At 38.9% G+C, this 144,175-nt stretch overlaps 4 protein-coding genes across 6 annotated transcripts; all 4 read left to right on the top strand.

Annotated features, from left to right (window-relative positions):
- Window positions 1–25,300: 25,300 nt before the first annotated feature.
- On the top strand, window positions 25,301–99,768 carry LOC116324275 (ephrin type-A receptor 6-like). 2 transcript variants are annotated; one of them, XM_039609604.1, is made up of 21 exons: window positions 25,308–25,434; window positions 33,050–33,118; window positions 39,427–39,491; window positions 57,651–57,779; window positions 58,791–58,940; window positions 59,035–59,196; window positions 59,297–59,525; window positions 73,275–73,430; window positions 74,063–74,413; window positions 84,858–84,982; window positions 85,324–85,486; window positions 87,621–87,726; window positions 90,640–90,710; window positions 94,285–94,410; window positions 95,004–95,189; window positions 95,318–95,379; window positions 95,476–95,685; window positions 95,782–95,931; window positions 96,090–96,283; window positions 96,864–97,013; window positions 98,989–99,768. In XM_039609604.1, the coding sequence occupies exons 1-21, from the start codon at window positions 25,356–25,358 to the stop codon at window positions 99,101–99,103; spliced, it is 3,048 nt and encodes a 1,015-aa protein (XP_039465538.1). In that variant the 5' UTR covers window positions 25,308–25,355; the 3' UTR covers window positions 99,104–99,768. The 2 variants fall into 2 exon arrangements, with proteins under 2 accessions (XP_039465542.1, XP_039465538.1); XM_039609608.1 differs by lacking the exon at window positions 33,050–33,118 and having other exon boundaries at window positions 25,301–25,434.
- Window positions 99,769–101,872: 2,104 nt separating this feature from the next.
- Window positions 101,873–109,805, top strand: arl6 (ADP-ribosylation factor-like 6). 2 transcript variants are annotated; one of them, XM_031744831.2, is made up of 9 exons: window positions 101,873–102,052; window positions 102,953–103,106; window positions 103,744–103,805; window positions 103,961–104,029; window positions 104,107–104,201; window positions 104,385–104,514; window positions 105,561–105,616; window positions 108,297–108,359; window positions 108,868–109,805. In XM_031744831.2, the coding sequence occupies exons 2-8, from the start codon at window positions 102,987–102,989 to the stop codon at window positions 108,320–108,322; spliced, it is 558 nt and encodes a 185-aa protein (XP_031600691.1). In that variant the 5' UTR covers window positions 101,873–102,052; window positions 102,953–102,986; the 3' UTR covers window positions 108,323–108,359; window positions 108,868–109,805. The 2 variants fall into 2 exon arrangements, with proteins under 2 accessions (XP_031600691.1, XP_031600690.1); XM_031744830.2 differs by having other exon boundaries at window positions 108,297–109,805.
- Window positions 109,806–111,548: 1,743 nt separating this feature from the next.
- LOC116324299 (high-affinity choline transporter 1-like) lies at window positions 111,549–118,646 on the top strand. The gene is made up of 9 exons (XM_031744879.2): window positions 111,549–112,428; window positions 113,208–113,433; window positions 113,657–113,770; window positions 114,076–114,231; window positions 114,366–114,514; window positions 114,702–114,845; window positions 115,490–115,643; window positions 116,401–116,618; window positions 116,732–118,646. The coding sequence occupies exons 2-9, from the start codon at window positions 113,250–113,252 to the stop codon at window positions 117,404–117,406; spliced, it is 1,794 nt and encodes a 597-aa protein (XP_031600739.1). The 5' UTR covers window positions 111,549–112,428; window positions 113,208–113,249; the 3' UTR covers window positions 117,407–118,646.
- An 8,937-nt stretch (window positions 118,647–127,583) lies between these two features.
- On the top strand, window positions 127,584–130,983 carry LOC116324262 (SUN domain-containing protein 2-like). The gene is made up of 9 exons (XM_039608134.1): window positions 127,584–127,708; window positions 128,417–128,507; window positions 128,630–128,826; window positions 128,934–128,992; window positions 129,107–129,242; window positions 129,332–129,456; window positions 129,570–129,743; window positions 129,843–129,932; window positions 130,121–130,983. The coding sequence occupies exons 1-9, from the start codon at window positions 127,621–127,623 to the stop codon at window positions 130,229–130,231; spliced, it is 1,071 nt and encodes a 356-aa protein (XP_039464068.1). The 5' UTR covers window positions 127,584–127,620; the 3' UTR covers window positions 130,232–130,983.
- The last annotated feature ends 13,192 nt before the right edge of the window (window positions 130,984–144,175 follow it).

Genomic DNA, 144,175 nt, shown 5'->3' with positions numbered 1-144,175 from the left:
CTAAAAAAAAGTTTAAACACAACTTTCCCTGGCATCATCTAGTCCAAACCTGACAGATGATCCTTGCATTCACAATCCCCACAGTGCCACCAAACAGGAAGTCAGGTGACACTGTGGAAAAAGCAATACTTTCTTTAACTAAGGCCAAACCTGGTACAGTACATAGTCTCGAGTGCCGATTTGGCTGGTGGATTTGACTGAGAAAATGAAGAATGCTGCATGCCGTAAAGCACATCCTGTTTTATCATCTTCATAGAATAGAATAGAATAGAATAGAATAGCCTTTATTGTCATTGTACAGGGTACAACGAAATTGGAGTGCCACTCCCTTGGTGCAAAAATACAATAATAAATATAAATGTAGAATATAAAAGGTACATTAAAACAAACAATAGTAAGTACAATATATACAGGATAGCACAATATATACAGGATAGCAGCATTAATATAATGACAGTAAGAATAGCAGCATAATAATAATTGACGGTGACAGTATGGTGTAGCTAAGCAGTTTCAATTGTTTTTATGCTTATTTACTATGGTGATAGCTCTGGGAAAGAAGCTATCCCTGAATCTGTTTGTTCTGGTTTTATGTGACCTGTACCGTCGGCCTGATGGTAATAGTTCATCAGGACTGTAAAAGGTATAAAGGGTCTTACTTTAGCTCAGTGGTCTAAGGAGCTTGGAAAGAAAAGCGTCTGGACTTCTTTAGGATGCTTGAAGACGTTTCACCTCGCATCCGAGAAGCTTCTTCAGTTCTAAGGGTCAAATGGTGGAGAGTCCCAGATTTAAACCCCGTGGGAGTATCCCCCCAAAGAGGGACAAAAGGACCCCCTGATGATCCTCTACCTAATCACATGAGCCAAGGTGTGAAAACGGGTGTGGGTCACAATCAGCCAGGGTTTTGGGTGAGCTCATTGTGAAACCTAGCCCCACCCTATCATGTGATTTCCTGAGGTCAGATGGCCCAGGGTGTGAGTGGGCGTTAAAGCGTCTGGGAAGGGATCTCAAAACTGGATTATAGATGGCAGATAGTTGGTGTCGTAAACCACCGCCTCTGTTCAAAGATGGTCGCTCACAGTGGACATAGATGGCTTCTTTCACTCCTCTTTCAAACCATCTGTCTTCTCTGTCCAAAATGTGAACATTGGCATCCTCGAAAGAGTGACCTTTGTCCTTTAGATGCAGATGGACTGCCGAGTCTTGTCCCGTGGAGGTGGTTCTTCTATGTTGTGTCATACACTTGTGAAGTGGCTGTTTGGTCTCTCCAATGTAAAGGTCTGGGCATTCCTCGCTACACTGTACACTGGCATTCCTCGCTCACCTTGGCTCATGTGATTAGGTAGAGGATCATCAGGGGGTCCTTTTGTCCCTCTTTGGGGGGATACTCCCACCGGGTTTAAATCTGGGACTCTCCACCATTTGACCTTAGAACTGAAGAAGCTTCTCGGATGAGAGGTGAAACGTCTTCAAGCAACCTAAAGAAGTCCAGACGCTTATCTTTCCAAGCTCCTTAGACTACGATGACCTGAATGACTGAGAACCTTCACAGACATTTAGCTCAGTGGGTGAGCAGGTGACCACATGCCACATGGCTAGTGCAGCAGCCTAAGTTTGTCCAATCCATGGCCCTTAGCCACATCTCTTTCTCCCCATTTTCACTGTTCCACAATGTAATAAAGGCAAAAAATGTCTCAAAATTGTCCTGGATGTCTTGATGGACGTAACTAACCCATGAGGCAATGAGGCAGGTCTGACTGTGAAGCTGCTACTCATTGGTTGATGACGTTTGACTGACAAGCCATTAGCCAATGAGTGTGCTGCTTCATATCACGCAAAATCTTCTATTTCAAAACATAATATGACAAGACTCACAAAACACACATACATTTTTAATTCAGTATGACCTGAAATGGTAACTGAGCCTATAAACTCAGCAGGAAGGGCTTACAGGGGTCAAGACAGAAAGCTGTTTTCCTACAGATGTGTAGTACTATAGTATCTATAGCAAGTCTTTTTTTCAACCACAGCCATCGCCATCTGGTGGCCTTCAGATAGAATGGAGGTTAACGGAGCTTCTGGATTGGCTTTATATTTTTTGACACAGACGCTCCGTCCAGCTTTGACATACAGTTTATGGTTCTTACAAGCACACTTTTGGATGATCTGATTGAGCTTAAACTCTCACCTGCTAAACTGCTTGGCCATTGCTACTTGCAACTTTATATGTTGTTGTTTAGGAGGAGAGATTTAGTGGAGAATGAGAAGATCCAGCTTTATTTCCTATTCTAAGCAATTGTAGGCGATAATAGTGATATTCAAATGGAGTGTAAAAATCAGCGTCCTGGCGGAGAGCTAAATTTGTTTATAGATACAGTAGTTTAAGTAATACTTGAACAAAATGTAAAATCTTGCAAAGCAAGATGTTTATTTCATACCTGACCTAACTTTTTTAAAAACTTTTCCACAGTTTTAGTTTAACTGGAAAAGAAAAAATGAATTCACAGCAGAGCACCGCAACACTGACTGACTATACCAACAAAAGGTGTGTTTTGGGTTTTTTTTTTTTGTTGATCCTTCCCCAGACCTCTCATGAACCTCAGCAGCCGTGAGGAAGGAGAGACATCCATAACAGCTGCGCATGAAGACAAAGCACAGGCTTAACAGGCTGAAGGCAGGACAGATTACCCTGGCCTAGACACTCATTTATCCAAAGAAAAGACAGAATTGATCTGGAGATATAAAACTAAAGCCTTCGACAGTCTTTCAGCAAAGTGGCATTTGAAAGAAAACTACCAAGTCTTTTCTGTTTTAAGTAATGAGTCATCACTTATCCACAAATTCTATGCAAATTGGAAAGCAGGTCAGAACTGGGCACAAATGTATGCCATTTCCAGATGTGAATTGATACCACTGACTACTTAAACATTACTAAGAATAGTTCACAATCACTTTTGAACCCTCTGTCAGGCTACAGAAACAGAATGGTGAGCAGTACCAAAAAATAAAAAAGCCACATTCCTCAAGTTTTCCTGTTTCAGCATATGTATTAAAAGGACTAGGTCTAACACAGGTCCAAGGGAATTATCTGTGCCAATTCATTAAGGCATTCTAGTTTTCTAATTCAGCACTTAAGAAACATGCTCCCTGCCTTGTAGAGAAATAGTACACTTAATGGATTTATTTTAATACCTGTCCATATTCTGAAATGCTGACTTTGTGGCACCTTTATTATACCCACAAAAAATGGTTAACTATTTAAGTGACATTTAAAAAAAACATGTTAGTGTGTGCTGTTTTTATATACAAATGCTGCCTAAATTTATTGTGCCCACTCAAGATGTGGTAATTAACCACACTCTTAATTCTCATACTAATCACATCTGTTGTTTCAATCCATCTGTATTTACCTTTGAGATCACCTTTGAGTACCCCGTCTTCCGCCTTTTGCCCCGTGTCAGCTGGGATTGGCTACAGCCCCCTCACTAGCAGCCCCAAGCTGGGTAAGCAGTTAAGTAAATGGATGCATGGATGAATCCGTTTTGGAACACATACCTAAGATCTGACTGTTCATCCGGTAAAGGTGTCCTAGATTGAGATGCCTCGTCTCGTTTTTACTTCACTTCTGTTCAACTTTCCAACTTCAAACCTTGTTGGAGTGGACACGCTTTGAGTGAAGGAAAAGCATGAATAATAGATTCTTCACCCAAAGGGGAATGGAAGTCAGATGGGAGAAGTATGAAGCAGCTGATTAAAAACTGATATTCTTCATACCAATGATTTTAAAAGTTCATAAAAAAAACCCATTAGGGGTTGGGGGTGAGGGTATTTAAAGGATCGAATAGGTGACACTGACATAAAGAACATATTTTTGCAGAGTAGTTTGAGGTAATTCAGGAATAATGGAGCCTTCCTGGAGCCTACCTTTAAAACGCTTAGATTGGATATTCAATAGTCTATTCATCATATTTTATGTTAGCACTTAAGCACTTACACATAATGTATTTATAATTCATATTCAGCCAGTCACACTGAAATGTGTGCTGCAGTGTGTAGTATCTCTTCCTTGTCTATTTTTCTCTTATTTCTATTTTGATAAAAGTTGGGCAGTTAGGAGTTACCACTGATTAAATTAGTACTGCATCCCAGTGCTGCAGCAATAAATTGATTGCATTATGTCGTCTACTTTGATTTGCTTCAGTGTTCTGTTTTCTTTTTCTTCTACAAAAAGATCTTTGATTAGTTTCAAACTAACTGGAGTTTCCCTGTACAGTTTTGTGAAGTTAAACATCTTCGACTTGTTGTCTATATGTTGTCAGTTTTGGTTAGTCAAATTCATGCAAATCCAAATGTCCTCAGTAGAGTCTATTAATTGCTTAATGGGAACTTGGTGGAACAGCAGTGTTTTCAGTTTCTAATCAGACATTATATATGTACGATTATGTGATTATAGAAAATACTAGTATTGTTTGTTTTGGGTGTTTACAGTTAGGTGCATGTACTGGTTTGAGATCAGGTGACATTTAATAATGTTTCATTTCTTTCCTTTGAAAAACTCTTGAGCTGCTTTTGAAATATGCTTTGGATCATTATCCATTTGCACTGTGAATCTCTGTGTGATCAGTTTTGCAGCATTTATCTGAATCTGAGCAGAGACTGTGACCTCGTCACGATGTCACAATTCATCCTGCAACTTCTATCGGCAGTCAAATCACCATTAAACTTGTTTCACTTGTACATCACACCTTCCTGTTCTTGAGTTTAACCAACTGTTTTCACCTTATCATAAACCCGCAGCATTCACATTCATGAAGTGTCTCTTGACTGATATGAATGTTCCATATTTTTGATTTGGCCTCTCCTGAAATTTTTGCTATTTCTCTTATAGGTTCATATTTTTTCAGCCTAATCATGTCCTTAATTTTATCAGGAAATACCGAGGAAACAGGGCTCACCTGACAAGGAAGTGCTTGTCAGTAAATTATCCAGTTATATGTGAGCCTCGATATAATGGTCAATAGTTAATGGAATAGTTTTGTTAAAGCATTTAAGGTTGAAAGTTAAGATTGTACTTCAATTGTACTTTCCCCCCCCTTTCTTCAGTTTTTATTGAAAAGAGGCAATGTACAATATTAACATAAATACTGACATTTGATCCATTGTACCAGAGCTAATTTACATCTGCAGTCCCCTGGCCTCTTATATACAGAAGATCACAAAAATGTCATGTAAAAAGTCAAGCACAAAACACACAATACATCCGCATACCTATAAGCCCCAAACAAGAAAAAACAGACATCAGTGTTTAAGTCTGGCTCTCTTTCACAAAATTTTCAGCCTGATTTTAGAGATGGTGATAGAGACACAGTTCTTAATGATTTCAGACAGGGCGTTGGATTCAGCTGAGGCTTTCACATAGAAGGCTGATTGTTTTAAAGCGATTAAAAGATACAGTACAGTATTTGTTTGAAAATATCCTTGTACTGTAGATTCTCCTGCATGAAAGTTAATAAACTTGATTGTTTGATTTGTACACCACGGTGGTGGTACACAAAGGCAAAACTAAAATCCAAAATCTTATGGACCTGTGTATGTATTCGTCATGGCTTTCTATTTGTAGATTACCCATATTAGGAAGCTTGAGTGTAATTACAGCGATCTATGGTTCTTTTGTTACTCACATCTTAACTGATGGCGTGAGATGTTAAATGGATGGTCTTATATATGTTTTTTCCATCCCTGTAGAAATGTAGTCCTACATCATACTTTGAGGAAAACATGATCACTGCAGGCTTTTTTTTTTCCAATTAGCACAACTCAGTAGTCAGTGTGCTGACCAGACAAGTTCAGTGCCCGTCTTGTTTCAAGGGTTTCACAAGACATACAGAAGGTGACATGGAGGCCAATGCGACGCATAACTGAAGTCAGCAATAAGGCAGGTGGCAGAAGGGAATGTCTTCTATTTATCCTCCCTGTCGATTTTTTCTTTACCTGCCTTCCTGTCCCTTCTGTGCTTTCAGAACTCGCTATTCTCTCTGTCTCCTTGTCACTGCATGACTTTTTCCTCTCCCTTCCTCTGTGTCTGTGTATTCTGGCTGTCTTTCTCTGCCCCCTCCTCTCTCTCTCAGAGTCAGCCTTTGATCTTGCCAGTCCTAGCACACAGGTAGACAGTGATGCTGCATGGCTTTTCTCAGCCTATTAATGTCCTAACTCTTGCTCTGTCTTTTGCAGGGGGTCTACTGAGACATCATCTCCCCACATCACACTGCCTAATAACAGGACCTGGACACCTGTAATCACAAGCATAGTTTGTGTGTTTGTGTGAGTGTGATAGAGAGGAATAAGGTAAATGTAAATGAGGCACAAAAAGGTCTGAAATTCACATCAGCTGAAATAAATGTGGTGACAGCAATAACACTTCATATCAACGTCCATATCAGCCGCAAACAAAACAAACCATAGCCTGTTGTTTGTTTCCACAGATAATACACAGCTCACACAGGCCGATTGTAATATGAAGCTAATAATGATTTTGCTGCATATTAGAGATGGATACGGATAAAAATCTGTGAAAATATAATGACGCTGAAATGGAAAAACTGTCAGGAACGTATGAAGATTGATTTTGTAATTGTCTATCTTGTAAGCAGATGTAAATCCGGATTGAAATCAGCCTAAACTTTGAATCATCGGGGCATCATTGCATCATTCTGTTGCCTTAGATTTTAAAATGGTTACTGTTGCAAGAGAAATGTGAAGATACACATTTCTCTGCGGCAGTAAACAGGTATAATTAAGATAAATATCGATGGTTGTGGGTGCTGAGATTGCTTTCCCAGTGTCACCCCCCCAAAAATAAAAAACAATGCAAAGAAGTTTGGAGAGCTGCAGGTTTGGAGAGCTGGCATTACAATGAAAGATGCCCAGCCAGGCTGACAGTTTTACCCTTGCAGTGACTGCATATAAACAAAAAAGTTAAACCTGACCAAAACAATAATACATTTAAATATGATGCTGCATACAAATGTGCTCAAAGTAGCAAGTGTTTCCCTGTTAATTAAAAACCAGTACTCAATGATTTACTGTTGGGCTATGATGGGGAGCTTTTTTTTTAAAAGGATCAAATAAATTTAATATTCTGCGCACTTTTCTCTTTTGTCAAAACCTGGCACCTTCCTTACCCACTGACTGCTGGGATAAGGTATAAGTTGAGCTAAATTCACATGTATTCAGTCTGAATCTTCTTGTCCAGTGACATAAATCGCCACAGTTAATTTTGTGCACTCTTTTACTTTATGGTGTCAGAAACGGCAAGAGACACACTCAAAAATTTTGCTTATGTAAACAGACTGCTTGATGAAATGGAGAATTCACATCTGTAAAGGGTGTCCTCAGCTGATTGCAGGTGCTATTTATATAGGTTCAAGTTCTGCATGCATGTGTGCACATGCATCACATGACCTGATGTAAGCTGCATATAGTTCTTCACAGCCTTGTGTGAATCTGTACACTGTACTCTTTGATGCATTAAAAAGCAAAGCTGTTTTTGTGTGCTTCTCTTGTTTATTAAGTGGTCTCTATTTTGGTATCTTTAAGTTTGGATGGGAGAGCTGTGAGCGAAGGTTATTTATATGTTAATATTATAAGCTGAGAAACTAAGATGAAAGTTATTTTCAGTCAGGTTACATTTTTTTTAGGAAAAACTACGGATTAAAATCTAGAGGACAAAATGATGTGACAGAAAAAAAATAAATTCTGCATCTAAAATTGCTTTAAGATTACTCAAATATGCTGAACTAAATACAGCCACATGAAAAATCAAGTACACTCTATGATTCATTCATTCATTCGATTCAATCCATTTTTATTCATACACCACCAAATCCCTACAATAGTTGCCTCAAGGCGTTTGATTATTTAGGATAAAGACCCTACGATAGGAGAGAGAAAACCTCAACAATCAGACGACCGAATATGAGCAAGCACTTGGCCAGAGTGCCTCAGTTTTAACCTGATGGGATGAGTTCATTGAGGTTTGCGTCATTCATTTATTCATACTTGTTATTAATATCTGGCTCTCTTCCACAGCATGTCTTTAATCCTGTCTTCCTTCTCTCACCCCAACTGTTTGCGGCAGACAGCTGCACCTCCCTGAGACTGGTTCTGTTGGAGGTTTCTTCCTGTTAAAAGGGAGTTTTTCCTTCCCAGTATTGTCAAAGTGCTTGCTTCAGACATTTGTAATATAAAGCGCCTTGAGGAGACTGTTGTTGTGATTTGGCACTGTATAAATAAAATTGAATTGAATTTACGCACAGCTCTCTGAAGGTCCTGCCACAATATTTAAGCCAGGTAGAGGTCTGGACTTTGACTGAACCAGTGCAACACTTTGATTCTTTTCTTTTTCAGTCATTCAGTTGTAGATTTGCTGCTGTACGTGGGATAATTGTCCTATTGTGTGACTCAGTTTAAATTTAAGTCAACCTGGCACCTTTGGTGTAACTTGAGTGTTACACTATGGGTAAGGAAAGTGTCAGACAGACGACTTCACATGTGACTGTAGAATACTTTGATATATAGGAAAGTTCGTGGTCCACTCAGTGACTGCAGGGTGCCCAGGTCCTGTGGTATTAAAACAAGTCCAGATTATCAGCCTTTGCTGTGTTTGGTATGTGTCAAATATAGCACCGTGTATATGACCAAGCACCTCCATGCTCATCTGTCAAAAGGACATTGTTTTTGAAGTCTTGTTGTTTGTTTTAATGCATCATTGCAACCCTAATTTGTGCCGCCATGTTTGTTTTAGAGAGGAGAGGCTTTCTCCTGACAAACCTTCCAATTACAGTAACTAATTATAGTCTCTTAAAATTGAACATTTAACATGCTAACAGAGGCCTGTAGAGTCTGAGGACCTCTGTTGTCATAAAGGTGTTCACACATGCTGATGGTCTTTTATTTGAGATCATTTAATTACCTGACTTGTAGTTCTACTATTAATTCCTATGGAAGGCTGTAAGGACATGCTTCACTTTTCACTGGATTATATAGAGTCCTGTGAAAACTTTCTTTTTCATGACTGTTATTATTCACAGCTGTATGTGAATCAGTATGAGCATATATACTGAACTCCTTGATGCATTATAATGCAAAATAGTTTTTACGTGTTTCTCTTGTTTGTAAAGCATTTTTCTTTTCTTTGTATTCTGGATTTTTATTATTGTGTCTCTTGGTTTGGAAAAGAGAGCTGTGAGTCAAGGTTATTTATATGTTAATATTATACCCTGACAAACTGTGATGAAACTTCTTTTTTATGCAGGGTTAGTCAAACTTAACAGGAAACAAACAAGGCGAAGAAGTGTGGATTAACATCAAGAGGACTAAAGTAATGTGCATGAGGTTGGGAAAAACAAACATTTTGGATCTAAGTGTGGCATCAGATGACTGAACTCTACAGAATGATAAAGATGCTGCTTTTGTTCTATTTTAAAAAACAGTCTCTAACAATTATTTTTCTCTAATGGATTAACTGTTTTAGCCTAAAAATATCCATAGAATTCCATCCATCCATCCATCCATCCATCCATCCATCCATCCTCTCCCGCTTATCCTTTTCAGGGTCACAGGGGTACACCACCACCCACTCACATTCACACCTCTGGTTAATTTAGAATCAGTCTGTGGAAGGAAGCTGGAGAACCCGGAGAGAAGCCACGCACACAGGGAGAACATGCAGACTCCATACAGATTTTCTGAAAATCTCATGAAGGCAATAACTCAAAAAGTAAGTTACCTAGGATTCAAATTTATAACCTTTACTAAACAAACAAACATTCATGTTTTCAAAATTTATCCTAAATATCATGTCCAACCCCTAAGCCTGAATTTAAGATTCTAAATAGATTTACTGACAGTAAGATTTTTTTTTTATCCAAATAATACATAACCCTAAATTTGCCACTGTCTAACTGCCTAACCTTTGCACCACGCAAGCTTTCAAGAGAGTGAACACATAATGAAAAAAAAAATTAGTTAGCAGGAAATTTGTTGCTAATTTTACAGGTTCAAATTAAGAAAATTTACAGAACATCAGTTTGATTCCTTTCATCTCTCTCCGTGAGACAGTTTTACTTCATGTCACTTTTTCTCCCTTCTCGCTCTCCCTCCCTGCTGTCTATTCATCTTTCTCTCTTTCATGGAGTGATGGCTCAATTACCATTCCTCACACTCAGGCTTCAAAAGTGAACAAAATGAAGTAGGATTTCTTGACCATAAAAAAGAAAAAGAGAAAAGAGGAGAAAAAAGTCTTTTAATTTTCCCTTAATCCCCTTCTCTGGCTGTCAGAGTTCACTCAGCTCAGTAGTGAATTGTGACACCAGTAATTTAAGAGGTTTCTGGGTTGGAGCTGAGCTTTGGATCGATTCAGTGAACTCAGTGCTTAATGAAGGAGGAAGGTAAAAACGTCTGAATGAATGTATGAGGGAATCAATTAGTCATAAACTCTGCTTCCTATAAAAACTATTATGAACAATGTAATATCGTCTAATCTAGGCTTTGTATTAAAAGATCACCTGGTTTGAACAGTATGAAAGTCATGGTGGAAAGTCATTTGTCCAAAGCTTTTCATTCATCTATTTCCTAAGTGCACATCCTTCTGCTTCCCTTTATATCTTCATCTCCCTGTTTCTGAAGTCCCTCCTTTACTCCAGCCTTAATCCTTTCTTTCCCTAAGTGCTAGCTCCCAACCTCGAGCCTCGGGGATCCACACGACTTGATTGTGTTTTGATGTTCTTGTGAAACCTACAAGTGCACTCAGCACTCAAGACCTATAACATACATTTTGAAAACCGCTCACCCTGTGGAAAAGAGATGGAGGAGAAACCAAGAGTGTTTACCATTATTGTAGTGAGCACAACGTAAACACTAGCGGCTGCATAAATACTCACAAATCCCTATGCATGCAAGAGGGAGAAAACATCCTGTAGTGATACCGATTCCTTTGTATCCTTCCTTTTTCATGTCATGAAATACAACCCCCACCCCTCCCCGCCTTTCTTTAATGTCAGGGAGCGATCTGCTTTAAAACCACGGAGAAGCCACGGTAACTTTAGATACACTTTGAATCATTGTAGTTAATTCAAAACCACAATCATTTCTTAACCTCTACCAAAGGGCTGCACAAAAATGAATTTTGTCAGCTTGTCCACGGTTTGAAATCCAAGCACACGGGTGGTTTGAATACTGAGGTGATTTTCACATTTATGCCATGTTCAATTCACGGTGGAATTACTTTAATTATAAGTTATTCTTCTTGAAAATAGTCATGAGGGCTTTAATAGTTATTATTAGACACTGGTTCGGGCATTGCTATGTGGAGTTTGCAAGTTCTCCCTGTTCTTGCGTGGGGTATCTTTGGGTTCTTCTGCATGTACGGTTAAGTCATGACTCTAAATTGGCCTGGTTTGAATGTGAGAGTGTGTGGTTTGTTAGTCAGACTTGTAACCTTCTGCCTGTGGCTGCACCCTGCCTCTTGGCCAACAACAACTGTTGTAGGCTCTATTTTACCTACTTTTCTATGAAAATGACTAACAATAATAAAAATAAGCAAATTAGATTACATCCTTTTAATGTCACCAAACTCTATAGCAAGCCTGCTAACTGGTCAACCTCACAGATGCAAACAATAAGCACAGTGAGAACATCAGTGGACTACGGATGTATAGAGCCTTTAAACTTTAGCTGTATTAGTTCAACTGGTAACCATAAGCAATGACAATACTTTAAATGCAACAAACAAGTTGTAGGTTGTGATTGTATCAATGTAAAATAACTAAAAAAATTAAAGTTATGAACTCATTTAATGTTGAGTCATAAAGGTTAGTGAAACTATAGGAGTTTTAGTAGATTTTTGTCTCATTACAATCAATGTAATGTAAATGGTGCACGTACCCCTGCAGATGTTTTGACTAGTCACAGCAGAAAAGCCCCCATTAAGCTGTACCTTGTGACAGCGAGCCAGCAAAAACGATACCAGAATAATTAAATGTAAGTAGGAAAATGGAATTTAGACATTGGTAATTGAATCATTCATAACTGTTCCTTTTGTGGCATATCAAATTAACCTCAGTGAAAAATCTCTTAGGTGACCATTTAGTAATCCCATTGCTGTAAAGCCTAATATGTTAAACCATAATATGAGTTTCCCAAGTTAATAGCAAGTACCAGTAACAAGTAGGTAGTGAAATATAAAGAAAAAACTCACATCCAAGTGATTGTCTTTTCTAATCCTCATCTAATATGCATATTCCCATGTGTAGCTCTGTCATTTGATTATTAGTCACAAAGGCATCCCTTGCTTAAAGACTGGTTGTTATATGAGGCACAAATATCACCATGTTCTGAATAACTAATATTAAGTATAGCTGTTCTCCCAAATGTTATAATCACTGTAACATCCAGGAAACAGTAAGAAAGTGGATTTCTAAAGTGGAATGGACTTAACAATATCATTGTTTTTAATATATAAAGATTAATATGATCCATATTGTTCTATTGGATTGAACTCTGGTAACTATGAGCGCCATCTGATTGTCATAATCAATAAACCAGTTTAACATAATTTGAGTTTTGTGACTTGGTGCATTATTATGCCGCAAGCAGCCATCGGAAGATGGGTACACTGTGGTCATAAAGGGATGGACATGATCAACAACAATAGTCAGGTAGGCTGTGGTGTTGAAGTGATACTTATATTGTACTGAGAGGACCACAATGTGCCAAGAAAATATCCCCTCACCATGGCAGGATGGGGCCACGCTTTTATGTAGCTTACGTTAAATTCGGACTCTGCCATCTTAATGTTACAGCTGAAATCGAGACTCATCAGACCAGACAACATTTTTCCAGTCTCCTGCCTGCATGAATCATTGCTTCAGATTCCTTTTCTTAGCTAATAGGAGTCACTCCCACTTTGGTCTTCTACTGGTGTAACTTATCTGTTTCAACATGATATAAAGCAAAGACATCGGAATGTCATTTGGACTGGAAACGTGTAGTCGGATGGTAAGAAAGAAAGGGAAGGTAGCCATAACTGAGGGGCTCGTGCTACCAGAAGGCAGGACTGTCTCAGGGACATGTTTACAGAGCCTGCACCAGGGGTCTTGCCTGGTGGAATAGACCCCAGCCTCTATGGATCTTGTACTTAGAGCTTGTTCCTGTGCTGTCATGATTAGTGTCTCTGTGCTGTCTTTCAGTCCAGCTTTATCCAGCCACTGGTAGGATTTCTATAACCCCCCATGCTAACCAAGCCTACATCGGGTATGAGCGAGAGACAGAAAAATGAAGCCATACCAATTCGGACGTCGCCTGGATTAACAAGGTCCACGTCAGGTGTTGAGGAACCAGGACAATATATATATATATATATATGTAGAGAGAGAGAGAGAGTACTTATTTGGGAGTGATGTCAGTCCAAAATCCAAAAAGCATTGGGCAAACCATTGCAGCACATTAAAACCTTGAGAGCCCCAGCCAACGCAGTAAAGGCTCGAATCCAAAAACAGCCCTGATATTTCCAAGGTAACCTGCCTGGCACCACTGTTCCTTTCATATTATGCATGGGGACTGTTTCCTTGTTAAAATAAAACACCATGAGACTCCAAGTAATTGGGCCAATAATGACAATCATAGCTGAACATTAGCTGAACTGCACTGTGCACCAGAAATTAATGTTCTTGCGTACAAAGAGGTAGAGAGAGAGCGCATATCATGGACTGTGTACACCAATGTAGACGTGTTTTATTAAATTAGACATGTAACAAGTGCCTAATCAATAATCAAGAAGTTGTCACCCTTTTGAACTACTTCCTGAATTGGCACAATCAGAAATTTGATTATTTCTTAATTTATGTCAGCAGAAATGTGCCAACAAGCAACAAGAAGTGTAAGTGTGAAAGCCTTTCGGGAACTATCGGTCCAAGAGTGAAAACAGACACAGACAGCCTTTTCTGTTGTTGCTGCTTTGCCACATTCATTATGCACAGCAAGTTTAAATGAATAATGCAGGTGACTAAATGGTTCTACAGAAGTAGTTCAATTATCATCATGAATAATAAATTTATTATTAAAAGGTGCTTGGAGATTTTAGTCACACTGTGAAGCAGTGTATAATCACTTTCTTAGACTTGTGTGTCAAATTAGCTCCTCTCCAGCATGACCTACACCAATTACAAACCCTCAAAATATCTCCTTTAACGCAGAGGGCAACATTTTCAAAAGTAAGATATTTACCCCAAAAAAGAAAAATTACACTTTTAAAAAGGTGTCAGATGCATCACGATTGCTTTTACAGTCAGAAGCAGATTAGTTTAGCTCTGAAAGAAAAAAAATGTTACAAAATTGTGAAGCAACTGAGTCATCGGGATGTCTGAAGCAAAAATCAGGTTTATAGTTGTGAGAAATGGTCTTATTTCTTTTTCCTAGTTGTTCCTCCCCCAATTAAATGATAACATAAATCTTTTATCTTCTTCTACCATTTAAATTCACTTCAATCCTTTTTTCCTGGCCATGTTTTGTCCACTCCTTTGCCCATCAATAATCTGAAAATTAGAGGGATTAAATTATTAAAGAAGTTCCAGCTGTAGTTTTAATAGATACACGTTAGCGTTCTACATCACCCATCCATCATTTTTGCATACTGTACTCACTTAATGAACTCACTGTCAGAAATGCAATTCAGGTTTTCCCAGCATGCTTTTAGTAAGAGAATGGGAAATGTGAGTTAGACCTTGTCATATCAAGCGTCTTGGTTAGAACTTCAGCACATTATCTTGGCTGTGTCTACTTGCCTAAATCCACTGAGTTGCAGGTGTACCTAATAATGTGTCTCTTCAGTGTATATTGCTGAACCAGTATAAAGTTATTGTTTTGCTTTGCCAAAGGCAGCCTAGTCCAATTATTCAAATCCAACACATTTATTCTGATACACAAAATGTGTTGGATTTGCATTTTGCCCAATTAACACCTAATTAATGAGCATAATATAAAAATCTCAGTCTTCAACATAAAGTGAGGATGTATTGCAGTGCAGTGAAACATTTTTTTTCTCTGCTTTGTGGGATTTTTATGGATATGTTTCACGAACATTACAACAAAGTCCAGCTGGAGAAAGTAAATGGATATCACTGCAAATGTTATATTCTGAATCTTTACTCAGGCATGGCACACTATATGACACTTGTTAAAGACAAATTGCAGACAAGTAAGGTTAATCATGTTAACTAAAAGGTAATGAGGTGGAAGATAAAGTGGAAAAGAAATAGCTGGCAGGAAGCAAAAAGAGACAGCGGGTCAAAAGAGCTGCCAACCTTTATTGCGACCAGTGAGCCAAAAGATGAATGTAAGGAAGGTGAGAGGAGGGCAAACTCTCATATGTTAGATTATACAAGAAAAACTGAACAAGTATGATGAAAATGAAGGCATTTTTTAAACAATACTAAGAGCTGCTGATCTTTATGCACAAAGTACTCAGAACCACAATCGCAAAGCTCATGTTAATGCTGCATTACACGTTAGAAGATCAATAAACCCTGTATGAGTCATCTTCTGTGAGCCGTAATTGCCCATCCATAAAGTAGATGCTGGGATTCTTCTTAGGATAAATACGAATTTGCACCGCTTACTAGAAGAGTCAGAGGTTCATTAAATTCATTAAGGTTTATGCTATAAATTATGAATATCTGTCTAAAATTTCATAGCTATACACTCAATACTTGTTAGAGATTTGAACCAAAGTGGCAACCAAACAGCAGCAAACATCTGACATTTCTGTTAATTCAACTGCATCGCTAGTAATATATCACATACAGCTGGTTGTTAACACAAATATCAACCTGCTGAAGTTCAACTCTGACTCTGAAAGTGACATGTTGTTAGTGACGGACTGGCTGGTGTGAGTATTTTAGTTCTGTTGATCTACTGATATTTTCGCACAAAACCATCTCTAGGGTTTACAGTGAATGGTCCGAAAATGAGAAAATATCCAGTGAGCAGCAGTTTTCAAGGTAAAAATCCCCTGTTGATGCCAGAGGATAATGGACAGACTGCTTCAAGTTGATTGTAAGGAACCAGTAACTCAAATTACCACTCGTTATAACCAAAGTCTGCAGACAGGTATCTAAAAAATTGAACCCTGAAGGGTATGGGTTACAGCAATGGAAGAGCACCTTTGGGATAGAATGGGAGATCCTCATGATGGATGTGCAGCTAACAAATCTGCAGCAACTGTGTGATGCTGTCATGTCAATATGGACCAAAACCTCTGAGGAATGTTTCCAGCACCTTGTTGAATCTGTGCCGTGAGGAAGACAGCTCCAAAGGCAAAAGGGGGTCCAACCCAGGCATTGTGTTCCTACTAAAAAATAACCGAGAACTCAGGAGAAGAGACAAAATCCATCCATCCATTTTCTAAACAGCTTATCCAGGCGGGTCATGGCGAGCCGAAGCCTTTGTGACAGTTCCCCAATCATGGAGTCGTAACATCACCTTCAAGTCCAAAAAATTAATTAGGGAGATTTGTCATATTAGGGAGATTTGTTTTGTTTTGATGCATTGCTATCCGTGCATAGGAAAAACAGTACTGTGTGAAATAAATTTAAAGGCCTTTGCTTGGGTACATGGAGGATCTGGCTTGCTGAGAGTTACTATGGTACTTTTCTCTCTGGTCAGCAAGAAGGCACAAGCCTGATGACACTTCTTTGCAGTATCCCCCCTGGAGGACTGATACATGGGTCCCACTGGCTCAAACAGGGCCTGAGCTTAATCCTAAAAGAGAGAGAAAGAGAGAATGAGCTGGCGAAGGAGCTTTTCATAGATGTCAAGCTATTAACAATTTATCCAATAGTGCTATTTGGGCTTGAATAAACAGACTTACAATGTTACACAGGAACATGCAAGCTGCAGGCCATCCTGGAAAATTGCTTTCAGTCTGACAAGTTTAACAGAGATGACTTCTGTTCAGAGTGCAGTTTTTGTGCTGTCTGCTATATTGAAGAATAGTGTGTGCAAACCTGTAGCTATCAAATACTTTTGAAGGGCATGAAGCCTTTCACATCCTTTAATCACTCAGAGGATTCTGCATCCCACTGGGCCTCTTAGACACAGCTTCAATCCAATTCCTAAACCACAAATCTGGGCTTCCCCTCCTGCCACCAACATCGATCGTGTAACAACAGGTGTTCGTAGGTGCTCAAATGTGGTCAAGCATCGACTAAAAGCCTTTCTGAGCTTAAGAACAAAGGAAATTAGCTCAGTAGGCAGCGAGAGGGGGAACATTGTAGTTTATGTGATGTCCTCTAGATGTTTGATATCTCACCTTCTCTTTACTCCTGAGATGCTGAGCTGAATACGTAACACGTATTTGAAAGGAAATTGAAAATTTAGTGAACTGTAAACCAAAGAAAGGTCTTATTTATTTTTTTAGTTGACAAATTTAAAAGTTTTCAGAGTATAAAATATAAAGATTGCATGCTGGATGCACTGTTCGAGATCTCAAAGTGGTCAAGTTAACATAGATGTTTTCATTAATTTAACTTAGTATTCATTTATCCTGTTAATTCAATTCAATTTTATTTATACGGTGCCAAATCACAACAACAGTTGCATCAAGGTGCTTTACATTGTAAAGTAGACCCTACAATAACACATAGAGAGAAAAACCCAACAATCATATGACCCCCTATAAGCAAGCACTGATTGTTTATATAAAAAGAACCATAAATCTTTAGTTTTTACTTTATTAATATTTAGAGAGTTTAGGTAAGTGTTTAGTTTTACTCTACAATAGTATTGAGCCACCCTCAACTCTTCCAATACTGATTCATTCATCACTACATAAGACCTGTTGCCACTGATTTTCAGTCCAGTGCCTGTGTAATTTAGCATATCTCAGTCTTTTCTGCCTTTTTTCACCTTTCCACTAAAACCATTTCTGATGAGGCTTCAGTAAACAGTAGATGGATCTGATCTGGATTTGAAGGGGCAGAATGATCTCTCAGGTCCTCTGTCAGGGCTTTGCTGAATTTTACCATTCATCTGCTGTAGATAGTTTTTAGACCTGCCATGTCTCCTTTGTCCTGCATTTGTCCACGTTTTTTTAAAGGATATAATCTGTGTAGTACTGTAATTCTACCACTTCCACCCACATCTTTAATCAAAACTCTGAGCAACCCACACAAGACTAAGATGAAGCATTTCTTTCTGTTTTAACAAATTCTCTTAGATCTTTCAGGTGATTTGCTTGTTGAAGTTGATTTTCATTTAAGAGCTTTATGTTCGCTACCTGATACACAGCGCTCCATTTTCAGGGTTTTTTTCCTTGCCTATGCGGTTATATAAGATGCAATTTTGTTAAAAAATTATACAAGTGAAAACCAACAGAATTATAACCAAACCAGATATCGGTGTTACCCCAATTAATTTGTTTTATCCAGTGCTCAACCTGACAAATAATAAAGGCTTAGAAACTCTGATTTAAAAAAAACAAAAAAAAAACCCCCCAAAACAAAAATAGTAATTATATCCCCTAACCCAATAAAGATAAAGCCTCTGCTTCTACTGACTCTTAATGCTGTCACAGTGTTATTCAATATCTTAGAGAAGTTAAGGTCAGACTCAGTGTAGCCAACTTTATTAACACTCGTCTGCTCAAACTTTGTGATATTTCTTCTGTGGCGATGGTGACTGATGTGAAGAGTGTCCTGTTTTACATGTCTTTGAAAGGGCTGAATGTATGTTATCTGTACCATATCTATTTATTTTCACAGTTATAATTATTTTTCCGGGATCACACAAACATGAACGAGATGTTAATTGTGACCTTTCTGCTTTTGACTAAAATGAAACTTCCCCCTTAGGGGAAGTGAGATTTATCAAACATTACAAGCCTGCAAAAGGGCAGAATGAGCCGAGAATGGAAATTAAACTTAACGTACACATGACTTTATTTTCATAACCCCCTTTCTTTCAGCACAGAGCTGTTTATTAGCAGTGGTAACTCGCTAAAATGTTGGTTAATAATTATAGCAGTCCACTAAAGTGTAATGTTAAAAGTTGGATATGTCTGATGGTTTTATAACTTGTAAGTTCTTGTACTTGCCGGTGTAGATAATATTTTGAGTTTTGCAATACAGCCACTTCATAATAATTACAATTTTTGAAAGGAATAAATGTTAATGGAAAATGTAACAGAAAGGGCTGTGATTCAAAATTAAGAACATTTTGTGCCGACATAATTAAATTCATGATCTAAAAAAGACTGAGATGCATTCAAAAGGGTGTAGAGAGGTGACACGGCCTTGGCGTGATCTGATGAAATAAAGAATACGTTTAAAAGAATAAATTAATAATAAAACAATCAAATCACTTTTTTGACATTTCGGTTTATGTACAGGTTACAGAAATGCAGAATTGAGTGATATTCCAGACTTTGTTTATTTTCCATCCTGAGATTAGCTGTTTCCTCCTGGTGCATGTTTTTATAATAACCTCCTGGCCACCTGCCTTCAAGCACCAACTTTAACTTTTACTAATTGAAAATAAGTGGACTCAGGGCCAATAACAATCTATTAGCAAATGGTCTGAGACACAGCTGTGCTACATTCAGCAGACCGGTGACCATGTTATTAGCACAACATGGTATCAGCTGAAGCTTAATTGTAACTGTTTGTCTGTAATGCTGTTGAATGGAAGAGTCTGGGATTAGCAAAGTTACTATACAATTCATTTTGTGGGGATCACAAATGCATGTGCAACTCAAATATCAGTTGTTGAAATCTGGAATAAAGTTACTGAACATCAACGTGACAATGCATTTCCATCTATTTACTTTTTTCTTTTGGAATCAGAGGCTGAAATCTGGCCTGTAGGGAACCCATGGATTACCCATGGATGACCTAACTGTATTCATTTGGATTTAATGTGGGATTATTTCTTCAGTCTGCACACTGACTTCAGAGAAGTTTATGCATTGTAATTTCAGATCCAGTTAAGGGAAAATTCAATTTGTCTTTCTAAATCATATTTCCAGTACACAAAAATGGTTCATTTGTGTGATGAACAAGTAAGAAACTTAATCTTTAAAGCATTTACGCACACATTCACACCTGCACCACAATCAATTTCCGTGCAACTTTTTTTTTCCAATCATAGCCAATGAAAGAGAGTTGTCTCTCTGTTTCTGCGTCTGCTTCCCGTACATCAGGATATCTTGTCATTTCTCTTTGCTGAGTGCTCCTCCTCCTTCCCCTAGCTCCACTTCTTCTTCTTCCCCTGTCCTCACTCTTCTGCATGACCAGTTCCATGTCAGCCCTTAATTGTGTTTTGATGTTCTTCCAGACCTGCAATTGAGCTCCATTCTCGCCAGCCAAAACAGAACAGACATTTGTCAATGCGCAGCTAACGTGAGATTCCCCACTCTCTAACACGTTATCTGCTGCTTTTATCCATTTCATCCTCTTTTCCTCCTTTCTCCTGTCCCAGTGTTATCCAACTTCTGTCTGTCTGTCCGTCTAGCTTTCTGTCTATCTTTCTATCTATCTATCTATCTAGCAACACTTCAGAGTTGTGCAATGAAGCAGTAAGATCAGAGAAGGATGAAACCAAAGACCTTCTTCCCCCTCTGGGGCCAATGTCACATGTAATCACTGTTACTTATAAGGCAAACACTCTCTCTCTCTCTTTCTCTCTCTCTCTCACACACACACACACACGCCCACACACACACACACACGCAGTGTTAGACTGTCCTAACACTCAACTAAGCTCGGCTTGAGGAGTAAATATTTGTGCTGTGCAAGCTCGAGACATAGGAAGGCTCCTCACCTCAGCACTGTGCCACCAAATCATAAAATATTCAGAGAGAGGAAGACGGGAGGAGGGGAGAGAGTGGGAGAGTGAGAGGAAAAGAGGGATAGAGAAAGAGCGAGAAAGAGAGAGGGAGAGAGAGGGAGGGGGAGAGAGGTCACACATAACAGAATGAGATGGACGGAGGGGAAGAAGTGCGGGCGTAGGTGGCTCGGTAAAACAGCACAAGATCTGAAGGGAAGGAGTGGGTTGTTTGTGGAAGGGAAGAGAAAGGGGAAAAACAGAGGAGATGGTGAGGGAGGCAGAGGGAATGAACAACAAGGCTGAAGGGAGAGAGAATAAAACACAGAGAGGAAAGGTTGAAGAGTGTGACAAGACAGAACGAAGGCTAAAGGAGAAGAGTTGGAGAGGAGGAATGGGTACTCTAAAAGTGGAAGACAAGCAAAAATGTAGCCTGACAGGCAGACAACATTAGGAATAATCAGACAGCACAATGTGTGGTGTCCTACAGCAGAGGAGATGTGTAAGAGTAAATGGATTGCGGGAAATGATGCTCTAAAGCTCTTAATGGTCCCAGTCAGTCTGCAGCTGAAGAGTGATAATCCCTATCCAGGACTTAATGAGGGTTTATTCTTTCACAGGTCATTCTGTCCTGGGATCTTGAAAGACTTCTCACTGTTAAAGCTGCTCTATTCACAACCACTCTGCTCACTTTGTGACTTTGAGGAATCACTACACCACACTGCTAACCTTTTTGTGGTATTTCTTCCTGTGACTGAGTAATGTCTACTTTGAATTAATCACAGTATTTTTACTAAAAAACAAACCAAGGACTTTGGTTTGGACAAGAACTAAAATTTCTGCAAAATTGCACTGGCCACACACTCGTGATTTACAGTTTTTAGCTATGCTGTCACAGCTATGGGTAATAAAGTCAGCCATTTAGATGGTAATACAGTATCTCAGCAATGATATGATGGATATGCATAACATTTTGCCAGTTATATCCCCATTAATTAAAATAGCAGGTGCTTTTTCCGCTGCTGTGGCCCTCAATGGTTAAGCTACGAGGGTCCGTCGGCAGTAATCAAGAGACATGGGATTGCTTGATTATAGTTATCATGACTTTTACTTTTAAAAATCACCTGCTGTACAGCAATAGCCAAGTAGTATTTCTTTCTATTCACACTTCTTCATTTGGCAGGTGCTTTAGTGTAAAGCCACAGCTGTGCTTTTGATTCAAGGTTGAATTGGTTGTGTGCTATTTTTAAAGTTAACACAAAAACCATGTGCGGCAGACAAAAGGTAAAGTTGAGAGGTGTTAATGATGCTGCTGTTACAAAAGGCAATAAGCCAAAATAATTAAAAAAAATAGAAAAGTGGAAAACAAAATAGTAAATCACAACAGTGACATTTGCTGAGATAATCTGCCTTTGCACACATTCATTTGGTATTTATACCATTTATGTATAATATAATAAATCTAAGAATTCCCCATATGTGTATGAATGTTGTTTGCACTTTATTCATATGATCAATGTGAACCTTGACAGGGTTGTTGCTAGATATCATCAAATGTAAAGGTATGAGGTGATGAAATAATAGTTTAAATAGTTCTGTAGGTTCTTAAAGCCCCATCCTTATATAAAGAGATTCCCTCTCTGCCCATCTCTTTTTAGCTGAAAACAAGTCACCAGTGGACACTCTGTCATCTGTCAGTCAACAATATCTACTCATCAACGTCGCTTCAGAAGTAGTTATTTCACCTGTCGTTGCTACATGTCTCCAAATTTCATTGACATATCAGGGTCTCTGGTGGCTACATCAGCGCTAGTCTATTCCTGTGTGTACTCCCCTTTATGCTTGATGTCTCACTCCTCCGGTGCCTGCATACCGATGTCAGACAACATAGTTTATAGATTAAACCTCCACTCACTGTGACATCTAACTTCGCAGTCGCAAACATGCCTGTAACAGTGACAACTGCACTAGTTAGGAAATATTGAATATCTGCACCAAATTTCTGGGAAATGGATGATTTTAATGAGGACTCATTCTTTGAGAAAAAAGTGTTTGTAGGAAAAATGCACTCACTCCGTTTGCTTATAGAGCAAAAATAGAATCATGAAAATATGGAAAGCAGTTACATTCAATTCCCTCTGCGGGAAGTAAATGGCTTAAAATTGACCGTTAGGATCAATAGCCACTAGTCTTTCAAACAGCAGTTCAAATGGAGGATACAAGAGAAAAACATAACGTTGAAAACAAGTGCAAATACTTTACTTATTTTCTTTTTCTCTTTTTACTTTTTAAAAAAATATTGTAAAATATGGCCATTTTCAGGTATTTCAGGTACTGTCTGTGAGATTCAGGGGTGTTTCCAGGATTTTTATGTGTTTGTTTTCAAGAAGACTGACGCGACTCCCAGAGACCTGCAGCAACATTATCAGAAGGCTTAAACTCTGTTGACTGACAGTGTCCACATTATGTACATTAGACTTTATAATGAACCAAGAAAAGCAAAAAAATAATAATTACAGAAGCAAACTGTTTTACTGGCTGTTGTTTACACCACTGCTGCATCATTAGTGCTGAAACCAGGTGATGTTACACTAGGTAACCACGTGAGTCAGAGCCAAAGAACCAATGAGCACCAAGTCCTTCATTAAAAGGGACTGCAATCAGAAATACTTTATCAGAATATTTAAAATAACAGGTGGATATTGAAAATCAAGACTTTAACTTCTCTTCAATCTATATTTGTTATAAAAAACAAAGTTGCAGTTAAAGAAAGGGAGGTTAAAAAAGTTAATTTGACAGTTAACATTTTTTTCTACTTAAAATTGGCTAAATTATCTAGAACTTTAATTAAAAGTAAATGCAGTCTCTTAAACAAGAAACCACTGACAGCAGATGTTCTCCATTCTGGTTTCATTTAGTTGCCCTTTTTCCTGATTAACAACCTGATTAAAAAAAAACAAAGGCTTTATGTGTTAACACATAAAGCCTTGAAGTTGCTTTGGGTCATAACAGTTAGATTTACCCAAGTTAGTCTCAGTAATCATGGACAGGTTGTCGATCTATCGCAGGGCTAATATGAGAGACAGACAGACATTCACACTCACAGTCAGTTTAGAACTGCCAGTTAATCTAACAGCATGCATGTCTTTGGACTGTGATGGGAAGGTGGAGTACCCAGAAAAATGATACAGGGAGAATATGCAAACTCCACTGAAAGGTCCCAGATACAAGTACCTTTACTCTCCCTTAGCTGACCTGTAACTTTGGAGTCCATACGTGATTATATCATCCCTCTGTCTGCAGACTCTAACAGTTGTTTCCACTATTGTGTTACAGCTTGAGGCTCACAGGCCATTAATCAGGATGGGTCTTTGGAATCGAGATTAAAGTCTTCTCAACACATGTTTTATCCAACGCTTACAGTGTAACTGTAAATCATTAATTTGGTTCATTTCTAATAAGACACCCACTGCAAGATCTATGTGTGTGTCTGTTTGAGTGCACATTCAGCCCATCATACTCTGTATTAACTTAAACCATATCTGTCTGCTTTCCTTCCTCCCTGCCACCATAAATAGAAACTGCCCCAGACACATTACTATTCCAACAACATAATCCAATGCAGGTATAACCTACATCACAGCACAGAATTGATACACTAGTCTATTAATGGCTTCATATTTCCCTCTATATCCCCTAACGTCCCATGGAATCAATACCACAGCAGAAGCCGATGGAAATGACGCATTTTACATGATGCAAAGTGAGAAATGAGGTCACATATCACAAAGAACAAGTTATATTTGCTTGCAAGGACTTGGCAGCTGAATCTCTGGTTGTGGTACAAAAAATCAGATCCTCAGCCTGCGCCAGAGCATCCCTCCTATCCTGAGAGGAGGGAGAGAGAGCGCGAGATACACGCAGTGATACAGAAACAAAACAGGGGATGCACCGGCTGCAAGTGAAGCGTCCGGGATTGTTCCTTTTTTCTTCTCTCGCTTGGGGATGAAAACACTGACTAACAAGCGCTGCCCACACACTTTGCCACACACACAGTCGTCGGGGAACTTCGCTTTTGGACACTTTTGTCGTTTTGTGCGCTTGCAAACGTTAACCTGTGCGTGTTTTGAGGTTCAAAGATCAATACTCATCGAATTAAGTAGTGTTATCATTTAAGTTACTGCAGCTTAAGTTGTCGGGGTTTTGCGCACAATGACTGGCGGTGTACATCGCTCGTCTGCCCGTGCTCACACGGAGATGTCCGGTATGCGTGCCTAAAAAAACAGAAAGAAAGAAAAAAGGAAAAAGAAAGAAAAAATAAGAACGAACTCCCGTGGATGCGACTGTGACCGCCTGAGTCTGGATACTGGGGCGGATTTCACTATCCTCCTTTATGATACAAACCTTACCTTTTCAGCGGGGAGATCTGTTTAGGAGTCTGTCCAACGTTTCACTTCTGAGCGCACTTGTCTGACTCAACGATGAGCTCCGGTGGGAAATACTGCGTGTTTTTGTTCTTGCTTAAAAGTATCCTCTCGGACCCGGGAACCTCAAATCAAGGTGAGTAAAGGGCGTCACAATGACCACACACTTAGAACAAGGGTGGATGCACCAAATTAGTCTCCTCAAACAAAAACACAACACGCACGCTCACACGCAAAACGCAAAGCTTCCAAGTACAGCCTTTTTCAACATTTGAGAACATGTGCATGATGAATATTTAACGAAACAAGTTAATAATTTGTTCACCTATTAAAGGCTGACGGTTTTGCTTTTTATTTGTGATTTGTCGAATTTTCTCTCTTAAGTCAGCTTCAGCATTTGTCAAACAATAACAACAACATTAGTGTTTGACAGATCTTAAAGTGCACTCTGCATTTGCAACCTGAAAATGCATTTGAGATTTTCATTTTGTCGGCTGGACCCATAGATGTCAGTCTTGGTTTCAGTACGTTTGTGTTTTGTCCTAATTAATGATCCTGTATTGCTTACAGCAAACATCATCCAAAGACAACATTAAGTCAGGAAGTTTTTCAGATCATTTGACTTAAAATGATACTATTGTTAATGTGAAATTTTATAAACACTCAAAATACAGTCATTTCAGTGGAAAGGCACAGGTTTAAAAAGAATCAGCACTGCACATGCATTTCAGTTTCATAATACACAACACACCAAAAGTCACAGAGTTCAAATGGAAAAAACAAAGAAACAGATTCACACCATAGAGGCTGTCTGCTGCTTGGTCTACAGGCTGAAGCTCCTTGAGCCAAAATGACATCTTATTCACCTCTAAAATCCAAGTGCACAGAAACATCACCACAGCTATAGGAACCACTCAGTGCTACTGTAAATGGCAGCCCCTTATATTGCGAAGAGGATTCCTCTAAGGCAGGTGAATCTTATTATGCTGGGCCAGTGGTTGACAGTAGCTTCATCAGAATAGCTCTCCATATTTCAGGATTCATTTTCAAGTCATGCTGACATCAGTGTGCAGTTGCATATGTTTGAGAAAGACAGGAAATAATAGTGTTATTTCTCCTTCGTTGTGCTTGCAAGTCACATGGGTAAATGGTTGCCCTAATGCAATCTGTTCTTGACATCTTCCTCTTTGCACGTTTGCAAAGAGGTCAGTTTAATATTCCTTCCTGAATGTTTAATGTGTAGGATACACGTTTTCAAAGATGACAGGAGCTTCACTAGCCAAATGTCAAAGTCTCCTTCACTACATTTTTCTGTCTTTTGTGGGAGTGTGTGTGTGTCTGTGTGTGTGTGGGCACACACTCATTTTTCCCCACAGGATGTCTGTCTGCCTGTGGTGGTGACAGGCTTAAAGAAGAGGGGATGCACACAGGGGAAACTTGAAAAAATGACATCGTGAGGTGCTTAAATGTAGTGTGAACAAGCTCATCTATGTTAGACGGTGCAATGTGTCTGAGTGAGTTTTCTGAATGTGAATCGCATGTTTATGCCCTCATAGAAAAAAAGAAAATGAGAGTCAGGAGATAGTGTCTGTGGGGGTTTTATTTGAGCCAAAAAATATATTTATTTTCTATAAAATATATTGAATATTGTTAAAGGGGGTGGTAAATTACCGTTTAAACTTAATTGTTCATAAATAATTTCAATCTGCTTATTTTGAAAAGAGAACCTTTTAAACGAGGCTCTTATACGGCATTTCTGTAAAGTCAGCGTTCTCACAAGAATAAGCGGTAATATGGAAGCAGCATTTTTACATTATAATGTATAGGAGTGGGAATTCAGCACAGACATCCACACTGTGGTGCAAAACTACACAGCTGATGTGCTGGTCAAAACAAGGCTCTTTTGTAACATAATAGGTTAGGCTTGTTCTTAGCTAATGAGAGGCTCTCCAACTTGTGAGTAACCTTAAATAACTGTAGTTTGTAAGCAAGTGAGCCTGACATGTTTGTGTTTCCAGTAAAGTATCTAATTCATTCCTTGGAGTCTTTCTTTTGTCAGTTTCAGTTTAGAGTCTAGAGTCTTGCTTTTATTAGATTCCTGTGGACAGCAGTTCAGCCATGGAAGTGTTGAGAAGAAGTGGATCCCAGACTCGCATGTCGCCCGCTGACTTAAATTAAAATTGCTCATCTGGTACATGAAGTAGAATCAGTCTGCAGTCTTTCAGACTGCATGACACACTCACTTTACTACATGACATACTGCTAAACCTAAGCCCATATAGCCTGCTTATAGGCTCATTTCTACGACAAATGAATGCAGATGAACATGCAGAATCTCTAAAGGATAGGATTTTCACCAGAAGCTGTTTCTCTTTGTAGTCTGACTTCTACTGGCAAATTACATTTGTCAGGTAAACACTCCATGCAGAGAGTAAAAGATTTTATTGGGATTGTATTTGTCTGCTTTTATCTAACAAAAATCTAGATTTATTTATTTTTTAATATACATATCTACATTTGTAAAGAGCAACCTGTGGATGGAACAGGAACTCTTTGCCCAGGTATCCGCTGGGAAGACTGGAAGCTCCAAAAAAAGTGTCTGTTTCCCTGAGGTGGTTTGGTGAGGATTATACTAGGAGAGTTGCACATAACACAGACAAGTTGTCATTCCTGTTATACTTCATTGGGGTCCACATGAAGGGTATGGTGCACTGTTATGTAGTGTTATCACAGATAAGTCTTTATAGTCATGCTTGCTTTAATTAAAACATCAGTATAATTATTCTAATGACAACTAACAATAAAAAAAAGACCATCTGTGCCCTTTCCCACAAAGGGGTCCATAGAGCAGAGAAAAAATGGGTAAAGAGAATTGCAATGGTGTTGATGGTGGCTTATACAGATGCGGGTGTTCAGCTCTCTCCTGCTGTCACCCTCATATTTTAAGTTCTCTTAATCTATTGTTCATTAACAAAATAGCAGCTTTCATTACATATGACGTGTCAATTACCATCTTTCTACTATCTATCAGAGACTATGACATGGACCTTGTATTTGACGCAGTTTTTATCCTGCTGAAGATGTTGTGCACACCATTCTCCACAGGAATAACTGTCCCACTAATGAAGTGGCACGACCACGAAGAAAAGTGAGGGAAGTGGGCTAGGGTAACCGAGGGGTGGGAAATTAATTTTCCTCAAGGGGCCACATGAAAAACTGGGACTGTTTTGTAGGGCTGCACAAATAAGCTGAACTCAATTCTGCCCAATATTAATATTAATTTTATCTCTTTATAAACTGTTACTGATGAGAATAAATATTACAATTAGCCAATTAAAATATGAACTAGGCAGAGGCAAAAGACCCGCATTTTATCACTATTTAATCAACATGCACAACAAAAACAATTGTGCATGTTCTTGCTGAATTTCAAATATTTTTACCTTTATACAAAGTGTTACTCCTTTAATTAATTATGTCATCTTTCTCAGTCGTGTTTTCTTTGGTGAGACAAATTCAGTCTGTTTTGGGTATGAACAAGTGATTAAAGTCAGGTTCAATATCTGAGGTTAATATGGAAGCGCAATAACATCAAAAACTTAACCTTTCTTTTTACAAACCTGAGAATTTCAACTCTTTTTAGAAATTTGCCAAGGCTGAGCAAACTGATAGCTGTGTGGTAGCCTATGTCACCATGTGCATTCTCATACTCCTCCAAATGTGAAATAAATTATATATAATTCAGTGCGTTTGCATTGGGGAAGTTAACTAATTTAGTTAAACAACATGGTTAATTTTTAGCCCTGATGTATATTAAAATGCAAAATTATGAATTTTAGCTCTGGGATCATTTCATACACTTTTATTTTGCACTTGCTTTAACAGTGCAGCATTGTTCCCAGTCAGACCCGGGACAAACTGGCAGGTGTTAAAACTGATGGCTGTCTATTTCATAACCAGCCTATCCAAGCATGATGTTGCATCCATTGAGAAATCAATCCCTGCCATATACTCTTTAAAGAGGACATGAAATGCTACATGTTCAGAGGCTAATTTACACCAAGGAGCCCTCAAAAACTTACATAGATTTAAACTGTCTGTGAAGCTGAATTTAAGAAATAAATGTTGAACGTGAAAGTTTTTAGAACACATTTAGTACCATCTTGTGTCAGTACAGAAGTTGACATCACTGGGTTGGTTGTTTGGCTGCAATCAATAGACTTACATTAGTTTATGTTACCTAAATAATAACAGAAAATAATAACAGAACTAATAATTCAGGGAAAAACAAATGGACTAAACTAGATAGCATTGTAAGAGGATCACTTTTGTATTGGACGTAACAATGAGCTTTATGTTAAGAAACTGAGGATATACTGTCCACTTTCACTGTCTCTCTTTTAGCAGTAAGTGGCACTTTGTTGTTTGGCTAGCTGCACTGAAATACTTGTTTCCATCACCTGTTAGCTCTAATGTTTGGCTTTGTAAAGCACTTTATGAATGAGGACTGTGTGGAGGAGGGTCTGTTTGAGTCAGGTGACTCAAGTGGTTCACCGGACCGACAAGCTCAAGTCAGAAACTCTGATTTCTCCTCCTCTGGTCGGGCAATCAGCTGATGGGATCAGCACTATTTTATGAAATAAAATATTCTCTTTTTTCCCCAAACACATCCAAATGGTTTATAACATAACAGGTTACTACATGCACATCACACCACAGACATACTGTGTTTCTCACCAAAGCATTATCATGAATGGAATCAGCATATTAGCAGGAAAAATAGGTCGATGTGTGTGATGGACAAAAACATCCCCCCCAAAAAACAGAGGCTCTGAGGAAGAGATACCACACGTTTTGGAGAAAATTTTTTTCCTCACATCATGTCACTGATTGGACGTAATATTAGAAGTGAGGAAAAGCAAAGTCCAAATTTAAGAAAAGGAGATTCCAATTTGGAGATTTTCTTTTTTGCCTGCAGACATACTGATGGATGTTTGGATTGGATCAGCTGTGATTGTGTTGCACTCCAGCTTATCAATCTAGTGACTCAAAAAGTCACTCCTCCACACCGTTCTCAATTATAAAGTGCTTTACAAACCCGAACATTACGGCTAACAGCTGGATTGTCCATTCGAGTGCAGCTAGCCTTAACAACAAAGAACTACTTACTGCTAAGGAGACAGAGGGTCTACTTTAACTGTGCCAGCTCCTTCATATTCTCAAACTCTTTCACTATCCCAAGTACAAAGATATGTGGGTTGTGTGTCGTAGATATTCAAGGTAAACTAAAGGCCATTACACACTCTTGCATAAAAGTGACAAGCAATTTAACATTTTTCAGATGCGAACTTGTTAGATGACGTATATACACACTGAACGTGTTGCATTTTTGTGGAAAATTCATCCTCAAACAAAACTTTATGAAAAAATTAAAGTCAACATCAGGCCATGATGAGCTGGTCCTGATGTTTCTAAACAAGAAAAGGGTGAAACAGAGATTTTGGGTTCATGCAGTTCTCAAGAGAAGGCAGCAGCAGGAAGAATTTCATGGTTTGATCCAGGAGTTTAAGCTGTACCCCGACTGCTTTCGTACATATTTCAGTATGTCTGTGGAGCAGATTTAGCTCTTGTTAACAGAGCTGGGACCACATTTGAGGAGTCAGAGAAATAATTTTGGAGAGCCAATTGACCTGGAGCAGTGTCTAGCTGTGTGTCTGAGGTAAAATAGTATTATTTTACTATTTCTATATGATTGTGTATTCAGTACTGGTGTGTCTTTGAGATACACTTTGAGCTACACTTGTCAAATGCAGTGGTTTGATTGGTAAGATCTGTTTATTCACATGCAAAAATATTTAGCTTGGTTCAAAGAAATGAAAGGTGCATATTCATCCAGCGAAACTACACAGTCAGGGGGAACGGCTGAATTAAGAATAGTTGAGCCTGAAAAATATTTTTAATGAAGTATTAATGAAATATTCACACGGATATTACTTCTCCTGTGAGTAAAGGCCTTCAAACTCCAAAATTCCTGCAATGTCCTCTGTCCTTATTATTATTAGTAGTAGTATTATTATTGGTTCACCAGGAAAGAGCCATATTCTCGAATGCATCCTTTTTCAGCATAGTAATGCATCAGAATCTAACAAACACACTTTGAGAAACTCCCCAAGAGATGTTTTTTGGGGATTTTGCAGGAAATGACAAATCTGGACTTGACTGCTCCATCCCTAGATGTGTAAAGCTTAGTAAAAAGTTCTTGTTGCTTCTGCAGATTTGCTAAAAAAGATTGAGATTCCCACTTTTCTCTGCGTGTTTAGTCTCATCGTTAAACACAGCAATCTGCTGTTCACAAACTAACTAAGCACACAGCTTTACCTCTGTCTTTACGTGTAAGTCCATGTCTTGTTAAAATTCAACATTCTGTATCAAACTTTCTTCTTCTTGTTCTTCTTTTTTTTCCTTTTTTAATGTGAGCTGACATCTTTCAGGGACTAGCAATCTCACAACTTCTATAAACATCTGTTACAATGCATTTATACTGAAGCTGCATTTGCTTGCATAAACATATGTAAATTTCAAAAAATATCGCCTTCAGAACCAAAGCAATGAAGTGAGCAATTCTGTGAGGAGGAGTTTATCAAAGAGTGTTTGGTGGTTCAAATGGGACAAACTATATGATTTATACTTATTTACATGTGAATCCTAATTTTCCATTGACCTCACATGGATGGTCAGGGACAACCAAAGGGCCAGATGTGCCGTGGGGGACATATAATGCCCATGACTGGGTGAACCTGTTTAAACTGGCGCTTCTGAGCCTGCTCCTTGTAGTTCCTGTTCTATTGTAAACAAGAATGAGATGCAACTGAGAATAATGCTGCACAGTGTGACAGTCATTACAGAAGTGGCGCAGCCATAGAGCTAGATGCTAGTTTTGTTTACAGAGCAGACCAGATGAGGGACTTGAGGAACAGTGAAAAACACAGCTGCCTGGACTGGGAGTTCTTATGTTCAGGTGCAGAACATTTTTTCTGCACCTGAACTCACCTGAATTCATGACGGTGACAGCCATGGCAGTATTCCTCTGCATGCTAATGCTAAGCTAACACCGAAAAAGCTATATGATGGTACTAATGATGCTGGTCATCCACTGAAATGTCAACTTTCCAACAAAAGGGGACAAGACCCAAAGTCTATTCTACTCAAATAACATTAAAAGCGATGTCTTATTTACACCTAGACCACATTAACCTAAGTCTGACTCCAGCTTAAAGATAATGAATCAACCCCCCCTTCCAAAAAAAACAGCTATCAGGACGCTACAAGTGCAGCCTGGGGAAGCCACCTCAGTGTTGCAACACGATTTTGATAACACAGAGTGGGATTTGTTTGCAGAAGAATCAGGCCTAGAGGTGCATGCTGGTTAAGTCCCTAGTTACATAAACTTTTGCACAGAAAATGTGTTAACATAAAAACACCTCTTAGGTGTTTCCTATCCTGAGGCCATGGATAAACAGCAGTGTGAGGATACCACTCAGGGAGCGGGATGCAGATGTCAGATAAAGTGACAAACAAGCCTGAATCATGGGGAAAACTTCAAAGCGACATGAGCACATTGTGAACTACTTTAACAACAAACCGTCCCACAGCATATGGAAAGGTTTTAAGTATGAACTGATGGACAAAAAGACCACCCAGTGATGACTGCAAGCTGTCTGACACTTTTCAGTTCTTTCCCCATTTGACAGACCAGACCAGCAAGTCTCCTCAACTGAATACCCCACCCTATGAGGACCCAACATTGGTCTTAATGCCAGGTGAGGAACATCTCTTGAGATGCGTGCGCTGTCACAAATCAGAAGCATCTTCTACCACTAAGCTAGATACCCATAACTTTGCCTACCTCTCATCTCATCCTCAACTAAAAGATGAAACCCGTTATGTGGACTTCAGAGAGCTGCATCAAACACCATCATTCTTCAGAAACTGGTCAGCAAACTGCAAAAACCTGCATCATAAACTTTGTCTCTGACCAACCTCTTTCACTCTATTCTAAGTAAAGGGTACTTCACAGGGTTACATGGTGAGCCCAATGCTCTCCAAACTTTTGACCCATGACTGTAACCCCATTCGTGCCATTATAATGTTAGTTGGAAACACAGTAATAGTGCTTATAGGGGAGACAGCCTACTGCCCTGAGCTGAACAATCTCACCGTCACAACCATTCTACCAGCTGTGCCACTGTGTAGTGTAGCATTTGTCCAGCTGATGATCATAAGGAATTAGACAGACAGATCGTTAGGTGGTGATTCAACATGTTAAAAAAATGAAATAATTGAATCAGTTTCCAAGGCCAGCATTAAAATAACAAATAGAATAAAATGGAATAAATAGAATAACACAACAACAATAACTGCACGGTGAAGGTGAACCAGACCCCCCAGACATAAACACAGTTTGTGGCACTAAAAACATTCAACCCACTTCCTGTATGAGCCTCTGCTGTGTGGTGGATGAAGGGCAACACAAACCACCTAAAAGACTGAGGAGCCCCATGCCTCCATCACACATCTCCTTGTGAAAGCACTGATTCTACTGTATGCGATTACACACATGTACACACTGCACATCACACAGTACAATTAGTAAAAACTTTCTAATATCGTCACTGCTGCTTCTTTTTAAGATTATATATACTTTTACATTCTATTTATTTTACTGTGAGGCATGATTTTCAGTTTAGTTCAATTCAGTTACATTTTATTTTTTTTACTGCCAAGTCACAGCAGCAGCTGCCTCGGGGCACTTTATAAAAATGTACAAAAACATTGAATTGTATAGAATTTTGTTGTCCCTAAACATAGCAGATTAAAAGCTTTCAAACAAGTGTTAAACCTAACATAACAAGAAAAGGCCAAAAGGCCAAGCTGCAACGGAGCCAGGATTTCAGCTTGTGAAGAGATCCATGGTGTGACAGGCAAACATTGTGTTTACCTGTGTTGGTTAAACTATGATTAGACAATGAGTCCAGGAGTTTGAGTTCAGTTTTTTGCCCTTTTTTCCTCGGATCAATCAAAATAAAAATGCAAAATTTCTCAAAAAACAAAGCAAATGTGCTTCCTTGATAAATGGCTCGTACACAAATCATTTATTGAACTAGCATCTGGTACAATTACTGCCAATGAAATATTCACCAAATTAAAAACTCTTTTTTTATTTATCCACTCATCTGCTTTGTATTTTATGAAGGAGGTATCTGACACATTGTCTGTTCTATGGGATCATTTCATCTGATCAGCAGTAACATTTAGGCAGACACTGGAATGACTTTTTCAGTATTAGGAACCTGCATCATCTGTGCTCAGAGTCAGATGAATTAGATGCTGCTGTCCACTTTTATTATCGTCTCATAGAAAATAATGATTCATTTTTTCCCAGTGGCTTTCTCTAACCACATCCAGGAAACTTTAAAAAAAGCCAGGGGTCCTTATAGAACTGGCTGTCACCCTGGTGGAGCTCAGCCTTGTGTGAGTATCCTTAGCCTCCTTATACCTTATATCCATATCCTTAAATATTTAGGGATCCTGACTACTCAGTGTCTAGATAGTGTTAATGAACCATCTGCGAGGACACACACACACACACACACATACATATGCACAGACATATTCTGCAAACTACTACTTAAAACACAGTTTGTCCCTGCATTAGGCTTTCAAAAACAAAAAACTCCAAACCCTTCTGGTCTGCGCACTTACTAGACAACAAGAATCAGAGGTCAAAGAAGGCTAAGCAACAGAGGTTCTTTAGTTCTTTACAACATAAAAGTTTAGGATGATATTCTTGTAAATGGAAATCTTCAAAGGAAGGTCCAGACAGTTAAGTGAGAAAATGGTAAATGTGTATTTCCTTACTTATCAAGCAATTGCAAAGCCTCTTTCAAAAATTCATGAGCTTGAAGTGTTCTTCTCCCCTGCCTTTGTCATCATTAGGCGTGTCTTGTTGCGTTACTGTCACCTGTAGATTAGTGAAAGACTGGGAAACCACTGAAAGGAATGTGGATCACATCACCTTTTTAAAACAAGGACCGACTCTCGGAAAAACAGCCCCATGGCACTTCTGAACTCCGCAGGAAACCTCTGAGATGAAACAGCTTGCAACATAGCACCAGCAGCCTAACTCTTGTAATGTGCAGACACCCAACATGTCTGGGGTAAAGGAAGGACACAGGAGATCATTACACAGGATACTGTTTTACAGTTAGAAGCAGAAGTCCCCGATCACACTTTTGATCCTGTTCAGACCATCTGCTATGGCATAAAAAAGCGTTACAGCATACAGAAATATTAGAGCATGTTTCTGATTTCAGAAGGAGAATATTGTTGAATTTCCTGTCTGATGATATACAGCCCTTTACCTTGGTATGAATAGCTGGTCACAGGAATGGCAGTTCCAGTTGCAAAGGTTTCATTGGCCGATGAGAGGAAATGTAACCAATCAACGCAATGCTTAAAATTACAGAACATACTCAAAACAGCCTGCCTTGAAATAGGGACAGCTCTTGTAAGCCATCAAACCCTTTCATTATGTTGCAGTGAGATTTGTCCAAAAGCTTTGCAGATCCACACCGTACATCTCCCAAAGTGTGCCTCTACAATAATCCGATAGTGCAGAACCCTTTTTTAACAACAAAAAAAAACAGCTTCAGGTTATTATGCTTCTAAAGCAATGCACAGACAAAACTAATGTGATTTGGACTCCTGATAAGTGATTACCAGTGTAATTGGGTGTGTGTGTGTGTGTGTGTGTGTGTGTGCTTGCGCGAAAAACAAAAACGGTGTATCAAATTGCCTCCACTGTGGTCTTGGACCATTATTTCCTGGCTCAAAAGATAGTTGTGGAAGTTAATAGTTTCATTCCCACATTACTATGCATGTATGTTTGTGTGTGTGCTTGGCTTTATGTATATGTGTAACAGAAGGAGAGACAGACAGAGAAGGGACTGCAGTCAGCTGAGACTGAAGAAGTCACTTGGATGAGTGACGAAACGTTTCTCCCACTGAAAACGCTACGTCCAGCTGAACAGAATCAACTTTTTGGGACAGAGAAGAGAGTTACTGGAAAATTTTGTGCTGCCAAACGTGCCGTGGAACATTGCTCACGATCATCAAAGACTGTTCTAATTTGGTCCAAATCAATATCTTTCTGTCTCCCTCGGTCTGTCTCACAGGCTCCCTCCCTACATCTCTCTATGTCCTCCTTTTGAACAGAGGCAAGGCCACCTTATTATAATTCAGACCTTAATTACCAGCTGGGAATCAAGGCTAAATGAAGTCTCTGTAAATACTAAAGTGGTTCATTAAGTCTCCCTCAAAGTGTATCTACCCTGGTTATCTAACTTGTTCTCAAAACAGTCACAACCCCATTAAATTAGTCCAGATTTGGCAAAGTCTGCCGTGCACTAGAGTGACAGGTCGTCTGAAGATGTGACTCTTTGGTCTATAATGTCGACCACTGAAGTGGGACATACTTTATTGATAGAGATTGTAATTAACTGGCTGTGTGGAGACAAAGGAAATTGCACATTCATCATATCAAATTGGCTCAGGGGGCTTAGCAAGGGCCAGATAATGGCTCTCTTCATGCCTGAGCCGTGACCAGAGTGCAGACAGCGAGGGATTGCTACATTTGTATACACAATGCAGCCGTGGATTCACACAAATAAACAGTTGTTAACATGCTCATGCAAAAACACCACCACTAACACTAATGCTGAAATCAGACTGCTCCGTGCTTTTGTCTTTTCAAATGGTGGCTGAGTCAGATTAGCTATTAGAGCATAAACTCTTGGCGTGACTCCATAATGGATGTGCAAAGGAGCAAAGGGACTGACCTGACGTCATACCACTGCTAACATTTTTGCATGTGATCACAGCTAAATGAACAAACACACTGTGTCGGAGGTGGGCTTTATCTCTTTCTTTTTCACTCACAATAGAGAGTGAGTGTGCCTGTGGGTACGCGCTGTGACTATGCACTCACGGAGGTGATGTCACAGCCATAGATGGGATTTAATTGATTAATGCTCTTGACTGGAGGGGGGGGGGACTGTTGTAAAGACTTGCAGAAATGGGATAAAATGTTGTTCCTGTTTTACCGCGCTATTTTTATAGCAAGAGCTCTCCGTGCTGCTATGGGTCACCGTCACTGAATACATTACACCTGTGAACATTGCCAAATATTGCCAAAGAAGAAGTTAATGTGCACCGCATTGGAAGTATGGAAGCACACTGTGAAGTGAATGTGAGTGCCTCTCAGCGTGAAATCATGGGGATCTCGCCACTTGCCTTATCAAGCACCAAATCTCTTCAGATTTTTAACATGTTCACAACTTCTGCACAAATTCTGCATTTTTTAAACAAGGAGGTGCATGAAGAGGTTACTAATCCATTCACTACAATTACCACATACATCATCCCAGCTTCAACACACCAGCATTACTCTTATACTGTCAGGGGTGTTGTTCTATCAAGCTCAAGTCATAAACCGGGAGGCAAAGACACGAATGCCATGTTAAGAAAAAAAGTATTTTAAATTAATTAAACCGAGAAAGGACCTGTGTAATCAGCAATCAGTAGTCCAAATGAGTCCATGGGTGAAGAAATGGTGTGTGCCAGGAGGGTCAAACATAAGGCTTGAGGGTCAGAAGCGTCCCAGCAAAGACTCCAATCCAGCCCACTGGTGGGCTTTGGAACAAGGATGATAAAAAGTTTTAGACTTTTAACTGTATTGTTTAAGTTTTACAGCATTTCACAGATAAATACTTCCATCAAACCCAGTAATACTACACAAAACAACAGATGAACAAGTAAATGGCATAAAAGTTCCTGATTTTTCACTATTTACTCGAGAATTTTTTGAAATTATTTTATTTATTTATTTTTTTTTACAATGAATCCACAGTAAAACCAACAAACCAAAAAAAAACAAAAAACAAAAAAACCCAAAACAAAACAGGATGTTTTTTGTTAATAAACAACAACTTATGATTACAGGACCGTCTGTCCAATGAGCTAATAGAACTTTTCCTGTAATTTTACACAGTAATTTTTTTATTATTTCAGCCCAAAGAATCAGGCTGACAGATGTTTTTCCAGTTATTACAGGAACATTTCTTTATCATGTAGACAAACTGACATGCTGTTGAAACTGCACTTCTTTCACTCATAATAAGATATCTCAGGGAATAAATGTGTCGTTAAACATTGTTGCACTGACACAAAGGTGAGTTTCACTTGTCTGGCCCACTGAACATCAAAGTATGTGGCCCACAGTGCAAAATGTTTGACATCCCTGGTGTATGCAATGTTGTTTGGTGTACAAAACCAAACTGGAAAGCACCAAAAAGGTGTTTCACAGAGGAGAGCCACCCAGCAGCTGAGCTCTGAGGGCTTTTATAGAGCCCTGGGACATTGGACCCAGGTATTGGCTGATTGCAAACAAGCCACACCACCTTCCCAATACCAGCAGATGAGGAAAGCAGGGTGGAGTAGATCATCACACTTAAAACGTAATGAAGTATGATAATGTTATATCATATGTTACTGAACAATTCATAAATGATCCCACAATGGCTATATATCTTATGAAGTAGTTTTTTAACTATTACAGTTTTAATCTTAATTATTGTTTTGTTGAGTTAAATAAAGTTTGATATTACTTCCACCTGTCCCCTTTATTCCTCTTTGGCTCTGACCTCTGAGAAGGAGAGTACTAATTTTTCCAGACTTCAGCGAGGTAGAGAGCAGATTTGTGTTGGTGTTGCGCGGGACTTTCCTAAGAGCTGTTATTTCATAGGTGGTTGAATTTGATAAGGGCCTTACACTTCTGTCAGCTCCTCATTGACAGCTTGATAACTATTGTCTGCTCTCTTCCTGTTTTGTCACCTCCATTTCTCTTCTTTTTAAATTCACCGTCCAACCTCTCACACACACTCGCTCTCTTTCTCTTTTGCTCTATCCTGTCATTCTTTGCGCCTATGCTGTTGTTCTTTCACTTCTAACTTTTCTCCTTCATTTTACGAGACCTTTTCTTTTTTTTTTCCCACCACTCTGCCCTATCTAGTGGTTCTGTTGGACACCACAACAGTACTGGGAGAACTGGACTGGAAGACCTATCCTGTCAATGGGGTGAGTGACCCTAGTATTTCTTGAATTAAGGCTATTAACTGTTTAAGGTTTTTATTGACCTAAAAAACTTCTGATATCCGCCCCCCCCCCCCTTTTTTTTTTTACATGGTGGACCAATGATGTCTACAATTTGAACCTCTCTTGTCCAAAATCGAATACTTGAGCCACAGTAGACTAGATTTTCTTGCATTTGAGTCAAATGCAGACAGGAGACAAGATCTTGTGTCTTATTAAAAAAAATCCTGTGGGCATCAGGCGGCGTGTTTTATACGGCAGCTTTCCTGACAGCAGTTAGAGCAATGTGTCATCCACTGAACAATGATTTGGTGACTTGTGGGTCAAATATATATATATATTTTTTTCAGCTACATTTTAATACTAGACTTCAAAATGCTTAGCACTCAAAATATATATTCAGTCAGTGAAGACATGTGACTGAGCAAAGTTTGCTCTGACTTTGTTTCTATTCAAGGGAGCACAAAACACAGCACAGCAGGGGTTAAGGACATATACCAAGTTTGCCCCTAGAGCGGGGGTGTCGAACTCCAGGCCTCAAGGGCCGGTGTCCTGCAGGTTTTAGATCTCACCCTGTTTCAACACACCTGAATCAAATGATTAGTTCATTACCAGGCCTCTGGAGAACTTCAGGACATGCTGAGGAGGTAATTTAGCCATTTAAATCAGCTGCGTTGGACCAGGGACACATCTAAAACCTGCAGGACACCGGCCCCCGAGGCCTGGAGTTCGACACCTGTGCCCTAGAGGAAGGTTGACTCAGAGGCAACAAGTGGATGCTGGGTTTGGAGGTGGACAGCAAGTGACAGCGTAGCACTCAGGTCAGCCGTGTGGCAGATGTCATGCTGCAAAGGAGCGTACAGTACACCACCTATATGAGAAGCGTGTATTGGATATACACACACACACACACACACCTACAACATTAAAACCACTGACAGGTGAAGTGTACAACACTCATAATCTCATTACAGTGCGATATTGTGCTGCAAACCATGGCTCTGACATTTATGCGGATGAACCCATCACACTAAAACCACTGGACTAGAGCTTTGTTAGTCCCCCAATAACATTAGATGAAAGCATGGGTAGGAGCAGTAAGAATGTAACTGAATACATTTACTTAAGTACTTGTTTAATGTACATGCTCTTTTTTTAAACATTCACATGTTATGTTGCCTTGTGCTTTTGTTGTTGTTGTTTTTTTAAGATTAACCTTCCTCTCGTGTTAGGGTCGGCACCGACCCATTTTAAATTTCAAATGCATAAAAAAATCACATACATTTGTTTATTGTATCAAGGCTTTTTGACTTTGTCAGGAACCTCTATTTCTACAAAATAAAACAAAAAAAAATCTTTTCACTAAATTATAAAATGCCCTAGTTGAACTTATGACCTTTGTGTTGTTAGGGTCGGTTTCGACCCAGTTATAATATTATGAGTATAAAGCAATAATTAGAGCCAAAACTGAAATCATAAGTGCACTGTCAGCTAAAACACTGACAGCAAGCTCCTCTCCTAATCATATGAGCTTTAGGGGATTCTTATTTTGCGTGTTTTTCCAGTATACCTGCACAAAAACAAAACAAAACAAAGACGGGCATGTCAAGACATGTGAGGTGAATTCACTCATTTGAGTGGCCATTTGACTTCCAGAGTGCACATTTACAATTTGCAGCATACAAAAATGAGAAGAAGACTTACAGTGAGCCAAGTTCTGGATCATATTTTTGGTGAAAATGAAGGAGAGGACAACGAGCAACATAGCAATTCAGATGGGCAGGTTTCTAAGGAGGAAGACAATGTGGACTATCATCCAGAAGACACAGACACATCTGATCAGAGGAGGAGGTCGCTGGTGTTGAAGCTACTCCTGCTGAAAGATTCAGGTCCAAAAAGGGTAAGATCTTTTGGAGCTCAGTACATCATGATGTACATAGCAGGGCAGCTGCTGCAAATGTCATCAAAATGACCCCTGGAATCACAAGGTTTGCTCTGACCAAAGTCAGTGACTTCAAGAGATGTTTTGAGCTATTTATGCCATTGTCACTAAAAAGGATCATTATAACTATGATGAACCTTGAAGGAAAAAAAAAGTCCATGGCGACATATGGAAAGATAGTTATGAGGAATACCTGGATGCTTTCATTGGTGTTCTTCTTCTTGCTGGAGTGTACAGATGCTGCAATGAGGCCACTGATAGTCTATGGGACGCATCGACAGGCAGAAATATTTTCCAGGCAACAATGTCACTTCACACATTTGATATCATTTTGATTCAAGAGTCCTCAGATTTGACAACAGAGGGACCAGACCGAGGTCTGACAAGCTTGCTCCCATCAGGGATGTCTGGGAGAGATGGGTGCAGCTTCTTCTGCTGATGTTCATCCCAGGGCCAGAGGTGACAGTGGATGAACGTCTTGTCCACTTTTTGAGGAAAATGCCCCTTCTGGCAATACATACCCAGTAAGCCAGGGATATACCACAGAAAAATCTGGGAAGTCTGTGATGCCAAAAGCAACTATTCCTGGATTCTACAGATTTACACAGTCAAAGCTGTGAGTGGCACCCCTGAGAAGAACCAGTGAAAATGTGTGGTCCTCAATATGACCACTGGACTGCAGGGTCACAATATCAGTTGTGATATTTTATTTTATTTTTTTTTTACCAGATATGACCTCGGACAAGAACTTCACAAAGGAAACTTCACAAAGACACAGCTGTATCATCAGGAAGTGATAAAAAGCCCACAATTACCCATGACTATAACCAAAACAAAGGAGGAGTGGACTTTTCTTTGTTTTTTAGTTTATATTAAAGGTCTGCTGCTGAAAAAAAACTTTTTTTGGCTTTTCTTGATGTAAATATCTATGGGTCGAAATTGACCCGTAACACCATAGATGTCATTTTAGTTATTAATATTAAAATGAAAAAATCAATAAAACAGATTTATTTAAGAGATGTGTCCTATAGCCCTCAATAATAGTCAGGTAACACAAAAACCTTTTATTTATTAATATGATTCACTTGAGGTTAATTTTACTATTTTTTTAATTGAAATCGAGGGGTATTGTGACAAAAAAAGACCCAGAGGCGCACACCAAAAGTATTAAAACCAACATTTTCATGGATAAGGAAGCCTAACAAGGTAACCAAGAGATGAGAAACAAATTGGATGATAACTTATTGTTTTTAGTGTATTTTATAGCTGATTTAATACACGGGTCAAAGCCGACCCGTTAACATAAGAGATGATAACAGAAAGCTAACACAAGACGAAGATTAATTGCATAGTTATAGATCAAGCTACCTACCAATAAGCAATTAAAATCATCAGCAGCTGCAACATTAAAGAGATGTTCACTCTTTAATGTATTTATTTAAAAATGATGCTCAATGGTATCATATATATGATTCTGAAAAGGAGCATGTTTACTTTATACAATCTGGGCATTTTTTTAATACAATAATTATTTAAATAAAAAAAATCTAAGTACTCTTTTTTTTCTGCAATTCTGTTTTTTGAATACTAAATCTGTAACACCTCATTTAAAAAAATCCTGGCAAAGCCCCAATCCACAAGTATAGGATAGTTATAGTTAAACAATTAAATTAACTTAACTGAGTGTGCAATTGTTGGTTTAAAAAAACATGAGGCCACTTTTAATCCAGACAATATGATTTCCAGACTTCTGAAGGCTGTCTAACCATCATTAGTAGTAGTAATGATAATACTAATAATAAATGTTATGTGTGAATTTTGCTGCTGGTACGGAAAAATCAACACACTTTAAAGAAAATCAGTAGACATGGGAGCTCTGTTTGCATCAGCAGTATGGTTGATGCAAACAAAGCAGCCGATTCTGTAGGCAGCTTTTCAAAACTTGCTGTGCTCGTTTTACACGTCTGAGCTGGTTTGGGGAAAGCAGAATGTGTGTACCAGTTTTCTCAAAAAGAAGCAGGGATACTGTTACGCACAGAAATCTGATCCATCCTCAGGATTTCTGATTACTGTGTGGGCATGCACATCTGCGACTTAAGTGATACAGGAATATCATTACATCGCATTCATTTGCTTCTATTCAAAGAAGCTTCCACAGGGGAAAAAGCAGTTTCACTCAAAACTGGAAGTGTAACCCTTTAATCAGATAACTCAAAGTACCTTCAGTGCATTTAAAGAAATACACTTAGTGCAGTTAGGTCTATATATTATTGAACGGCATAATTTAAAAGTTTAAAGTGCAGACTCTCAGCTTCAGTTTGAGGGGCTAAGGAATTACAGCCATTATTAAACAGCCCCCCTATTTTCAGCTTTTGTAGCTGTCTTTTTGGAAAGTCTGATCTGGCTTTTCTGTTTAGGAGAGCAGTCATTAGTTTTGTGAACTTTCTGTATTTTCTTTTATGACAGACTTGAAAAATGCCGTACATACTCTGGAGGATGTTCTCCTTACCATAGAAAAGATCCTGTGATCGTCCATCACTGTTGTTTTCTGTGGCTTTCTAGGCTTTTTCATGTTGCTCTGATCACCAACATATTTTTTTCCTCAAAATATGCTAAATTGCTGATTTGGCCACTCCAAATTTTTCTGCTTTCTCTCTCTAATGGATTTGTGTTGTTCCTGCAGTCTAAATAGGGACAGTTTTACTTGCACTGAGGTCTCCTCTGACCACATGTTGATTAACAGAAACACCTCCCAGATACAAATAAACACACTTTAAATCATCTGCAGACCTCTTAACGGCTTAATTTATGCTCAAATAATGAAGGAATAGTCAGCACCTGTCTGGGAAACAGCTTTTGAGTGAGCTATTCAATTACACTGCCTATAAAAAAAAGAGACTGCATATAAAAATAGCTTTATTTCCCCAACTGTTAATGCAGTTACCAACACAAATACATTTAACTAAGTTAGAGCTAAAATGTGAAACGTGTGTCAGTATCAAAAAAAATATAAGGACCCTATAATTTCCCTATAGCTGTTTAGATGTCTTGTTTGTCATTACTTAAGAGTCCATCCAGAAATAAGTACAGGACTGCTGAAATGTAGACACCCCTTCTCGAATACATGGTCATTGAGCAGCTCTCCTCCACTTTGTACCGAACTCTCTGGATTTATCAAATAAATGAAAAGACAAACTTCAAAATACTAAATAAATTAACATGCAGTTAACAATCACAGAAGGACAGCTGCTAAAGACTAAATACTCAACTATTACACTATTAAAGCTTCACATACAACATTATTATTTATACCTCGTAACTATGAGTAAGTAAACATGTAGAAGTCCACTCTTCCTTTGATTTAATTTATTTATGTAATTAGATATTAATTAGGTACACCTGCTGCTCAAATGGTTTAAGCAAATATCTAATCAGCCAATCACATGGCAGAAATTCATTACAATTTAGCCATGTAGCGATAGTCAAGATGACGTGCTGAAGTTCAAACTGAGCATCACAATGGGGAAGAAAGGTTTAAGTGACTTTGTACATGGCATGGTTGTTGGTGCTAGACAGGCTGTCTGAGTATTTCAGAAACCGCTAATCTACTGGGATTTCCCCACACAACCATCTCCAGGGTTTACAGAGAATGGTCAGAAAAAGAGAAAATATTCAGTGAGCAGCAGTTTTCTGGCTCAGAGGTCAGAGGAGAATGGCCAGACTGCTTCAAGTTGATAGGAAGGTAACAGTAACTAGAATAACCAACTGTTATATGCAGAATACCATCTCTGTTCTCTGCACAATAAAATAAACCTTAAAGATGGGCTACACCAGCAGAAGACCACACTGGGTGCAACTCCTGTCAGATAAGAACAGGGCCAGTTCACACACACTTACTAAAATTCTACAAAAGAAGATTGGAAAAATGCTTTCTGGTCTGATGAGTCTTGATTTCTGGAGCCACATTCAGGTAGTTGGGTCAGAACATCACAAAAGCATGGAGCCACTCTGCCTTGTATCATAAAATTCAGGCTGATGACGATGTTGTAATGCTGTGGAGGATATTTACTTGGCACACTTTGGGTCCCTTAGCACCAACTGAGCATTGTTTAAATGCCACAGGCTGCGTATTGTTTATCATGTTTCTAATGGTGGCTTCCAGCAGGATAAAACACCATGTCACAAAGCTCAAATCATCTCATACTGTTTTTTTGGACATGACAATGAGTTCACTGTGTTCCACAGTCACCAGATCTCAATCCAGTAGAGCAGACTGGAAAATGGTAGAATGAAAGATTTGCATCATGGATGTGTAGCTGACAAATCTGCAGCAACTGTGTGATGCTGTCATATCAATATGGACAAAAATCTCTGAGGAATGATTCGAGCACCTTGTTGAATCTGTGTCATGAAGAATTAAAGCAGTTCTAAAGGGCAAAAGGGGATCTAACCAAATAACAGACTGGGATATCTAATGAAGTGTCCAGGGAGTGTGAGCACTGCATTGTTCACGTTTGTTATGTGTATCTAATTCTCTCACGTATGTTGATTATTAAACCACATTTATCTAATATAAAATAATAAATTTGAATTTAGTAAAACAGCACTTTGAAGCTGAGACCATTTGTAAAATACTGAAGATGCGATTAACCAACCTCCTGAAGCCCAGAGATCTTAATTTAACAGAGTCTGGTTTTCTCAGCTTTTGTTGTTTATAGAACATATGCGACAACATTTATATGCAATGAATACAGATTCAAACAAGCCTTTAAAATATCTAGAGATTAAACTAATTTAATTGCAGTATATGATTCTTTTAGGTCTGAGCCTGAAGGAGAAGCGCTGCTGTAGATTTCATTCTTACAAATATTTCATCGGGGACTGAGCAACCATCAGCAGCAACAATAATTTTTTCATGACTTCGTGTCTAATTCGAGACACAAAGTGGTTGTGGGGTGGGGGCTGTTTGTGCTTTCAGGCTATTATTAAAAGTGTAATAAATCCTTTGGAGCAAAACCAATAAATAGCAGCAAAAGGCTGAGATATTTTCAGGGCCAAATACCAATATTGAAAAAGCTTCTCCTGCCTTGCACACAGCCTAAACAGCGTTTTTGCTATGGGGACCAGCAATGCCATTAATTGGTTGAACAAAAAACACAGCAAAACTCCACCACCTAGATTCATATCAAATCAATAATTCATCAAAACTACAGAGATTTAATGACATTTTCATAACACCACTCTCTCCCTTCCCTTTAGTCTGACAATGACAAATTGCCTTGTTTTAATCAAAACCTCAAATCTCTTAGCCAGGTTGAGTGCCGCCTCCGTTGTTTTTAATACAATGCTATCTGTCTGTGCAGTGTTGGTAGGTGTGCACGTGTGTGCACGCGTCATTTATCTTAATGTTTCAGCACCTATGAACATGAACTATTTATTCTCAGATATTCACCTTAAGGGGAACTCCAGATTAACTTTTGTTTCTGACTTTGTGCACTAATTACATAAATTCCTGTTGATGTGTTACTAAAACATGGGTGGTTTTCCAAAAATAAAAACATTGCACGTGATAACCAAAAACTGCTGCCCCTTCTTGATAATCATTAAATTAACCTTCCTTGTCAACAGCTAAGGAATACCAGCTAACCTGCTCCTTTATTTGGAGAGAATATGATGGCAGTCATCACAGCTGACAATACCAAAATATTCTTGGAAGTGAGCTGAAGTGAAAATGGCCAAAAGTGACTCATTACTTGCACTGGGAAAAAAAAAAGAAAGAAAAATCCTCGGGGGCATTTACATGCTTGAGTCCAAGATACAAACCCAGCCAGAAGTTTAAAGCAGTTCTGTACTTCCTTCCATGGTGAAGTCATTGGCTAAAGCTGGCATAACTGCAGGCTATGTATTATTTTTGGTTTTCATATTTGGTTAAAATCTGCTTCTTTGGATTCCTTACGATTTCGTTTTTTTGTTATACATTTTTTTTTTTAAATAATTTACACTGTTTCTTCTAACTTTCCTTTGTCACTGCATTCTGGGGCTCCCTGTCTGTCTTTAAGTTACTTTTTGTTTTATTTGTTTGTGCAGTTTTTTTTTTTGGTTTTTTTTTTTACACTTCCTCTCCTTGTCTTATTCCCACCTCTAATTTCCTAATAGTTCCCGTATGCAGTCTTATGTGTCTCGTATCAGGTAGTTTCACAATTTGCTTCCCACTCTTCTGCCACCAACTTTCTCAAATTGTTCCATTACTTTTATTCTTTTTTGTCTTTCTGTCCTTTTTTAAACTCTTTTAGTTGTACCCAATTGGTGTCTTCTCTGCAGTGACTCAAATAGTTCTCCTTTATTTATTCAGTATTTAGTATCCTTCTTCTGTTTTTTAACTTTGAAACAGATATACAGAAATATTGTGGAAAAAATGAAGGAATAAATACTCACCCTAGTGGAGGCATTTCAAGAAGTAGATATATAGAAAACACATTTTTTGTAAAGAAAAAAGAAAAGCCTACCCTTTAGATACATTTTCAATTTGTTTCTGTATTATTCTTAGTGTAGCTGTCATGGAGGAGGACCCAAACATGGACTATTAAGGCAACAGGATAAACTGAAAAGATGCCTTTATTTAAACTGACAGAAAAGTCCAAAAACCCAACAAAAAATATCACAACATAAACGACTCTAACAATTCTAGCAGCAAAAACATACAGAAGTAAAATAAGACACTGTGAGAAGGACTGAGAGAAAAACACCTCTATATACACACAAGAGAGCAATTAGAAAAAGTGAACACAGCTGGGGGAAATGAAACACAGGTGAAGAGAATCTAGGTAATGAGACAAGGAGGAAATAAAGTTCAACAAAGCACAAGAGACAAAGGAGTACCAAAATAAAGCAGGAAGTAACAAATGGGGGTGGGGGGCAAAGACTTAACAAGGGTACTGGGGGGATACACTAGACTGAAACACAAAAAATTAGGTAAATCAATACTGAAGATGTAGACAGAACCAAGAATTCAAAAGTAACAAGAACTAAAGTAGAAAACCCCAAAGGAACCATAAACTTTATAAAACTCAAAACACAGGGACCATGCCTATGACAGAATTCTGACTAAAAGTCTGGCAAGGTGGCCAAAGATCAATAAACTTGTTCTTATCGTAAAGAAAAGGTGTTTAGAGCAGCACAGTGTTGCCCTGGGCAAGGAGATTTTAAAGACTCATGCTCAGTACATATGAACTTAAACAATGCCAACCAACCAGAGTGTTTGAAAAAGAATCAAATTTCAGTCCAGTAAGTTGTGGGAGTGACTATCGAGCATGATTTGATGGTGGGGCATCCTTTTCTGACACATGGTCACATGACCACATGGTTTGACAAGAACATAAGAATATTTTGTAATTGAACTGTAAATAAAAAATACTTTAAATAAGTGACTGTATGAAGTTGTAGAAAGGGTTTTTGTCAGGTTTTATGAAGGTTTCTAATTTTCCATTTTCGTTGCCTCAGAGCAATATGGTGCGACAAGGGATATTTCCTGTGGGAGAATGTCATGTATTTGTGCACATTTCAAATGTTGCTGGAACAATTCAGTTCAATTCTATTCTATTCTAATGTAATTATATAGCGCTGAATCACAAAAAGATCAGATGACATTCAACACAATTTTGAGGTTTACATTGGGAAGCTTCCAGGTGTAGACGCAAGTGAAAACATGGTCCCAAATCCCAAATTGCACAAAGTCTGTGAAAATCCAAAAAAGAAAACAAGAAGAGAGATCAAACCAATGGTGGTATATCTCGAAAGTATGAGGAGAAGAAGAAGAAGAAGAAGAAGAAGTAGATGATGAAGAAGAAGAAGCAGGTCCACAGCTCCCATCTCAAATCAAGATCTCCTCTTGGACAATGCATCACTCTGGCCAACAAAATATGACAACCCAATCTGTCGGGGCAGATGGCTGCCCCTCCCTGACCCTGGTTCTGCTGGAGGTTTCTTCCTGTCAAAAGGGAGTTTTTCCTTTCCTCTGTCACCACATACTTTCCCACTGGGGGCCATCTGATTCTTGGGGTTTTCTCTTTATTATTTTAGGGTCTTTACCTTTCAATATAAAGCAGCTTGAGGCAATAAAGGTTGTGATTTTGCGCTATATAAGTAAAATGGAATCGAACAAGGGAAGATGAAGGGTACCTGGGTGCACAGATACACCAGTGATGCATACAAAGTGTAATGTGCACCTCTGTTTTACAGCACAGAAGAACCGATTTGTGAAGTGTCCCACAGAGTGACAGCACTGTCTCACAGCATTAGAATCAATATGACATGACACTGGACAATATGAACCTAATCCTGTATCAAATCAGATATGTAAATATGTTTCAAGTGTTTTTCAGATCTTCTTTTCATAATCTTTTGACATGTTTGGAAGTTTTTCTGATGTTTTTATTGCTCTGGCACAGTTGAGTTATGATACATGAGTTAATTATTTTCTTTATTATTATGTTTTGTTTTGTTTTTTACTATTGTTGCACATAGTGTTGGGAAGGTTACTTTTAAAATGTATTCCACTACAGATTACAGAATAGATGCCCCGAAATGTATTTTGTAACGTATTCCGTTACGTTAGTCAATGAGAGTAACGTATTCTGAATACTGTGGATTACTTAATATTGTGGTGAGCTCAGACAAGGAGGAGAATTGCAGCAAAAGGTGGTCCTACAAAGTATTGACTCAGGGGGCTGAATAATTACGCACACCCCACTTTTCAGTTATTTATTTGTAAAAAATGTTTGGAATCATGTATGATTTTCGTTCCACTTCTCACGTGTACACCACTTTGTATTGGTCTTTCACCTGGAATTCCAATCAAATTGATTCATGTTTGTGGCTGTAATGTGACAAAGTTTGGAAAAGTTCAAGGGGGACGAATACTTTTACAAGCCACTGTATGTTGGCAAGGAAAGGTCCAGATCTACTTCTAATTGAGGACATTAAAGAGAAATAAATCTACAATGAATGTTTAATTTTCTAGCTTAATTAAGTGCTTAACGACTTAGTTGGCTCTAAAAAACATACTTTAGATGTGAGTGTTAATGCTGCCAAAGGTGATGTTTACTTCACCATTCGTGAAAAGAAAACTTTCTTCTCATGCATGTAAGCCAGGTCTTTGTCCAGCCATCAGCTGATTTGAAAGATGATGTTTGTATCTGCAAGGCAAAAGTTCCATCTGAACCAAGCTGTCAAATTTCTGTCAAGAGCTCAGTACATAAACTGCTGGAAGCAAAAAAAAAGAAAGAAAGAAGGAAAGAAAACCCCAACATAGCAAGTTTTCCATTCTGAACATCTCTGCAAAATAAAATTGTTTTTCAGCTACTTCTCAAGCAGTTGCAGAGAGAGCTAAAGTGTGTCGTAATGCATGATTGGTGTGTCAAAGCAGGAAGCGAACTCTACTTAACCGAAAAAATAGGAATATTTTGTCAGGCATCGTCCAGACAGGCTTTGGAAAAGATATATTGGGATATACACCAACCCCCAGCCTCACCCACTGATTCATATTGTGCACAGCAGCTGTCACAAAAACAGCTCCCAGCAGTTGGAACCTCTGGGGTGGTGCTAGTAGGTGTCTGAGACTGCATCTAACGGCAGCACATCCTGTGGGCATTTTGGATGGTGGGGTGGAGACTCCATTGTTCAATCAGATATGGGGAGTTTGGAGGCTGGATAGAATTCTCCCTTGCTGGTGTTCCTTGAGCCATTCCTGAATACCATACTGCTGGGCAGGCCAAAGCCATTGGTGAGTAACATGGAAATGGGTAGTATGCTTAGTTTGCAAAAAGGTAGTTGTATAAGTTAAGGTAACATCAACATGAATGCTATTACCCAAGGTTTCCTGGCTCTTCACTTCGCATGCCTTTGGTTTTATTGTGGCTGATCAGTGTACATGCACAGACTGTGCAGCTAAACTGACCTGCGGGGCTGTCCTCATTGAGGTGTCCTCATTCAGATAAGGTATCATCAATAAAATGTTGTGTTCAAACACCTGTACCAACCACATCCAAGTTGAACTGCTTGTTTTCTCTTTAAAAAAACACATCATCATTTAAAAACTGGATTTTTATGTGATGATATTATGAATTACTCAGGTAATCTTTGTCTAAATTAAAATTGAAAAGTGTAAAAAAATCAAAGTGTAAAAATACAGAAAAAATCTAAGAAGTCAGGAAGAGTGCAAAAGCTTTTTCACAGCACTGCATATTTTTATATTTGTTAATTTTAAGAGAATTGATAGCAAGAACATTTTAAAACATTATGAGCTGTTCAGCTGCACAGTGCCGATAAACATTATTAATTCCTATGGATGTAATTGAGCAGGACTATTACTAAAGGTACATCAACCACAACCCCAAAACTCTTGAATACATTGATATGGCCACCATACTAAATTCATGTAAACTGAGCAGGTGCTATGTGCCTGTCTGTCTCAAGCCTGAACAGGTACTGCGATTCTTGCTATAAATAGTGATGAAGTATTACATTGTGGTTTCCATCCTCCTCTGTCCTTCTGATAACTATCTGTATGCAGATTGAAGTCACTGGAGTTGGAGAAGGTGTATCCGGAGGACCAAAAGTCAGCCACATGCGTAATAGTTGCAGGTCTTGTAGCATCGAGCTCGATGTGATGACAATAAATGTGATTTCAGTTGTATTTCATATTAAGCGAGAGCATTTTTAATGAAATCAAATGCCTTAGCCCCAAACTAAGTATCAGTATTTCATTGTATGGTCCGCCTCACTACTAAGCCAGCAGCGAGCATTTTTATGAGGCAATTGTCGTATTGCTCCCTCACACTGCAACATTACTATGGGTTCAGTACATTAATTAGATCTACACTTTGTACACAAAACCTACTTTCTGCATGCCACAGTCTGCTAAGCTTTGGACTAATAGGCAGAGCGATTAGTAGGTGCATATCTGATTGCCTCGGAGAGCGTGGGTTGCAGCTCATCTTTCAAACTCAGGGTTTGCATTTTTGTTTTCCCTGCACTGAACCATGCCACATCCCAAGGGTGCATTTTAGAACACTGAGGCACACGGAGTGACAAATCACCATTTTCTCTCGTTTGTATGCATAATGGAACTCCAATTACTTAATGCTGATCTTATGCAAACCAGAAAGTCTGCTTCTTGTAATAAGATACTCAGTTTCTGTTTTAAGCTTTGTAAGGAGGGCAATGTAATGAGGATATACGGTGCGTATATGGTGAAGAAACTTCCCTGACTTTGTCTTTACATCAGCTCAAAATCTTTGAAGTGACTGATTCAATGGCATGTGGCATAAGTCCTGCAGAGGCCTTGCAATTGGATGCAGTCGAAGCATTAATAGAAATGTGTGAATTTTGGATTTTTCCTGAGTAAATACACATTTTTTGCTTTTTAGGTCATATTCATGCAAACGTAACAAAAAGGGTATGTCTGTGAATCATTAAACATATTAATATTACCTCAGAGTCCCCTTATAAAATCACAAGCACAACATATTTGGGGGGCCAGAGGTCCAAATGAAAGAGGGAGTGAATATGATTGATTAATCGTTTGGCCCATGAGTGTCACATAGAGCTTATTTAGATGGCTTAATTAATAGAAGATTAATTGCTTCTGCACACTCCAGTCAAGGTTAAAGTGTTGTTTAATTATTTATATTTTAGAACACTTAATCTGTGACTTGCCTGTGTGTGTGGATATGTGTGAGTGTGTGTTTTAAAATGTATGCATATCACATTCTCAACACAGGAGCACTGCATATTATTTCTTTTTTCTTTTTGAACACCCCATTTTGTGGATGTCACAGATACAGTTTTACATAATGGCGAAGTGTGAAATCAATAACCAGCCACAGAGTGTTTTCAGTGTAGACACTTGGGCTTTCTCACGATCTCCACGCTCTGGTCTGTGACCTGGAAATAATAGTGTGCAATCATGGAGGAAGCTTCAGCCCCGCCACCCTTTGAAGAAGAGGGAGAGGAGGCTTCCAGAGTAAGGCTTATTGGATAGTGACTCCCTTGCAGTTGAAATCTGTGTAGAAGTGCTGTCCAAATTCAGGGATTTCTGCAAAGCCTGTATTTCCAATCCAGAACCATTGTATCTGGCCAATATGAAATGCCCTATTTTGTAGAATTCTTCATCTCTTGCATATATATGCATTTTCTCTTATCTAGGAGATACAGTAAAGTCCCCACTATTCCATAAGGCATGCATAAAGCCACTTGTTTTTGTCTCCCTTCTGATAGGACCCACAGTAGGGTATTGTGTTGAGAAATTTAAAAAAATCTAAACCTTTCATGATATGACAGTATTTATTAACAGAAAGTCTTTAATACAGTGCTAAGATGAGGCTTGTCAAACGCTTCTCTTTTTTATTGGTTTTTGTCCGTGCCATAAATACATTTTATGAAACAGACAAGTGTAAAAGATAGAGACGGAAAGAAGACAGAGATAATGTTCAACAGTGCAGATCTGAAACGCAGTGCAGTGCAAAAGTTTCCAGGGTTCTTAGGGTCCTGATGTTTGTGTGGAGGAGTTCGGGAGAGGGGTACAACACTGAATGTGTACAGTTTGCCAGTGGTTTTGGGGATCTTGTCAAAATTGATGGAATTATGAATGAGGAAAAGTACCATCAGATTTTGATTCACCGTCTAGAAAAAAGTTTGTCTGCCAATGACAGACAATCAAAACACACTGCCAAAGCAGCAAAAGGAAACTGAGGACTATCCTTCCAAGAGCCCAGACCTCAAGATTATTGAAGGAAAAGAGAACAAAGGGCAACATCCAAATAAAGAGCGCTGAATGTCCTTCAAGAAGCCTGGAAAACTATTCCTGAAAACTACTTAAAGACATTAGAAGTAAAGCTTGCCTAGGAGAGTTCAGGCTTATATACTGTATTTCCTTGTGTGTTTGCACATTTCAATAAATAACTGCACCTATTTTCCATTTGCTTGCAAAATATCTAGACTATAAGAAGTGGCTGCAGTACGGTACTTCTGTTACACAGTTACACATTATATTATTAGCTACACTTTTGAGTCAATCTCGGATAAATTTGGTTATGAAAATTTACAATTGACTGAATTGATGAAAATGCTATTAAGTTTGGTTTCTGTAACACTGCAGGCGCTAGGTATTGTGAGGTAGAGACCCTACAATAATACAGAGAAAGCCCCAACCTCCTATAAGCAAGCAATTGGCCACAATGGGAAGGAGAAAAAAAATTAACAGGAAGAAACCTTCAGCAGAACTAGGCTCAGGGAAAGGCCGAGCGGTTTGGGGTGAGGGGAGAGAGACGGGGAAAAAATGGAAGCATGTGCTATATACGCATGTGGAGACTGAAAAAGGTGAGTGAAGAAGAAATACTGAGTGCATCATAGGAAGTCCCCAGCAGCCTAGGCCTATTGCAACATAACTAAGGGAGGATTTGGGGTACCTGATCAGTCCTAACTATATGCTTCATCAAAAAGGAAAGTTTTAAGTCTAATCTTAACAGTAAAGAAGGTGTTTGTCTCCTGAAACCAAACTAGAAGCTGGTTCCACAGAAAAGGGGCGTGAAAGCTGAAGACTCTGCCTCCCATTCTACTTTTAAAACTTCTAGGAACCACAAGTAAACCAGCAGTCTGAGAGCAAACTGCATCTCTGGGGTGATACAGTGCTATGAGGTCTTTAAGATAAGGTGGGGCTTGATTATTCAAGACGTTGTATGTGAGGAATTTAGGAAAGAGGAACAGGAACAAACACCACCCATCTCTCTAAGCAATGCAGACTCTGCACCTGGGAGAGGCTGCGGTTGATCTTTTCTAAGTTCAGTAATCCAACATTCAGAAGCAGGTCTGATCTAAAGAGCAGCTTTATTGCTGAGTTTACAGGTCATAAAGCAATTTACTGTAAAGCAGGAAGTCAGGAATGCTAAATCAGGTGACAGGTAAAAGTCCAAACAGACAGCTCACACACAACAACAGGGACAAAGAATTAAGGAAACTGAGGACTTAAATACACACAAGGAAGTCAGGGAGATTAAACACACCAGGGAACACAGATGATCTAAGTCTGACTAATGAGATAAGGGAAGAACAACTGAAGACAATGCACACCAGATAAGTGACTGTCACAATAAAACAGGAAATCACTAACACTGATTCACAGTGATATGACAGAGGCAAGAGAGAGCGGGAAGCAGCGAAAGAGACAGGGAGACATAGGGACAAGACCGAGACAGACTAGATATGAAAGGGAACTGACTCAACTAAACGAGGAGCAGAGAACTAAGCAAACTCAGAAGCATAAGGAAATACTTATCTTAAACCTCAGTCCAGAAATAACTAATAATCTCAGGAAAACTTACTGTCATGGTCACAGACCCAGGATCATGACAATTTGACCTTCTGACTTTTAGTCACAGAAAATAAATTATTTTCTTTAGCAAAGTTATTTACAGAGTGTCTTATCACCATTCAAACAATAGAAATAATGATTTACATGCTGTAAGTTTCAGACTCAAGTCAAAGCACTGCCATGTCTTCAGTGTGTGTCATGTTCTTGAGTTATAACTACATGTCCAGCTGTGCATCTGGCACAATCACAGCTGCCCATGTAATGCCACAGGAGTTGTGAGAAAGAGGATCTGTCAATAAATGTTAGGGCTTTTGAAGCTCTGATCATCACACCGTTAAAGCGGAGCAGACAAATGAGAGCCTGGCTGATGCAACAGCTTGAAAACATTGGTGAGAGAATTTGTGTCTCTCAAATGTCATGTTTCTATACAGATTAAGTTTCACTACTTGCAATGAAGGCTTATATACATTATACAAAGCAGCTCAGAAACTAGATCATTCCTGAGTGCGTTTATTATAATATCCTAATATAATCTTCATTTTAGCACATTTGATGCCAATATGTTGCTATACCAATACAGTCCATACCCATATCCATATCAGCTAATCCCCACTAATCCACAAATTACTGATGCTTTACAGTTTTTCTGATTTTCTAGAACACTAAATCCCCTTTTCACAACCAAATGCTCAGTGTCCTTAACCAATTTATTAAATCACTCAAAGGCTTAAACAATTTATAGTTAACAAGTTATTGACTCGTTTCCCCCCCCCCCCCAAAACAAAACATCTGTAAAACACATTTAACTGTGATGTATTGCACGTATGATGCCTGATGGTAACCACAAGTGGCAATGGTAAGTTAAAAGTTGATACCAGCTATGGATGGAAACAAATCTGAGAGGTGGAGTAGGTGAGGCAGTGGATGAGGAAAAAAGCAAGAACAGTAATTTCAGAGGAAATTTCAGTAGCTGTGACAGACCAGGTTCTAGTTGGTGGAATGACAATAAGGGAACCGTGACAAAGACTACAATCCAATCTCAGCAGATGTTCTGTGGCCACCATTATCAGGAAATACAAAGAAGATAACAGGTCCTTTAAAATAAGGCAGCGAAATACAGAAACACAGAGGTGCTAAAGACAGTTTTGAAGGCACCAACAAGTGTCAGCCTTTTATCTTTCAAACATGTCCTCAGCACAGCAGGGTGCGCAAGAAGGAAGTGTAGGGCGCTCTCTTTGAGGAGGATGACAGCAAAGTCTGCCCTGTGGCCTGGCTTTGACCTGATGCTGACCTGATCAAATGAATTGCATGTTGACTTTGATTTTGCAGTTAAATTTAGAGTCTGTAATGTCCTGTCATGTCTCAGTGTGACTGATAAAATCCAAAGACGATTGTGTCATGAATGTGTTTGTGTTTTATTTTGACTGTGTGTGTGATATAAACAGATTGTTTTGCTTTAGGGTATCTTTTAGCTCACCGGGTTAAGCAAGCGACCCATAGGACATGAGGCTAATGCAGCAGCTTGGGTTCAAGTCTGCCCTGGGCCATTTGCTGCATGTCTTCCCTCTGCTCTCACTTTCCTGTCATCTCTCCCCTCTGTTTCTGTCATAATAAAGGTGGAAAAGTGCTAAAAATATGGAAGAAAGATATTATTTGGCTTTGAGTATGGATTCTTTTGATTTTGCCAGAACAGACACAGGTCTTACAGAACACTGTTTTATGTATACACCAGAATATTAATTTGCTAACAAAAATACTAGTTTTATTTTGCAAATATTGAGTTAAAGTGTCGTGACATATTGCACGTAATAACTTTTTCACCTTTTTTAAACAGTGGGACGCTATCACAGAGATGGATGAACAGAACAGGCCGATACACACCTTCCAGGTTTGCCATGTAATGGAGCCAAACCAGAACAACTGGCTGCGGTCTGGGTGGATCCAGCGACAAGCTGCACAGAGGGTCAGGACCACATCACAAAACTTGTGCAAAGACACACACTTGAATAGAAATCCTGGTTTGTGGGATTGACATTGCCCCAAGGTTGAGAAAGTGTCACACTCCCTGGAGGAAGTTCAGTCTTCTGTATAACCTACTGGGAAATACAGAAAAATAGCTATAAAAACTGACACTTTGCTTGGAAGAAGGACCAATTTCCATTACAGTCAACACACAGTCTATTGTAACGAAGATATAGCAAGATGTCTTCTTTGCACATTGGCTGGTGGGAAACACAACTATGTTGCTGCACCAAGTTTCACATCTACCTCTTTTTGTAGACTGAGAATTGCTGTACAGACCGTTAAATCAATGCACTCGCTCGAGGGGACTGAGTCGTCTGGCATCGTGACTTGAAATAGTGGCTTCTTGATAGAAGAACGATCTGTCCACTGAGCTTCAGGGGAGGAGTAATGATTAGCCAATCAGTGCCATGGGCAAGACTAACGCCATTGTCAAGCTGTTTAAAGGCGTCGTGTGCCACCACAGCGGCCTGCGCTCACTCGGTTTCTCCACCCTTGAGGCACGGCTACTACACAACAAATAAAGAAACATGCTGAACTGTTCTTACTTTGCTCAGCGTCGTTCATAAAAATAAGTCGGCATGGCTGCGCATTAGTATCAACTTAAATATTATGCAAGATTTTATTGGATATAAAAAAATACTTAGAGAGTAATAAAAATAGTCAAATGAAGCACAATTTGAAAGTATAAAGCAATAATCTTCTTGTTTTTTATGGGGAAGGGGATTTTTTTTCGAGTCCTATTATGTTTGCATTTTTGCTTGTGTCCTCTCTTCTTCCCAAAACCATTTAAATTTCGTCTGTAGAAGAAAAACTGAGTTACGGTGCTTTAAAGAGAGCTTGTGAAATGGGCTTCCCTTTGTTAAATAAAGGGTTAAACATAAACACACTTGTATGAAATTATTGATGGTTATTATACTGACTTAACTGTTTAATCTATGTTTTGCCTCAGGTATATGTGGAGCTGCGTTTTACACTGAGAGACTGCAACTCCATCCCTTGGGTTTCTGGTACTTGTAAGGAAACCTTCAACCTCTTTTACCTGCAGACAGACGGGCCGCTCCCCGACAGCACACGCTTTCGGCCTACTGACTATGCTAAGGTTGTCGTGTTTTTATTCTTGCCATGAGACAGAATTGTCATTGTGTGACTGGTGTCATTTAGTAGATTTGAGTAAAGTGTGTGTTTGGTTTAAGGTGGACACCATAGCAGCGGATGAAAGCTTTACACAGACCGATCTTGGAGATCGTGTCCTTCGACTTAACACCGAGGTCAGGGAAGTGGGTCCCATCACACAGAAGGGATTCTACCTGGCCTTCCAAGATGTGGGAGCTTGTATTGCTCTTGTGTCTGTAAAGGTCAGTGAACAGGGTGGCATGACTCAGTCTCGCATAGACTGGGCATGAACTCAGTATTACTTCTTTAACCAGAACACTGTGTTTTCCTCTTTCACATAAGGTCTTCTACAAACGGTGCCCCTCAACTCTAAGAAACTTGGCCGCGTTTCCCGAGACAGTGCCGCAAATGGACTCGTCCTCTTTGGTGGAAGTGAGAGGTTCATGTGTGGAGAACGCAGAAGAGAGGGACACGCCCAAATTGTACTGTGGTGCTGATGGAGACTGGCTGGTACCTCTGGGCCGCTGCGTCTGTAGTATCGGCCATGAGGAAATGGATGGCTACTGCCAAGGTGAGAAGCAGCTCGAGATGTATCTCTGAGTGTGTGTGTGTGTGTGTGTGTGTTCCTGTCTGCACTCATTTTAGAGAAGTACAGGACACTAACAGTGTACTAAAAAAGCAAAGAGAAGAGAAGAGAAGAGAAGAGAAGAAGAGAAGAGAATGCGTCATGCTCACAGATCTCCAGGGCCTCCCAGTCATCTGCAGGAGTTTGACTTTACAGGACTGATATTCCCTCCTCTCGTTCTAAGATCCTGCATCCTTGTCTGATCCTTTCCATCCCCATTTCTCTTCATCCCTTTTCAGCCCCACCTCCCCCTCATCATCTTCTCGTCTCTCTTGTCCACTTTGTTTACTCTTCGCTTCACTCCCCGTTCTTTCTCTCTTCTTTTATTTTGCCATTTCAATTCACACTCTCAGTTTCCTTCGTTGCCATCCTTTTCTGCTACGAGATCACAAACAATGCAAATAGGAAGGGATTGTGTGTATCACTTCAGAGTTTTCGGGATCATTACTTTGGCTCTCATGAGATCCCTCTCTGGACTCTGTCAATTATGTGGCTGAAATGGGAAAGTAATTTCTTGTAAAATGAAACCGTTTGTGGATTTCTGGTATTTAGGTCTGATTTTTTTCCCTTTGATACATAAAGATGTACAGAAGCTTCTTGTTAGGATGCCTCATTTCCAATTAGTCCAATCAAAATAACCTAAATGTGATCCAGTGAACATATTACGAAGGACTTAAAGAAACTGTTTACTTGTTTCAGATGGTCTTTGGCCTGCTTTCTCAATTAGACACTGATGGAAGGCTAGCTGGCTAATTACCTTCATTTGTTAGTTTCACAGCTAATTTAGCTCACACCTAGTTTTTGCTAAACCTTTCTTCAACCTTCCCTTTCATTACAAGACTCAGACTTACTTGTAATTATGGCAGGAGCTAAATTGAGCCACAGCGCATGATTACAATTGAAGAGCACTCCGTGTTACTTACTACATTTTGCAGACTTACAGCTGATTGGGGTGAAATTCATGTAGTAACCCTGTGGTGATGTAGTTACTCAGGGCATTACAGAGAGAACTCCAGCAGTCATTAGTACAGCTGATATGTAGGATAGGCTCTAATATCGCCTTTATTTGCTCCTCGGGTATAATTTTTTTTTTCTTTTTATCTTCTTCTCTTTTATCTTCCTTTTATTTATCTTTTCTCTCTCGCTCGCTCTCAATCATCTCAAGTTAAACAACACAGAAGCCTGTCAGGAGAGATTCCCGATGAGACGCCAGCTTAGGAGCAGCACTCTCATGGTGTCCCTTTTATATGTTCTCCATCTCTGCTCTCCTTTTTCATCCCCTCTGGCTGCCAGTAGTTGCTTCTCTCAAATGTACTCAACCCACTTGGCACTTGAAAAAGATGTCTGTGTTGGCGTGTTTTATCACAATGTCTGATCCTCACACTAATAAAACTAAACTGACAAATGCTGTTTACAAATTTAACAAATCAAATTAACTATCCAGAGGTATGAAAGAACTGTGAAAGAAGAATACTGATGAAACGCACTCACCAGCCACTTTAATAGGTATACCTATTCAATTACTTCTTAATGTGAATATCTAATCAGCCAATCACTTGGCAGCAAGTCAGTGCGTTAAGGCATGTAGACATGGTCGAGGTGAGCTGCTGAAGTTCAAACCAGACACCAGAATGAAGAAGAAAGGTGATTTAAGGGACTTTGAACCTGGTTGCTGGTTCCAGACTGGCATTTGTGTACATCGGAAACTGCAGATCTGCTGTGATTTTTCCACAAACAGTCTCTAGGGTTGACAGGAAAGGGTTTCAAAAAGAGAAAATATCTAATGAGCAGCAGTTCTTTAGGCTGGGATGTCCAGGGATAATGGCCAGACTGCTTTGAGCTGATAGGAGGGCAACAGTAACTCAAATGACCACTTGTTAAAATCAAGGTAAGCAGAAGAGCAACTTGTTGAACCTTGAAGCAGATGGGCTCCAGCTGCAGAGGGTCTCACCAGGTGCCACTCTGATAAACTAAGAACAGGAAACTGAGGCTACAATTCATGCAGGTGCACCAAAATTAGACAGTAGAACACTGGATAAACAACACCTGGTCTGATGAGTTTTGATTTCTGCTGCAACACTTGGATAGCTAAATACATCAAATATCATAGATTCATGAAAGCATCCATCTATCCTGCCTTGTATCCTGCCCATCTGAGCATAATTTAAACACCACAGTCAATCGGACAGTGTCCATCCCTTTATGACCACAGTGTACCCATCTTCTGATAGCTGCCTCCAGAAGGATTATGTGCCATGTCACACAGAACAAATGCATGTTATTGAGTTGACTCAATAACATGCATTGGCCTCCACAGTTACCAGATCTAAATTTAGTAGAGCACCTTTGGGATGTGGTATAAAGAGAGATTTGCATCTGCCAAATCTGCAGCAACTGCGTGATGCCATCATGTTGATATAGACACTGATCTCTGAGGACTGTTTCCAGTACCTTGTTGAATCTGTGCCGTGAAGAACTAGTTCTGAAGGCGAAAAGTTGCAACCATGGACTAGCAAGCTGTAACTAATGAAGTGTTTTTCCTGTGTTTTCTTTAGCAGCAACATCAGCTTTAGCATGCACGGCTGCATGCACATAATACTTAAGCAACAACGTGGTGACATTAAGGTTAATTAATGCGAGTGCCGATGAAGGTCATGATGCAGTCTCTGAATTCTCATATGTAGTACATCCTGCAATCAAAAGCATCATAGACATAAAAAAAAGCTTCAACATATAACAACAACATCTTAAAAATTAATTAAATGACTAATAAAATAACTAATTAAATTTCAGTTATTAATAACTGTTGCGGGCTGTACCTGTGGAATATTTCATATTTTAACTTGACTGAATTGCAAATCAATTAGCAAAATATTTGATCATTTTTTTGTGATCAGCTACTCGAGTAAGTACTACATCTATAAATCAAACAAAAAGAAAGAGGCAGGCTGAGCATTTACCAAAAGCAGTACCCTCCTGTGTGTTGTCTTTGCTTCGGCTGGGCCTTTTCCCATCTCTGCAGCGGATACATGAACATGAAACGAATATTGATCTTATTATCAGATTGTCTGAAGGAAAACAAGTGCATTTCCCAAAATGGGTGTTCCTCTTAGACTCACACATCTACTGTAGGGTCCTGAGTGAAGGAAACCAGTGTTGTTTTTTTCTTTGCTGTGGTTGTTGCTGTGGTCAGAAACGTCAGGTTATTTCTATCAGGGATGGTCTACTGTGGAAATCTGAAACAGCAAGAGCGTCAGCGAACTTACCGTTAGGGTTTAAAGTGGTGATGAGTAGAAACAACGCATAATGGCATAATAATTAATGATTTATGGCCAATCACCCCCCCCAACCCCCCATCAATAATTTCCATAGGTCCGTCAGAGCATATGCAGTAATGAAGATGTGCACTTTGCTTGGAGTTGCAGGAAGTTTAGGCATGAACTTGCGATGACTTCTGCTTTCTCCTCGTTTTCATTTTGGAACACTGCTTCAAAGGGTGCTGTGATCAAAGCTGTCTGAGAGGCAGCATGGGGAAAGAGCAAAAGAGGGAGAGAGAGGGGGAGAGAGAGAGAGCGAGAGAGAGGGTGAGAGATAGAGAGAGAGAGAGAATAGGGAAAGCCCCAGCCTCCCAAATATAAGCAGAGCTCTGCACTAACACGTCCATCTTTCCCTCCCAGCTGCCTAAACAAAGGCATCAGCGCTTATCAAAAGCTGCTTTCCACCCCAATAGCATTCTGCCAGACTGTTCTGACATCTCAATCGAGTGTTTTATTATTCTATTCCTTTTATTCGGTGTCAGCCACAAGAGGATTACTCAGAGATAGGCTGGTTATATCATGACCTAGATAAGGCAACATCATAGTGCTAATGCTATTTGTTCCACATCCTTTCGTCACAGCAGCATATTCATAAAGAGGCAGTGAATTGTGGGTGAAGCTAATAGAGATGTCTTTTCAGATTTCATTTGAATCAGAGTCGATATGCAGACGAAACCAGAAACCCACCAGTAGGATAAGTGATTAGTCTCAGAAGCCGAGAAATGAAAATATTATGGTTTCAGCAAAATCTTCTAAATTTTCTTAAAAATGCATTGCATTTTTTAATTAAACTCCACCTAATCTAACACAGTTTTCCTCTTTTTGAATAAAGTTAATGGTAAAAATGCAAATGAAGCAATTTAAGAGCAACACGCTAAAGTTGCTCAGTCTCTATTTTTTGTTGCTTTCTGTCTTTTGCCCCTTACCCTGACCATGCCAGAGAGCTACAGGCTTTGATAGCAGGTTGCTCACTGATGACTTCCAGCCTGAAGTTGTGACCTTTAAATTTGAGTAAAATGGAATAGGAAATGAGGAATCGATACATCTCTTAGGTGAGTCTGAGTGTTTGTGCCCCTCTTCTGTCCATTAAGGACTGTGTTTACTCTGGCCTGTAACGCAGCGCAGACGAGAGCATCACTCATTCTCTGTGAACTTCCTATCTGCATATCAAAGCTGAGAGTCCAGGGTAAACATACTCTTCAGCTCCATCTGTTTCTGACAACGTAAAGCCAAGAGAAAACTTCCAACCCTACACATCCAAACAACTCAAAATCTCTTGGCTGGTACGTCATTACATTCCTGCAAGTGTGCAGATGTTGCACTTCACCAAGCTACAGTAGGTTACCTGCTAAAAGTTCAACTGGAGCGATGTGTTTTGAATAACTGTGCATAGCTTCTCTTATCAATGTTTTATGGAACGAATCAATATGTATAATTCATTGTAGCAATGAAACCACAGAGAGCTATCACCTAATGTTGAATTTCACCTTATCTTAAATGTGTATGTCAGCAGCTTCCAGCTCAATGTTTGGTTTTTACTTACTGTCCTTCTTGGCTGTAATTTCAGCAGGCCGGCAGCAAAACGAATGGCAGTTTAGGATCCTCAGCTATCATCTGATGATAGCCTGTGGGGACAGTGGCCATTATTTTGGGAATTTTTATGGAGCCAGTTGTCAAGGTTTCACCCAAAGGACTCAAACGTAGAACACAGTTTTAATGAAAAGAAGTCAGGAAGAAATAACAACAGTGAATGATCAGAGGTCAGTCTTCAAGCTGGGATTCTGATCAGGTAAGTATTTTCAGGTAAGTTGTTACTCTGGAATTTAACGTTCAGAGGCAGATTTTCCAAGTGGAATAATACTCGGGTACTGTAAGTTTCTTCAGGTAAGTGCAAACAGGAATTAGCGATCCTCTCATCTTTCTTCAGAGTTAGGGTTCCAGTACTTGGAGCTCCACTGCTAGCGAACTTTCAACAGCAGTTGGCGTAAGAGCAGGTCAAGCAGGTATTCAGGTAAGTATTAGAGATCAGTCGGTGACCTCTTGGCAACCACCTGTTGCTAAAATGTATTTTCCCCAACTGGCAAAAAACTGGCAGAAAAAACAAGACTTTGTCATTGCTGTGGTCGCTAGCATATTGGTGCGGTCGTAGTTTGAATTGAAGTGACGGACATGTCTACAAACACGGCCCAGCTGCTCTCCAAACTGTGAAAAGTGCAATTCAAACAGGAAACAGGGACAGTTTCCCTTCACCGTAAAATTTGTGCACTTTGAGACATGTTGGCTACAGCAGTGAGCCACAAGTTTTACTTTGAAACTTCTTTTTGCCTGTTTCCAATTTGCAAGCACTTCCCTCTCAAATTTACTCCAGTAGCAGCCAAAAATGAAAAATGAAAACATGAAACTACAGGTAACCATGGAAATCTGCTACCAACAAAAGTAACTTTCTTTGCAACCTATTTGATCCAGTAAAGCCAGCAGCCCCCAGGAACCACTGTCAACCAGTTGGGGAATACACATCTCCATAGTAACCAGTAGCTGTATCATATCCAAAATGGCTGACAACTTTTGACTAAGTTGGCATGATGTAATGTGAGAAACCTCAGTAGACTAATATCACCCACGCTTATTCTCTACAGGAGAGGACCATCAGAGTCCGTGCTCTGGTCACTGATTATGGATCATCAGTTTATTTACCTACATGCATCAAAGCCTGCTGTTTTCTTTTTTGTACTTAAAACTGAATATATAAACTGAATATATTGGGGAGGGCAACATTTGAATACAAAAACCAGTAACTAACATTTTCACTGACTTTTATGATCCAGTTATTAGTAGCTTAATAAGCAAAGGGTGGTCTCACTACCAAGACGTCACATATTTAAGCTTTGTTTGTACCTCTTGATGCTACATTGTAACACACTAGGTCTCCCTAAAGTGTTAATTTTCATTGGGCAGGATAGTCCCGTAGAGACTGTAGCCAAATGTTCTGTTGGGCAAACCTTTTTTCCCCCGTGGGTTCCCGCTCTTTGTTTTGGCCAGCTTTTTATTTTGGGGTTATTTTTTTTTTTGTTCTTCTTCTGTCTCTCTAGTTTTTACACTTTTTTACACTTCTTTATACCTCCCCTCATGTACATTACGATAGTTTCAACAATCTCCCTCTGAAATGCTAACATTTCTGAGTCCTTCTATTGATGTATTATTATTAGTCTTTATACTGAGCTGATGATTGTTATTCTCTCTGATCTGAAGACGCCAATCACAACGCTTCTGTGCTGCGTTGATCCAACATTATTACATTTCTCTGGAGGTGCATGTCAGGCTACGGCGTTGGCTACCGTGTGGGGTTCAGAGGGGTTTGCTATTACTTCGTAGGTTACGACATAGATTTCCTGCTGAAGCATAAAGTGGCCATTAAATGTGAGAATGTACTGTTAAATGGAGAAAAAGAAACATATTATTCCTTTTAATGAAAAATACATGACATGAAGGAAGATTACATGACAAAAGCTCCCAAAAAGTAGTAGCAAACAAATAGCATTACTTAATATGTGTGTGTGTGTGTGTGTGTGTGTGTGTGTGTGTGTGTGTGTGTGTGTGTGTGTGTGTGTGTGTGTGTGTTTGGAATGGTGTTTTCAGACATTTGGACAGAAATAGCAGTATGAGTATTGTAATTGCTTTTTGGTGGTGATCTTCTTAGCTTATACTAGAGAGCGGGGAGCAGCTGGAATTTCAAATGAATCAGTGTGTTTGTTGCCTTTGGCAGGACCTCTGCATGGAAAGAAGGTAATATCCAGATGAAGGTGTCTCAAAAATTGAAGCTGGGTGACAAATTACTCTTCTCATTAGGACCTAAGCAGCAATGTGATTTTGGCAAGGATTTCCGCCTGGGTGTCAATCTTTCATCTCATCCTCTTTACATCCATAGTTATGCTCATAACTTTCCACCTGTTTATCCAGAGAGTTTTTTCCCGCCTCTTCCTTTGTTACATAGTATTTTTGCTTAACTTTGCATCACCTGTCATTCAGAGTTTAATGAAAAGCTTTCAGCATTGCTATTTAAAGAAATATGGTAACATCGATGACTTGGTTTCAAGAAAAAATATATTAGAATGAAAAATACAATTAGTTTTGTTAATCAGGAGAGGATTTGGTTTAATCGTTATCATTTTTATAAGTTTGCATCATTCGCTGTTGGTCAAATTACAGTACGTGGCAAAATAGCTGCACAGCAGTTTTCCTCTCTCAGTTCTTGGATTGATTCCAAAGTAGACCCTCAAATTAGTCAAATATATTCAAAAGCAACATAATTATTGACTTTTCTGCAGCTTTCTTCATTGGAGAATTCAGTTTTTGAGTTGCAAGGTATTTTTCTTGGAATTTGCTTGAAGTCATAGAGGGAAAAAATAGCAACAAAATAGCAGGAGTCAGTAGCCCTGCAGTGTCATATATATAATATGTATGCAGAATGGGGAGAAAGTAGCAGATCCTCACTCTCGGCAGCTCTGTTCCTGTTAGAGGCAGGTTATATAGCAGCTTATGTAACTAAAGTTCAAACTATGTGATCTTACGCAAATGCACCTTGGTAGTTGTGCTTACCATCGCCTCATGTTTTTTGTGTCCACATAGTGATTGATCTTTTTGTTACCTTGTGATTCAAATGGGAAAATTATAAGTTGATTTAAAAACTGTCCTTCACAGAATCACAATCAGATTTATTTTCACCAAGGGTGTTACACAAACAAGGACACTTCAGTTGATGGTGTTTCTCTAGTGATACAATACAGAAAATATGAAATTGTATAGAATGCAGAAAATGACCGTGTCCACTATATACAGTCGTGTGAAAAACTAAATACGTCCCATAACTGAATAGAACCAGCAATAACTTTAATAATGTTCTGTATGTGTCAGTCTTTCACATCATTGTAGAGGAATTCTGGACCACTCTTTTTCACAAGGTTGCTTCAGTTCTTTGAGATTAGTGGACTTCTGTTTATGCACAACTTTCTTATATTTTGCAATAAGGCCAAACATCTCCACTCCCAAAGGACATTGTACCAGAAGTCTTGCAGTTTGCAAACCTAAGCCATGTTCTTTGTAGAGAGAAGATGCTTTGTCTTGGCAGCTCTAACAAACAGCCCTTGCTTGTTTAGTCTTTCTTTTTAAATTATACTGTCATGAACTTTAACATTTAACATGCTGTCTGAGGCCTTCAGAGTCTTAGATGTAGCTCTTCTTGGCAGTTTCGCTTCGTTCAGGGGAAAGCGGATCAAATCCAACTTTTTTGACCCTATGCGACCCATATCCGATCATGCTACGACAGCACAAATCCGATATTTTCAAATCCGACCTGGGTCACTTTCGCATGTGGTACTGAATCCGATACATATCTGATGTTTTAGAAAGCGACTGCGACGCCAATTATCAGCGCCGGAGAAGCGCCCGAGAAGACATCGTGAACACTTCCTGGCCATCCAGTGTAGATGTTAGTGAAACTGTTGGGAAGACAATGTTGGAGAAACGTGAACATTTTATTTGTACTGTATAATCTGCAGATTCTGACAGAAATCTGCAACTATCCTTTGTAGCAAAAAAATCGGATTTGATCAAAAAATCGGAATTGAACATTAAGACCTGCAGTGTGAACGTAGCCTCAGAATTGCATGGTCTGACCTTGGGGCTAAATTTTCATCCACTCCTGGGAAGATTGTGGCATCGTGTTAAAACACACCTGAATGCTCCAGGTCAGCAAACTTTCAAAGCTTTCTAGAGTTGCTCACACATGCCGCTGATCAATTAATAGAGTTCATTTGATTACCAGCAACTGGGTGTTTAGAAAAGTCTAAACAATATATGTTATATATGGATTTAGTATACACAGAGGAGGCTTACTGCCAACCACCAACAGATAAAATATAACACAAACACGTGCGTAAAGAATTAGACTGGTGCAGCACAATGATTATGCATTATGTGTGGAATATAATGTTGAGTACAGAGTGGAACATAGTCATTGTAGATTCAGAGCAGAATGCAATAACTGCCTAGACTACCTAAAAATAAATATATGACATAGGTACAACTTAGTTGTTGATGAGGATAATGGCAGTGAGAAAGAAGCTGTTTCTGAGTCTGGTTGTTCTGGTGTTGGTGGACCTGTTGCACCTGCCGGAGGGGAAGAGTTGAAAACCTGTGTCCAGAGTGTGAGGAATCTCTGATCATGTTTGCTGCCTGCTCACTGGTTCTTGAGGAGTTCTGGAGGCTGTACAACGGGACGCCAGTTATTTGCTCTACTCTCTTTAGAGTTTATAGTAGTACTAGTAGTACTAGGTAGTCTTTACTAACCTGTTTTGTGTCTGAAGCAGACTGCGCATGACAGACTTGATGACCCCAGTGTAAAACTGGATCAGTAGCTCCTATGATAGGCCATCCTTCCTCAGCTGAAAGCACATCATCTGTTGGGACTTTTTGAATAGAGTTGGTGTTTGGCTCCCACTTCTAGACCTGAGAGATAATAGTGACCAGGAACTTGAAAGACTCCACAACTGGCACAGGGTTGTTTGAGCAGAAAATGTCAAGTTATGGTGTGTCTGGGGTGTTTTGATAAACATTTATGTGATATACTCATAAAAGTGGCTATTTTCTATGCTAGTTCTACTATTTTACATGCCAGACTTGGCGGGGTACCAACTCTGGCATGGTATCCCTGCCAGGCTTACACTGGCAGGGATACTATGATACAATTTCAGTTCTCTTTGGAAGAAGAAATGGATTTTATCCCACATTCACAAAAAATACCACCCTGAAGATCAGAGTTTAGTTAGATCAGTTTCTCCGTTCGGTGAACAGGACGGGGGAGGTGTATTTAAAAGAGTCCAAGTTATCTTATCTTTACATTAATTTTCCAAGATTATGTGACAGACTGCAGTTTTTCCTGTCTTATGTAGTGCAATAGTGTCAGTGAGAAAGTTTCTAGCACTAGGTTGACTAAAGTAGCAGCAATCTAGCTGGAGGAAGGAAGTTTCTTTCTCAGTCACGCAGTACTCTCTTGAGTATTCAGAAGCTGATGTATGTAGATCCTGGAGACACTGCATGAGCAGATTTGGTGTCACTGCAAAAATGACTTTCATGAAACATTATATCTTAGCATTACTATTAACACACACAAAATAATTGAGTATAATTGATTTCAAACAGTAATAATCCCCCATCAGGCATCCTGTGTACAGTGCTGGGTACTGTGTCACAGCAGGACATCATTTATGACGCTTATGATAAAAAAGGCTAGTGTCAACAGAGAATTTAAAGTGGTAGTGTATTTCAATGGAGGCAATAATGCATTAGACAATATATGAAAATGATGTGATTACAGAAAAATAAAGTCAGTTAACTATGTCTTTCTGCTTACTTACAGAAAATATATGAAGATATTAAAATTAAGCTGAAATTATATAAACCTTCTGGCTTGATTGGATTTCTCAGTGTCTATGGTATATATACAGTATTTGCTATTTCTTTAATTATTATTCCACCCACACGTATATATATTCTCAGGAAAGAAAAAAAAATCACTCAACTCAACTGCAATAAAATGGCAATAAAATCATCCACAAATTCCCAGAATATTAAATAACTGCACTATTAATGCTTTATTCTTCTGTGCCAAGATAAGTCTGGGGAAAAGGAGGCAATCTGCAATGGTTTTTCCATCTTCTGATAAGCCTCGAGGGAAAAGAGCGACGAAGAAGACGAGAGATGGGAAAAGAAAAAAATACATTGGAATAAAGATGAAAAACAAGAATAGGTGAAAATTGTTGCAGAGCATAACAGTTCGGGGGGGAGAAAAATTGAAAAGATAAGGAAAGGAGAGTTGTGTGAGTTGATGGAAAGAAAGAAATGAGCAGGTAACACTGGAGGTAAAGTGAAACAGTGTAAGGATGGAAAACTGCAAATACCCGGTTAGCAGAATGGACTGTGTAAGTGGATTGAGATTTCAGCATGAAGCAGGTTGTATTAACGTTTTAATAATTAATTATTCGTATGTTAATCGCTCCTCTTTTACCTACTTGCAAGACTACAAAGTGACCTTAAACTGGTGCGGTGTGCTGAACGGATAATTGGAGGTGAGCTTCCCTCCCTCCAAGACATCTACAGGAAGCGGTGCCTGAGGAAAGCGGGGAGGATCATCAAGGACTCCAGTCACCCCAGCCATAAACTCTTCAGACTACTTCCATCAGGAAGGAGGTTCTGCAGCATCCGGTCCCGTACCAGCAGACTGAGAGACAGCTTTTTCCACCAGGCCATCAGACTGCTGAACACGTCATAGACACCTCACCCTCACTACTGGAACTTCAACATTATGCACTCCATACTGTACATTAATGCCACTGTTTTGCACATACCTACCTCTGTATATTTTATATTTTATATATCTTATTTTATTGTTTACTCTATTTCATTTGTAAAACATGTATATACACACTCACACACACACACACACACACACACGTAGAAAAACATATTTAGTACACACATTCAGTAATGTATATACCTTTATATATGGTACATATATTTATTACTTTTTAGATTAACCATTTTTATATTTTGCTTGTTGCACGTTATTGTATTTTGCACAACTCTGTTGCTTGTGAAGCTTGCACACAAGAATTTCACTCGCATGTACTGTACCAGTGTACCTGCACATGTGATGTGACAATAAAGGTGATTTGATTTGATTTGATTTAAACCTGCTGATTAAAACAAATTGCTGCCAAACTCATTATTTAGCCTTTAGCTACTGCTCTTTTTTTTTTCAATTTGAAGGACTTAAGCAAAAAATATGTGCACTGGCCACTTTATTAGGTACACCTGCTCAACCGCTAGTTAAGGAAAAGATCATCTCAGGAAGTCAGCGCATTTAAGAATGTAAACATGATCATGACAGTTGGGAAGAATTATTATTTAAGTGACTTTGAGTGTGACATGATTGTTGGTGCCAGATGAGTTGGTCTGAACATTTCAAAAGCTACTAATCTACTGGGATTTTCCCACTCATCTGTCTCTAGCGTTTTAATAGGGAATGGTTTAAAAAAGAGAAAATATCCAGTGAGTGGTAGCTGATGAAAAAGCCTTGCTGATGTCAGAGGTCAGATAAAGGCAACAGTAACTCAAATAACCTTTAATTATAACTGAGGTGTGCAGAAGAGCATCTTTGGACACACGACACGTCACACTGGGTGCCACTGCTGTTACCTAAGAACAGAAAACTGAGGCTACAATTCACACTGGCAAAACCGGACAACAGTAGATTGAAAAAATGTTGCCTAGTCTGATGAGTCTTAGTTTGAGTTGTAACATTCAGATGGTGGAGTCAGAATTCAGTGTAAACAGCACAGTGAGTGCATGGTGTTCTTGCATTGTATAGTTTTGAAATATTTCTCTGATATCCAGTCATCTAACAAACGTCTACCTACAGTAACTCTCATCTTCATTTGCCAGGAGTACCGTTCACTATCAGTCGCCACTGTGTTGCATAAAAACATTCAGAATAATATCTGGATTGATATGCTAAGCTTAATCATGGATAGGACATGTGTCTGGATTTCTCTGTGTCTTCTCACAGTCTGAAGACATAATTACGTCTCACCTTTGGCCCATTTTCCGCTGGGAAAATGGGCCAAGAAGCTCCAGCCTCTTGTAACATTGTGATTAAGAAAATAGATGAATGGACTGTATCAGCATGTGTTTTACTTTGTGTGCTAATGTGTTTTTAAACAACATATTGTCATAAACAGTGCTTAACAAATTTATTAGACCACTGCCCAATGAAAGGTTTGCCACAGCTGCCCTAAATTAACAGTACTGGTAATTACCAAATATATAGAGATGTATAAAAATGTATTAAACATTATTATTATTATCATTATTATTATTACTATTGTTGTTGTTGTTATTTACTTGAAGTACTGATTCAATTGAATCGTGACATGAATTCGGTTTATTTGCCTGATAAATAATAACATATTTATTTGGTTAATTTCGTTTTTGACAGATTTCTAGAATGCTTGTGTTTTCTTGTTTTTATGACAGGTGGTCTAATAAACCTTGTAAGCTCAGCATGTGGGTTGTGTGATTTTGTGATTCTTTATTCTGTAAAAAAGAAATGGCTTTACAGGTGTGTGCCATTTCTTAGAAGGGCCACTTTACAGGGCGTGCGGCTTAGTGAGCTAATAAGAAGGTGACAGATAGTACCTCGGGAAATAAGGTCAGACCACAGGTGAGGAGCGAAGCAGCTGGAGTTTTGAATTAAGAGTATGTGCACTGATGGAAATGCAGTTGCATAAGGAGCACTCACCCTTTGCATCTCTTTTTTCTCCAGCTTGCAAGCCTGGCTTCTTCAAGGCGTACGCTGGGAACACTAAATGCTCCAAGTGTCCTCTACACAGCTCTAGCCATGACCAGGCGGCCACCATCTGTCACTGTGATAAAGGCTTCTACAGGGCTCTCAAAGACCCCACTACTATGGCTTGTACAAGTTAGTAGAAAGCTACAAAACCTTTCGTCTCTTTCCTGCTTGCAGAAATCCAATTTTGTGACTGCTGTGCCAACATTCACCCCATCGTTTCTGGTTTTATTTTTTATAGTTTCGTTTTGCGGTTTAAGTTTTAACAGTGTGATTGAGTCACATTTAAATTTATGCCTACCAAGTTTGGACATTTCTGAGTGGTGTATCGATGAAACTGACAAGTAGCATGCTGGAATGAAACACTCTTACACTCTGAGAGCTATCCACTCACACGCCTACACGCAGATATTTGAAGATACATTCAAACAGCTCAGATTTTTTTTATTGTACAGGTGTGAAAACTGAAAAAAACCTGAAGTTTTAGCCGGGAAATTGACACAAGTTGCTGGAATGAAGCCGGAAATGTTGAAAGCCAACCACCCACACACTTACTGTACCTACACACTGAACACACATGCTAAGGAATAAAAATATGCTCAGCGTGCTAACTTGTCAGATTATGGTGATCATGTGCCAACCGTTGCTTCATATTCAAGGTCGCATAAGTGTCCTGGAGAATATCCATCTCAAAAAGTGGCAAGTGCAGTCGCCAAAAAAAAAAAAAAATGTCTGTCTCTAAATACTTTTCTTCTCTCTTTCAGGGCCTCCATCAGCTCCCAGGAACCTGGTCTCACTCATCAATGACACAGCTCTCTTCTTGCAGTGGATGCCTCCCAGTGATACAGGAGGCAGAAAGGACATCACTTACAACATACTGTGCCAGCGCTGTGGTGGGAGTGACAGCAGCAGTGCTGTGACACAGTGTGAGCCGTGCGAGCCTGACCTGCATTTTATCCCACGGCCACTTGGCATTACTGGCACCTCTGTAGCAATACTGGACTTTGCGATGCACGCTAACTACACCTTCCACGTTGAGGCCGTCAACGGGGTCTCTGGGCTGGGCATGACTGCACGCTCGCTGGCGAATGTGACCGTCACTACACACCAAGCTGGTAAGTCCTGTTCACTCAGGCGGTCTTTCACTTTTGTTTTCCAGTTCTGGTTGTTTTGCTTTTTTCAAATGGTGGTGGTCTTAAAGACCTCATACTACCGTATCACTCCAATAGAGCACTTCACTCCCAGACTGCGGGCTTACTTGTGATTCTTGAGTGTATTTAAAAGTGGAATGGGAGGCAGAGCCTTCAGCTTTCACGCTCTTCTCCGGGGTAAAAGGCAGGGTATGCCTTGGACTGGTCACCAGTCTGTTGCGGGGCTAACACAGAGAGACAGACACCCATTCACGCTCAGATTCACATCTATCGTCAATTTAGAATCACCAGTTAACCTAACAATGTCTCTGTAAAGTGAGAGAAAGCTGGAGTACCTGAAAAAACCCACTCAGGCATAGGAAGAAGATTTAAACCTGGCCTCAGGCTGACCAGTGTATTCAAACCCAGGACCTTCTTGCTGTGAAGCAGCAGAGCTAACCCCTGCTGCTCACTGTAATTTTGTTCTCATTTTTTGAGTTATATATAAATAAATGTCAATCCCAATTATATTTACATAATTGTAATTATTCTTGACCTATACATACACTGTGGTTAGACAGGAACTAATTCATACTTCATGAATATTGTTTTTTGCATCGCAGTTTAGGTTATTCATTACCGTAATGATGAGGGGGATTTACTCTCCTCTTTCCTGGGGACCCTGAGACCTCTTAAGTCTCCATCTCTCCCTCCAGCTTAATGCGTCAATAAATGGAACGCACTCCTGACCTTTGAATTGCTGACAGAGTCAGTGTGACCTGAACCTATTCCTAATTAGTGAAACCTAGCAGACCTGAGGTCAACTAGATCTACAAGTTCACAAAAGGAACATCGTCTCAGGCTTGAATTAGCAAAAAATAAGAGACCTGAAATTCAGCTTTAACCTTAAACTTCAAGGTCGGGAATAGTGATGAAATAATTGATGGAGAAGGTTGAGATGAAGGAAGGGAAGGAGGTGGATTAATAAATTATGCTGGGATGTATGTGCACATTTCCTCCCCTTTCAGCATGCGTATGAAGTTTGTATTGAGATGAAATCCTGATGAGAACTAGAGTCCTACTCAGTTATCTCAGTTATCAGCAGCTCAAACGAGACAGTGAGGAGCTGTGAGTGTCTGTGCTAAATAATAGTTGTCATTATTGTAATACTGCTTTGATATTTATTTAAGTATTTAAACCGAAAAGAGTGAATGACGAAGATATTTGAAGCTTGGAAAATGTAAACAACGTATAACGGATGCAAGAATCTTTTAAAGGCTGATCCCTTTCCCATGGTCGCTCACATTGAAACTTCAGCACAATATTTGCCCGAATGTTGATTAAATGTATTTAATGTTTACCCAAATGTTGATTAAATATGTATCTAATAAACTCAAGTAAACGCTAAAGCCCTCTAAATATTTCACAACTCATTATTCATGAGCTGCTTGATCAAAATACTGATGACTTTGCACCAAAACTATCAAACTGATGAGCTTAAATAAATGATAAGTTATGAAAAGTGTGAAAGAGTGTGACTCCTAAAACTAAAGCGATGCAATCAAGAGTGGATGACACCGTTGCTTCTGAGACAGAAGAAATGCTCTTGGTTGCAGCGGTGGTGCAAAGAGAAGCTTTTATTTCATAAACTCTTGTCTGCAAAGAACAGACTGCAAAAACCAAGAGTAGGCCCGTCTTGTTTAGTCTCTCATTACTCTTTGAACTGATAATTAGTGACAGCTGGTTTGACCTGCCGCGACCTCTGCCGGTTTAAACATCACCATCACTGCTGGCCAAAATGAGGAACCACGTCCTGAACGTTCTGAACTCTGATCTTTTTTTAATGACAAAGAGTCCGAACAGACGTAATCACTGGTGTGGGCATGTAACTTTTCAGATTCACACGCTGTAATTTTTACTCTAGTGAAATGCTTGCAGTGTAGTGCAGCTCAGGGTCACCTCTAAGAACACTTATTCATATTTGGCTGTGAAAAATAAGCTAGAACTGCAATGGATGGAAATCTGAAAGACAAAAAGGATAAAATTTTAAAATAAAATAAAAAATAGGGTTTTCGTGCACACAGTGCTTAATCGTTACATTCAGATGTTTTTAGTCCCATCATCACATATAAAGCGAAGCATCCAGCCATGCAGAGTCTGTCTTTGCAAACATTTGCCTTAACTCAGTGTCCTATAATAGGTTACCATTTGTTCGGTCCCTTCTAGATATTCCACCATCAGCTGTAATTGGTATTATTTCAAAGTGGAAGCCTTTAGGAGCCACAGCAGCTCAGCCACTAAGCAGCAGATCACGTAAAGTTACTGAGCAGGGTCATCGAGTGCTGAGTCTCATAGAGCGTAAAAGTCACCAACGCTCTGCTGACTCAATAACTGCAGAGCTCCAAACCTCCTCTGGTGCTGGGCACTTCATGGCATGGGTTCTCATGGCCAAGCAGCTCCTGTATGCGTAATACATAGGCATGAATGAAAGTAGAATAAAAAAAAATCAAAAAATTATAGAGTGCTTTTTTGTTTTTTTCAGCAATTGTGTAAAATAGTACATTTAAACATTCATTGATAAGAACACTAATTAAATTTTAGCATTAAAAAATGTTTTGATTAAAGAGCTTGCACATAGTGGTGGATTAACCATTACACAACATAAATAAATTGGTAATTACCAATACTGTTAATTTAGGGCAGCTGAATGAAAATGAGTGAATATGATTCAGACTACTTGAATATGCTGAAAGGTTATTATGAATTTTTTTTGGCCTATGGCCCAAAAATCACTCCTTAACCATTTAAATGATTCATGAATTTTCAAAATCTTGACCAATAATTTTCTTTTAATTGATAAATTGGCTAATCTTTATATTATATAATAGTGATCATGCTCATCATGATTTCAATTTAATAAAACAGAAAGTAAAGTTGTAATATAATTAATTCTTATCATTTTTTATTATTTAAAGGTAGGCATAGGAAAAAATCTAAACCTGTTAAAAAACATGTATCATTATTTTAACATCTCAAGTTCAATTATCACCAAAGTCAGGAGGATTCATTTCCTGGGAAATGCCTGTACCAAATTCCACATTTCACAGTAGTCTGTTCAATACTTGTTGAGCCTGTTCAGTCTGGACCAAAGTGGTGAGCCAGCCAATCAACCAGCTCATTAGGGTGACTCTTCAAACTGTGATCCAGATTAAAATTTTAAAACCTGTGCCCATGTGTAGAATTCGCTGGCTTCCTGTGTCAAAAGCAGTGAGACGCAGTGAGAATGAAGCAGCATTAATGATGAAGTGACAACAAGGAGTCCAGACAGTTATAAGATCATATTTATGCTCCTGATCATTAAGAAAATACTTCGCAGTCATTCCTCATAATTCTCTTTAGTATACAGGGAGAAATAATGTGTCGAGGTTTTTATTTTTACAAACTGAAATGTGTGCTGATGGGCTGTCATCATACCATGCAAACCAGATGTCAGGTGTGTATGTGTCATGCCTGGCACCCATCTCTCTGGCAAAGGCAGCAAGCCCAGTGGGAGGAAGTTGGAATGCAAAAATAATCTCCATAGCAGAAGAGAAGCAGCCTGTGGGGATGTTCCCATTAGGATGTTTAGAGTGAATTAACTTGTCAAACTGCCTTTCCTCAGTAGACATACTGTACACACACACATACAGAGAGAGCCAGGAACACACACACAAACAAGCAGGCAAGCAAATTCATACAAATATGACATTTGCACACATGTATCAGCCTCGCTTTTACATGGTGTGTTGGTCATTTCCTCAGCTCTTTCCTGTTATTTCATCTGCATTTTCTTATCTTACTCCTCTGAAAAGAAACCAGAAATACTCACTTTTCTTTGATTGTTGATTGATACAACACATATACCGTAGCTCTGTTACAGAGATTACAGCAGTTTCTTTGTTGTGGTTTGGATAAATAAGAGTGATCATGTTCGGCATATTTTACATGACAAACGGGCAAAATTTTTTAAAAAAAAGGAAATATATTCATTAAAAAGTTGAATTATTGAATCTGTGCTTCACTGTAATGACACGTTTGCTCGAGTCAGCAGCTGATTCACAGCATCACATGGGCTGAGTTTTTTAGGCAAATTTAAATGAACAAGCAATATACATGTGACATTTAATATAAGCCACTTTAGTAGGGACCCCTTTCTAATAGTGTGTTGGAAGTGCTTTTGCCTTCAGAAGTGCCTTAATTCTTCATTGTTTAGATTCAGTAAGGTGCTGGAAGGTGATCCTCGGGGATTTTTGGTCTATTTTTAGCTTGAGATTTGTCAGCTGTGTATTCATGATGAGGACACGGTCAGCAACAATACTCGGTACGCCAAGAAAATATCCCCCACACCATTACACCACCAACAGCCTAAGCTTCTGATACAAGGCAGGATGTATTTATGTTTTGTCGAAGTTTACACCAAATCATTACTGTACCATCTAATTGTTACAGCAGAAATGGATACACCAGGCCAGGCAACAGTTTTCCTGTCTTCTAATTTTTGGTGAGCCGGTGTGAATTGAAGCCTCGGTTTCATGTTTATAATTGACAGGAGTGGCACGCTGTGTGGTCTTCTGCTGCTGTAACCTATCTGCCTCAAGATTCAGTGTCTTTTCCATTCAGACATGGCCGTATGCTTATAACAGCTGGTTATTTGGTTTCTATTGCATGTTACTGTTACTGTTTCCTATCAGTTCAAAGCAGTCCGATGAGTGTCCTCTGACCTCTGGCATCAGCAAGTCATTTTGGCCCAGATAACTGCTGCTCACTGGATGTTTTCTCTTTAGATGGTTCTTCTCTCTAAACAGTTGTGTGGGAAAATCCCATCATATCAGCAGTTTCTGAAACACTCATGCAGCCCATCTGGCACCAACAACCATGCCAAAGATGAAAGATACTTTACCCCCTTTCTTCATTCTGATGCTCAGTTTGAACTTCAAAAGGTCGTCGTGACCATGTCTTCACACCTAAATGTGCTGAGTTGCTGCCATGTTGGTTACTTTGTAACTAACAAAGGGGCTTGTCGGTGTATGTATGAGTTAGCTGTACATTAAGGAAAAATATTCCAGGAAGCTCTTTTATGGTGCTGTTTAAAAAAGAAAACTTGAAAATCTTTTTAAACTCTTCAAACCGCTGTATAGGTTTAAAATAAATTCAACTAAAGTGGGATGTTCATGGAATGAAAAATGCTGTCTGCTTGAGCTTTTTTTTTTCTCGGGACTGTGGATGGACAGCCTCATTACCAGTTAAAACAGATGCTGCAAGGTGATTCGTATAATTGATTGTGATATTATGGCAATTATGGAATAATAGACAATTAAAAGCAGAATGAAAAAATTAACTGGATTATTTAGTGAGAGGAAAGTAGCAATATATTCTCTGTTACCCTTCCATCATTGGTAAATTGTTTATTAATGACTCATTATGCTCCTAATATGTTAAAGCTATTAATCAGAATTAGTAATCGTTTCTCTTCTCAGTTCCCAGGGTGCTTATTTAACCTTGAAAAGTTAAATGCCCGGTTAAGGTACCACTTTATCTTTAAATAGAATAGTTTTCATTGACTCAGATGAGATATTGTGGAGATATTCGGTTAATTAATTGTCAAGCTGTTGTTCGGGGGGGGGGGGTTTCAATGTCACGGTGTCTCAATTGCTCACCTCAGTGACTATTTTTTGCATTCTCTGCTCCATAGTTTGTTTCACTGAGCAGGTGAAGGTCATCAGCTGTTGTCCTCTCACCTCTAAAGGCAGCAATGCGTTGCAGAGCGAGCACGATGATCTCTGTATTAATGTAGAGTGAACTGCACTCTGCTCCGAGTTCGCTGTAGTTGATGCTCAGCAGAGGATTTCTCACTGAAGATGCCTCCCACAAAGTTCACTGCAGTATTCTGTGAGGTGGCACACAGAAAATCACTGCATATTTGTGTAAGGTGTTTGCTGCACAGATTAAAAATGTCCATCCACAATATTTGTGGACAGCCACAAATATAGACCCACTCTGGGTTAATAGTAAACCGTACATAAAAAAAAAAAAGAAAGCCCAGCAGAGTCAGAACATGTTATCTGTTAAGCCTGTCAAAATTTAGACTGCAGAATCACAGCACAGAAGAATCACTTGTATTGAATTATATATTAAATTGAATCAAACCGTTATCAGAATGTGATATTGAATGATGCACTGAACCTTTGCTGAAATAACTGAAATCAAATAACTTCTGGTTTAAATTATGAGGTCACCTAAGGTTTATGCACATTGTCCTTTAGTTCATCCCAGACTGATTGACTTGTCTTCATCATAGTAGTTTTTAAATCCAGAAGATTACTTATTAATAAGAAATCACTAACAGCTTTCAGTGGTGGTTAAAAAAAAATTCTATCTGACTATAGCTGACGAATTTTCCAAAGGGCACAATGTCAATAAAAATGTTATAAATTTATTCAAAATTTGATTTCAGTGTAGCTTTTCACCAAGAATGAGACTGTTTCACCAAATTTTACAGCACCCATATCAGACGTGTTAAAAAGCTAATATCAATCAAGAGTTTAATTTACCTTTTTTTAAGGAACTTGGAAAGAATGTGGAAGACATGAAAAATGAATTTTTCATAGGATTTTATGCAGTCCTGTGAAAAACTAATCACACCCCATCATTCAGTACCTTCTAGCTCCACCTTTAGCACCAGTAACTAAAAGTAATCATTTTCTGTGTGAGTCTATCAGTCTTTCACATCAATGTGGAGGAATGTAGGGCCACCTTTCACTTCAACATTTATGCACAGCTCTCTTGGGTTTCCACCACAGCACTTCAGTCAGGTTAACGTTTGACTGGGCCATTGCACCGCCTTGATTCACTATTCAATTCTCTTCTATTTCAGTCATTCTGTTGTAGTTTTGCTGCTGTGCTTGGGATCATTGTCCTGTTACATCACCCAGTTTGGGCTGAACTTTAGCTGTCAGACAGATGGCTTCACATTTGACTCTAGAGTTCTTGGGTATACAAAGGAGTTCATGGTCAACTAAATGACTGTAAGGTGCCCAGGTTCTGTCGCTGCAAAACAAGCCCAAATCATTACTTCTCCACCCCTGTGCTTGACAATTGGCATTAGTAGTTTGTGCTGATATGTCGTGATTGGCTTTAACCAAATGCACCAGTGTGCATTATTGCCAAACATCCCCACTTTGGTCTCATCTGCAAAAAGGACATTGTTCCAGAAGTCTTGTGGTTTGATCAGATGCAACTTTGCAAACCTTGCAGCCCTTCCAAACATAGCAAGCTTATTCTTTTGGGGGTTTTTTTGTTTGTTTGTTTTTATTTAGTCTCATGAAATTTAACAATTAACACGCTAACAAAGGTCTGTGGAGTCTAAGATGTAGCTCTTGGGTTTCTTTGCAGTTTCTCTGAGCATTGCACAGTCTGAACTTGGCATGAATTTGCTGGGACATTCCCTCCTGGGATTGTGTTAACACAATGAAATGCTCCAAACCAGAGAAACTGCTAAAACTTCTGCTGCTATAGAGGTGCTCACATTAGCTACTTACCCTGTTAATTCAGTAAAGCAGTAAGGGTGCACTTAGTTTTGCACAGGACTGCATAGAGACCTGTGCAAAGCTTTGAAAAGCTTCAAATTACTGTACATTAGAGATCCTGTCTGTTCCATGCTCTTTTCTCTGGCAGTCGATTTTTGATTTTACTCCATACTGCAGATTTCTTACTGTTGATCCGCCTGAAACAAGAAACAGACAAACAAACAAAGATTTAGCTCTGTTAGTGCCTTCATCATAATGATTTCTTTTTGTAAGAGAATAACAACAGGTCACACAAAGTTCTCACATGCTGAATCCATGCATGTTGTGTCCTGATTCAGAAGATTTTCTCTCTCTTACTTTGCTGTTTCCCCTTTTTCCTCCGGTGGATTCTCTTCAGTTTTCATCCTCCTTTGCTCTGGGAATAAGGCTGACTTCTATTTATATGCTCAGATGCTGGGGAGATGCAACCCCATGGGATTTCTTTACAGCTTTTCCTGCTCACTCGCTCTCTCTCTCCCTCTTTTCCCCCCACGTCCTTTCTTTATTTCTTTGAGCATTTGAAGTTGAGGGTTAACCTATTTTTACATGTTGCCAATAAACCAACTAGAGCTTATAGAGTAAGCTCAATCGTCAATTATCGTTTGCCTTGTGACTTGTGATTAAACTGTAATGACCATAATTGTTCTCTTTGAGTCACTCATCCATAGCAGAAGGTGTCTGAGCAGCAGACTGATTTGTCCTGAACCTAAAATAGCTTCTTCCATAAGTGCACAGAAGGTTTTTAGAGATTTAGAGAAAAAAAAAAATCAAGCTCAAGTTCTCTCACACAGTAAAGACATAAATTTATACAGTACAGTATGCTGCAAACAGAAATCCCTTCTAGTAACACGATGCTCACAAAGTTTTATCCCCTAAGTGGGTTATGCATATAGTAAAGATCTGCTCAATTACACTAAAGCCAACTGAAAAACATCTTTCTCAATTGCAAACTCGACATTTATGCAGACAACTTTCGTTTAAATGCATTATTTACAGTCACACATTTACCTGATTAAAATGTTAGGATGTGGATGACATTGAGGCTTTCATACAAGGAATTCTTTTAATATTTTAAATACATATACAAATAATAGTAAGACATTGTGAAATTACTCGTAACCTTAAGAAACAAAAAGTTTTGACAATAAACTCCTGTGTGACAAAATATAATTCATATTTGTGTGTGCCTTTGTCTGCATACCTTTCCATTTTTAAAGTATATAACATAGATAACTACCTTTATCCTGTCTGTGTGCTGAAGCTGAAACAAAAAAGTGTTTTAGAGGCACAAAATTTATATTTTTTCTTTAGTTTTATGATCGTTTTAGTCTTTATAACAACATTATATTATAACAACAGTATATTTAAAAAATTTCTGACATGGATATATTTTTGAGTATCTGTATCACAGAAGCATACAGTCAACTGAAGTTACAGTCTCACACAGAAATGCATTTTTAAACCACTTTGAGTCTGAAGGTGTGTGCATATTGCATATTTGTCACCCGGAGTGTGCATTTTTGCAGGAGTCAGCATCGAATACCGTGTTTCCTGTGTGCACCATTTTTCTTTTTGCAAAAAAAAAAAAAAAAAAAAAATACAAGTGGTTGAGCCGCTGGACTGTGAAGCGTTGTGTCTGGGCTGAGCTCCTGCTAGAAAGTTTTGGCTTCTTAACAAGATGTAAGCGTTGCCTCTGCACCCCAATGCATCCGACTCGCTATAGGGACATGTCACCTTTTTGTGAAGTGCCGCATCCAGTCTGTGGACTTCAGTATAGAGTAGGTTATCTGCTTCTCTGAGCATGAGGACAATTTATGACATCAATCTGCTCCTGAATTTGTATTCCAACAATGATCTCTCAAACAGCACGCACAGCAACAGGGGGGACTGGATCTGTTAGTTTGCCAAATCATATTGTGTTGAAGCAGAGGCTTTATGAATAATTGATGGTAAATATTTGACTCTCTGCTAGGTGATTTTATGATGTCCTCAGCAGCCTTGTGTAAAATATTTCCCCAAAACTCAGCAATAATGACAAACATGATAAACAGTTGGTGTAGGTCTAGTGGTTTCTGTGACAGAAATGTCTCTCGCAGACTGAACATTACACAGTAGCTGGACAATAAAAATGTTTCCTTTTTTTCCCTGTCTTACTTTTATCTTGGGTATTCCTGTGATGCTGAATGCGTTTCTCTGCCCTACTCGTGATATTTCACAACAGCTATTTTACCTGAAATTGTCTACTACAAACTGCAGAGCGAGGATGTACATAAGTTCAGCTTCAGATGTTTATTTAGCTTTTCTTTGGCAATTGCAGCCGTATAACTGTTTCTTTGATGCTTACATCTTTTCTCTGATGACTGAAGACACTTTTGAAATCCCTTTTGCAGTACCGACTCTAAATTCAGTGAATATACTTCAGAGTTCACCTCAGAGGCTAGAGCAGGAAATGGCCTGGATCACTTGTTTCCTCACTCTACTGGGCTTCTTGGCCAGGCGACTCTTGGGCCCCCAGATGTGCTAGAAACATATTGTTTATTGTGTTTTTTTGCTTGCTTATGTTTCCCAAAGTGTTAATGTGTTTACAGGTTCACCATTTTGACAAAGGCACTTTTCAGTAAGCCAACCAATTGGAAGAAAGTCAGTCAAATAAGTCAAGTATTTTTTGTTGATTGTAGAAACACGGTGATGGATACAGACACTTCTTATCAAGAAATGCCAGTCATGTAAAAAGACATCACTTTCAAACTTTAAAGCGCTGTCGTTCTCACAGCTTTCTTATCACCGCTGACTCAAAACCCTGCACTCTTTCACTTTACCCTCAGGTCCTGCTCTGGTGGGTGTAGTCAGGAAGGACTGGGCCTCTCAAAACAGCATCGCCCTCTCCTGGTCAGAAGTGGAAAAGCCACCCTCAGACATAGTGGATTATGAAGTGAAATATTATGAGAAGGTAAAACCTTTTTGTCAAATTGAATGACGTTCTTCTTCTTCTCTCAGACTATGTTTATGTACAATGTGTAATTCTCTTTGTGGCAAAAGCGTTTTTTATTGCCGTTGCTCTAGAATGCACCACAGTGAATAATTGAGAAAGCCAAACATAAGTGTAGAGCATCCATAATGTGTCATTATCCCTGCTTTGTTCACCATCTGCTCTGATAGTTAATAGGACAGAAATGATGTCTTCTGTTAAGACATTGCTGTGATAATGGGTTTATGCAAAAACACGTTTATCTCTTGTGCCATAATGTGGCTTTGTTTATCATGTTTGGCAATCTGTTTCTGCTTTTCTAGGAGCAAGAGCAGCTGAGCTACTCATCAACACGGACCAAAGCCCCCAGTGTTGTGGTAACGGGCCTCAGACCCTCGACTGTTTATGTTTTCCATGTGCGCGCTCGCACTGCTGCTGGCTACACAGCGTACAGCCCCAACTTTGAGTTTGCAACAGCAGCCGAGGGTATGATTGCAGGGGATGGGGCACTGGGGAGTTGTGGTTTGTGTGAGTTAGGGAGGAACGGCACTGATAATCAGGCAGATTTGTTGTTCCAGATGGATTTGGAGTATGTTTTAAAACAATGCACAGGAGAGAAAGGGAGTTGGAAAGCCACAGATGTGGAGCCATCACTGTCGATTACCAGCTCTATATAATCCTTGGAGACGTTTTATGATCATTCTTTGCTACGAGTCACTGAAACTCATCAGGGCTTATTGAGGCATGAGCCATTTATTTAAATGCTTATAAGCTTCCATAAGTTCGCAGTTCTGATGGTCTGCTTGAGCATGTATGGCACCCTTTAGATGATGAATGTGTATATATTCACTTGAATATTCTCACACTTCCCTATAAGAGTGAATTTGATATAAGCCCGTTGACATTATATAGTGCAGCTCATAAGTGGCACAGTTCAAGTTTACTTTAATTTTACAATAACTGTTGGAGAAATGTAAGAAAAGTTATCCTCAAGTAAATGTTTAATATATGTGAAATGAAACATTTACATGTCAGTGAAGGAAATGTTCCTGTCTCCTGCTAGTTCTTATTATTTACCAAATATATATCACCAAGTTGATACTGACAATGGATGCAAGATGAGCACCAGGGAAAAAAAATAAAGGATGTTAATTTGCAGTGCAAGAGAAATTTTGTTTAAAGGCAGATGTGATTAAACAGTTTTTCATTTCCTGTGCAGTCTTGTGACAAAATAAGTACTCATGATTCAGTAGCTTGTAGAACCACCTTTAGCACCAGTAACTTGAACTAATCGTTTTCTGTGTGATTTTATCAGTCTCTCAGATTGTTGTGGAGGAATTTTCTGCTCACTCTTCTTTGCATCGTTGTTTTATTTCATTGAGGTTTGCAAACATTCAATTTTGCACTTAAGGCCCCACCACAGTATTTCAGTCAGTTTGAGGTCTAGGCCATTGCACCAACTTAATTCTTTGGGGGGTTTTAGCCATTCTGGTGTAGATTTGCTGATGTGCTTGAGATCATTGCCCTGTTGCAAGAATATGTTGTTATACAGAGGAATTTGTATGATGACTGCTAGGTGCCAGGTTATGTGGCTGTACAATAAGCCCAAATCATCACCCGTCCACCACCATGCTATGGTCTGTTGGATTGTCTTCAAACATGATGCTGTGCATTATGGCCAAACATCTCCACCCTGGTCTTGTCTGTCAAAAGGACTTTGTTCCAGAACTCTTGTAATATGTTTGGATGCAACTTTGCAAACCTATTAGGGAGAAGAAACGTTTTCTTGTCATCCCTTTCAAACACAATACACTTGTTCAGTCTTTTTCTGATTGTAATGTCCTAAACTTTAACATCTAACATGATAACTGAGGCCTGTAGCTCTGACCTTGGGCTGACTGTCTGGGACGTTCACTCTTTGGAAGATTGTGACATTATGTTAACACACCTGAATGCTCCAAACCTGCAAAATGCCAAACCTCTCCTTTTATGGAGGTGATTACTCCTCCTGGTGACCCCTAGTTAAAGTGCATTTTCTTAGCAGCATCTGACAGCTACTTAATTACTAAGGAAAAAGTGTACTTAGTTTTTTCACAGGACGGCACTGAGTCCTGGAAAGTGCATTTAAGACATTCATGGAGCAATAAATATCCATGACCGCCACTCACATGCAATTGATGAAAAAAAATAATTATTTCAATGTACAGCTGAATTTTCCATCCAATATGATGAATTCCTTGTAATCCAGCCGCATCATGCACATCTCACTCTTTTAGATTAAGATTATGGCAACCTAGTCAGAATTAAGCCCAAATGTCAAAACAGAAGCCAATCAATTACAACAATAATATTAAATAGGCTTTTTCATTTCAGGAGAGACAACTAATCTTCTAAAGAGGAAACTTATAAAATGCCTGGATTGTTTCTTTTCATTGGGTATAAACATGGATATTGTTTTAAATTAGTAACAGAGAAACCACAGTCGGTCTGTTCAGTACATTTTGTGTCACAAAGCAGTTTGTCCTTCCTCTGGTATCAAGTCTGGGAGGGAGAGTTGTTAATATTCAGATGAATGATCTTTCCGCCGTTTTCACCGTCACTTTGTTCTCACTTTCCTCAGATCCTGATATTGCTGATCAGGGTCAAGTTCTGGTGGTTGTCACAGCATCTGTAGGAGGTTTTTCCCTTTTGGTCATCCTTACCCTCTTCCTTTTAATCACTGGACGGTAAGACATCCCCTGTTTTTTTGTGTGCACACGCACACAGACACACACACACACCTTTTCCTCTCATAATCTCCAGAGTGAGGCCACAACCAGAAGTCTGTTAATGGACTCCTTTTTTGCCACCAAGCAGACACCCTTATTTTACAAATGGCTGAACCAATTTTCTGCCTAATTACTCAGCATGTAATGCATGTACCAGCAGTTTTCTTCATTCCATTAACCTCCCCAGGTTGGCTCAGAAAGTTGTCTTCAGTCTGCCTGTGGTTCACAGCGTTTTTACCATTAGTGGCACTTATTAATAAACAATGAAAAATGGCCAGAAAGTGTGGATACTCTGTCTAGATTCTGACTTAATTGTGATACAAACCGAAATGATAATCTTTGATTACACAATTTGCAAACATTACATTAAGCTGAACATATCTAAACTGCAGTCTACAAAAAAGCTGAAAAAAAAGGATGACAACACTATCTATGTTAAAATGACTCTATATGGGAAATGAGTCACCAACATTGTTACTTTGGCCTATCTTTGTTTTCACCTGAAATACAGTTAAGGTATATACAGTACAGTATTTCTTTTTTGCCAAGATACCAGACTGTCTTGTAATTTTTTAAAGTGCTGGTGAGCAATAGTTCTCCAGACATCCTGAAAGTCTCTTATCTCTTTGGACACTGGCTGCTTTTTTACTCATTTTCAATTCATCCCTTGTACCTGAGCATTTCCAGAGTGTTTGGAAATTATTGTTGTTTCAAATTGACACTATAGGTGCATCTAATAATAGAGTAGGTTTAATGGGCAGAGGGTCAGAGGTCAAGTTCTCTGAAGATCTTGTGAATGCGATAACTCAAGAACAAGATGATGTAATATTTTCAAATTGATGCTATAGGTCAGGGGTGGGGGGAACGCCAGGCCTCGAGGGCCAGTGTTCTGCAGGTTTTAGATGTGTCTGTGATCCAACACAGCTGATTTAAATGGCTAAATTACCTCCTCATCATGTCTTGAAGTTCTCCAGAGGCCTGGTAATGAACTGATCATTTGAGTCAGATGTGTTGACCCAGGATGTTACCTACAGAACACCGGCCCTTGAGGCCTGGAGTTCCCCACCTCTGCTATAGGTGTATGTATTAGGAGCTTGAGGGATAGCATTGGTGAACACTAGTTTGTTAAGCCACTTAACACTGACCTATGAGTCATTCAAACAAAAAAGTCACCAAACTCAAGGATTGAACCATGGTTGTCTCTACATATAACAGACAACTTAGCAAAGAACCAATCTTAGATTTTTTCTTCAACTACTTTTGTTATTCTGTCACAAAAACTCTTTATTTGTTCTCATTTTTACCCTTCAGCTGTAAAAGACTCACGCATCATTGTCATCACCCCACCAGCCAGGCTGGTGGGTGAGAACAAGGACACAGGGTTTTTAAATTCATACCATGGGTCCATCTACTAAAAGTTTCAGACGAGTTTGAATTTCAGTGACCCCAAGGCCACAGGTCAAGTTTTCTGAAAATTTTCTGAATGCAATAACTCAAGAGGAAGGTAAACAGGTAGCAGTGGCAGCTGCCAGTATCTTTTTATTTTATTGAATCTTTGAAGAATGTCAACGTTAGCACAGTTTGAAATGCATAACAATGTATTTTTGCAAAGACTGTTAGTTGAAAACTTGGCATTTCTTGGCACATCCTCAAAACCCTTTAATAGAAAACTACAGCAGGTCAATAATATCTGAAAGTCCTTAAGAAATATGAAAAATAAAATCCGGCAGAGACCTGGCACGGGACCATAGAGATGCATCTGGCCCTTCAGTTGATCCATCTACTCTTAACTGAAGCCTCAGCAGAAATGGTCTCAATCCAGTAAAAGCATACCTGGATTTAAAAAAAAAACACACACACAGAATGAAACATTATCAATCATGAATTTACCTTTCCAGAGTGCAGACCTCAACATTACTGAACATTTTGAACAGAACAAAAGACAGCCAGCATCCAAAGTAGAGCTTTGAATGTCCTTCAAGATGCCCGAAGAGCTACTCCTGAAGACTACTTAAAGAAATTACAAGAAAGTTCCAGCTGTTTTGAAGAATAAATATGGTCATACCAAATATTCACTTTCAGCTTTTTAGAATCATACAATCTAAGATTTCTTATTATACACTGTGTTCCTATATATTTGTCAGTAAACTGGTCCACCTATTCCCCATTTTTCTGGACAATTTGCAGAACTGTAACTGGCAATGAAAATGTTGCAGAGGTAACCAGGTGTCTGCTTTAAACCTGTTATAATGTTGTGCAGAAATGATTTTCATATATAGTTGCAGCTTTTTTATGTGTGAAGTGGGGACAATACCAATCCAGAAGAGTCTCCGTGTGAATTCATTATCTCATTGTCTTTGAACCAGGTTTAGCTGAATCCAAATATCAATAAAGTATTATCTTGTGTAAGTGACTTGTAAAGTGTGTAAATGAAGTGCAACATTTCAGAAAAATGCAATCCCATGATGACATTTTCAAAGAGCAGCTTTCTTCTTGGATAGTTTTTGCAAAGAGGATCTAAATTGTTCTTTTTGCTGAATACAAGTGCTTGATTGTCAATTGAGTCCCAATCTGTGGAGCCTTGAAAGTTTGAACATGTGGGGCTCTGAATACTAAAATGGAAGAAAAGAAGAAAAAAAAAGATCTAAATCAAGGAAAGAGCAAAAATTGCTCTTAAAACAAGTGATAGAAAAGAACATAATGGCATAATGTCGGTTTTCACACAGACATGTTTTGTGGGATCACAGAGAGAAGCCAAATGGCGAAAACAAAATACTCATGCTTCATGTTGATAATGTAAACTAATCTACCTTCATTTAGCATTTTCATTCAGATTTTTAACTGTTGTGTTAATCTGGCTTACACGTGCAGGTGTCAGGGCTACATTAAAGCCAGGATGAAATCAGAGGAGAAGAGGAGGACACGCTTTCACAGTGGACACGGTGGGTGGGTGTGTGTGTCTGTATTTAATATGGGATTTCACACAGGTAAGATGAGTGCGGCAACATTTGTTGTAATTCCCAGGACTTTAGTTTTGCAAGAAGTTATACAAAGCGTGGTCACTGTTTGCCTTGGAGCAACAATTCTTATGCATTATGCATTTTTTATATTGTCATGAGCAGAATTTATGGACTCTCTTATTTTCTGTTGAATGAAACTCGGTTATTACAGTTCAGTTTTTTTTAATTCCTGTTATGGCTCAAAAACAAAATAAGCCCAAAAGGATGCATTTAAAGACACTGGTTTATTACAGTCCATCCACGTGCTGGTAGATAGGGCGGATTGATTTGGATTTGGAGCTTGTTCAAACTAGCATTAGACGAATGTTAGTGTGTATTGAAAAAAGATCAAAGCCAAATAGCCTTTTAAAAGAACTGATTAAGGCAAAAAATGAAACTGCAAGTGATCTTAAAAAGCAATATTCAGGTAAGAGTCAGATATGGCTCAATCCAGCCAATATAGGGCAAATATTAGGTTAAATGTACTTATTAAAAGAAGTTTTTTACAGTTAAATCCTGCCCCAATAATTACAAATCCAGGTATACACATATATGGATTCTAAAATATATTTTTAAAACTCTAATGTCAGTCAGTAATCCAGAAAGCAGAAGATTAACCCGCAGTGCCAATGTTCCCTGTTTTTGTCGTTTTAATACTTTGAGTAAACACACACATTGCATCGTCTTACAAAACACAAAAAGAAATGCCTCGGTCTGGCTCACCATTGAGCATGCTATTGGTGAGATTCTGACGCTAAAAAATCCATTTCAAGTCCCTTCTCACTATGTTTGGGCTTTTGTCACACAGATTGGGCCTATTTTCTGTGCTAAATCACTCCCAGTTTGCCAGAAACCCACTATTGGTTTTTTGACAAAACTTGCTGTTCCAGTTAATAATTACAGTGGTGCTACAATTACAGATAAAAACAGGGTTATAGATTGCCCCATAGGGAGGATGTATTATTGTGCCCTGTGTTTTACTTAGGCAATTCAGTGAGAGCTCTTGTAGGATCCGATTTGAGGCCTGCAGGGAAACAAGTTTGGCTCTCGACACAAATCTAACAATTTTACCTGTGTGTGTTTGATTTGGGAATTTTTTTTATTGATCGAGAAGAGCATTAAAGACTGTGAGGAAAATATTGTAACATGCTGACATACCATTTCCTTGTCCTTTGGACACAAGGCCCATCTCTAAGTGTGCACTGCTACTGTTTGTGTGCAGGTAACTCATCTGGTTCTTCATATAGTGCAGCAGGTAAATGACATTAAAGGGAAATTGTTCACAGGTGATATGAGAACTAAAATTGGTACATACACTCTTTTATGATCACTTACTTACTGTGATTAATGCTGCGTGTTTGTTCTGAATCCTCTGAAGCATCCATCTAGGTTTGCATGTTAATGTTAAAAATGCATTTATGGATGGAGCTCATGCCGCACTTTGAGTGTTAGGCAAGAGTAATAAAGCACTCTAATAATTGCAGTCAGTTTACCATGGACTAAACTGGGAAAGGATAAAACACTAATGAACTTACGACAGTCAGCTTAGTTACAGGACTTACTCAGTACAACACCGCAGTGGTGCCGCCAGTCACCTCACAGCATAAAGGTTCCAGGTCTGAACCAGTCCAAGGACATGCTTGTCAGGTTATCGGGTGATTCTAAAGTGTCTGCTGGTGTGGCGGTACATGATTATCTCTCTGTGTTAGCCTGTGAAAAAATAAGCAGTTAAAAACGTTGATGACAGAGTGCGCCAGTATGAGAGAGCTGAGCCAAGGGTAAAAAAGCTTCATGCACTGAATTCATAAAATTCACTCAATCGCACCGGGAATAAATTGGCACCAGATGAATGTTAAATATCTGAATCTAGTTGTATGTATGAGTAAAAGGGTAATCCCTCAAGCTGGACAGCACTGTTCCTGGACCACTGGAGCAGCATGTAACATATTATGTGTAAACGCAGTTATCTTGTTTTACTTCGAACAAACCAGCTCTGAGGAAGTTTTCAAGTAATACATCTGACTTGTTAAAAGAATTCAAAATTAAGTGTAAAACTTCCAAAATTTATCAGGTGTATGACACTCTGTAGTGAAAAATGTTGTTTCATAAAATGCAAAGGATGGCCAAATTGGAACTTTTTGAAAATTTAAGTGGTTAATGGGATTTTGCAGAGGAACAAACACTCATATTTTGGTGCTTGCATCCATATTTGATAATTATTTCAGTTATCTGCCGTGCTAATACTGCTCTCTGAGTCTTTTCCTCTATGGTGCCAGAAGTTGGACAGAGATTTTTTTCAGCAGCTTATTTAAGAATGAGTCTTATTTTACTTTATGCCAAACAGTAACAATGGCCTTGCTGATACAAATGTACTTTTATGAGTCATTTCTTTCTATCCAGTAGAATGAAATTTATATGAATCGCACCAGTTTTTTCTGTGCTATTTGTTCTTTGCTCGTTTGTGCTTGGGAGCCATCATCCAGGTGGGGGGATGCCACCAGGCTCAACAAACTGGTAGAAAAGGCTTGTTCTATTATAGAGCTGAGCTTAGACACCCTGGAGACAGAGGTGGGTAGACGAAGCCTTCAACCTTCCACAACACAAGCTGACACAGCTATAAAGTACATTTAGTCCCAAGCTCATCTGCTTGAGGTGTACCACGGACAACTTCCAGTTATCATTCATGCCAGTCATAATGCACATCACTGCAGCAGCATCCTCAGCCTCAGCCAGAGAGGAAGATGCAGAATTCTAACTGTCTGCAATGTCTTTTTATACTGCTCTGGGGATTTTTTTTTTCAGCTCTTTCTTTCTCTTTTTCTGCCCCCTTTTCCATCCCTTGACAAAATAACAGAAAAACCTCACAATATAAAAGAAGCAAATAGTCGACCAATTATAGACTAACACAGTTGAATAAAGAATCACCTTCTCTTGCACAGTCTGGCTTCAGTATAACAGAATATCCTACAGGCTTAGAGAAGCCAGATAATGACTTTATGCTTGCAAATGCTTCAGGTTTTGAATAGATTAAGAAAATATGCACTGGGGTTGATAAAACTAATATCTGTTTGGGAAGAAAGTTTTCTCATGCAAGTCATGCAGAACGAGAATTTCATAATCGAATAACCCATCATTCAATGTCTCAGTCTGAGACAAAGTTAAGAGATCTTTTATACCCTCCTGGACCTGATTAGATAATGTTAGATATGAGAATTTCCATACCTTATGTGTAAAAATCAATCATTCACTCAATCAATAAAAATTAGCATTTTTTCCCTGGGCAGAATTCATCTTTAGTTCAGTATGTGTTTAAAAACCCTTTAACAATCTCTTCTGAGCACATGTGTTTAACACTGTTCTCTCTGTCTGGGTTTGTGTCCTTGTTGTGGAGAAATGTGTAAGAACTTTATCCTAATTGTACTCATGTATCAAAGCAGTTCAACCTCATTTCTAACTTTTATGTGCTACCTCACAATATACATAACACAGTGCATTATATTGTCTGCTTCTCTTTTAGTCCCATTTTCTGGAATAAAGACCTATGTGGATCCAGATACATATGAAGACCCCACTCAGGCTGTGGAGGAATTTGCCAAAGAGATAAACCCCTCTTACATATGCATCGAGAGGGTGATAGGCGCAGGTAAAACAACTAATACAAATCAGTAAGTCGTGATAATTCATCGGATGAGATAGACATGAGAGGCAATCCAGTGTTTGCCACTACTTCAGCCTGGGTGTCTTTTCCAAGAAAGTGATACGCAGGCATTTGCAAAACTTCCCAGGAATGATTGTCTGCTATATAAAAAGAAATGCTGAAGCATATTAGTATTGGACCTTAGAGATGCTAACACTGCAGGCTTTGAATAATGGAGTTTGATGGTTCATTAATTTGAACAGATTGTGTCGGCTTATAAACCCCTGAGTAATTATGAAGGTGCCCCCTTTCAGGGGTTTCTGTAATATGAGCTCCATCTGGTGGAGCCCATGTGCAGTTGCATGGTTTTAAATATGGCAGACAACTGACTGTACAGTAGGCCTAGCGGTAATGAATTTCATATATCCCCTCCAGTGATTGGGCTGCATGTCTATCAGAGTCATGTTTGTTTTTATTTCGTCTGTCGTTTTCACTTTAGGCTAAAAATTCAGGAACAATACCCAGCATTTAATCTGTTTTCTAGTTTTTATTTTGAATATGTTTTATGTAAGTGAAAGGAAGTCTACTGTGTTTTGTAGGTGAATTTGGAGAAGTCTGCAGTGGCCGTTTGCGTGTACCAGGCAGGATGGACATTTCTGTGGCAATAAAGACCCTTAAGGGTGGTTATATGGACCAACAGAGACGAGACTTTTTGCGTGAGGCCTCGATCATGGGGCAGTTTAACAACCCCAACATCATCAGGCTGGAGGGAGTGGTCACTAATAGTAAGCTCTTTACACAGCTTGACTTCCGTTTCGTGTTTTTTTTTTCGGGGGGGGGGGGTTGCATTTTTGCAGTTTGGTCTCTTTGCTTTCCATTGAGCTGTCAAATCAAGTCCTTCTCTTTTCCTCAGGCAGACCAATAATGATAGTGGTGGAGTACATGGAAAATGGAGCACTGGACTCTTTCCTCCGGGTAAGGGGAATGCATGTTCACACTAGTACGGTGCAATCCTGAAGATTGTCTTCTTCACACGCTGTTTGTCCCCTCTCGGTCTTAATACCACCTTAGGCACGTGATGGTCAGTTCACAGTGCTCCAGCTGGTTGGCATGCTCCGGGGCATCGCAGTTGGTATGACCTACCTTTCAGACATGGGTTATGTTCACCGAGACCTAGCTGCTCGCAACATCTTGGTAGATGAAAACTTGGTGTGTAAGGTCTCCGATTTTGGCATGTCCAGAGTTCTTGAAGATGACACCGAAGCAGCCTACACAGCTACAGTGAGTGCAGCTCCTGGAAGATTTTACAGCATCAATAATGATAATGAAGTCTGAATATCACCCTAACAAAAGGATCCTGTTTCTATTTTGCATTAGGGAGGAAAAATACCAATACGCTGGACAGCACCAGAGGCTATTGCTTATGGAAAGTTTTCCTCAGCTAGTGATGTATGGAGCTATGGCATTGTCATGTGGGAAGTGATGTCATATGGAGAGAGGCCCTACTGGGAGATGTCCAATCAAGACGTAAGTTGCTTTTCGCTCTAAACTCCTCAGCATGGTCAACACTTCATTCAATTTCTTGCAATTCAATCTCTTGTATGAGGAGTGTAACTCTTTAAAAAAATGAATCAATCATTGTTTTATTTGAGATTCAACAGTATGTTTACTGACATTCATCTCAGGTCATTTTATCTATTGAAGAAGGCTATCGTCTGCCAGCACCAATGGGCTGTCCTGTGACGCTGCATCAGCTGATGCTACACTGCTGGCAGAAGGAATACGGCCAGCGCCCACACTTCAGTGATGTGCTGTCGTTCCTCGACAAACTCATAATTAATCCCAGTGGGCTGCTGAATCTAGCCAATGATGTTCAGAGGTAAGTATCAGATAATGCAGAGACTGTTTCTATTATTTATATACAGTATATACAGACATTGAGACAGTGTGGACATCTGGAAAATATGGAGCTGTTCTGCACTGAAAATAAGGCAAATTCATTTTTCCTGGTTTTGAGTACAGTTACAACTATAGCATGTTGCTTTGCATAAAAAACATTGAAAAAAATACATGCCATCATGATGGCATATATGACTATGCATGCATTTAAAAAAAACATACACAAAAATATGAGGACACATAGAACCACGGTTAAAAGCATTTAAGCATAAACATTCAAGATGCAGCATGGGGGCATTTAACTATACAGAAAGGAATGTCTAAGAATTGTAGCTACATAATTACAGTACTAAAATTATTAGATTTGACATGCATGTTTCGCATATTACTGTAGCGCCCCAGTGCATCACATCATAAACCAATAAAAATGTTGAACCTGAAGAAAACTATCAGAAAAGAATAGGTAGGTATAGGTATAATTTTGATTGACTGGTAATTCTTATGCATCTAAACTGTTTATTCAAAGAATATTTCCTGTGTTTTTCTCTTTGCCATGTCAGTTTCGCTGACTCCCCAGACGACATGCCAGATTACCCTCTTTTCATCTCTATTGGCGACTGGCTCGACTCCATCAAAATGAGCCAGTATAAGAACAACTTTCTTGCAGCAGGATACACGACGCTGGATTCTATTTCAATCATGAGCATAGAGTGAGCAGAGCCAAATTATACAGAGAGCAGCTACAGTATCAAAACGTACACTAAAAGGAAACTAAGTTGCATAAAACGAGCAGGAAATTGTGACACTGTAAAAAACATGATTCAACTATTGAGTTTTGTCCAGTGCTGTGCAGTTGTCTTTTAAATATCCTATTTTTCATGCTGTGTGTGCCTGCTGGTTTAACCACAGCACGATCAAGGAACTTGAACTACAATAATGTGCTAAAAGCCTAGAATTTGCTAGGAAACAGGAAATCGGTATAGGGAATTATTGGAATATGTCCAAACATAAATGGAAATCCTGTGTATAAGGAGGAAAACAGAGCTTGTAAAGTTTTAAAAAGCTTCAAAGTCATATTTGGTATGTCTACCTTACCTACTCTTCAACACAACCTGAACTCTCTTAGGTAAGCTTACTTGTAAGTTCTTTGAGTAGTCTTCTGGAAGAGTTCTCCAGGTTTCTTTAAGGACTTTCAAAGCTCCTCTTTAGATGTTGGCTGCCTTTTGTTCTGCTCTCTGTAAAGACGATCCCACACTGCTTCAATAATGTTGAGATCTGGTCTCTGGGGAGGCCACTCCATGACTGATAGTGCTCCATTATGTTTTTCTTTCCAGGAGTGCTTTTACTTCATTGGCAGTGTGATTGAGATCATTGCAATGCGGAAAATGAAACTGTTGTCAATCAGATATTTTCCGGATGGCATTTTCTGTTTTCATGATTCAATTTGAAAACATTCCCAACACCACTGGATGAAATGCACCCAGAAACCATGACACAGGCGCCACCATGTTTTACACAGGCGCCACCATGTTTTACACAGGGTTGTACACACTTACTGTTGTGCCTCTCTGACCTCCTCCATAGATACCGATGCTGGTTTGACCAAAAACGTCAAATGTGGATTAATTACTCAATCAGGCCTACTGACACTGATACCTCAGCCTTTTCTCCCCCTTTCCCTTTGTTAAGAATGCTTCTTGACAGGCACCCTCAATTGAGACCACTTGTCTTTGCTGAATTTCTTTTCCTGGTTCTTAAGAAATTTACTTTCAGATAGTATTCATCTAAAGCAGGGGTGCCCAATCCCAGTTCTCAAGAGCTACTGCCCTGCAGCTTTTAGATGCGTCCTTGTTCCAGCACACCTGAATCAAATGAATGGCTCGTTATCAGGCCTTTGCCAGACTTGATGGCATGCCGAATTGGTAATCCAACTATTTGATTCAGCTGTGTTGGAGTAGGGATGCATCTAAAAGCTGCAGGACAGTAGCTCTCGAGGACTGGGATTGGGTACCCCTGATCTAAAGCCTTTTACTTCTTCTTTTGTACTCCACTTATCCAGTTTCCTCTAATTTGTTAAGAACACACTGCATATTATGCAAAGATATGCCAGGTTTTCAGCTAATAGCACTTTGGGAATCATGTTGTTGGTACAAAAAAAAGCTCATGTTTGACAAACCTTGTTGTCATTGACATTTTGTAGACTCAACTAAAGAAACTGTAACAAATTATTTGTTTTTGCGATATACAGGTAGTAACAACATGCCTAAAAATATATGTGGACACAACACTAATTCAGGTGCTTTTTTATGTTTGTATAATTTGTCAGTGTTAACCACCTTAAAAAATAAATGACTTCACTAAAAATGAGTGATAAAGCAGCCAGTCCAAAGACGAGCTTTGGAGAACTATTGCTCAAGACCACTTTAAAAATTACAATAAAGTTTGCCTCCTTGGACGTAAATTATTGAGAAATGTTGGATCAAGACTTTTACACAGTACTGTATGTCAAGTTTAATTCACATACGCTGACTGTGTAACATAAACGACAACACTGCCACTATTGTGCTTTCATGTTAAATGTGGTCATTGTTAACACCGTCAAGTTTTTGCTTGTTACAGTTTTGTGTTTTCCTTGTTGTAGAAAGTAGGTCTGCTGTTCTTATCTCTTCTCTCCTCTTTCTTCAGTGACATCAGACGTATTGGAGTCTGTTTGATTGGCCATCAGAGGAGAATCATAAGCAGCATACAGTCCCTTCGCCTGCAGCTTCACCACATCCAGCAGAGTGGCTTTCAAGTGTGAGCCCATTGCACAGAGTCAGACTGTGTGTACAAACTGAGCTGGAAACAAGTTCCTTGGCATCGTCATTCAACTAATTGCACAAAACACCAGACTCTTAGGTGTAGCAGGTACCACATGCTGCTCGTATGAGCGCGGTCTGCTGCTAGACCACATGTGGTCTAGTAAGCACACACTCATCATCTTCTGGATCATTATCAATACAGCCTCCACAACAACCAACCTCTGGCGTTGGCCAAATGCGGTCTCTTTATTATCTCAGCAAATACTAGCATTCACTTGAATTTAGGACTTCTTTTCTCTAGTGTCTATTCAAGTGTTCACCAATACCTCTTCTCTTTCCAAGTGACAATCCAATGGTTTGTATTGACTTTGAATGGTCTAAAGTTTGTTACCTCATGACCAGAGAAGATGAGGACAGGAGAAATCATTTGATGATGTGTGGTACAGTGCGTGACTTTAATAACTACCTTTCCAGCTGGTTTATGAAACACTTCACTTAAAAGAATAAAGATTGACCGGATGGTAAAATACAATCATGTTTTTTGAACTGAAGACCGCTGAATGTCAAAAGATTTTATAGAAATGTATGTTCTCTCTTCATGATGATGCAGTATGTCTTGTACAAAAAGTCTTGTGAAAATTGTATGTTTTATCCAGTATGTTGGTTCCTGAATAAACAACCCTATTTTAATACTTAGTTTTCTCTCAGACTTAGAGAAACATGTAGCCTCAATGTCTACATACGCCACACATTTCATTAGGTACACTTTGCCAGTACAGGATTACACCTTGAGTCAACAAGGTGTTGGAAACATTTTGATATATGGAATAGAGGTTTTCTGAATAGCTGATGGAAAACAGGATGTTATTTACATCAACTTGGACTCTATCATGTTGCAACAGAAATCAAGACTAATCAATCTAGGTAACATCTATAAAAACCTTCTGTATTTGGTGAGTTCGTCTGAACTGTAGCCTCAGTTTCCTGCTCTCAGCTGACAGGAGTAACAAAACATCTGCTTCAAAGTTTTAAGGTGATGTGTGTTCAGAAATGCTCATCTACATACCTTGGTTGCAATGAGTGGTTATCTGAGTTACTATTGCCTTCCTAGCAACAGTGTGTCCATTCTCTTCTGGCATCAGCAAGGCATTTCAGCCCAAAGAACTGGCTGGAATACTGAGTGTTTTCTGTTTTATTGACCGTTTTCTGTAAACTCTAGAGATGGCTGGGCAGTTTCTGAAATATTCAGACCAGCATGTCTAGCACCAAAAACCATGCCAAATTATGCTTCACTTAAATCACCTTTTTTCCTGATGCTCAGTGTGAACCTCAGCAGGTCTTATTGACCTGCACTGAGTTCCTGCTCTGTGACTAGTTGAGAAGATATTCGTGTTAACAAGCAGGTGAACAGGTATACCTAATGAAGTGGCAAGGGAGTCAATTTCAGACACTCACACACACGCACACACACAAACACAGATGTCCGTGGATGCCATCTCTCTCTCAAAAACATGTTATCTTAATTGTCACTCGAGAGACTGACACATTTTCTGTGTCACTGTCAGGTGAGTTTGTCACATAGGTGCTTGTCCAAGGTGCTAGGTGAAAGCCATATCTGGCCAAAGTAGGTGTTCAGTATGTACGAATTTTTAGATTCTGCGAGAAATGCTGCTTTTTTATGGCTTACAGTCATTATTTTATATCAGAACTGTCTATAGGGATTTGCACTTAACAGTGAAAATATGTAGTTACACAATATTTTGGACAGTAAAAGGTAACATAAAAGTAGTTTGGTTCTCAGTATGTTAGCGATGTCTTACCTATAAGACATCAGTAGATTAATTAAGACAACAGACTATTACTTTACTTACAAAAATTGTTTCTTCTTTATGATAATTTCAGATTAATTATGATAATTTCAGATTAATTGTTTCATAGTTGTATTTTCTTTGATTGTGTTTTTGGTGTGTTTCCTTGCGTTCCCTTATTTTAGATAATAATATTGTTTTGGAAAGTGGATACTGTCAGTAAAGATCAGTATGAACATGCCATTGCTTGTGCCATAATGTCACCTAGAGCAGGGGTGTCAAACTCTTTTTCATCATGGGTCACATACAGCCCACTTTGATCTTTAAGTGGGGTGGACCAATGAAACTCCCCTTTCTGACCATGTAAAGACAGTCAACTAAACATTTAATCCCTGAAATATTTAAACATAAGAAAAAGAAGTGCATTTCCAACAGTATTAGTTTTTTTACATGATAAATGTGTAAAAATACAGAAAATGTTCTGGCAGCTCATTCCCCCCATTCTGTATTTACAATAGCTAAATGTATAATATAGTTATAAATAAAGGTATTTTTAAAGCATTTGATATTTATTTTTTGTCATGAACCCAGTGTAAAAAAAACAAACAAACAAAAAAAAAACCAGAACTTTCTTTAGTAGATAAGTGAAAACAGGAACTTTTCTGTGATTTAATTGTTTATCTATTACTTTACTACTTTAGTGTAGTGTGAATGGCAGTGGGGGAGGTCCATATCAATAGAGAAAGCAGTAAAACATAAAGACAGTAAAATACAGTTCAAAAATCTTCACATTTTCCAAAGTCTTCCAGTGCGCCTGATTTCAGTCTTTGCCGGAGTGAATCTGCCCTCTAGGCCTTATGTTTGACACCCCTTGCGTGCCTAGAGCCTGGCTGCTAAATCACATCCCGGTATCAGATTGGAAGTTAGTATTCTTCTTCCCTGTAGGGGGCAGACTAGAGTCAATTCAGTGGTCTCCCAGCAACACAGTGTAAATAACTCAGTGGGTTTTTCAGCAGGTCATGGAGCTTAAGAGGCAAGCAGAGAAATGAATGCAAAAACGATTTAATATTAAGTGAAGTGAAGTGAAGTAAAGGGAAGGGAAGTGCGACTCGAACGTAGGCTCTCGAGCTAAAATTACAGGTAAAGTACATCTCCAATATACACTTTAGCACAGTATAATACAAGCTAAGCATAGCTAAAGCATCACTAGCTATCGTGGTAACGCTACCATGAACTGTGTTGCCTTGATGGCTGAGACTATTCATTTAAATTGCCGATATCGAGTAGCGCACTGGGCTTTAAAAGCCTACCGCGTTAAGAGGGCTCGCTGATGTAAAGCTTGTGGAAAGAGGTTGGCTAAGGCTAACTAGCATCAGTAACAACAAGAGATTAACGAAGTAGCTGTTAGCGACTGTTAATTATTTTCTAGAGCCCACTAAGCACGTTAGCTGAGGCTAACGGTAACAAGTTTAAATGTTGTTGGGTTTGGCGAGGCATAAACACGAACGCTATTTCTTGACGTTATACTGTCCAGCTGTTAGTGCAGCTACTTGAGTGTGAATGCTAATTATGCAGCAGGAATGCGAGCTTGTTCAGTTTTCGCTGTCCCTTTGGTGATCTCAGAGCTAACGATGAGTACTATAACTATGCTAGCAATGAAATATGAAACATGTTTCCCAAACAGGACACGTTCCCATTCCCATAAAATCTAGATGACCTCATTATTTTTGTAGAAGTGGCCTAATGTTATCGAACAACAACAGATAACATTATGTCGCACAGCCCAGTCACTGTGTGATTACATTCGGGGTCATCAGGCTAAAGTATAACATTTAAAAATGTAGTTCTTAGGACTGACTTGTTTGTTTCTGATATCCATTGCATGTGATTAGCAACAGGTGGGTGATCAGTGGGTGACTACAGCTTCTTTAGGGTTACAGGTCCTCAGGACACGTGAAATACCCTGTATAATCTCCAGCACTTGCTGTAAAGTATTGCTGTATTCTAAATGTTTCTATGTTTATGTTATGTTACTTGAAGGTCATAAAGACAGCTGATGGTTGCTGAGTAGCCAATGGGGTTGTTTGACAAGTTGGCGGGATGGCTGGGCTTAAAGAAAGAGGTGAACGTGCTGTGTCTCGGTCTGGACAACAGTGGAAAAACCACCATCATCAACAGACTGAAGCCCTCGAATGTAAGTCTTTGTAATACAAGAGATGTTGCATCACTCATCTTTATGCTGATAACGATGAGAAAGGTGAAGGTGGGGTGTAAGGGGTGGAGATTTGTGTCAGGGGTGATTTATGACAGAAGGATACCAGCAATAGTAAAAGGAAAGGTTTAGAAGATGGTAGTCAGACTTGCTATGATGTATGGTTTGGAGACAGGGGCACTGACAAAAAGACAGGGGGCACAGCTAAAGATGGCAGAGTTGAAAATGCTCAGATTTTGTTTGCACTGACCAGAATGGACAAGAATAGAAATGACTACATCAGAAGGACAGTTCAGGTCAAGCGGTTCGGAGACAAAGGCAAGTCTGAGATGCTTTGGACTTGTGCAGAAGAGGGATAGTGGATATACTGGAAAGAGGATGTTGAACATGGTGTTGCCAGGCAGGAGGAAAAGTGAAAAGCCACAGAGAAGATTTGTAGATGTAGTGAAGGGGGGCATGTAGTGGGTTGGTATGACAGAGGAGGATGTCGGGGATAGGGTGAGATGTAGCCAGTAGAATGAGAAAAAGACAGTACAGTAGAGAGAATGTTGCTACTACTAAATACTGTGTTTCCCGCACCTGAAGCTGCTAATGAGAACATGGTGCTCTTCTTTTTCAGGCCCAGGTACAAGATATTGTCCCAACAATTGGCTTCAGCATAGAGAAGTTCAAGACATCCAGGTAGCTGCTGTGGTTTAATATTGAATTGAAACCCAGTAATAAACTATTGTCATCCTTTACATTTTTGAATATCTGTTACAGATTTATATATTTTGTTGCTTGTCCCGTTATTTACATAAACTTCATACACATGTGATTTTCTTCTCTTCTTCTAGTCTTTCTTTCACAGTGTTTGACATGTCAGGTCAAGGCAGGTACAGAAACCTTTGGGAACATTACTACAAGTGAGTGTGATCCCAAAACAGCCTTTGCAAGATTTTTGTTGTTGATATACGTTAATTAATCTCTCTTCTCTTCCCAGGGAAGGCCAGGCTATCATATTTGCCATTGATAGCGCAGACAAACTGAGGATGGTAGTGGCCAAAGAAGAACTGGACACATTACTAAATCATCCTGGTAAGGGTTTTTTTTAGCCACTTTTTCACATATTATTTTTTTGTAAAATTAAATAAAGTTTAAAGGTTTCTTTTTTAATTACCTTGTTAAATTTAGTTTCAAAATATTGTTCATTTATTTGAAGCTAATAACATTTCTAATTAACAGCGCAACGCTGAAACTTTAATCTCTGTCTCCTTGCAGATATTAAACACCGGAGGATCCCCATTCTGTTCTTTGCTAATAAGATGGATATGAGGGATGCTCTGACTTCAGTTAAGGTCTCACAGCTGCTGTGTTTGGAGAACATCAAAGACAAACCCTGGCACATCTGGTACGAGCTTTTACTTTTATGTCATTGCCATTGAAGCAGTGTAGTTATTATAGACACAACAGCTACACTGCAGTCTGATGTGAGCATACCAGCACCATTCACGGTTTTCCTGATGCATCACATTATAAGAAAGTCCATTTCGAGGGCAGAACAAGTTTTATTACACAGCGTACAAGTTTTTTTTTTTGTTATTGTCTGGTGTACGATCATATAGGACTAAGATGCCCAAACTGCACTGATCACTTCCTCTCGGCAGGAGTCCAGGATATTAATACTGGGACATTTATATTGTATGACTGGAAATAGTTCTGATGAACATCTTGTTTTGTAAGGTAAAACCTACAATAATACAAACAGAAAAACCCAACAATCAGATGACCCCCTATCAGCAAGCACTTTGGCGACCGTGGGAAGGAAAAACTCCCCTTTAACAGGAAGAAACCAGTTGGGATGATGGGAGGAAGACAGGATAAATCTGCAATCTGCCACAAGATGTCATATTAACCCAGCAAAAATACTTCTATCTCTTCACTGCTACACTAGAACATTTACTTCAGTGACCTGAGACTAAATTACCCTATTGATTGACACAAGCTCATTAACACTTGACAGTGAAAATAAATATTTTTTTATCTTTCACCAGAACAAAAAATACACAGAACCTTCTGCGATTGTATTTCTTTTTTTATCCTGGTTGCAGATAAGATATATTATATATCTTATTATATGTCTTCATATATTATGAATTATACACTGGCACTTGGTGCACATTGTTAAATCTAAACATGGAAGAAAGAAATTAATTCCATGTTCTGTGCATGATTTCTGTGGAAAGGTCTTTATATCTTTATTTGGGCCAGTGACACCACACACAACTAAGTGTAATAAGAGTATCCCATGTTAAATCACAAGACTGACAAAAAACCCTAAATAGAGATTTGTTATAAGGTGGTTAATGTATTTCTTTCGATTTGCCTTTGCCAAAGCGGTTACTTGAAGGTTTTTTGCTTTGTGCTTTTATCAGTGTGTATTTTGATATTTTTCAGTGCCACCAATGCTCTGACAGGAGACGGTTTACAGGAGGGAGTCGACTGGTTACAAGGTATAGTAGGAATGCATATACATGAAAATGCACTAGTGAGTTCATCTCACAGTGTAGTTCACTGTTAACCATTAGAATACATATTACATACATTTTAAATAACTCTCAAGATTTTATACAGTTTGGTTTCTTTTGGGTGGGGGAGCTTTTCATATGACTGTATGCTGTACTGTGAAACTAACAACAGTTACCATTAACTGAGGTTCCTCTCTCAACATTTGAACCTAACACAACTGTATTTTTCGGACTATAAGGCGCACTTAAAATCCTTTAATTTTCTCAAAAATCAACAGTACAGTACTGTAGTCGGGAGTCTCGCGGAGTAATCTGGGTCCGAACTCCGCTTCAGGTCCCCAAAGTCAAACAAACACTGCAGCATCACTGAGCATTAAAAACTGTCTAAATTCTTTCATCTTTAATAAAATGATCAGTGTTACTACTTTACCAGGTGTATCAATTAAGTTTAACATCTAGGCATCCATGAAAACAGAATCTATTACATTTTAACGGAGTTGGAAGTTAACAGGAAGTTAGCTTGCTAGTTTCCACCTAAATGGTAAATGGCCTGTATTTGTATAGCGCTTTACTTAGTCCCTAAGGATCCCAAAGCGCTTTACACTACATTCAGTTATTCACCCATTCACACACACATTCACATACTGGTGATGGCAAGCTACATTGTAGCCACAGCTGCCCTGGGGCGCACTGACAGAGGCGAGGCTGCCGGACACTGGCGCCACCGGGCCCTCTGACCACCACCAGTAGGCAACAGGTGAAGTGTCTTGCCCAAGGACACAACAACTGAGACTGTCCGCCAAGCTTTAGTTTTTGTACAGATGGTTTCCTCTGTAAACTTTGATATAGAGAGGAGTTCATGGTCAACTCAGTGACTGCCAGGTGCCAAGGTATCGTGGCTGCAAAACAAGCCTAAATCATCATCACCCCACCGCTGTGGTTGAAAGTTGGTATGAGGTTTTTGTGCTAATATGCTGTGTTTTGGTTTTCAGCAAACATTGCGCTGTGCATTATTGCCAAACACCTCCACTCTGGACTGATCTGTCCAAAGGACTTTGTTTCAGAAGTCTGCAAGGAATACACACTTGTTCAGTCTTTTTCAAATTTTACTGTTGAACTTTAACATTTAATATACTAACTAAGACCTGTAGCATCTGAGATGTAACTTTGACCTTTGTGTGAATTTACTGGGAGATCCACTGCTGTTAACACACAACTGCCAAAACATCTATGTTTATAGTGGTGCTCGCATTTGCTGATCATCAATTAATCAAGTGTATTTGATTAGCAGCACCAGGCTGCCTCATATCCTCTTAATTATAACGGAAGCAGTAAGGGTGCACTTGGGCTACGTTCACACTGCAGGGGAAAGCGCATCAAATCCGACTTTTATGTAGTGTTTTATGTATGACGTTTTTGTCATACCATGATCATATCCGATCATGGTATGACAGTGCGAACGGCACAAATCCGATATTTTCAAATCCAACTGGGTCACTTTCGTATGTGGTACTGAATCCGATACATATCTGATGTTTTAGAAAGCGACTGCTGTTTGAACGGTCATGTCGCATTAAATCCGTCTTTTACGTCACTGACACAAGACAGACGCCAATTATCAGCGCCGGAGAAGACATCGTGAACGCTTCCTGGCCATCCAGTGTAGCTGTCAGTGAAACTGTTTGGAAGACAATGTTGGAGAAACGTGAACATTTTATTTGTACTGTATATTCTGCAGATTCTGACAGAAATCTGCAACTATCCTTTGAAGCACCGCTCCTCTCTAAAACAGCAGTAAGGATAATTATTAGGCCATATCTAAATAACAAAATAACTTCATAACTTAAAGCAAAATTGAGAAACGTAAAGTCCGAAACAGTCAAAGAATACTTTTGCACATGCGGGCCGCTTTGAGGGTTCACACTAGAGCGCGTTTGCTGTCACATTTTATTTGTAGTGTGAACAAGCAGACAAAAAAATCGGATTTGCTCAAAAAATCGGAATTGAGCATTAAGACCTGCAGTGTGAACGTAGCCTTAGTTCTTCACATGATTGCATACAGTCCTACGAAAACTGTCTTGTTCGCACGACTAGTTGATAATCTATCTTATTTTTTCATGCCTTTTTTGGAAAATTTTCAAATATCTTTTTGTTCAGCATATTAGAGTGGGTCACGTGTTTTATGTCATTAAGCAAAGCACAGTGTGTACTGCATCGTCATATTATTTTTCTTTTTATAACATTTAATGCTCTCACTAAAATCCTGCCATAGATCAAATTATGCAGTGAGTACTAAATGCTGTGTTGTCTTATTGTTTTGCTGTCTAGTAGATTGTATTCAAAGTTAGCTGGTTAGTGGAGAATAAGATTATTCGGGTGTAACAGTGAACCATGCCTAGATTTGTACACTTTCCTATATCCTTAATAATGATGTCAGATTCATAAAGGAATGCTCTGCTCTGACGGTTATCGCTTAATTATTGAATCGTCAGTTTAACGTGGAGTTAGAATATTCATAGAATCAATGTGTTATTGCAGCATATGCCATTTTCTCCACAGACAACTTGGTTAGTATTCTGGTTTCCTGCATCATAAGTGATAGCAGTGCATAAATGAAACCTGTGCTGTATATTCCTTCTTAACCAAACTTCTCACTTTTTTCCAGATCAAATCAAAACAATGCGAACATGAGGGCGTGAAGGGGCATCGGCATGAAGTCGCAGCATTTGTTAGTCTTTTATTACGACCAAAATTCAATGTTCATAATGGGGTTTTTTTAAATTTTGCATTCATCTATTTTTTTGTCATTCGGAAAAACTTGGTATCAGTAAGAAAAAGTAAAGAATGAATTGACTGTGAGGAAAAGGTCAGTGAGAAATCTGTGTATAAATTGGTGACTGAAGACACGACAAAGTGCTCATGTTTAAAATTTGTAATGGACGTTTTGAAAGGAAAAATAATATTTAAAACATTCTCTCACCGAAGAAGTCTGTTTCCATTTATATCATCCCTTATTGTGTCCTTTTCCCCACTGACTCACAATTCATTTCCTCTGCGCCATTACAGCAGGAGATAAATGCTGTGCTCTGAAATTTTATGGATGCTTTTTGAGAGCCTCCATATATCACACAAGTTTCTAAAAGACAAATAATTTGGGGAAATTAGTGAAATATTTTTTTTTCCACCTCTGACATATGCCAAATGCGCTCTTATTTTCTTTTTTTTGTGTTTCTCAGGGCCACTGCGGATACATTTCAATCTATTGCTGTCATATATATCTTCAGCGTTGGCAAATCTTCTGCTGTTTGTGTCGTTAATACCAAATATTTTCATGTATTCCAGTGCGTCGCCTTTTTCAAGTTTGCATAGAGGGCCATTTCACTGCCACGTTAAAAGAAAACAGCAACAGCTGTTACGTTATTGCAGCTAACATCACATGCAGCTCAGCTTTGTGTTTGATAGCCATTGTTCCAGTTGTAGTCGAAGTTACAAAGTTGTTAAGTAAGTCTAAGTGTATTTTTGTTCATGGGTAACAGTAACTGTAGGGTCTAGAGATCAGTTACCTAGCTGTAAAATGATTTTCATACACGATTGTAATGCTAGCCTGTAATGTTTGTTTAAAAGTATTTTAACGTTTTCCTTTTTTTGCCTTATTTCATTGCTGAAAGGAAAATGTATCAAACATTGTGCTTCTTAGAGCTGACTGATGGTACTTGTGATCAGAAGGCAGACCAGCTAAACAATACATCTGCTCAGTCTGCACCAAGTCAAGAACGCAAGCCTTTTGTCCTGTGCTTTAGCTGACTGAAAGCTTGCATTAAAAACAAGTACAGATCTGACTGTGTGCTTGCATTTTTGGGGGTGTGTGGGTGTGTTTGTCAGGTTCCATCCCCTTAATTGAGCTTTAAATTAAAAATGAATCCTTTTCAGTGTTTTGGGTGCTTTCAGGGTACAAATCTCAAATATTGTTTCGTTCACTGCACTGTCTGGAGTTCTGCTTCATACATTTTCCTATATAAATTGTAATTATACAGGTGTTACATACTGCAGAAAATATTCTTTGTATTATCCAGTGAAAGGAATTGTAAGCTTGCCGTGGTTGACAATATCGAACAACTGTGAATGTGGATGCAAATTTAACCCTGTGAGTGTAAATAAATAACAGAAAACATCACAGACAGATTTGATATGAAGCAAACAGAACAGACCTCGTTTGATCACTTTAGCTTACAGAAAAGGACAACAAGCTGAAACAAGCTTGTTGACATCAGGAGCTTAATAATCTATGACCGGTAATGTTTTTTACTGCACAGAGTTGGTGTATGTGTAACTTTCAACCCACTTAGTCTCCACAGACACCGAGTACTGGTTCAAATTAGCTGTAAGGACATTACATTGAATTGCTGCTTTATAGTGATGGTTAAAAAAAAAAAAAAGTGCACCACCTTCAATTTTAAGGTTTTATGTATCGGCACATAAAATTAAAAATAATCACAATGTAATTGTTTAAATACAACTGCAGATGACTTATAAAACATGACTTTTTACACCATCTAATTTTAATTTGGCAAAAATGAAGCAAGAGGTGCGCACACTTAATAAATAATAATATGTAATATGTCATGTTCATCTCAGGTTGTATTAATCTTGTTTCAAGACCTGGTTAAGGACAGGATTATGTTAAGTTCTGATAAACCTTAGAAATGGAAGAGAGAATACTTACTTTTTACCTTGACTGTTTATTTTTATAAGTTTAGTCAACTCTTCAAATTCTCCAAAGGCCTGCATATTTTCTAAACAAGCAGATGTTCCCTGAGAGATCAAGTTTCTTATTCACCAGACCTTGATTCAAACTCAGACTTTTTAGATCCTCCCAACAAGCTGTGTATCTCACAGAAGCTCTGTTTATTTATTTTTTAATTAAATTCTATGTGCTAACTTTCAAAGAATGCATTTTGTGGGGAAAAACATTGTTTCATGTTTTGGAAATTGATGGATGTTTCATATGGAAAGTCCTCTCTACACGTCTCTGTGAATCTCTGACTTCCTTAGCATTCGATTTCCCTCTCAGACATCTTGAGCTCTGCCAGCAACAGCTGCTCATTAAAGCTCCACTCCTTGGGCCCTGACCAATTTACTTTCTTTAAACATAAACATTCATTCATGACAATTATTAGGCTTGCTCTTATTATGCTGTATATCACACCTGATCTGTTTTAGGTAACAATATTATTAGGAATGTGTATGTAATGAGACTTCAACCATTAAACAAAATGTAGAGGCTTAGCTTCAGTGTTTAGCTTGAAAATGAATCGGGGTTGTGTCCCAGCCATCTGTGAAACATGTCAAAGCTTTCCATCTGTCTGCTGGATGTTTTAGCTTTTGGCATCAATATTGATTAGAATGAAGTTAGATGTCAACAAAAAAAACATACTTTTAATTCAGTCATCATACAAGTACTCAACTTTTCACATGCTCCTGTGATATATTGTCACCATAATTTGGCCTTTAAACAATCAGTGTTTGATTGTGTTTTGCAGAATTAACGTATATTGAAAAGACATGTTAGACTCCCTTGTTACTCTTAGACTGGGTAAGTTCCAAAGTCATATTACTAATGTCTAACTCTGTTTTGTTGACCGTATGATATAATCCAATGAAATAAAAGAGCTCAAAGAGAAATCATGGCATAACAGCAGATATAAATATTAACTTTATGATAATTAAAAGGAAGTAGCAATCATACATATCAGATTCTCACGCAGCCTGAGCAGTTAGAACATTGTCCACTGTCCTTGGTGCTGAAACAAGAATGTTGTCTTTCCAAAAGAGGGCGCTGTACATGTGTAGCAGTTAAAACAAGCTTTTGTCTTGCGTAAAAACCACAGCCCTCTATCAGATATCAGTTGTACTTTTACCCCAGTCAGAGTGTATCGTTAAATCTCTCCGCTGCTCTCCAGGATCCATCCTAATTGGATGCCTCAGTTTTGGCAAGAGGTCCAGATTAAACGAGTTCGTGCGGAGGAAGCCATTAAGTGGTCACAGCTCAAGTATATCCTGAAGGGGAAGTGGCAGACACACTTAAACGAGTTCTAATAGGTCCAAGATGGGAGTATCTTCAAGAAGGTTTTAGGAATTAAAAGTTTGAGTGATATATATATATGTAGTCATTTTTTAATTGCAGATATTTATCTCTTTATATTTTTTCGCCTGCAATGACATTCGGACAAGCTTTCTACGTCCTCGACGCTCAAAATTTGCGCGGAGCAAAGCTGTTTGCGATTGTGAGACGAGGAGATGACGTCGGACAAAAGGCCGTGAAGTGTGGCTTCGCAGACAAGTGACTATCAATCACTTGAGTTTGGAAGTGCAGGAGCCGCTGGAAGCTTGAAACTCCCCCACAAGATATTGATTATTTGGTGCGTAAACACCACATTCAAATTCATGTCAGGCTTTTCAGCTTCTTTAAAAAGTGACCGATGTCCATCCATCCTCCTTATGGCGTAAAGGAATCTCTTCCGCCCTCCCACCACTCACATCAGCCATTACACTGTGACGCGTTTCAATACAAGGTGCTCATTAAGAGGGACGTTTGGTTTCTCTGACGTAGGTTTCAGTTCTCTAACGGCACCTGCCCCCTTTTATAAGCCTCAGTAAGTCACCCGGGAGACCTCCACCAACAGTTCAATTTGACTGTTCCTCACTGTGCGGCGGAAGGTCGAGGGTCTTCAGAAAAAGCCTGTTATGTGCTCCGTTACCCTTAGGTGCCCCAGCACATGACTCTAAAAATACTTCAGGTAAGTTTTGTATGTTTTTCAAGTTTTCCTACATTTTTAGAAGCATTTAGCAAATAGCATTTTATACAGGATGCTTTCTCGTTTTTTTTAACGTGTCAAAAATAGGTAATGATTTTTTTTTTCATGCGCTCTCTGCGTAATTTGAATTTTACGCACATGATTCATTACAGGAGACAGACAAAGAAAAGGACAGACCAAAGTGCATTACCATAGGACCGCTGACCATTTTTTTATGTTGAAAATGAATTCTGAACAATTTGTTTGGTTTATTTTTTATTTAAAAAATCGTTTCTTTGTTTTTTTCCTCAACAAGGCAACATGCATCTAGCGCTGTATCGTGTTATTTTTGATAAACAGTACCAAGAAAACATGGTATTTATTTTCAATGCATTTTCATCTTACGCGATAACGTGGAGATGATTTTACCCCAAAATAGCCAAAACCATATTTTTATAAAGAGCTTTTTGTGGTTAATCTTTATCTCGATTTTTGTGTTTGTTTGTAAGTACATGAAATTTGCTTCTGTATCGGCAACAGGGAATAAAAAGTAATTTACCATTTTAAAAGTTAAAGTAGCTTTGGTCATTACATCAAATCGAGCAGCAAACAAGAAAGATGTTTATTTTTTATACATTTATTTCAAACCAGCCTAACAATTCAACATGTTGCTTCTGCCACTTACTTGTCCAAAGTCGGAGTGAAAGCCAAATAATTACCTTTTTTTTTTGTTTGTTTGTTTGTTTGTTTGTTTGTTTGTTTTTTACTTTGACTCCACACAGGTCTTGATGCCTTCCCGTTCCTAGCGGAAGACCGCTGCGACGATGACCATCCATGTAGAGGGGCTTGTGGCTATCGCGGTCTTCTATCTGCTGATCCTGTTCGTCGGCATCTGGGCGGCATGGAAGAACAAGCACTCCGGAGAGGCGGAGGGCACCGACCGCAGCGAAACCATCATGGTCGGAGGGAGAGATATTGGATTATTTGTGGGTGGATTCACCATGACAGGTGAGGGTTTAACTTGTTATAACTAAGTGACAAAAAGGAGATTGGTGTCTTTTTTAAAGACCATTCTTTTAATGAGTGGAATGAGCTTAAATTAATATTTTCTGATTGTTTCAATTAGTTCTGTAAATGTATCTCACTTTGGCCAAATTTGTGTTGAGAGGTTTGCTCGTTATAATTCATATTGAAAGCTTTAATCTGATGCGTGTATGTGCAAAATTTTCAGCGACCTGGGTTGGAGGAGGGTACATCAATGGCACTGCTGAGTATGTGTATCTTCCAGATTATGGCTTGGCTTGGGCTCAAGCCCCATTTGGATACGCACTCAGTCTAGTTCTGGGTGAGTGTTTCTTTGTGTTTAAAATAATGCAAAATGCTGATTTTATATTGTTTCTGAGATATTATATTGCTTGAGAAAGGGTTTGGGGTAATTTGGACACAGATCTGATATATTTCTACCCATTTACATTTAAACAAAGCAGCACTTTAATGCTCTTATTACTGGGTGGTAATCAGACTTCTACAAGTATTATTCTGCTAAATAGTCTGATGGGGACTCTTAAGTTTTGTTTTTTGATTTGTTTGTTGTTTTTTTCTGCCAAGGGCTATAGACATAATGTGTAATGTGTGCACTCTTTGTACCAGGTGGTCTCTTTTTTGCTAAGCCCATGCGCTCACGAGGTTACGTCACTATGTTGGACCCGTTCCAGCAGCTGTACGGGAAACGAATGGGAGGCCTTCTCTTCATACCTGCTCTCATGGGCGAGATTTTCTGGTCTGCCGCCATCTTATCAGCCCTCGGTAAATTTTACTGTTGTAATAAGTATAAAATGAGAGATCGGTGTGGTCAGTGAACTCAAGCTTCATCATTTGACTTCATGATGCTGCAGTGATCATAACATCCTTTCAATCTGTTCATCTCTTCACGATCTCAGGTGCCACTCTGAGTGTCATCGTGGACATCAACATTAAGATGTCCGTGGTCATCTCTGCGCTTATTGCAATCTTTTACACCCTGGTTGGAGGACTTTACTCTGTGGCCTACACAGATGTTGTGCAGCTGTTTTGTATCTTTGTCGGCCTGGTAGGTTCATGCCGATCTAAAATTAAATCACCCTCATTAATATAAGGTAGTGTAACAAAAAACATGCAAATATATACTGCATTACCTCTATATTTTTTTAAGAACCCTCTTTTATTTGGATTTTCTTGTATGCAGCGTCTCTCTTCTCATCATCTTTTCCATCGATACTTGCTTTTCTTGTTTGCAGTGGATCAGTGTCCCTTTTGCTTTGATGAACCCTGCGGTGTCAGACATCACTGTTACTGCTGTGAAGCGCTTGTACCAGTCACCCTGGATAGGCAGCGTCCAGAAGGGGGACACTTGGGTCTGGATCGACAACTTCTGCCTTCTGGTACTGTAACCACGAGCTGTTGATCTCATGTTTTATCTCACTGTTTTATTACCCTGGAAAAATACTGACACTAATTAGATGGATAAACTAAATTGTGAGACGATTTGTTGATCAAATATTCCAAAATGACTGAAATTAGCTGAAAATATTGAATGCTGCCAATCAGAGGCTTTTAAAATCTGTGAACTATAGTAACCACTGATTTACATTTGTATTAGTTTCTTCTTTTATTTTGGAGACAAATTCTGCCAGCTGATTACTAATAATCTAAAAGTGAATTTGCCATAGTAATAACTGCTTGTTGCAGCGGTAAAATGTATTAGACTCTCATAATGAATCTTCCGCTTACCGGCAGCTGCTGTGAAGCTGTAATAGTTGACTGTAATGTGGTTTTACTTTATAGCACAGTTTGGTTTTTTTAATGTTTTTATGCAAACACAAATTAAATGCAAATGATTAAAAGTATTTTTCTCCTTCAATCATGACCTCATCTTGTGCTTTTAATAACTTTCTTATGCCCCCCAGTTAAAAATCTTTTTGATTAGAGGTTTTTGCTTGTTGTACAGATTTGTGATTTGGGGGTTGTAATAAATGAGATTTACTTGACCGTGAGTGCTATTCACTTGATTTGAACTGTGCTGCAGATGTTAGGAGGAATACCCTGGCAAGTGTATTTCCAGAGAGTCCTGTCAGCGTCTTCGGCTACGTACGCCCAGGTCCTTTCCTTTCTGGCTGCTTTCGGGTGCCTCGTCATGGCTGTGCCCTCCGTTCTCATCGGGGCCATCGGGGCCTCCACAGGTTAGAGACACTTATGTATGGTGTATTTATATATGTAGGTATGTTGAGGGTCAGCATCTCTGTCTTGTGTCATCATGGTAAAGTGGAAGTGGAAGTCCAAAGAGTGCCATGGGTTTGCCTCCCAGTACTTAGCCATAGATGCCAAGTACCTGATGCTGCTATCTTATATTCTTTTCATGTCTTTTGTGAAGTATTTCTATGTTGTGTATAAAGCCAGAAGAAGGTGTCATTCTATGTCTGTTTGTGTGTGTGTTTGTTTGGGACTGCTCTGGATGGATCTATGTTGCCCTTAGATCTGAGAGAACCTGGTAAATAGCAGCTGGTTCACCTCATCCATAATGAAACAGCAATCAGTTTAATACCCATGCTGGTTGTGTAAATATTACATTAGAGGGAGGCAAGGGACCAAATTAGTAGTTTGATCTTCAGATTTTTTCTAGCTTCAGATTCCTTAGTGAACAAGTGACGTTGCTCTGTTTTGTCCTGTACTAAAATATCTATTATTTATATCTATTATTTGCAGAAGCAAGAAATTTAAAAGAACAAATGTGATTCTCCAGTGCAAATATATTTAAAATTTAACACATGTTGTGCATGTCCAGCTATGGCTTAAATGTTTTTCTGTTTATTTGGTTGAATTTTATTGGTGCAGAATTATGAATTTCTCTGCATGAATGTGCTTGTATAGATTTATAGATATTAGTGGGTGTATTTTGTACTTCTGTTCATCACGAAATTTTTAATTTGCCGTCCTCAGACTGGAACCAGACATCCTACGGTGCCATTCCCCCTAAAAACAAAACTGAAGCAGACATGATATTACCCATTGTCCTCCAACACCTTTGCCCTCCATTCGTCTCCTTTTTTGGCTTGGGAGCAGTTTCTGCAGCCGTCATGTCATCTGCAGACTCCTCCATCCTTTCAGCAAGCTCCATGTTTGCAAGGAACATCTACCAGCTTGCCTTCAGACAGTCAGTAAGTGCATGTCTGGTTCTTGGACACATGTAATTATGCACTAACAGTTTTCTCTTTAAGTTTAAATAAAATTCATCTTGACGTGTATTTTTCGCTTCTATCTTTCTTCTTAGGCATCTGACCGTGAAATTGTGTGGGTGATGCGTATCACTATCTTTGTATTCGGCGGTCTTGCCACCTTGATGGCTCTGGTAACCGGCACAGTTTACGGCCTCTGGTACCTGAGCTCAGATCTGGTTTACGTCATCATCTTCCCCCAGCTGCTCAGCGTGCTCTTTGTCAAAGGAACCAACACTTACGGCTCAGTAGCAGCATATCTGTTCGGTATGGTGCTGCGTATAGGCGGAGGTGAGCCCTACCTGCAGCTCCCTCCCTTCATTTATTACCCCGGCTGGATAACTGAGCAGCGGAAGCACCATATAACCGGAGAACTGGAAGAAATCGTGGTCCAAAAGTTCCCCTTCAAGACCGTATCGATGCTGGCTTCCTTTCTGGGTAACGTTGTCTTCTCATACCTGGCAAAGTACCTGTTTGAGAGTGGCAAGATTTCACACAAATACGACTTTCTTGATGCCGTGGTGTCCAAGCACAGCGAAGAGATCATGGATAAAACTACGCTTGTGACTCGCGGCAACGCCATCGGGCTGTCGGAGATGGCGCCCATGAAACCGCGGCTGAGCGTGACCTTGGCGGCTGCCTTTACACGCCGTGATACGTTGCCAACAGAAACAGTAGAGGAGGAGGAGGAGGAGTCCAGCCCTGACTCCTCCCACCACGAGGAAGAATGACGCAATTAAATTAAGAAAATTAAATAAAGAGTGAGCAATTGACTGAACTGACAGAGAATCAAAAGACAGCAAGGAAACAGCCTCCTACAGGACTACAAAGTACACCACCCCGCCTGATTGGATAACAGCTACGTGCCAGGATATATAGTGTAGCAGCTTGCTGATTGTCCAGACATGAAGCGGTCTTTCTGTGAAGTAAAGCAAACACGCATACATACATACATACATACACTCAGAGTATTTATCAATAGCTGTTTCTACTATATATTCATTCTTTTTTTTAACTGGTTTGGAGACTTTTTAATTGATTATGAATTTTCCATCTATAATGAGAAAGATGCTCACGAGTTAGGCTGAAAGATGCTGCTGTTCACACAGAGCAAAAGAGGGTGAAATATTCAGAAGTACAACACAGACTGACAGCACAACCATTGTTTAGACTCGATGTACAAATCAGATGAAAGCAATAACACACACACACACACACCTTAACAGCTGTACAGAAGTGATTACAGAGCTCCGCCTGCGAGAGTGTAACTGAAACAGATCAGCAAAAGGAGATGATGGATATGATTTTCTCTTTTACTAAACTGGTTTTTCATGTATAAATTAGTTCTCACACAATTCCACATAAAGACAGACAGTAAGTCACGTCTCTCATGTTCGTTATAGATTAATGAACCTATATTCATAATTACTGTGAATCAAGAAAGGCACGAATCATGTGCCACGCCGTGTAGAAAATATACAAGCATTAGTGATGGTAGCCGACTTGAAGCATTAGCTAATATTCTCTTTAATGTCAGGTGTAGACACTGTTTTAAAGTATGTAAACTAGTGTTTAAAATGATCTTGTAATCAGCTGCCTTAATGAAGCTCGGTAAAACAGATGCTCTCGTTTCCAAAACTCTGATGCCGGTCAGACTGCAGTGAACTAAGACTTGAATATGAATGTAACCTCTACCAAAAAAGAAAAAAACTGAAAAAAAAATCAGATTATATCCGATAGTGTACTTCTAGCTTTTGTTTATGATTTGCAGAACAATGTGGCGGCAGGTTCAGACGTACTGATCTGTTGTTTGTTTGTTGTCAGCAGCAGTGTACAGATTATTTTCTCTGTGATGTGTATCTTTATGTACATACAAGAGTGGAGAAAAAATCAAGGATGACAAATAATGCTGGTTAAAATTATTCATATACGATAGGAAGGATGTTTATTTATTTTTGATGTCATAAAAAATTGAAACAATAAAAAAAGCAAATTATAAAAATATATAAAAATAATTTTTGTAAGAAGAGAAAATTGTCACTTCACTTCTTTCTTGTCTGTTTTTTAATGATCTTTAATACTGAAAAAGTTAGATTTCCATTAAGCACGTCCATTTCTATATTTCTTTATATATTTATTTTAGCTGCTTTCTCTGTTTTATTCAGTTATGAATGAAACGCACAGAGAACCGTGAGCTTTCAGGGATGAGGTCTTGTTGTGGGGGTTTTATGGTAGTGGTTTCCGACCTTAATGGCATGTGATTGCTGTGACTCATATTGCAGGGGTTCAACCAAAAGGGTTATTCTTCACTCTCACTGAAATAAAAAAAAATAACCTATAATTTACAAAATGAAGGAACAAAGACTAGAAAAAGCCTCAGATATCTATTTCTTCTGTTATTTTAGAATATTACAGATAATTTTAATCATTTCCTTATATTCTGGCGGGATGTCGAGCTAACTACTTTCGACCTCCTGCTGTCAGTTATTTTGATATGTAGGCTTTCTTTCATGCAGGGACAGGCTGAACATGAATTTGCTTCTCCGGGCTTGTTCTTGTTTGTTAGGCCCTTCAGCTAGCTGGATGGCAGACTGAGGAAAAAGAAAACGTCCAAAAACGTGACTGAAATTACAATCGCTTGGCTTGCATCTTTGTTCCCCTCATTCTCCACAGTGAAAGATGGCATCTTAAAATAGCTCTCCTCTCTGGTTATTTACATTACTTTAAGTGCTGGACTCTCTCATCTGGACTCAGGGAGGAGCCACCCGAGGGTGGGCAGACTTGCTCGTGATCAGGCGGGGCAGATAAGACTTGGGTGGTGTACCTTAATGGTGTCCGATGCCATAAAATTCACCAGCTCCGGAATTGCGCAGGAATGACGCAGGTGCCCCACCCATCCGCCGCACCGCCTCCCTACATCATCAGTGTCCTTTCTTGACGTCCTTGAGGACTTGGAGCAATCCCATAAAGAGAACAGAGGGTGGAGAAAGAGATCGAGTTCCATCTCCATTCATAGAAAGTACCTCAGAGAGCACTCATGATAATTAACAATTATGGGGGGGGGGGGTCGCTTGGCCAAAAGTCAATCCATTTATCCAGGCCTTTACGGGACGAGGAGATTGTTGGGGGAGGGTTTTCTGCAGAGGACTGTGGTCTGGAGAGAATTTGGACACAAACCAAAACAGATTTGTTCATTCATAAGCACTAGATATATTTAGAGTGTCCTGGGATGTCTTTGCAGGCGTCATTGATAGTTTGGTCTTTGTTTCCATCATGAAATTCTAACGTTTTTAATTGATTCGGTTCATCTGTTCTTCTACGAAGGGATGTTGTTAAAATATGCACTTAGATCTCAAAAGGAGACCAGCAAACAAAGAATTCCCTAAATGGGATCAATAATTTTTGGGGGAGTAAAAATGTATTTTCCTCTTTTTTTTTAATTAGAGGTTTTCAAATCTCACTCTAGTCTAGTGATGTGACTTGTTATTAAATTTCTCCCAAGTAACACTTACTGTACTGAGACCCCAACATTCTTCATGTAGGTCTTACCAACAGCAGGCGTTTTCTTTTTCTTCGTCTTTTCAGGTGGAAATTTCTTTCACTTAAAAAAGTCTTAAGACACTTTTCCTTCATTGCACTTTATCTGCTTCAGCTGTCTTCTCTAATTTCTTTGTGAGCTCATTTTCCCAGACCAACCTGAAGAGATAAGCAGGAATTCTTGAAATCAAGGTCCCGCTTTCCCTGAATGCAGACACAAGGAGATGAGATTACAGACGGCGCATTCAGATACACATCTAACGTGCTGCAGTCGGGCATAACTTTAAAGAGCAGACTCGAGGTAAGGTAACTGTTCAGGTATCAAACTGCTTGCTGGAAAAGATCATTTGCTGTGAGGATTGGTTATTATTTATTTTTTTAAAGCTCTGAAAGAGACTGAACTTCCAGCAACCAACAACAATACTGTGACACCAAAACAGCTCACAACAAAGCGCACCAACACATGTAAAGCCACGGCGTCACAAGGATAAAGTACAGTAAAAATATAAACATTACAACATTAACATTAACTTTAAACAAACACTATCTGGCAGAGCATTTCTAACAGTAATGCAGCAAATAATCAAGCCACAGGAATTTTCACATTAAGACTTTTATATTTTTAAAACTATGTTATGGCAAAGAAGGAAGTGAATTGCATTTTAGGATAGCCACTTTTGAAGACAAATTCAAATAACCCTGAAGTGATTAAATCACATTTTAAACTATTTTTACAAGTTAATAAAAACTGAAGTCTCATCATCTGGAGCCGTGGCACTGTGAAGGCAATCTCAAAAGCCCTTTGCTCATTTATTAAGACTCTAATAAGGAGAAATTTTATTTTAATAAAGCTCCAAGCCCCAATCACTTAGCCCTGTCTTGGTGGTGAAACACAGACTAGAAAGCAGCTAAAATGCTTGATACCTCTAAGAAATGTGTTTTTTATTATCTGGTATTAAAAAATTTCGGGGGGCTGTTTTTCCCTGTGCATCATCCTGCTCAGTGATGGTCAAATACACCAATATACAAAGTGAAGTAATAATATAAAAAGCACACTGTGGAGGAAACCTTTGATGACTTTTAACAGAAATCTGGACGTGCATTCTGTATCTCCTCTGCACACAATGTGACACAAGAAAGCTCATATCTCATCTAAGGCTCATGCACCATTATCATGTCTGCTATTTATGTCCTTCTTAAGTAATGTCCCCTAATTTAATCACAAAGGAGCTAATTGAAACATGGGAGGAGGGGATAAGACAAACAAGCGATGTACATTTGAGGACAAATGTGGTGCTGTGTGTGTGATGTAGTAATGCAAATGAAAATAAAGGAATAAAAATAATGCTTTTTCTGCTTGTAGGCACAAACATAACGCTTTTTTTCAATGCATGAACAGACATGTACTCACATACACACCGTACAATAATGCCACATCTAATTGTTTCCCATATATCTCTCCATCTCCTCCATTAGTCTCTCCAAGCAGCTGAGGAACATCTGTAGCAAAATGAATGCAACGGCTGCTCTAATCGAATCAGCCAGGAGAACTTAATTATACAAGCAGCTTTGTTCCATTCGCGCTGGCCGCAGGTAGACTGTCTGGAGCTCACCGCAGGAATGAGACAACTGCTCTGCAATCAGCAAACCTACTAATTCTTAATAAGTCAGAGTCATGAATCAGCTTCAGCAACATGGAATTAGAGCTGTGGCTGACAGACTTGCTCAAATCCAAATTTTACAAGTGGGGGAGAGCCATCAGCTCCACTTGATCAATGAGAATCAAATTGTTCCGATGCACCATGGTCAGTGTGTAGAGACAAAAAAAAAAACAGGTGCAACATTATGATTATTTTTTAATTTTTGCTTGTTTTGGTTGAATATACTGCTAAGTTTACACATGGTTTGACTACATTTGACAACATTTTGCTGGTGAGTAACCCAAAACTGGCTGAAATATTCCATTTTTCTTCTCTTAATCAAAGACATCTTTGTTGATCCTGGTGAGCAGGTGCCTTCAAAATGAACATTTGTGTCAAATTCTTGGCAGTACTTTCAAATTTGCAGTCATATTTTAGTTGTTCAAATGTATTGATAACCATGGTACTCATTAACCCAATCGCACACATTCAGTTTATTATTATGTTTTTTAATGTCTATACTTAATCGCCTTGTCATGGTTCAGTATCTTCCCCAGGGATACATCAATATGCAGACTGAAGAAGTTGGGGATCAACAGCCACCCCCATATGAAGCATACAATGTATGTCGTGATATTTTAATATTGTTTCCTGAGAAAAATGTGAGTTTGACCATTTGCTTTGAGAAAGTCAGTTTGGAAAATTGAGCAAGCTGTCCAGTGCTGATGCATTTGTAGTATATTTATTTCTCTACGTGTCTTGTTGTTCTCCTGAGGGCTGCTCTGCTTCGCAGCACGTTCGCCTTCAGCCCATCTCTTTTCTAAAGACAGGAAGGAAGGGGTGTGCTGGCCTGACCGTCATTTTTTCATCCCATAGAAAGTCAGTGATGAGAATAATGTCGTGGCCATACACTCCACACACACACACACACATTAAAAAAACACATAAGCCCCAAGGGACGTGTGCACTCTTTGAATGAAGACGCAGAGGGTTGAAAGGACTGATGTGAACCTTTCATATACACACTTAAACACACAAGGGCCTGAGTGGGGATGGGGGTGGGTGACCCAGGAGTAAAGACGCCACATTTTTAATAAAAATTCAGTTCAACTGTCATGTAATTTTAACTACAGCTATGATTTAGCTACATTTTAAGTAGCTGAATGAGATGCACTATTGTTTTATTAGATAATTATTGGCATTATATTTGATTAAATTCAATACAAAACGGTAGTACTGTGGTTCAGAAATGGTGCAGCATAGGAGACGAAACAAAGGACAAAGAAAGAAGGAAAATGTATGAAGGGTTGTCCTACCTCTGAGCTCATCGTGACGTATATCTGCCCGCAGCCCCGCCCTGGCCTACGTGTGCTTTATGTGTGCGTATTTGAGTGTCTTTAGTATCACAATCAGTGCTCGAGCTGAATCTGAGCCAGAAGATCCATTAGAGCTGATTGAGGAGCATCAGGGTGCAGAAGTAAGCCTGAGAGAAGGTGAGAAGGAGAAAAGACACAACCAACACAAGCACAAGGACAACTGGAGCCACACGTAACTCTACACAAGTAAAGACATGTACAGTAGTGCAAAGAATATTATGTAAAGCTGCTCGACAATAGTTGAAAGAATACCAATAAAGTGTATCAATATGAGCCAAAGTACGCGTCTGCAGTTAAGCATCAACAAATGAAGTTAACCAGTTCATGTGACTAGTACACATGACATAGAAATCAGCTTTTAAACAGAGTGCAGTTATGGGTTTCTTCAAATATTAACTAGGTGACAATAAATGTCCTAAAACCAAAATGATTTTGCAGGTGACAAACTAAGAATTTAAAGACTGAGCAGGCACGTTGAAGCTCCAAAGACACCCACAGATCCACCAATTAAACTGTAAACAAGACATGATCAGCGTTATTTATTCACTGTTTCAAAAGAAAAGAAAGTCCCTGTAACAACGTGTCAGTGGCACAGATGTTTTTGAAGCTGTTGTTAAAGTTGTTTACACCAACGTTTAAATCTAATACAACAGGAAGGAAGAACAAAAATGGTCACAACTATTACTAGCATGTGACTCACAGTAGTAAATGCTTCATTCAATCTGCCACATCAGAGATCCCTACCTGAAAAAAGTATGGGAGGTGTGTTTTTGTAACATTTGTGTTTTAAGAAAAAAAACTTAAATGAATTGTTTTTGAAGTTTTTCAAAAAATCCATGTTATGCAAAAACATACAGGCAGAAAATGCATTAGTTCAAAAATCAATGAGGAGAGAAGCAGAGGCCTAGACTTCTGAATCAAAGCGACAACACAGGCAGATGTTTGGCATCAACGCCAACTACAGAAGTGACTTAACAGCAGTGAATTTTTGCATTCTGATGTAGTAAATAACCGGATGCTTGGATGTGATTACATTATTGATTAATAACTGACTAAAAAGCAGTATCAGATAATTAAAGGTAATAGCAGGTTTATCTGACTTTTATACATCACATATACAGCGTCATCCAAAGTGCCCACTAGAGGGCCCACTTGTTCAAAAGTTTACAAATATTCTAAATCACAAAACTAATGAGTCATAATTGTGGTTTGTTTTTGTCAGATGTCAAACAAATCCAGATGCAGCCTGAGAAGGGAACATCAAAGAGCACGTGCATCAATCAAGATATGAAGCAATGTCCGAGCATGGCGCAGTTTAAAAAGCGGTTTAAGGATATGATTTTTGCAGGGTACAGGGAGGAGGCAGAGATTTGATAGGGTGTTCTTGTCCAATATTTTCATGTGTGTGCGTGTGCATGGGTATGTTGGTATGGGTACATATATATCTGTAGGTTGTGTATCCTTTGAGGTGTTACAGGGGTTGTTGAAAATGTGTATATGTGTGGATGTGCTATATGTATGTATGTACGTATATATATATATATATATATATATATATATATATATATATATATATATATATATATATATATATATATGTGTGTATATACATATATATATATATATATATATATATATAATAAATAAATAAATAAAATACACCTAACATATAATGTAATTGCAAGGAGGTATTTCTGTAGTCTATTGATTACTAGATAGTGGAAAAGGGGTGGGATTAAATAAGCTTATGCTTCTTCCTGCTCCTTTTTGAACATGAATGCTATTTATAGTTGTGGTTGCTCGTTTTCCTTTTGTTTTGCTTTGTTTATTGTCTCTTTTTAATTCTATGTTGTTGTACTTTTTCAACATGTTCGAAATAAAGATTCAATCAATCAATCAATCAATCAATCAATCATCCAGGTAGGGAAATCTCAGATGGTTGATTCTGTTCATCGTTACATTTATCACTGAGACATAACTTTCAGCATAGTGGGGTCTTAACAGCCTTTTGGAAATTATTTTCAAACTTTCATGTAACAGTAAAAAAGAAATAATCCCCCTTTTTGGTAGATGCGTAGTATTAGATGGTGGGCTCAAGCTTGAAGCCATCAAATTGAAGAGGTGGAGGTGGAAGGGTGTCTGGTTGGTGTACTACAACCCTCCTTGCTGGCTGTGGATGCTGGGAGGAGACAGGACTGCCTTATGGAGCCAAGTCAACCAGTGATACATGCACACTTGTATCCTGGTGATAACTGGAGAGATGTCTGCCAATAAGTCTTTTGTGCAATATGAGGACATCTGAATAAGCAGCTCCCCCTACAGCCTCCTGTAAGGTATACGCCTTTAAAGAATATACTCTCACATTTCAGAGTTTAAGAACAATTTCAACCAAACAATAATCGCAAAAATAGAGAGGAAGAAACAAAAAAACACAGGAAACCCTAACCACCATGTTTGGAGGATCAGACTCCTTTTGTGTGTTTTTTTCAGTAATCAGACATATCATACTGCAATGTGTGCATACATGTACACAGAATATCTTGAAACCATAACAGTAGTATTTAACTAAAACCTCTAAAGTACCCTATATGAAATAAAATTAACGCTGTGTTTTTCATGTACTTTAAAATGAAAATAATGTTTAATGTCAGTTTTAGGACACATTCATACATGAACGTGCTCGTTGTCGTCTTCTTCCTCTCTCATTCTGTCTCTGTCTTCCTTCCTGACGATTTCCTCCTCTTTTTCCTTATTTCAGCACCTCCCGACAGTACCACAGTCCCACTCGTGGATGAGAGTTGAAACAACAATGAAGTAAAACAAAGGAAGCTTTTATCAGAAAAAAGTACATTTGGGATGTGTCCACTTATTAAAGGCACTTTTTTCTTGTTTAAAAACAAAAGTGAGAAATAAACTAATGCAGGTAAAACAGAAATATTTCCTGGATTTTTGCTTCTGTGGTAGTGAGGTGCAGCAGGGTGTGTACTGATGAGGGCAGCCTGGCTCCTTCATTTAAATCTGGTCAAACTTTGAGGTCATATTGTGAGTTGCTAACCTCTGGATTAGCTCGCATGTCATCGCACTGAAGATCTCAACAACCTTAACCTTAGTCTCAGTGTTTTCATCCTGAATTGATTGAATAAAAATGGCAGTTTTATAAAAGTTACACATCCCTATTTTTGCTGTTTCCCGTCTTGGCTGCTTCAGTCATGTTGGAAATATCACATCCACTAGCAAGCTGACTCTGAGGGAGACCATCAGCCTCAGCAGTGTAGGGGAGAAAGGTGCACGTGGAATACACATCACGGTATTCTACCAATTATGTAAGTGTTAAGAAAAAAATGATATCTCTATGTTTTGATAATAGTTTTCAACATCTAATATTTGAGATAATTCTGATCTTTTTGTCATTAATCTCTTGGATCAGCCCCCAACTGTGCATGGCCCCCTGGGCAAGTGTCCAGCATGCCCTTTAGGTGATCCAGCCCAGCCTGGATAGCAAAATGACTCTGGAAAGTGATTGCGTGTTCATATTTAATCTACTGTAAATGACTTGTTGGCATAGAATATTTGAAACATATGTCAAATGTTTCCTCATGAATGATATCAGTAAACATAATTCCTGTGACAAGGCAGAAGCTGCAATCACTTTTTGGCAATCTGACTGTTACATATCGTTTATTTATTCATTAAAAAGTGTCACTGACATTAAAAAAGTGTTTTTTAAGAGTGATCTGGCCAAGAGGATAGCAGAAATGGCAACAAATATAACAATACAGGCTTTGTAACAGATCCGCGAACCGGGTCCGGATCGGAGTCCACTTGCACAGCGAGTCTGGAACTCGATTTGGATCCGGTCGTTTCCCAGCTCATCCGACCCGGATCCGCTTTGGATCAGCTGTTGATTATAAGCTAGAATGATGCCCGCTAATGTTTGGCTCGAGTGTCCTAAAATCACACTTTCCCTCTGAGAAACAGTTTCATTACATTTTAATACCGTATTTAAATGACCGTGGTCTTCCCTCATTCTCATATACATCACAATTTTCTCACAGCAAATCAAACAAATTAGTGACAGTGAATATGGAAAAGTTTTCTTCATTCACTGCAACACACCTTTGCACATGGGCCCGTGAGCGCATGTGTTGTGCTATATGAAATTTGACAATATGATGCGGTGTTTATGAAGGGACTGAGAAGGAAAGGTATTTAATTAAGAGCAAATTTCATTTAAAAAAAAAACAGATCTACACTCACACCTTTGCGCGTGCGCACACGAAATGCTGCTGCTCTTATGGAACGCGCGTGCGTCATATTCGATTTGTGCATTAATGTTTTGTAACGTCACTGAAAAAGCTGCGGTTTCTTCTGCACCTACATTTTCTGGTTCAGATGAGTTCAGTGAGAAGCGCTAATGGTCCAAATTCACGGAAAAGCACACTTAGTGATTCAGTTTCTTCAACTTTCGTTTTAAGTGAAGGTAAGTGCAATCTTTAGACTAAAAATCAACAAGTACAAAAACAGAGTATGTTTTAGCTTCACATCTTACATTTAATATATGTATTTCAAATCTGAACATTAAAAAAATGATATCCAGTTGATTATGTCAGAAAAGCACTTTTTAGTGCATTCTACTGTAAAGGTGATTTTACTGCTTACCTGTTAGACGCAACTTGTCTGATAAATATTGATTTCCCTTTGTATATTAACTATAAAAACAAAGAGTTTTTAATTCTCAAAGACCTTTTTACATGATTTGGGCCAAATTCATTTAGTTGCTTTGAGTCTTTCTGTACCGCTGTGGTGATTTCCTCTTTTTCTGAATTTTAAAAACTACATTGTGAACAAACAAACTGACATTTGAAAGAGATTTTTTCCAAGAACAGCAAGAAAATGTTGTGATCTGTTGCTATAATATGAATCATAACAATATGATGCTTTGTTTTTGAAGACACTAAGAAAATAAAATTCTTTAATTAAGAGATGATTTCATATATGGGTGTGATTCAAATATTATTCTGTTCATTAAAAAAAACAAGCTGGCACCGTAAAGTTTATATATAAGAGAATCTGCACTGATTTGTACAGAGTTGCTTCTGATGGAAACATGCTCAAATCATAGTTATGAAGTCTGATAAGCTTTGTGTTAGAGACTCACTTAACCCCATGTTTCCCTTTCATTTTACAGCCATGTTGAGAAGAAGCCAAAGACTTCAGTCTAACGGCTATTACGGCAGCCAAGGAGAGCCGTTAATCTCCTACAAGGAGACTTTATACAGGTTAGTGCTGGTCTACATGTTCTTTGTTGTCATCCACTGACATAGATGCATGTTTCTTAATCATTATCCATTTGTTCTTCCATGTACCTTCTTTCTTACATGATTTTGTTTTTTCTGTGCAGAATTTTCAAAAGGCGACCTCCCCATCCAGGCCTTGACAATATTGACCAAGACACAGTTGAATACAACACTGATGACTGTGACACTGTGGACTACAACACTGATGATTTTGTTGACTACAGTAGTGACAGCAGCAGAGGTCTCTTTAGAGCCATCAAGGCACTGGGACTTTTGGTCCTCATGCTGGCCTTGTGTTTTGGTAAATGATCTCCTTCCACAAACAATTACAGTCTTTCTAGTAGTACTATGTGCTTTTCTTCTAGATTAAGCTTCTCTTCTTATTCTGTGTTTCTCTTCATCCACCAGGATTGATTTTCAGTATTGGAGGGCTCAAAATGGACTTTTCCACCCCGTTCATGAGTGAGGTATGAAAAACATATGAAGCTCTAATATATTCCCTAAAAATGAATCACATAATGCCAGTTTATTATTATCATAAAGCTGTTACGTATAACATAAATGGTTCTTCTCAATTGCAGTACTTAATGAACGGACATGAACAGGTGGAAAGGCAGGTACAAGAGCTGCAAAGGGAGTTAATGGACTTGAGAAAAAAAATTGACTTCCTTCTTCCAGCTGGGGACAGGATGCCCAACTTTGCTCTGGAGGAACTGGGTAAGACATGAAATCAGATCAGAATTCACATAAGAATTTCTTTGTGCTTGTTTTGCGATTCTTTTCTCACTCTGTGTTTTTGTCTGCAGGAGCAGAGATTGTTAAAGAACAGTCTTCAGCATCCTACCTTTCAGAACAGGCTGGATTGAAGCTGTTGGGGCTTACACTGATACCCGCAAAACCACCCTGTGTAAGCCCAAGAGTCGTTATTCAGGTATAATCTACTTTCACAAAAAAACAAGATACTATCTCACACATCTGCATGATTTAATAGTCAAACACTAGCGGTCCATACTGAACTCTGTTTTTGTTCCTTTTTCTCTGTAGGGTCAAGTACCCATGGTCCCAGGAGCGTGTTGGAGTTTTGCGGGCTCCCAGGGACATTTAACAATTAAGCTGCCATACAGCATCGCCATCAGTCATGTGACACTGGGTCACATTTCTAAGATGGTGTCACCATCTGGAAAGGTCTCCAGTGCTCCCAGGATGTTTTCAGTGTTTGTAAGTCACAGATTTCAACTGCACCACTGCTCAACTGTTGCATTTTACATATGTGTATATTGAGAACAGCTTTATATGTATTTATTTCTGTCTTTTCAGGGGAAGAGAGCATTAGACGACAGTGGTGTCCACCTGGGAACATTCGTCTATGATGAAAATGGAGATCCACTCCAAACATTCAGGATACCCGTGAGTACACTGTGCCATTAGACACATGCACATAGACTTTTCTATCCAGAGTATTTAGAGATTAGCCCCCCTTTCTATCTGTATATCCTCCCTCATAATAATCACAGTATTCCTAAATTTACCATCCTTTCAAGAGTCAAGAAAACTATTATCCGACTAACCCGTCTTGTTTTTGTTTTGTCTCTCAGGACGACAAAGTAGATGTCATTCGCTACATTACGCTGCATGTGTTGAACAACTGGGGCAATCGCGAGTATTCCTGTCTGTACAACTTCCGAGTTCATGGAAAGCTGGCATAACCAGCTTCCCATGAACTCCATCTATATAAGAAAAGAGAGGAAAAATGTGAAAGTGAATCAGACTGCAACACATATTGAAATAATTGTATTTGAAAAAAAATGTCCATTTAACCCATTTTTTTTCTGCAGCGAACGTCCATCCTACCAGGTAAGACATGTCTGATTAAGATGTTTGCAGTCTGATTCACCTCACCCCCAACCAGCCGTGGCAGAGGGCTTGCCCCTCCCTGAGCCTGGCTCTGCCAGAGGTTTCTTCCTGTTAAAAGGGAGTTTTTCCTCTCCACTGTTGCCAAGTGCTTGCTCAGAGGGGATCATCTGATTGTTGGGGTTTTCCTTCTCTTATATTGTAGGGTTTTTACTCTACATATACAGTGCTTAACAAATTTATTACATCACCTGTCATAAAAATAAGAACACCCCAAATTTTTTAAACCTGTAATTCTTACATTAGGTGATGTTCGACTAACTTTGTTAAGCACTGTGTTATTGTGAATTGGCCCTCAATTGGAACTCATTTGGACTGAATTAAATTTCTTGTAAAACATAAAAATTCTCTAAATTGTCTCCACTGGAAATTTAGAGATATTTTTAAAACAACAAGAATAAAATTTTAAGAAGATATTTTTCATGTCTTTTGTTATTCTTAATTGTCAGTGTATATTAAATAAGCGTGATAACACTATGGCCGCAGGATTTAAAATTTGAAAATTAACTTTAAAACCCATAAAAGTTAAAAAGTAAAGTCCATGTTGCATGTACCGTAAATCCCGGACTACAGAGCGCACCTGATTAAAAGACGCATGCTCTGATTTTAGAAAGAAAATCAATTTTGTACTTGTACAGGCCGCACCGGATTTTAAGCCGTATGCGTTTCACTTGTAACATGAGATATTTACACAGAAATATTACACGTGAGGATTTTTAACGTTTAATTTAATCTGTAAGGTAACATAAACATGGTAACATAAACGTTATGGTAACATACAAAAATACTGCAAATGCTTTTTTTCCTCGAGCAGCGCCTGTAGCACGGCTACCTTTAATTATATGTACGTATCGGTAACACACAAATTACGTTGCTTATGGTTTTTTTACGGAACAGTGCACAAACAACATTACAACGTCTCTTAACAACCGGTAAAAATATATACTGTATATACACTATTTATCAATTTTATTGGTCTACTGTTACCAGGCAAAATGTTTTTGGCCACATGAAAAAAAATATGGGTCTTGATGCATTCTCAATCATCCAGGAAAGTAAATCTCCAAAAGTTGAATCTGTTCATCTGGACGTAGCGTTTTGTGGGAGAAAGCGTTTCGTCACTCATCAAGTGCGACTTCTTCAGTCTCAGCTGACTGCAGGTTTCCCCAAATGTACTGTTTATAAGGTTTGGGAAACCTGCAGTCAGCTGAGACTGAAGAAGTCACTTGGATGAGTGACGAAACGTTTCTCCCACAAAACGCTACGTCCAGATGAACAGATTCAACTTTTGGAGAAAAAAAATAAATATGCATCAGCCGCATGTCAGTATAAGCCGCAGTGTTCACAGTGTGGGGAAAAAGTAGCAGCTTATGACCCGAAAACTACGGTACTGTGATATCAGAAGTTATATTCTTAGAAATTTGAGTTTGTAATTTGAAATTTTTATATAATAACCCCAAATTTGGATGTCTTTATAGTAGAAACAAGCTTCCACACTCATTTTATTTGTTAATTTCAAAACAAAGCTTCTTTTCCTTTTCCTTGACTAATGGTGTTCATATACGTTCATGCATTCAAGTGGCTTCAAAGTGTTTTCCTTAAACAAGACACCTGACAAACAAAAAGTGCAACAATATTTGCAGATTTAACAATATCCAGAGAACCTTTAAGCTAGAATCACTGCTGTGTTTTTGTTTGTTTTTTTGGCTCAGCCAAACAGTTAAGGTGTATATCTCATGATATATTATACACATGTAGTCAGTTATTGCCAACAACTCACCTTTGATTACTGACTTGCATTCGCTTCATCAATGAATCAGAGTGAACATTTGTCCTAGATTAATGCTGTAGGGTCTTTACCTTACAATATAAAGTGACTTGAGATAAGATTTGTTGATGGTTAACTGGTGCTATATGAATAAAACTGAACAGATCTAAAGAAGGTGTTCCTGAAATTTGGGTTTATTAGAACAGGATGGATGGATAACCTCTCAGCACAGGGCTGACAGGACTTTTCCCCATATGAAAAAGAAAACACAAAATATATTAATACAGATTACTATACCAAACTTGTATTTACTGGATTTGTTTGATCAGCTGTTGCTTTTTAAAAACAGTGAGGAGCAAAGTACAATTAGAAGTGTTTGTTCTGATAAAGACTTTTAAACTGTAAACAGCAGCTAAGTGAATAAGGATCTATGTCCATGAATCCTGGGCAGTGACAACACTTAAACACCATAGTTCAAAATCCTCAGTACAAACCTTTTCTCCACTGTGCTCAAAATGCTCTTAGCTGTTAAAGTAAAGGAGAAAAGTTTGACATATTTCACAACCATTAGAAAAGCCTCTGAAAAAGAGGTCAAGGTTGCTTCCAAAGCAAAAACCCCTGCTTGCGCTCACAGACCCTGTGAGCAATCATAGTTGCAGAGCTAAGTTGAAATCACAAGTTATATTCTTAGAAATTTGAGTTTGTAAATTGAATTTTTATATAATAACCCAAAATTTGAACTTATTGATAACAGAAACAAGCTTCTACACTCATTTTATTTAGTTCTGTTAATTTCAAAACAAACCTTCTTTTCCTTTTTCTTGACTAATGGTGTCACCTCCTGTAATTTGTCATGACTTTTGAGCCATGATATGTATAAAGTCTAAATGAGTGAAAGTCAGGGACTGGGCCAGAGTGGACGTCTTGGGGCAGCTTTGTTCTGGTCTCCACCTCTGTGTGGAGTTGCTTCCTTGAGCTCATCCACTCACATCTACAGGTAGTTTGAAATCAAGAGGCAGTGTATTTAGGAGCTGTGGTGATAGATCTCCACCAGTTTGTATTTCTGCCATGGTAGTAAATGGACTCTGTCTCTTGTCTTCATTTCTCTGCGTTTACTCTTTAGTAGCTTGTGTATATCATCTTCTCTGTAGAACTACAGACGTGCTACTATATAACTCATCTGGAAATCTTACCTCTCCCGTCTCGAAGAATTTCCAGTTATCATCAGGTTCTTGCCATTCTGCTTGCAGCTACGCCAGGGGTGTCCAACTCCAGGCCTCGAGGGCCTGCAGGTTTTAGATCTCATCATAAACATTTATGATTGTTGCTGCTTTGATATTGTGATGATACCATTTGATAAAGTGTTCATTGCTCGGTGTAGCAAATAATTGCTTATGATATCTACTGTGTTATCTAATAGCACCAAAGTAGTAGAGCTCTGTGTTTGTGAAGGTTCTCAGTCATCCAGGTCATTGTAGTCTAAGGAGCTTGGAAAGGAAAGTGTCTAGACTTCTTTAAGTTGCTTGAAGACGTTTCACTTCTTCACATCCAAGAAGCTTTTTCAGTGAAGATGTCCAAACGCTTTTCTTTACAAGCTCCTTGGACTATTACAGCTTAACAGGACTAAGAAACTTGTGTGGCTTGTTGCAAATGGATGAAACCACATACTACCTTTAATGAACATGGCTGTAGGAGCCTACATGCAGTTTAGTTTGAAAACTATCAAGGACTGTTGTTTTTTTTGTTTTTTTGGGGATATGGAAAGAGGGACTAAGCGGAGCGTCAAGCTAAGGCTCCATTCGCAGGAAACCTACAATGGCAATCTTTAATAAGGTGTAGAAAACAAAAACAGGAGAGTTGTTGTTTGTGTTCCAGCTGTGGTAAACAAAGAAGTTTCCTGAATCTTTTTGACTACAGAGAGTGATGCAGTATTGACTCTGATGCTGATTTGAGTTGTCTCATTCTGTATCTTTGTTTGTTAGATGGAGTGAAATAGAAGCTTGGTTTGCTGTTTGCGGTAAGTAAACGGTGATTGTAACTGATGCAGTATGAACCTGGCATTGTGTTACATGTTTAGCAATTTACATACAATAATTTGGCTTTTTGTGACATCTTGCCATTTACAGATGGGCAAAAACACATAGTCAGGATTTATAATCTGTAGCAGCAAAGCCCCCACACAGGACCTATGACTGTACCTGAAAGTGTCACAGAAGTTTAATAGACCATTTATGTCTGATTTTAATTTTGATGGCTTATCAAATCATGCATGTTTTAGGCGAGTCAGTATAAGTGCGAGCTTAAACACTTAAGAGCACCACAGCTATTGATTTATATTGTCTCTGATATTCTGCTTATGTATTACATTAAAGTCAGATCACTATAGAAGTATTTTGCCTGAGTGAATATAAGTGGTAGCTTAAACACTTAAGCAATAATAAAAAACTAAGAGAACCAGAGGTGTGAGTGGACATTGTTAGGTATATTAAAGCCAGTGTATACTTTATTGTGTTAACTGATGAAGCAGCAGGTTTGGCAACTTCAAAGGAGCCATTTTACCGCCTCTGACCCAACAGGGGAGAAAAAGAGTCACGTGCTTGTGTGTGTGTGTGTGTGTGTGTGTGTGTGTGTGTGTGTGTTGCTGGTTAATTAATGGAAGGGAGAGAGAGTGAGAGAGGATAAAACACATAGTTAATACAAGAATAATAACGTCTCTTAATATGAAGGAGACTTCTTAATTTTTAAAAACGGTTTAACAAAAGCTTGTTTGTGCAGGCCCACTTTTAAATAAAACCTAAATCTGCAGCTCTGTTTGACTCACTTTGTGGAAAATTAATGAAATAAATAAAGGCCACCTTCAAATAAATCAAATGCAGCAGCGGGTCATTAATATTACTAATAAGGTATATAGATATTTATTTTAAAACATCAGCATATTAACTGATACTAAATGATACTGTGTGCAGGTGATAATATTTTTAGGAAGCAGAATTTGAATGCAGGCCACCTCAAATGTTGAAGCCTATGACAGTGTTTGGTATATTAAAGCCAGTTTGTTATTTATATATACTATAAGTTTAAATTAGTTTCTTATAATTTGCTTAATACAATGTGTTTGAAAATTAAATATAAATGTGCCAAAAAGGGAAATATTGCAAAATACATAAATATTCCTGCCAACAGGTACAATGGAAGGACTTTTTATATTTTAAGAAATTTTAATTACAAAAATGGTGTGCCACTGTTGTTGTTGTAACATGTCAATATTTACATGTATTTTAGGATTTACATATTCAGACCAGACTAACTAAAACCTGATGAGGTTTTCTGCTGCTCCTGATTTAAAAAATTAATTTGTATTCAACATTTTTAATCTGAAATGAGATTAGAACTGACTTGTGATAGAAAATGTTGGAGCCACAAAGCTTCTGTGTACGAAATATTTGGTATTTCCTGCATTTGTGCCAACAAATATTGGTGCCTAGTCTTTGCACTTCTGTAGTATGAATGCTTTTATTACACATGTTACAGCCATGTGAGACTCTGCAACTAATGTTTGTCCTCTTCAGAGTGCAGTAAGTTCATAAAGGCTTGAAGAAATTGAAGATTTTACTAGTTATTTTATGTCACAGTAAATTTAATTGTGTGTGAAGGTGCTCAACAGTCTGAGTGATTAAACAGTGATCTGATGTTTTGTTTCCTTTCTCTAGACTACTGATCGTCTCAAGTCTGGTAAGTAAAGGTTATTCTGAGGTACAGTGCTGGGAAAAATCTTTCTTCCTTGCAGATTTATTTTGTTTATGCTTTTTTTGTCACGTTTCAAAGCATCTAACAAGCATAACCTGGATAAATACATAAAGCAGTTTTAAAGGGAGGATTTCATTTACAAAGTGGAGAAAAGCAAACCAGAACAACCTGGTCTAATGACAAAACCAGTTGTTCTCTAATACCCAGCTGTGGAAGCCCTGATAGCAACAAGTACCATCAAGCATTTACAGTAACTAGTAATGACTGATTTACATCACTGGGGGGATTTTGGTCGACTCTACTTTCAGAATTGTCTTAATTAAGGTCCAGTATAGGGTTTTCAAGCCATACCAAGTATCTCAATTTCATTAAAGTCCAGACTCTGATTAGTCTACACCAAGAGTTTTGTTTCATTCAGAGTTGGACTTGCTTGTGTGCTTTAGATCACTTTCCTGCTGTGAATCCCAAGTGTGATTAAACTTAAGCTCAGGACCTGATGAGTTGATGTAGGTCCTGAAGTAGTAAAGGAACTCTGGACCATCCCACTAACAGCACCATCTTTGACTTTAATGCTTGTCTTTTTTTGTAATGTTTCTCTCACTATAGAAGATTCAGTTTAGTGCAGTGAGTCAGCACAGCTCTTGGTGATCATCAAGATATTTTTAGGCAAATGTGAGAAAGGATTTGTGTTCTTTTTGGCCAGTCATTGTTTTTGCCTGTTCACCCACAACGTCTAGGAGGGTTTTTGTTTTCTGGGGCCTCCAAATCCTTAGAAATGTTTTGTAAGCTTTTACAGAATTATAGCGCTCTCTGAGTTTGCTTCACATCAGAGCGGCTCAGGACTAGCAGTTTAGGGACAACTAAATATTCACATGGGACTGGGATCTCAAACTCCAGTCTTCGAGAGTCGGTGTCCTGAAGCTTTTCCATGTGTCCCTGTTACAACACACCTAAATAAAATTAGTAGGTCATTAACAAGAATATAGAATTTGACTGCATGCTTAAGTGGCAACCTCTAACCCTCACTCAAATAAATTTAAGTAATTTAAGTGTTTGGAAAAATGTACTTGTGCAAAAGGCCAGCCAGTCGGCAGAACTCACGAACAGAGCCACATCTGCTGAGTAAAGATATCAGCATACAGCTGCCGGTTAGCCAATGAGCGGTGAGGCAACCCATCCTCTTCATCAATCAGAAGACACAATTCTACCTCATCATTACGCACACGCTTCGACGCAGAGAGTTCGGTCGGAGCTGCAGGTGGTGAGAGTCAGCAGAGTTTTACTCACTGTGTGGATTTTCGTTCCTTCTAATGCTGTTAGCGGTGTGCGTCCATGAGACTGTAACTTTCTGTGTTTTATCCTGTTTGTTCTTTGCTGCGGCCATTATCCACCCTTGTTTAAATCCTTGGCGCACACTTTGTTTACCAACTGTTACTGCCGTTTACTGCAAAGCAGCCTCTGCCATGCGGTCATTAAGGAACCGTCACTCATTTCTCATGTTGGCTCTAGTGTAAAGTGTCTAGTTAGGATTTATGTAAATTCGTATCTTCTGCCCTCAGCTGAATGTCTCTATCCAGCTTATGCAGCAAGCTAAACATTAAATGGCTTCAGTAAACACTGAGGAGACCGCGTGGCATTCTTCAGAGCTTTACTGTTCCTTACTTTCTTTTTTGTAAAACTGTAATAACAGAAACAGAATACAGTGTATTCACTCTCCATACAAATACACAAAGATTACATTAAATATTGCTGACTTATGTAAACAGTCACTACACAATCTCAGTATCAACACTGCACCCGCATAGCATTTCAAGAGATACAGCTAACACCACATGCTGGTACGTTTCATGCTGGCAGGCTAAACAAAGGGCTAACAGCTAGCTTATGCTAGTAATGTAACAAACTCGCTAAACACACAAGAAACTCATTACTTTGCTGAACAAGGTACTAATAAGTGAGAACACTCAATCATTTTGCCACACTTACAGATTATGCCTTTTCAAGAGCGCCAGATGCAGGAATTTACAGAGACACAGAGAAATGGACCTTCCCTGTCGAGCGCTGGGAGAAAATCACTGCTTGCGCTCAAACATGGCGCTACCCTGTCAACCCATTAGATGGCAGGCTTTGCCCAGACAAGGTCAGGAATAAACATATTTTCTGACATGTTGCTACAATTAATTACAGAACGGATGATTATGACCCGCTATATAACAAACTTATAAAAAGCATACCTTAGAAATAACAGGAGGGACAGAATATAGTAAAATTAGCATTTGTTGATACTCCCTTATTTTGGTTAACCGTTGCACTACCCAGTATTGTTTGTATTATTGTATTACACATTTAATTCACTCTGTTCACATAATTATGGAAGACTTTTATGTTCTTTCCAACAGAAACCACACCATCACTTCACCACATGGCAAATAGCATTTTACAGCCTGTTAAATCCCTTCACTCACATTATGGATGTGTACCTTGGATTCTTGTTAAATAAATGAACGACAGATACCTGAGTAGGAGTGGATTTTGTGGATAAGCCATCTGTTCTTATCGGACAACCCTGTTGAGATTGTGGATTCATAGAGTCAGCACTTTATCACCTTCATCATTCATAGTCAGGAGGTCAAGTCCGTCCCTCCTAAAGTGACATCCTCCATTACAGTACTCCTAAAAGTACTTTTATTCACCAAGTTCATTCACTTATGAGTTTCTGTAACATGAATCAAATGGCTGAATTTCCACCAGAAATGTGTGTGTGTGTGTGTGTGTGTTTGAGAGAGAGAAATAGACTCTTTTTCTGGGCAGCATCTCATTGGAACATTCAAATTGAATATTTAGACTGCTTGACTGACATAGATCCTGTGTGTGTGTGTCTCTCTGTGCATTTGTGTTTCCATATGTGCCCATATTTCTAATTGTATGTATCTGCTGGCTGTTCTTTCGAGCTTTTTGTTTTTTTGTTTTTTTTTTTAAATATCTGCCATTTTTTTCACAGTTGAACAACAAGTAGTTCTGAGGAAACTTGACCTTGTTCAGCTTTTTCTCAGCTGGCCATTTTGCTTTTCCAATATTTCTGCTTAAGTTATTACTATTCTGCTAAATCATAGTATTTCTGCTAAATACAGTATTTCTGCTAAGTTCTGCCATGTTATAGTATTTCTACCAAGTATTATGTTTCTTCTAAGTTATTGCAGTTCTGCTAAGTAATTATATTTTTGCTAAGTTTTCAGCTATTTTCAGCAGACAGCTTTAGTTTTACAGCATCCACGTAGCATTTTCGCAGGAAATGCAAATTTTTCTAGTGTTTTATTGGTTTTTACTGTGTGTTCTCCCTGGCCAGGCCTGGTTTAATTTCTTTTTAACCTTTTTTGTATAATAAATCATATTTTAGTAATTCACAGATATATATTGTTCTATTCCCTTGGCTGCTCCACTGCTCCATTCGTTTTTTGGAGGGTTTCCCTCCTTAGAGTAACACCTGGTGACCACTTACATATACTTGATGCTTCCATTGCTTCCACATTAAATGTGTGGTTATGCTGTTTTCAAAGCAAGCTTTATGTTGAAAATGTTTCCTTTCTGTAACTCTAATTACTTTTTCACTTGCAGTGTTTGCCTATGGTGCTACCGGAGCAGGCAAGACACATACCATGTTGGGTTCACAAAATGACCCTGGGGTCATGTACTGCACAATGAAAGAGCTCTTCAAACGCATGGAGGACGGCTAAGAGGAGAAGGAGTTTGCAGTTGCATTTTCATATCTTGAAGTCAGGGAGGACTGTTCTAAAGGAGTGGTTGTGCAAGGCCTCACACTGCATAAGGTCAGCACTACCATCTATTAAAAAAAGAAGAGAAAAGAAAACCCCTCTAAAATTAAAATCCCTTCCATGCATGCATATATAGGGAAATTGTCATGGTGCTGGGTCGTTGACCCAGCGTTTTGTGTTTTATGGTTATTTTCCTCTGTTCTAGTTATTCTGATTTTGGTATTCTGTGTCCTCCCTTGTGCCCTGTTCGTGTTCTGGATTTCCTGTTTTATTCTGAAGGTCTGTGTCTGTTGTCATTGTGTTCAGCTTGTATCCTCAGGTCGTCTGGTGTATTAGAATCAGCTGTGCTCCCACCTGTATGTCATTACCTGGTCTCCTTGTTTGTGTGTGTATATATAGTGGGTGTCCGTCTGTGCTTGTTGTCGGCTCGTCTGTGTCCCATGGTGTTTCATTCCTCTCTCTGCGTCTCTCTACCCCGCACCCCGTTTCGTATGTTCTCAGGTTTGTTATTTAGTTTTCCCAGTTTAGGTTTCTTTAGTTACTTGTCATCCCTCACTGCCTGTTTGCCACTACACCACCTTGTAAATAAACGTCACTCGAATCATCAGTCATCGCCTGCATTTTGGGTCCTCCTTTCCTCCAACACCACACGGCTCGCCTCGGCAGCCGTGACAGAAATATATTTAATAGCCCTTGGATCCTCGGATCACAACACTGTGCATCTCCTGCCAGTTGACAAGACTGTGCTGAGAAGAGAGAAGGTGAGGAAACCCTGCATAAAGGTTTGGAGTGATGACGCCTCTTTAGCCCTGCAGGGCTGCTTTGACTGTACAGACTCGTCGGTGTTTATAGAATCATGTAGAGACATTAATGAACTCACTGACGTTGTCTGCAGCTATATCTCCTTCTGCAGAGACATGATTATCCCTTCAAAGGTTGTGCATTTTTTCCCTAATAACAAACCATGGTCTTCAAAAGCTCTTATGAGGCTGATTCATGAAAGGAAAAAAAGCTTTCATTGAAGGGAATATCTTGAAAGTTAGAGAAATTAGGAAGGAGATCAGATCAGAAATTTAAAAAGCCAAAATAAAATACAAGGATAAGGTAGAGCCGGAGATGGGTAGCAATAACTTAAGGGTTGCCTGGGCAGGCATGAAACACATGACTGGTCACTGTTACAGTGACTGTAATAAGATAAGTCTCCCTGGTTTTGGTTCAGACTCTCAGCCAGTGAGCTGAATAGATTTTATTTGAGATTTAATGATAATTATAATTTAAGGAATACACTTGATTTCTTAAATTTAATGAGAACCTGGGACCATTTTGTGGCCTTTGCGTTTTTTAATTCCACGCCATTTTCACTGTGTTTAATGGAATATAGCCAAATTGTCAAAAATGTATTTTTTTTTCATTTTATTTTAAAATTTCAGTCTGAGTTTCTTAAATGAGCTTAAATGGCTGAGCTACAGACATACATCCTCTATCGAACCTCGCGGCCAATTTCTGCCCCATTGTAAACCATTATAAATGCTATTTTTCATTGCACGATTATTTTAACTAAAGTTAATGCATTTCCCTAAGTGTGGATGACACTTTGGAGTCCGGGCCTTAAAATTGTAATTTTTGCATTTGTCCACCAGGTGGCGCCATTTTTCTATATTTCAGCATTGAATGAACTCAAGCCAAAAATTCAGATTTTGGGTGAGCCGTTCTGCTTTAAAAAGTGGAAAAAAAAGAGTGGTGTTGTGTGTCACTATCAGTGTTGGGCAAGTTACTTTGAAAAAGTAATTCAATTATAGTTACTAGTTACTTCTTCAAAAAAGTAACTGAGTTAGTAACTGAGTTACAATATTCTAAAAGTAATTAATTACTTGGAAAAGTAACTATTGCGTTACTTAAAAAAAAAACAGAACGTTTAACCCCCTGGGGTCCAGGGTATAATTGGCCATTTTTTTACTACTCTTGATTTTCCCTCCACATTTTCCCTTTAAAAACTATTTACTTTGCCTTTTTTGGTATCATTCTTTTTAGCACGACCTCACGTGCCTGAATTTACAGTTATGTTCTCATTTTGTCATACTGTATAACCAGAATTGATCTAAAATCAGACAAAAACCATAAAATCAGAGTAGAAAAAGTTATATTTTTACTGTAACAACCACAAACATGTTTAATGAATCATATTTCATAACTTCAAATGCAAATATTAATTGTCAATTTTAAAATGCTATGCACAAGTTTTGCAAACAACAAATTTATTTGTATCCATTTACCTTGATTTTTTTAAATAACCATTTCAAACTACTTACAGAACAATCAGCTGTTCTTCAATAAGATGCCACACAAATTATTTGTGCCACTCCAAAAAAATATTTTGTGTCCACTACAAAGGAGAACATCACAGCCTGATACCTGCAGGTCTGACAGCAGCAGGTGTATCACTGCTGTTTCTACCTGGAGACAGCAGTCGCCTCATTGTTCTAACACACAACACAAAACTATCCACAACACTACACACTAACTACACAAGACAACACATTAACTACACACCCAAACACACTAAACGTCACAAATCTCACATCTCAAAACTCGCTCTCTCTCTTTTCTGCTCTCTCTCTCTCTCTCTCGCCGTCACTCCTAAAACTTCCCTGTTTTGTTTTTTTTTTTCATAAGCAGAGAGTGCTTGCTAGCGCTAACGTGGCGAAACTATTGAGGAAAAAAACCGCGTATATCTTGTTTATCACGACTCTGGTTTTACGTGGCCTATCGACACAATTTAAAAACTGGTATATGTCACCTTGTTGCTTTGTCTTTAAGTGGTCACGTGATTGACTTACCACGACTACTTTATTCTTCCTCAGTCAAACAGCAGCACTTGATTGTTTTGCCTCCTTAGCTCCAGGTGTTGTGCTAGACAGCGATCGTGATTGCTGTCCGCGGGAGCGCGCAGCTGCTTAAAACTGTAGCGTCCAGATTACTTACAGCTACTTCCGTGCAGCTGATATAAGATGCGGTAAGCTAAACACAGTTTCAACCGTCTGTTTGTTGAAAAATAGTAACGGACCGCGTTTCCTTGTTAGTAACTGTAACGGCGTTGTAACGATAGGAATAGTAATTAGTTAGATTACTCGTTACTGAAAAAAGTAACGCCGTTAGTAACGCCGTTACTTGTAACGCCGTTATTCCCATCACTGGTCACTATCAATGACATTTATATTTAAAAAAAAATATAAAGGTATATATTTTAAAAAAATATAAAGGTCTTCATGCCTAAAATGAAAAAAAGACACAAACACACTTTTCTTTTTCAAAAGTATTCAAAAGTATTTTCTCTTAGACTGCCATACTGCAACACAAACAAATTAAATACAAAATCAAGGATTTTGGACCTGAAAACCAAATTAGATTTTATTTTTCTCTTCAAGCTCATTTTGTAAACAGACTGCGGTTAAATGCACTCTATGCCCTGGAAGTAGTCATTGACCATGGACGCGCATGACGCAGCAATCGATGTGGGTCTCATCTCATGGATGAGATGGATGGATCTCATGGATGTAGCGAGATCACATGTAGCGACACCAAATATCTGCAAATTGTGAGCGAAGAGGAGATCGATGGGAACAGCAACTGGACGATTTCGACAAACTGAAGGACAATGGCGATGCTCCGGAAGCAGTGAACAGGTCAGACTCGCCGTGTGCCAAATTTGCGCACAGCCCCCGCTGTCGGGGCTACGAAAAGTGCTGATGATTTCGTTTAAAAAAGTGAAAAATAAGTATCGTTACATTACCATTGAGTTTGAGGGTTACAACAAAAAAATGATATTTTTAAATCATATGGCGGTACGTTGACGTCACGACAACTTCCTTCCGGTCTATGTGCGTTGTTGCTGAGCTCAAGTTGTTTACCTACTCTTTGCTGAGCTTTACAAGCCCAAATCCTGTAGTTTTATACTCAATGACAGCCGATCACTTCTAAACGTCGGTGATAAGGTTGCACATGTAATCTTAGACACTTTTAAGTCCGACCAGCCTGAAATGTATCAAAAAAGAGCCGAACGCCTGCGCTTTGCGCTAGAGCTGGGCGATAGAACGATAACGATATGTATTGTGAAATAACTTTTTCTCGATAGAAAAATTTAACTATTGCGATAGGCCTCATCTCGCTTGTCCTCTTAAAAGAAATAAAAGAACAGCCAATCCAAATTAAGTAGCGCAGAGCCGAACCAATCACAGCCGCAGCGTCACGTGACGTGACTTGTGCGCCTTGGCGCTTGTGCTGTACGTAACATGTGTATTTGTTTGGGAAGCAGCCAGCCGGCTGCCCAGGTAATGGAGGAAATGAGTGTGCCGACTAGAGAAAAATCAACCGAGAGCGTGAGCGAAGGTTACCGAAGAAAAAACAGATGATGGTTCCAATGTCGGAGAGATTGTCGAACGGAAAGGCCACAG

This window comes from Oreochromis aureus, linkage group 1 (assembly GCF_013358895.1).
Source record: "Oreochromis aureus strain Israel breed Guangdong linkage group 1, ZZ_aureus, whole genome shotgun sequence".
Lineage (NCBI taxonomy): Eukaryota > Metazoa > Chordata > Actinopteri > Cichliformes > Cichlidae > Oreochromis > Oreochromis aureus.
Note: the sequence above shows the minus strand (reverse complement) of the source record. Positions and strands in the feature narration are given on the sequence as shown.

Excerpts from the sequence above, each read along its gene's own strand:
- LOC116324275 (XM_039609604.1), top strand. The coding sequence starts at position 25,356 with ATGAGCTCCGGTGGGAAATACTGCGTGTTTTTGTTCTTGCTTAAAAGT. Across the intron at positions 84,983-85,323 it reads AAGTGAAATATTATGAGAAG|GAGCAAGAGCAGCTGAGCTA; the intron begins GTAAAACCTTTT and ends CTGCTTTTCTAG. Across the intron at positions 97,014-98,988 it reads ATTTCAATCATGAGCATAGA|TGACATCAGACGTATTGGAG; the intron begins GTGAGCAGAGCC and ends CTCTTTCTTCAG.
- arl6 (XM_031744831.2), top strand. The coding sequence starts at position 102,987 with ATGGGGTTGTTTGACAAGTTGGCGGGATGGCTGGGCTTAAAGAAAGAG. Across the intron at positions 104,515-105,560 it reads GACAAACCCTGGCACATCTG|TGCCACCAATGCTCTGACAG; the intron begins GTACGAGCTTTT and ends GATATTTTTCAG. Across the intron at positions 105,617-108,296 it reads GGGAGTCGACTGGTTACAAG|ATCAAATCAAAACAATGCGA; the intron begins GTATAGTAGGAA and ends ACTTTTTTCCAG.
- LOC116324299 (XM_031744879.2), top strand. The coding sequence starts at position 113,250 with ATGACCATCCATGTAGAGGGGCTTGTGGCTATCGCGGTCTTCTATCTG. Across the intron at positions 114,515-114,701 it reads TTTGTATCTTTGTCGGCCTG|TGGATCAGTGTCCCTTTTGC; the intron begins GTAGGTTCATGC and ends TCTTGTTTGCAG. Across the intron at positions 115,644-116,400 it reads GGCCATCGGGGCCTCCACAG|ACTGGAACCAGACATCCTAC; the intron begins GTTAGAGACACT and ends TGCCGTCCTCAG.
- LOC116324262 (XM_039608134.1), top strand. The coding sequence starts at position 127,621 with ATGAGTTCAGTGAGAAGCGCTAATGGTCCAAATTCACGGAAAAGCACA. Across the intron at positions 128,508-128,629 it reads TACAAGGAGACTTTATACAG|AATTTTCAAAAGGCGACCTC; the intron begins GTTAGTGCTGGT and ends TTTTCTGTGCAG. Across the intron at positions 129,243-129,331 it reads CTTTGCTCTGGAGGAACTGG|GAGCAGAGATTGTTAAAGAA; the intron begins GTAAGACATGAA and ends TTTTGTCTGCAG.